This window comes from Phalacrocorax aristotelis, chromosome 7 (assembly GCF_949628215.1).
Source record: "Phalacrocorax aristotelis chromosome 7, bGulAri2.1, whole genome shotgun sequence".
Lineage (NCBI taxonomy): Eukaryota > Metazoa > Chordata > Aves > Suliformes > Phalacrocoracidae > Phalacrocorax > Phalacrocorax aristotelis.
This window is the reverse complement of record NC_134282.1, coordinates 32,958,237-33,101,027: the sequence shown is the minus strand read 5'-3', so window position 1 is coordinate 33,101,027 and position 142,791 is coordinate 32,958,237. Positions and strand designations below refer to the sequence as shown.

Here is a 142,791-nt window from a genome sequence, read left to right as displayed (position 1 = left end):
GAATCATGAGTCAGGAGACCTTATGAGCTGCATCATGAACATGCCTACTGGCTGCTCTTAGAGACTAGACTCTAGCTAAACAAATCTTTACTCTGCACCTCTGTGTCTGTTCTTCTACTATATGATCCTTTTCTTTGTTCAAAATCATGCCTTTCTAGTTGCTTCTTTGAAAAAGAGAAACCATACAGAAATGTATGCTGTATTAGCCATGCATAATATACAGGAAATAATTTCAGGCATAAAATCCAGGCACCAATCTTTATCAATATTACAGTTTTGAAAAAAATGTTATTTTATTCATCCTTTTAAAAGGGATTAATGAAATCCTTTTATTCATTCTTTTAAAAAATTCAGACAATCCAAACTAGAAGAAACTCTCAGCGTATCATAGACAGCAGCTGGGGAACTAGAATTTTCTGAATTTTGCACACGTGCCACACATTATTCATTCCACTAGTGTGCAAATGTTCATCCTCTGTCTCTTACCTGCTTTAATAATGAGCCTTTGAGAAGCAAGAACACATGGCCTGAAACAACTTCTGTCAGTTACTTAATTGCTAAGTGATCTTTTCTAGATATGCCAAATCACTTAAGCCCGGGCACCACTCATCAGTATTTAATACATACCACGAAGTGCCATTCAGTTTTCAGATCCTTAGCTCTGAACTTAGCTCATCTCATACAACCTTTTTTCACAGAGTTCTTATTTCCGTGAAGAAAGATTTCCAAATTATTCCCTGTTGTCAGAATGCAAACAGACAAAACTGGGTGAATCCTCAGCTATGTGAAATATGGCAGGAGACAACCAGTAGAATCACACTGTTATATGCTTTAAACTCAGGTTTTTGCCTTATCTTAAAATGGTTGTAAATTTGTGAGAATACCCTTCAGAATCAGAGGGCCACCTAGTGGTGCCAGATGTGGGGAGACAATGCTTGCAGAGTTAGGCATGGACAGTAGGATGGGGAAAAACTGTATGATAGATGTCAGTGGTGGAATTAGCACCAGCAAGCAGCTACCCTCTTATCCATGAAGGCCATCTTGCTTGTCTTTTATAGATACTGATGGACAGTTTTTATCATTAGCAGTAGTTCACAAGCCAATTCATGAACTCTTGTTTTAGGATGACAGTAGGCTTAGACACTTGTAGTGTGTGCATAATATTTTCTAAGCTCTAGTTCGCAAGTATAAGGGCTAGAAATAAATCTTTTTTTACATAGAAGATGTATCTATTAATGATGTGACATTAAGAACTGAGGACCTAGCCATATGTTAGAGCTTCTAAAGCTTAATCTGGGTCGTGCAGAGGGATCATGCTACTTGTTGTTATTGAAATATGATTGCAAGGGTACAGAAGAACAGTCGAGAAAGAATTGTCCAAGAAGGAGTTAAATAAATAGAAGGCAAAATAATTCTCTATCTAGGCACTTCAAAATGCTCTCTGAAATAGTGTGAAGATCCAGAAGGCACTGGCAAGTCATTGCTGATAAAAGAGAACAAGTCAGGGAGTTCAGGTTCCAGCTGATGGCTTTTCATGTAGGAAAGTTTACAGATTCCATTACACTCATGTTAACTTCAGAATTGTTCTTCTTAACTTTCTCCACTGAAGTACGTTGCTTGAAACTTGATAAAATAGAAAAAGTAATTATAAATTTGGCTCAGAGACAGACAGGAGCTATGTCTGGTTGGGTCTGTGGCTGTTCAATATTCATTTTTCTTCTTCCTTTTGCACAGTGAAAGGACACAAACTATTCTTACAGTTGTATTGAGATATTTTGTAGATGCTTTCAGATGAACCATTTAGTTAGAATCTTCTTGCTATACTAAGAAGCTGTTCTTGGTCAGTTCTTTTGTTCATACACCACAGAATTCAGACCTCAAGGAAAAGGGAGGGAAAAGAACAAAATTCATGTGGTCACGTTATTTAGTATAAAGCTGGATGACAGTCAGATACAGTGAGGAAAGCAGTAGAGGAATCTATAAACACACCTGTGTACTGCACTAAGGAACCCTGCAGTACTGTTCAGGATACTGTTTCTTGAGAATCAGAGACTCTGTTGGGATCATGTAGCCAGACTTGTATACCATAAGCTGTAGAATTTAACCCAGTGCTTCTTACTGCAGCGTGTAGATGCATTAGAGCTATTTGATCTTGTTTTAAAGCCACTAAATGATGCTGTACCATTTCAATTTAATCAACTAATTAGGAAGAGAAATCTTTTTCAAAAAATCACCTTGTAAGAACAGTAGTACCTCTTCCTCTTCACCACTCTGTGAGGAGCTGGCAAGGCATTAGCTGGTGGTCATAACACTTTGTATAAAAACTCTTGAAGCATTCAGCAGAAAGGGGGAGGTCCTGAATAGGCCTGTTACTATCACTGGCTATTTACTTTCCATCAAATTGCAGACTTCATGCTGTCCCTCTCCAGTACTGTTCCTTGCCCTCTGTAGGTGGTATTAGCACTTTGACTGCTTTTCCAGATACAACTTAAGAAGTATCTTATTCTTAATACTCAGGCAATGGCATGTACCTCCTTTGATATTGCACCCCATGTGCAATTCTCAGACCTATCCCAGCAGTAAGGGTTGTTTCATTCCTTATCAGAGGTTGAACATGGAAGCGTTTGAAGATGATGTTGATGTTCTTGAATAGAGTCAAGCGTCCTTCTTGCTGTGAGTCTAGGGAAGCCCTGGCTTATGACATACAGAGTCAGAGAGATGGAGCAGTTTCTTTATCAGTCATTACTGTGGTCAGTGAAAAATATTCCTGCTAGGTTTCATGCAGATGGCAGCTGCTGGGGTTAAAAAAAGGAAGATACGAGTCTAACAGGAAATTCAAAGAAGAAACTGCAGTGTCTCAAAGTCCCTTTGAATTAGGTTTGGGTAGGAATGAGTCTTCCTGCTGGCTGGTTTCTTCCCTTGTCTGGTTTGTTGCTGTGCTGGCTGATGGGGAAAGGTGGTGGAATCTTCCTCCATGTTATGAAGGATGTCTAGGTGCATGTATGCCTATGATGACAGACATTGCTATTGCCTAACCAAGTCCACTCTTACCTGCCATATTTAAAAAACCCCAAAACAGATGGTAGAGAATATAACAGGTGTAACACCAGAGTAAACTGGTGAGCTGTACTTATCTTGCAGAGCCGGTACAAGGGAAGGTATAGCGACATCAGGTGGGAGGAGAAGGTATTCTTTCCTCCATGAGGCCTTGGCATGAAATCCCACAGGAACGCAGCCACTGTGCAGTCATTCAAACAGAGAAATGTGCACCAATGCCATGTCCTGACTGGATCTGAAATCCTGACCAGGGAATAAGGGGTGTCTTAAAGAGTTGCACCTACAATCCTCTGGATTCCTGCATTTTGTCTAGTAACCTGTTTGCTTTTCTGCATATTACCTATATCCAGCTGGAGCGTAGAACACTGAAGCTTCAGTGTTTGCTCAGAGCCAATCACCTAAGACACAGTTAGGTATGTGCTTAGTCCTTCTCTGGTCTAAGATCAGTGCTGACTCCTGCCATAACTTAATGGGATATTTTTACTCAAAAAACATAGTCTGAAAAGGCTAACTTGTTCTACCATGTATGGCAAATGGATCTATCTGCTGAGCCACCTGGAAGGCCTCTATTTTTATCCACTTTCCTTGTAGCAGTTGTAATGTGAATTGACATATTGTTAGCTAAATGCATGGCACACTGGGCAGAAATACCTCTGGAACCATGCAAGTCGTTGATTGTTAACAGCACTAGAAACAGGGGCCCTAGTGAGAGCCAGTTTGCTTTTTCCAAGAAGGAAAACAAGCACAGAAGTTTAGCTAGTACAGGACTTGTTTTCAACAGCCAGAGCTGAGCAGTCTCAACAAGTCAGTTATTCAAAGAGAGCAAAAGGACGAAGGACATACTTTGTCTTTCTGGGAGGAGTTCTGACTGTCAGGTACCAGTTGATATGTGAGGCAGACACAAGTGACTGCCGCCTGAAGTATGCAAAGCCTAATCTGTACACAGCACATATTCAGTTTTGGCTAACATTGTTACATTGCTATTTTTTAAATAATTTAACAAAAGTAGTAGCAGGAGCCATTATGAATATATTTAATTATGAAATGATTTCTTCAGCATGTTCAGACAGTTTATGTGAACTTGATGGGGAACTAACATACCTTAAAATGCACGACAGTTTGTACTTTGTCTGCTACCTGCGCATACTTAACTGATCAGGTCATATGGATGTCTTCTTGCAGTTCCTATTTTATACATGGTGATAGACTTCTCCCTGTATGTACATCTGTTGGTTCAGGAGAGAGTGGGTGCTGGCCTATAGTGTTTCTCCCATAAAGATAATATGCATTCTATAACTGTCCTAGATTCACCAAAGGGAAAAGCAGAGGGACAGCTTCATCCTTCTGTTCCTCACTGAGGGGTGAGAAGTTGTACCTGGCCAAGGCATACCTTCCAGGAGAGCATCCAGTCCTGATACAGAGTTATTAAATGACCATCTCCTTTGGTAGTTTGTTCTGATAGTCAGTCAGCTTGCTTTTAAAATGCACTATTTATCTCCCATTTACTTCAAGACATTTGTTATCTTTATGTGTTTAGTTGTTAGTGTTACACCTTTTTATAAATAAGCCTATCACCTCTTGATCCCCTTTTATGACAGAATAAACATACTGAACTCTTCTCTTACTTTAAGACTTTTTTTTCCCCAAACTTCACACTTCTTCCTCACTACACAGCTCCTTCTAGTCCATGGTCACAAAAGCCCTGAGCACTCATGCAGGCAGTCCTTTTCCAGGGTCACTGCTTTGTCATGGTACAGTCCTCTTATCTGTGGATGCTTCCGTATTTTATTTCTACATGTATGACCCTGCATACTGCTGTATAAGAACACTTTGTCTCAGTTTACCAAAGTGCTCTCTGTGTTGTGCTGTAAGATACATCATTATTTATCGCTTTGCCAATCCTTGTTTCATTCACAAAAGGATCAGCAAAGACTTTGCATGTATGTGGATCCTCAGGAAGTTAAGTTTGATTGTGTTCCTCTGTGTATTTTTGTGTGTGTGTGCATATGCACATTTCTGTTTGCTTTGTTATCACTGTTAAACGTTGGATCCAGAGCTATTATTTCTGATCCTTTTTTTGTAGATCAGGTTTGATGACAACTCTACCAAGACAGATTTGCTTGGAAATCTGGTTTGCTGTTTGTTCCTGTTGAATTTTAAGAATAGGGAAGGCTAATTCTAGCTCTGCAAGAGGCCATGTGGTGAAGCTTTGCCAAATGGAAAACTTGTGCATTCCCAAGAAAGCAGTAGCACTTACATTTGCTGGGTTTGTGTATCACTTGTACAAATGGATGCAGTTTAGGTGCTAGTTTTTGCTCAATTGTGAAGAAGGGATTGCTTTGATTCCAGTCAGTCAATTTGCAGCAGTCTTTCCTTGCTCTGAAATGCTGTCAAAATCTTGGTAATCCATATCCAGGCCACTCTCCATAATCTCCATAATATTCTCCATAATCTTTGAGGAGTCATGGAGAACGGGGGATGTCCCAGAGGACTGGAGGAAGGCAAGTGCTACCCCTGTCTACAAGAAGGGCTCGAGGGAGGATCCAGGTAATTATAGGCCCATCAGTCTTACTTCAATCCCTGGGAAGTTATGGAACGAATCATCCTGGGGCCATCACAAGTCAAATGAAACATGTGATTGGGAAAAGCCAACACGGCTTGACTAAGGGCAGATCGTGCTTGGCAAACCTGGTGGCCTTCTATGACAAAGTGACTTGCCTGGTTGTCATGGGGCGGGCAGTGGCCATTGTCTACCTAGACTTCTCCACGCCTTTCAATACAGTTCCCCATGGCCTCCTCCTGAAGAAATTAGTGTGTTATGGCCTAGACAAGTGGTCTGTGCAGTGGGTGGGGAATTGGCTGACAGGCCGCACCCAAAGGGTGGTGGTAAATAGCTCTTTCTCAAACTAGCAACCTGTCACTAGTGGAGTCCCCCAGGGATCGATATTGGGCCCAATGTTATTCAACATCTTTATAAGTGATCTGGGTAACAGGATCAAGTGTAGCCTGATGAAGTTGCAGATGACACCAAATTAAATGGGGAAGTAGACACTCCAGAAGGGAGAGCTGCTCTGCAGGAAGATCTGGATAGGCTGGAAGAGTGGGCCAACAAGAACCTTATGGAGTTCAACAAGAACAAGTGTAAGGTCATGCACCTGGGAAAACATAATCCGGGAGTGCAGGACAGACTGGGATCCACCTGGCTGGAGAGCAGCTCTGTGGAAGGGGACCTGGGGGTCCTGGTGGACAGAAAGCTCAACATGAGCGAAGAGTGTGCTGCTGCGGCCAAGAAGGCCAACAGGATGCTGGGTTGCATCAAAAAGGGCATCGCGAGCAGAGAGAAAGAAGTCATTATCCCGCTCTACTCAGCATTTGTCAGGCCAGACCTGAAGTACTGTGTACAGTTCTGGTCCCCGCTATACAAAAAGGACGTGGGCAGGCTGGAAGGGGTCCAGAGAAGGGCCACCAAGATGATCAGAGGACTGGGAAGCTGCCATATGAGGATAGGCTGGGAGAAGTGGGTTTGTTCAGCCTTGAGAAAAGGAGGCTCAGAGGGGATCTCATCAGCACGTACCAGTACTTAAGGGGTAGCTACAAAGAAGATGGAGACTCCCTTTTTACACAGAGTCACATGGAGAGGACAAGGGGGAATGGACACAAGTTGCTTTTGGGGAGATTCCGATTGGACACAAGAGGGAAATTCTTCACACTGAGAACAGTCAACCATTGGAATAATCTCCCCAGGGAAGTGGTTGACTCTGCCACATTGGAGACTTTTAAGATTTGGCTGGACAGGGTGCTGGGCCATCTTGTCTAGACTGTGCTCTTCCTAGAAAGGTTGGGCTAGATGATCCCTGATGTCACTTCCAACCTGTGATTCTGTGATCCCTATTAATTACAAGGGATTGTAATCAATCCAGCTCTAATGGCATTGCTTTTTGTGACTGTAGGAAAAGTCAGGAATCTACCAACTATATATTGTTTCATTCCCACTAGAATGTCTGTTTCCAGATAATATAGCAAATGGTTCCAGTCAGTCAGATACTGCTACTATACCTCAACTCATCAAACACTGTAGCTGTTCAGAAATCCAGGGTAATTGTGGCACACACTTTGACCCTACTTGTCAAAACAATCAGTAACTCAGGGAAATGGTATCTACCAAGACTGCAGCATATTCCTCTGGGATATGGAAACTTCTCCCCTGTGTAACGGAGGACATGATTAATTCTGACTGTGTTGACACAAGGAGGTTATTGAATAGGATTTTCTTGTGAATGGGTAAATCCATTCCCAGCAGAAAACCATTACAGAGATGTCAAATATACTCCCAGTGCATTCTGAAAACCCACACCAATGTTACATAAAACCAGCTCAGGGTATATACGAATAAAAGTCACAGAGAAGCATCTATGAACTTGTGCATTTTGTAGTGTTATGTAGCTACAAAACAGCATGGAGAAGACTCATTGAAGAAAACGGTTAGCTCTGCAGCCTCCCTATGTCTTCTCAGTATCTGTCTCTGTGTTTTCAGTAGCAAGCATCCCTTAGTCTTTAAAACTCTGGGATTCTGGTTCATGCTCCTATGTGTCCAGAGACTCTGGCTCCCACTCAAGGCAGTACATAATCACTTTCCACATTTTAAGTGGCTTAACAGGTCATTGGCTCGGTCCATCCTTCTCCAGACAACTTCACTACTGTCTGGGATGAGGTTGGCCTATAAGGGATGAATCAGTGGCAGCAATTAAAGCTGAATGAGGCAGTCAGGTAGAGAGTCTTCCTAAGTGCTTATAGGGTCTGCTCTTTGAAGGCATGTGCCTACACATGACAACTTAGTGAATCAGGACACTGGAGAAACCTTTCCTGGTAGCAAAGGAAGGATTTATTTCCCCTAGTGTAAAATTTTTGCCTGTCAGATGTTCACATCAAGGCTGGTCACAACATAGCTCACTTTATAGCCATTGGAGAGAAGGCGACGCTAGCAGAGTGTCCAGCCCATCATAGATACAGCTATACACATTTTGAGTGAGGAATTGTGCCTCCCTGGATTATGAAGAGAGATGAGTAAATGACTTAGATCTACACTGCAGACATCCATGTTTGGTCAAACAAATCATACATCTGAGTGATGCATTCATCACTATTATCTCCAGAAAGGAACTCAAGACCTTGACAAATCTGGTCACTTTTTGCTTCAAATGTAAGGTGTACATCATCTTGACATTTGACAACAAATCTGTGCACATGTAGGTGGGTAACAATTGACCTGCATATACTTTTCACCCTACTGAGAGGATATAAGCATTGGCTTCAATGATACTTATGCACATTTGTAATGCCAAATATAAATGCTAGTCTGATACTTTTTCATCAACTTGGATATCAAATTAAGCATTTCTTGCTGGTGCAACTTCTTTGAAATACAACAATTTATCCGTCAAATTTGCTTCTTGATGTCTGCAAGGCAGGTTCTCACTTAAGCAGTTAACCTGTCTTCAAGAGAAAGGTGTTGGTGACTGGATGGCTCCTTATATGCAGTAAATCTTTTCCAGAGCATGGTCAGCTTTTGGTCTGAACATACGGGCTTCAGCTCTGCTGTCAGTCTCACTGAGTAAATACACAGGAATTCATCCCGATGTCGTCAGTGGAGTTACTCTAGAGTTTCTTATATTAAACCAGATTTTTAAAAAATTCATTTTTCTACCTTCTGTGGTGGCATAAGGAATTCAAATTGCCAGTTGGATCATTTTTCCCACGCAAGTGAACAGCCCACTGGCAGAAATCTGATATATTTTAAGGTTGTCTATCTGACTGAGCTTGTCAGCTGCAGCAGCTTAAATGCAGTTTCTTCAACCATATAGTTAGATCTTGGTGGTTTTTTTTCTTTTGAGTCTCAAAATATTTGGTACTTCTTAAATGCAGCAGTTTTCAAATTAAGAGAGTACAAGGCAAACATCACAGATTCACGTTATTTATTTTGGGGGGTGGTGGTGGACGATAACATTTGTAGACGTAGAAAAACATCAAGTGAATTGTTAGGCAGTAGTTATTGTAAAACAGATCTTTTGGATTTGAAGGCCTAGTTTAAAACATTTGAAGTGGGGCCTGATTTAAAACACTTGAAGTGATAATGCTAAAGTAGAAATTCTTTCTGAAAAGATACGGAAGCTGTAGCTTCAGTACTGTGCAAAAGTCAGTCTAAACCTGAGCAAGGCTATGAGGGCATCCTTGTACACATGTAGCAGGTGGTAGAGAATTGTGGTGGATGGAGAAGAGAGAATAGGATGATCAGGGGAAAGGAAAGATATTCCTTAATAACATTAACTTGCTTTCTTTTGGAACAATGGGGTAGGACAGTTAAAGATTTTGAGATGCCACTGAGAGTCAAGGAACAAAACTATTCATTTTGTACTGACTCCCGACATATTTCTTGTTCACGTTACTCAGCATCAATTGTCTTATGCCACAAGTTACAGCTACATGAGTTGGGGGAGGAGCAGGTAGACCTCTGCTGTGTTGTGAAATTCCTGGTTTCACTTTAGAACGTTTCTTTCTGTAGCTGCAATGAGTAATTTTTTGATAGCTGTAGAGTCTGTAGAAAGACTAAATCCTTATCACAGATTCAAAAAAAAAAAGCAAATTACTAGTATTCTAGAGCTAAGGAGTGGGTACATGGAGGCTGTGTGCAGCTTTGTTGCACATGTCTGTCTGTCAGAATAGAAGTGGATGTGATGTATGAGTATCCCAGTGAAGATTTCTTAAAAGTGTACCATTTAGACAGGGCATATATTGGATAAGAAACTCTGCCACTGATGTGTATGTCTTTGTCATTACCTATATATATACAGATACATTTATATAAATGTACACATACACATGCGTATCTATATAGAGTCTGGAAATGAAATCTCAGTTTTGAACTTTGAGAATGCTGCTTCCATAGTCCCGTCTTGGTTTTGACCTGAGACAGAATACTGGACCACCACTCTTAAGTTCAGCTTGAGCTAAAAGACCAAGTTAAAAAAACAAATACTTGCTAATAAAGGAGCACAAAAGGAAATGTATGTCATACTCAGACCAGTGGGTGTACATAATATTGTCAAAGCTAGACAGCATTATTGCACATACTTTGAGTCTAATATAGACCTCCAACAAACTCAGAACCACCCCAAAAGCTTCACGTCAGTGGGGAGAAAAAAGTGAAAATCTGTAGTGTAGAAAATGGCTTTTTATCCCAGTTTGATTATCAACAGGGTGCCTCTTTGTCCAAGTCACCACCACCATCATCAATTATACCTTTTCCCCCCAGAGCTGTTTACTGTAAAAAACTATTTTCAGAGCTATATGTAGTAGCAGCAAGAAGAAGACAGGCAAAGAAAACTATCATTTTACCCTTCAGGTACAGAGAAAATGATCTATTAGTGATAGGGGATGCTATTTTAGAAGCATTACCACTGTCCCACTTATTCACTGGTCTGATCCATCCATCTGCCTTTCAAAATCCTGTAACAATGGCAGCAAAAAAAGCCTTTAGAAATATATGCGTGTCTTGCTCCTGTTTAATTGGTGCGTTGGGTGACTGAGCTCAAAAGACTCTTTCCTTGTCAGTCTCTGTCCCAGTTCCTGCACTGCTGTGAAAGGCTGTGCTCACCATGTTCCTGCTGTGCGTAACACAATGCTCAAGCACAGCTGCAGAAGACTTTGGGTCCCTCTGCTGTATATTGCTGCCACTGAGAGCAGGAAGGAAGATGAGCTCTGTTGAAAAGCATAGATACACAGCCTGCTAATGCTTTTGCCTAATTTTAAGGCTCCATGTTTTAGGGGCAGGGTGTTAGGGAGTTTGAACAGCATGAAGTTTGATCTAGTTTGCATTGTCCATCAAATAGTTCTAGAAGCTGGAGGTCACTGGAGTTCAGTGCACAAATCCTGACCTTTATCTAGGTAAACTTAAGAGCAAGGGAAGGAAATGGCTTATGAATATGTGTAACAAATAATCCTTACAGAGTTAGATATGCTCTGGCTTTAAGGCAGTTTTGGTTCTGGAGATCTTCCCCAGTGTGATAGTTGCACTTGAAAGTTGTTTTGCGTAGTAACTCTCTAGTGATTAGACTGGAAACTAAGATAGTGTAACCTTGGGGAAGTCATGACATTGCTTATGACCCTACTTGCAAGTTTGCAATATTAATCTTCTTCTTGAAGAAGGGCAAGAAAAAGTATATGAAGTTTCCTAGGAGGAAGACTGCTGTGAAAGTGAGCATCATTGCAATTCACATGCTTGAGTGAGACAGGACTACAACTTGCTGTGAGCTCTGCAGCATTAACAATATTTTCTTCATTCTGTTGTACTGAGATTTTATAATTCTATTACTTTAAAATCAGTGTAACATGAAGGCCGATCAACCTATGGAATGCAAGCATACTTCACTGCATACACTCATCCTTTTTAATATCTTTAGATGGGTACATCCCATTGGCAGTAGTTCATGCCTATGTTATGAAAAGCTTAATATGGGAAATGGAGGCACACACATTCTTCAGATTACTCACCTGCCCAAAAGCTTGTCCCATTTTTCAAATTAAAACCCTTCTATTGAACAGGTACAATTTTCATAATGGTAAACATTTAGTAGCCCTGAAGAACTCTAAACTTTTACACATCCATCAAATGATTCAAGCAGAAAAACTTGTCCTATCCTTGTATGTGCTGCTCTAAAAAGGGAGAAAGTTTGCTTTCCATGGCTCATCCAGTTCTTAACAGGCGAGCCAGTTTTTGTCTAGGAACAGAACTGAAATCATTTAATGTTCTCTATTCCATAATCAAGAGAAGACTGATTCTGGCTGTCTACTGATGTGAGTAACGTGTCCTAGATTTGTTTTTGAGGCTCTGGGTAGCACTGCCATTGTGTAGTTGCTCTGTCTTCTTTCTAACACTATCTCAAATTCATAAGATAGTCTTTATCTTACCCACCATCATAGTTAGTCCTGAGACTATAATTTCATTTTCTTACTGACAATGAATTACATGATGAATGTATGCAAAAGGAGAGAACTATGAAGGAGAAAGTAGTTGTGGAAGAACTGCTTCTTTAATTCCACCCACAAACATCCCTGTCCCTCTCATCCACGCACACATTGCCCTCACAAAGAGGTTGTAGTTGAAATTACTGAGTTTCAGGGAGCACAAAAAGCAGGGCTGTTCCAGAAGGAAAGGCAAGGCAGCAGCTGAGTGAGACCACAGCACAGGCAGGGGCAGCATCCTTACCAATGGGCAGTCTCCCATAGCACCTTGGCTGGGCAAGCAGGACAGGGCTGGTGACGGTAACAGGTTCCATCAACAGTCCAGCCATCCTCAGGCAAAGAACAAGTGAAGTCCAAGATCAGCTCAGGAAAGGCAAATAACAACTCAGGAACAAGCACAGAAACAGGTACACCTACAACGTAGCTCAGGCCAGGACTGGGTGCCCAGGCCTAAGCTTGAATGGAGCTTCTGGAACAAGGAGCAGAGGTTGTTTGGGTAGGGCTGGTAGGGCAGTTGAGGTCTTCTGGAGCACTGGGGACCCTGGCACTACAAGTTGAATAGTGATCTGTCTTTAAAAGGTGAGTGCTCACTTTCCTGTCTCCTCACACAGAGCTGGCTGGCACTGTGAACACAGAGTTGCTGCTCCCTTCATTTGAATGAAATGAATCTACTAAAGCCAGTCACAGCCTGACCTTTGCAAGCAATTTATGGTAAAGCAATTCTGTCATTTTCCAAAGTGTCATCACAAGCCGATTTGAAATCTGGATTTATCTTCCCATTTCTTTAACTGCTGTTTCCTGCAAATTCACGGGATAGAATAAATGAAGAGCACATAGTAATAAATGGCTCTTGTTGAGGCTGCTTGGTGTCCAAAACAGTACAGACAGAAACAGATGTCACATCATTGTGGTGACAGTAAAGATAGTGACGGATGGTCCTTCCCCTACTCACAACTCTAGTCATGAAAATTCAGCTATCTTACTTCTTTAGTCAGTGTTGTATGCCAGCTGCCACTCATTAAGCAGCAGTACAAAATTTGCATCCATCCCTACGACGTATGATTTACTAACCAACGATTTGTAACCTTTTCTAAAGGAAACATCTCATTTCTACCCTCTTTTATGCACACAGCAGCTTGAGGCAGGAATATCTTTTCTTCCTTAATTCCAAACTATTTATTTTTGAGGCAACCAAAGAGCTGACTTATTCCTAGCTGCTCCAGTGTCTTCATATCTTACAGGCTCTTCCATGGGCTGCTGCTGAGCTCTCCTTTTAGACATTGTGTTTTGGCTTCTGCTGCACAGGATACTTTGCTCCAATTCAAGACTAAAATACTAGGCTGTTCCCCAAAAGCAAAAGTCCGTATTTCAGTCAGATGCTACAGCTGAGTCCTTTCAGTACCATACGGGAGAAGTACTACAGAAGGTGCTTATTAAGGGAGAAGCTGTTTTCTCATTTGGTTTCGTTGTTGTGAAGTGCTGTTTAGTCATGGGCCTGCCTGAGCCTTGGGCCTGCCTGAGGCGTTGCAGCTAAAAAAGCTGTTTTAAAACATACTTTGCATCAGATTCATGGGAGTTAAAGACGATCTGACAGCATTTAGCGCCATAACTGGTCATCTTTGTGTTCCCTATTTTAGCACATTCTTAGTAAGAGAGCTTTGTGCTAATCTCTCCGTAATCCTGCAGAAACCAGATTTTTACTAGGCTGCTGAGGTCTGTGATCTGGAGAGGTCAGATTGGGATATAGGTGCACTCAGGAGCATGGTCTTTCTTATACCTGATGGGGTCTTCCTAGGAATGATCACTCTGATTCTCAGCCTGACTTTTATTTTTGGCTACTAAGAGGAGTCTTTGAAAGCAAGGGATTCTTCCACAGATAAGCCATGATCAACTTAGAAGCCTATTGGTCTCCCTTTTCCTTTTTCATGAGAAATGAGCCCCACTTCTACCTTCAGTTTACTGACCAAAGACAAGGCAACTGCCTGAGTTACAGCTCACATCCTCCAAAAGAAGCCAGACGTTCCTATATAGGTCAAGATGTTGAGTCTACAGTTTGGACTAGACTATAACTGGTAGCCCAAGAGCAAAGACGTGCTGCATCTTGTTGTTCTACCAAGACATCAGATTTCATAGAATAAGATATAAATATTAACAAATAATTGGTGGTGTGGTTAATAAAGGAACTCATTTTCCATCATCCCAGGAGCAGACATTGATTTCTGTAGAAATCCACCAATATCTGACCCAGAGAACAGATCTGTTCACTATGTATGACCTACACTGAAAGGTTTTCAAAAAAATCTATACAGCCCAAGATTTGATCTTGAATGAATCACGAAAATCAGAAAATAGTGGATCCCCAGGGAAGTCTGATAAGTATATCACAATTGCAGCATCATCCTCACAGACTTTATTCCTGTTGTTCAGTTAACATCTTTGAACTCCTGAGTAGTCTGTGGTTTCCTTCTGTCCTCCCCATAACTGTCCTGACTGAATGTAGGTACAGGCAATTCTGTCACTGCCACTGTTAAGATCACGGCATTCATTTCTGAGTTGCCACAACAACAAGGACTACGTGACAAGCAAATGAAGAACCGGTCAGATAATGGAGTTTTTAAAATGGGGATTACTGGTGCTGAAGAAGTAATGGGCTCTTTGATGCTGTTACTATCTATAGCATAAAACCTTCTCAGTCTTTGGGCTCTTGACCTGACACACTGAAAAGGCTCCTTTGCAGCCCCTATCGTCCAAAGAAAGGGAGAAGCTTTGAGCACAAACATCTTCAAGGCACAGGAAAAACACAAACCAGACATAAGCTTGGTAATTTGAAGGCATTTTATTTCTTTCAAGCACGATCCCAATGTTTTAGCAGAAACTGATATCCTGATTTTATCTGCATTGCTTTTCTCTAAGGTGTGCACTCAATACTTTGTAATTTCAAAAGATATCCTGAGCTGATCTCCAGGGCCAGAGCAGCAGCCTTGCAAATCAGTGTCTGCCGAAAAGGACTGTCTAATGAGATTTTGAGAAAAACAATTATCCCTGACACTTCAGCCATTGTACCTCTTGGAGTGTCTGCAGGCCTCTTGTACAGTGTGACTGGATATATACCTTTACTACCCAAGAAATAACAAATAGCCAGATTTTGGAATAAGTAGGTTGATTGTTCTTGGTCTGGGAGATACCAGTTAATGGCAGTGGAATACTTTGTAGAGAGGTGAGAATTTTTTGCCTTTCTCCATAACATAATGCTAACTCCCTGCAGAGCTGTTAACCTAAGGAGAGTCTTCTCTGAATTCTGCAAACATGAACTGTTTGCGCTTTCATCCAGAGATCTCTTCGGGTTTTTTTACAAATACTTTTTTAGGTTCATAATATTGTGAGGAAGTAGGAGAATGTAATTCTCCGTTTTACGGATATAAGGTGAAATTCTTTCCTGAATTAGGGCAACATTATATTTTATAGCAGAGTTGTGAAGACTGCCTGCAGGAACTTAACAGGTGTAGCTATGCTTCATGTGCGTACTCACAGACATACACTCTTCCTTGCTAGGTTCACTGATTAGCCTCTGTTTTTGTGAGAGCTCTGCGGGATATCTGGCAGTTAGCAAGTTCTGGACCAGTTTCAGTTTGCTCTAACTTATGGAGGTAAAAGAAAACGGAAGGGTGAGGCTGAAGGCTACGCTTGTATAGAAATTGCCTCCCTCGGCTTTGTCTCTGCTCCTCAGCTGCGTTCAAGGACAGGCGCATGGAAACTGAGCATAGTGGGACTCATTCAAGTGCATTTTCACACAGATTTATTGTAATCTCTGTCACCATGAGCCTCTCTTACATAACAGATGCTATCACTCAGCACATGAGCAAGCCTCCCGCTGATGCTAAAATATTTGTTTGTTATGTTACACTGCCCAAATTCACAGAGGCCGGTGCTTTCCTCTTTCGTGATAACCCATTTTTGCCTGTTTGCAACTAAGGACTCAAAAAAGTTGTCCAGGAGCTTGAAGTAGACGAAGTGTACTTCTACAGCGACTTCAGAGTGCTTTCCAGGGCAACTGTGCTTTCCCTTTCTGTGGTCCAGTTCTGGATATCAGAGCTGTTTAGGCATTTGTGCTCAAGACCTTAATTTCCACAAGTTTTGAACATTTCTTTCTTGCCAGTTGTGCTGTTCATGTAGCAGCAACATCTCACTTTCAGGAAGCTCTCTTGGGCTTTAGCTGCCTTTACTCCATTCCTTTTCCCTTCCTCCCTATTGTAGCGCTTCATAACAACTAAATTTCCCTCCTCCCTTGTATTCAAACCCTTCAGCTATTGGTAGGTGGCTATTACAGGCCCCCAGTCATTGCTGAGCCAAGCTATATGTATTTAATTTAATCTTTCTTCACAAGTCAATCCCTTCAGCACCCTAATCACTCATGTTGCTCTGTTCTGAACTCCTTACAAAATCTGTCAATGTCCTTATGATAATAAGGACCCCATCACAGAAACACCATGTTCTAGATGCAATTTCACCACAGTCGGAAAGAAGACATTTTACTGTTCCCTTGTTCCATAATACAATGGCACTGCAGATTCTCCCTCAAAATTGCTTTTTCTCTTCCTTTATGCTGATACATTTTTGTGAAGACTTACCCCCAATTTTGTTTATATCCTAAAGCCTCAGGTCTTGCCCATGGTTGCACATAGAATCACAGAATGTCCTGAGTTGGAAGGGATGCACAAGGATCATCAAGTCCAACTCCTGTCCCTGCACAGGACAACCCCAAATTTACACCATATCTCTGCAGGTGTTGTCCAAGTGGTTCTTGGATATTGTCAGGCTTGATGCTTTGTCTGCCTACCTGGGGAGCCTGTTCCAGTGCTCCACCACCCTCTGGGTGAAGAACCTTTTCCTAATATCCAACCTAAACCTCCCCTGGCACATCTTCCTGCTGTTCCCTTGGGTCCTGTCATGGGTCACCAGAGAGAAGAGATCAGCGCCTTTTCCTCCTCCTCCTCCCCTTGTGAGGAAGCTGCAGACCATGATGAGGTCTCCCCTCAGTCTCTTCTTCTCCAGGCTGAATAAACCAAGTGACTTTAGCTGCTCCTCATACAGTTTCTCCTCTAAACCCTTCACCAACTTCGTTGTCCTCCTCTGGAGACTCTCTAGTAGCTTCATATCGTTAATATACTGTGGTGCCCAAAACTGCACACAGCACTTGAGGTGAGGCTGCAGCAGCACAGAGTAGAGCAGGAAAATCACCTCCCTTGACTGGCTAGCAATTCAGTGCTTGATGCACCCCACATAGTAGGTAGAACTCAGGGAAGGTATTGGCCTGAAGTTATTTGTAAGAACAATCCAACATCTTTTGACTGGGTTTTTTTTTCTGTGTGTGAAGGATGGTGGTCTTATTTATCAGGGTAGATTGAGGTAGTGACAGGAGTCCCTCAAGGCATAGCAGTTTAAATAGAACTAAATTCAGGTACTGAGTAATGGACAGAGCTGAGAACAGGAGACAGAACTCTGGTTACTAATTTTCTGTATCAGCCTTTGACCTCATGTTTCAGATACACAGGCACCTTCCTGACTGAGGAATGGCCGGTATCTGAAACTGCTTGCTTTTAACTGCCTATGGCAAGCAAAACAGAATCGATTACAAATTCATGTTTATCTAGTGTGCAAGCACACCTGAGCTGGTTGTCTGCAAGCCCCTGGAGGGAAAGCAAAGTTTATTCACAAAAGCAGCTATACGCATTGTAGACTGCACACTGTGAGGTGACCTGTTTAGATTGGAGCTGGTTTAGTTATCTAGTACATAGGTAGAGACAAGGTGAAACTGTGCAAATGGAAAATTAGTTGAAGTATCAAAGTATCATAACAGAGAACCAGCATTGGTATATTGAACTGGGTTGGTACTCTGGAGACCTTGGCCCTACACCTGCCTTCACCACTGAATGGCTACAGGAGCATGATTAAACTACCTTCCCACCCTCATCCTCTCTTTGGTCTCTGACTCTTTACCAAGAACTTCAACCCCCTGGAACAACAGCTGCCTGTCAAGGTATGTTTTATGCAGGACCTAATACAGCAGGGCCTGGTTTTAGCTAGGATTCTCCTAGCATAATGAAGCCCATCACAATAGAACAAACTACAGAAATAAAGCAGAGTGATAACCCCCTCACTAAGTTATCTGAACTACAGTGGGGCTAAATCCCACAGAATCTGCTGAGGTCAAGACCAGCAGCAAAAGAATTTAAGTAATGTAAAACGTGTGAGCTAAGATACACTGGGACAAGAATACAGGCCATAAGCTGGCCACAGGTAAAATTCAGGCTGAAAAGTAGGAAAAGAGCTTTCTAAGCATCAAACCAGGGATGTTCTGGAAGAGTTTCCCACTAAGAAATTTGGAAGCAAAAGACAAAACTTTTTGTACTAACTATAAATGCCCTCTTTAGAGTTCATTAGTAACAAGACACAGGGCTTGCTTAATACTTTGTTAAAACATGGGCAAGTCATGAAGTCTAGGGACAGATTCCTACTCCACAGCTTCCTTTCTCAAAGCTATGTCAGATCTTCATTCTTTCTCTGTTCTTGTCTAGCTTTAATTTCTATGAAGAATTCCATTCAGTTAACTTGAACAAGAAACTAAAACAAATTTGGGAAATTAACTAAGCTCAGATCAGACAGTTTGACCTGTCCATTCTAAACCTGAGAAACTGTGGCTTCGTAGTCAGGACTTTTAATAAGAGTCTTGCCTGGAGCACAGTGCCATAACAGAGATAATGTGTCCCTTGATTGCATCAGTCCACTTAAGGAAGTTTGCAACTTAACTGCACAAGCAAATGCACATTCTTCACTATTAGAAGGAATTGAGCCTCTGCTCCCCTGTCTGCCACATTTGATTTATGCAGCATACTCCCTAGGACTTGCCTGTTTCTTAAATAGGTCAGTCAATATGTAAAGTCAAACTGTAGCTAGTTGTCACAGGTGAGAAAATCAGTGTCTTGGATTTCAGCACAATCTGCTGATACAACCTGGTGGGAAAATTACTTCAGTGTAAAAAGCTACTTTTGTGAAGGAACAAAGCAGAGGAATTTGAATCTACTTTAGAGTAGCTGAGAAACTCCACTTGGTATCTGCCTGCCATTGTCCCACCTAACAATGCATTTGCTCTAAAGTATGTAGCAGAAGAACAAGCCCAATACTTCTTGGACCGTAAAATCGCAGTAGTTCTACCTGAGTGGATCAGTGTCACTGTTGGGTCAGTAGCATGTCTCTGACAGGACTGCTGGTTCCAAAGACCAGTTAAAGCCAATCATAACCTCAGGGCCCAGGCAACACTTTTTTTTGTGAGAGCTGGGTTTACAGCATCTTTTTCCAGAAAGTTTTCCAGGGTAATGCTGGCTGGCAGGCAGGACAATCTTACACAGAGCCTGTACTTGAAGAATCAACACAGTATGTGGAGTGGGAAATACAATCTGGATCTGCTGTTTCTGTTCGAGGTCTTCGTTCAGTCTGTGATTCACTGCTTTGTCCTTTCTCACATGACGTCTCATTCTGGCAGGCGATTCACAATTGCTCTGTCCTTTTTTTACAGGGAGTTATGTATGCTGCTGAAATTAGAGTCCTGAGACTCCTATAAAGGTACTATCTGATACTGCCCAGTCAGAGCCCAGTACAGAGTGTTCTTCAGGGCTTCCAGCCCTTCCTTCTGAAAACATCTCAGCAGCTTTCCTGGCAAGGAATCCCTTCCTGATGTCTCTACCTTACCTTGCTATTTTGTGTGTCAAAGTGAACCTGTTCAAAAGGTTACTGCTACTGAAAGAGGCAAGCTTTATTTCCCCAGCTACCTCCTACACTCTGCTGTTCTTACTGCCTCTGGCTCACATGAGCTGCTGTAATAAACTGGTGTAGTCTACTAATCTGTCAGCTAACTAAAAAAGCAAACAAAAAAAAATAACACCTTTTCTGGATTAGCAAGTAGGAATGTTTGTTTGTGAAGGTCCCATGAGTGCAAGAAAAGGGGAAGGGAAGGGAAGGGGAGGGGAGGGGAGATGAACAAAGCCTCTCCTCTTTTAGCATCTGCCAGCTGGTAGGTCAGTGTGTGAAACCACAGCTGTAGTTTCATCCTATTATTTTCTTCAACATTAGGAAAACCTGAAAACCTAGAACCAAATTTGACGCTTCAGGGAGATCTCTCTCCTAGAAGGTAATGATCACAGACCACAAATCACATGAATGTAGTTTCCCATGTAATTCCAGTTCTAGGTATGTTTTGGCAGAGTTAAACCCTTAACAATGAGGAGTATTCTCCTTGGGTAGAGTCTAGGCTAGACTTATATGTTAAAAGAAATAAAAAGAACTAGCTTGTCTCAGTGACATACAGGGTGGTGACTGTATGTCTGTATTCCTGTTAGAACTTCAATGTGTTACCCTGGATGCAGACTGTTCTTGTCTGCTTCATACTTAGCCTGGTTTCACCTGTCTGGAAATGGCAGCTGCGGGGGTTTGATAAATGAATTGAAAGGTTGTCCAGCTGCACGGTGAGTGTCAGCCACAGAAACACGCTTATGTAATGAGTTCCTCGTTGATTCACAGCAGCTATCCCTGCCGGAGCTGCAAGTCAGCTGGGAGAACCATTCTCCTGCTCTCTAGCGGTAGAAGCACAAAAAAGCCTAAAATGTTCTGCTTCTTCAGAACAAACTCATATATGCATGCTTTGTTCTTACAGTGCAGACCTGAAGATGGCTGCCAGATTCCAAACTGGTAACATGGAAATTGGTAGTGTCTAAACTACCCAAAAAAGACCAAGAGAGATTTTAATCCTATATATATATATGCATAGTGTTACCTGAGAGTGTCAGAGAAATCATTATGCTGAATTTTGGAAGCTTTTAAAGTGAGGACTTTTTGCTCTCCTGGGAGCCTTTGCAGGAATGATTTTGCAGAATGAGAACTTCTCACTGCCATTAACAGTGGACGGCCCAGGACACACCGTTGTTCAGTTTGGTTACAGCCAGGAGATAGTAGCAGTAAGCAGACCCCCTCACCAATCTGCTGCCACTTTGTGCTGGGATAGGCAGAGGAGCACCTGGCGAGCAAAGGTCTGTTTCATGCCAGAGTTGAACAGCCCTGTGACGTGGTTCATTAGGGAATAAAAGTGGTGTGTGAGGCCATTCTGCATGCTGAAAGAAACTGGCAGCCTGCTGCAGAACATGGTCATCAGCGTTGTGTGCCATGAGCGTCTCAGAGGCCGCTCCTGGCAGTTCATGGGAAGTCAGGGAGATGTAGCTTCCTCCTTGGGAGAGCAGGGGTCCTGTATCTAGCCATAGCTAAGAGATTTCTTGTAAGGGTCTCTAAGCAGGTGCGTACTGTCTTTTCAGAGACTGGAAAAATGAGACATCAGCCAGAAAAACTGGAGGTAAAACTAGAAATAAAGTCCTTACCCACCTCTCTGCCTCATATCTCAGGAGTGGCTAACTTATTTAGTTGTGGCTCACAGATGTCCACTGAGGACATCAGCAGTATTACACATTGTGTGTGATCCCTTATGCTGGCATAACCGCCATGAGCTGCATGGTGTGATCTTTGTAACTACCACTCCACCTTAGACTGGGGTCATGTAGTAAAAGTAGTAATAGCAGGGAGACTATAGGCTCACTGGCTGCCTATATGTGGTCAGCTAAGACCACAATCCTTAAAGGCTTACCTGCAAACACATACCTATAAATATAGTAGAGTCCATACTAAATTAAAGGTGAATCTGGATTTTAAACATGAAAACATTTCAGAACAGTGGCATGTACTGGAGCCTCTCTACAGTCCCATTTAATAAAATAAACTAAAGGTTTCCATGCTTTAACGTGGGCAACTCAGAACAGATGAGTCAAGTGCTGGAAAATTGCAGCTTGTTCCTTTCTCCTTCCCCATCCAGTGGAAAATAAGGCATATAAGCTTTTTCCTACAGTTACCTGCTGACATGTGAATAGTAGATGGTTTCATACCTGGATAGGCAATCCGCAGCTTAACTGCCTCAGTTGCTAAAGTATCTATTTTAATCAGTGTTGCACAGCACCCTCTTCTGCTGAGAGGTGATGAGAAATGGAAATCCCTGGTCTGTCTCTTTTTTCCTGTCTCTGATAGGCATTTATATACTGAAGAACAAGGTAAGTATAAAAACTCAATTACAGCAAATAGGGGAGAATCCATAAAGGAATGAGAAACTGGCAGCCACACAGATGGGGGTTTATCTCCACAGTGGAATCCTGACACACAACATTACAAGAACACAGAGTACTCAGATGAGTTATGAAGATTGATATTTATGATGATGACTTGCAATTGTGCTATTTAAAAAACCCACCTATTTGGTAATGAAAACCTGCTGGCAAGATCTGATCAAAGAGGTGAAATTGCAGGAAGAGTAAAATAAGATCAGTAAATCAAACGCTCTAAATCATCAGCAAGACACACTACAATTAGGGTTGAATTCAAGAAGGCATAATTATTGAAATTGCAAGCATAAATCTATGTCATGCATGTGCTGCCATTTCTTCTGGGAAACAGAGGCTCACCTCAAGCATTTCCAGACTGACCTCTGTCAAGGGCAAAAAGGTAGCAACTGTCTCCTAACATAATGATTCCCACTGACTGCGGCATGTTTCAGTTCAACAGAGACAAGCTTTGGGAATTTTATTACCTTTAGAAGGCTCTCAGATTTTGTGTTTTCACATCAGCTTTCACATCAACTCACAAAGAATATAGTTGGTGATCTTCATCTGCAAAGGTGTCCCAAGGTGCATATAGCTGGATAGGAGCAGAGAGACCAGGTGGCTATCGGTGAAGGCTAAGAGACCGTAGCTGACTTTGCCTGGGAGATTCTTCATTGTTATTGATCTGAAATGCAAACAATCTTGACACAGCAGTGCCTTCTACCTTTTCTGACTACAAGCCTTGTCTCTTTTTATTTTAATTCTACTTGCTCTATTTGTCTTATGAAAACTTCCAGTTCTTAATCATATTTTTGCCCATGTACGGTATCTGCAGCACAGGAAACGAAGGTGAAGAAGGCCCTCTGAATAATGCAGTACAATCTCTTGTATAAGGTATTATTATATCTTTTTTTATCCATTGAAAGAAAAAAATGTAAGACACTCTAGTTATGAAGTTCCTGACTGGGATTTCTTTTTTGGTCAGAGATGTCTACTCAGAACATTCATATCAGATGGAGATTGAAGCAGGTTGTTCCAGTTTCAATGGTTGTGGCAGCTGGTAGATCAGGTTTCATGAAAACAAATATGTTTTGGAGTGCATTTAGGGAAACACTTAACAAAAGGTGCTTTGAGTTCAGTGACAACAGCTGGATTTTGGTTTTAAGAGGCAGTATTGAACAAGCTGAAGTGGAGACAAATAGTGTGTTCCAATGGACTGATTATGGGATGAGGAATTGAGAAATCCTGTATTTTTGTTCCTGGCCTGCCACTGTTTTGCTGAGAGGACTTGGTGAAATCTTTTAGATTCTCTGTGGTGAGTTTCTTAGTTATTTCATCTCATATAGCATTAAAACTTGCTTCAGTGAACAGTCAAAAAGCCTAGCAGTTGATACACTGTACAAATGGGTCTTGCTTAGAAAATTAAGCAGTGCATATGGTTTCCCTCTTTTAATTTTTAGTAGAGAAGAAAATACTGGTGATAGGCATTGTCCCAGCAGTGCACATGGGAATGATAATATGTGTGAATTCCCTGTTCCCACTGGGGGAAAACACAGATCTAAGAGTGCTTTGGTCTAGTTTTCCCCTGTATCAGGAAATACTCTCTCTTTGGTCCCTTTATAAAGGGGAACTAGAATGAAAGAGTGGATTTAGAAAGAAAGAACCCCTCAAACTGATTTGGATTTTTGGGGATCTTTAGGTTTTTCACTTTCTTCCTTTGTATTATGCTGCAGAATGGTGACTAATGATTAGGAAGTGACAGCAAGACTGTTAGAGGTTTTTAATTCAGGGTCCAGCATTGACTTTGTTGTGGTAATGTGGGCAAGGTAACAATTTTTCCTTCTTTTCCCTACACAGAAACTAGACAGAAGGTGCTGAAGTGAATTTGTGCATCTACTCTAAGTAGCATCTTTGGAGCAAAGTAGAATGAACTCATTTCAGTAGCTCCATGAGTTTCATTCTGTGTATACTGAAAAACTGCTAGAGGGAACTTAGTAAATGAATGGTTAGTTATTATTCAGTTTTCAGAATGGCTCCATCCAGTTCTTTAAAATGCCAGTTTATTAGTCATTTTACTTAGCTACAGGGCATTAATAAAACATGAAAGGCGACAGCTGACTTCACTGCACTTGGAAATCCATGCAGTATCGTTACACAGACTGGGAAATCTCATTATTTTGCATTCATTTTCTACAGGAAAATGAACATTGTGCACAAGAAAAGTTTACCAGTTGTGGGTTTAATTTGGATTCACCATTAGGCTACACTGCCACGTTCCCAGCACAATATCTGCAAGAAGCAGAGACAAGCCCTGAGAATCCATTGTGTCTTTCTTTGAAGCAGGTCCATACTGAAACTGGAATTGTGATGGTCCGGCCTGGCAGAAGCTCTCAATACTCAGCCTATTAAAAAAAAAAGTCTGTGTGTACTCCCATTTCATGTGGGCACAAGCATCTGACAAGTGTGTGTGAAGCCTCAGGGGATAATGGCCCAAAGGCCATAGGACACTGTGATTTTCCATGTAGGCATATTAGGAGTTCCATCAAAAGTATGAGAGAAGCCAAGGAATAGGAAGGAAAGGTGTTATCTCAGCTTCAGGCGCATGTGACTAACAATTACTCTCCAGAATGCCAGAGCTGGCACTGAGAAGTATCAGAAGTGTAAGCAAAACACAGAGCTGAATATAGAGTATGGTACAATTTCAACAAGAATGTGGAAAGATCTTGGCTGACTTGCAAAACTATGTAGTGGGATAAGACTTGATACTAAGCAAGCATTTTGCTGTATGCTGGGTCAAATAAGCAATACACAATGCAGCATTCTTCTCCTTTGAGTACAGTAGCTCCATGATATACACCTTCTGTGTAGACTAGGATTTACACAACTGAATATTCAGGGCCCTATTCTTACTGCAGTTCTGCTTGAGAGAGAGATTTTCACTCCAAGTAATGGAGCAGTATGTGTACGAGGGCTGGCTGATGTTTACAGAAGATGTTGGCAGTGACAGAATGGGGATATTGCCAGTCAAGTGAAGTCAGTATTGCAAGTCAGGTGCATCATCAGGTGGGCATTGTGGTAATAGTATTGGCAGCTCTTAGAAAGGAAAAAAGATCAATCCATTTCTGTTTTATAAAGGATATATGCAGCACTTGGCTACGATCCTATTAAAAATGCAGCACAACAAAATCCATGAATAGCTAGCTGTTTTTCCCAGCTTAGAAGGAAATCTTTAATAGTCAAATAGATCGCTATAACCAAAACCAGAATCCTGAACTTCTGAGGACCAGAAACCTACTGCAGGACAGGAGCTTGGATAAAGCAGATAAGTGAAGGTCCTAGCGTGGGTAAATAGTTGGGTAAACAAAAGAAACGGATGGTAAAAGTAAATGATCAAGCCTCACAATAGCACCAACAGAGATCTGTAGGGATTTGTGCTGGGATGTAGGCAGTTCAGCATATTCACAAATGCCCCAGAAAAATGTGTGAGAAGTCTAGCCACTATTACTGGTCATTTGCTTTTCCAGTTTTCCAGATTTTAAGGTAGAAATGAACATTATTAACATTTACTCTAGCCTCTTGTGTGACATGATCTAGGACTAAGCCAAAATAATTGCAGATTCAAGTCTAGTATCTGGGATTGAGTTAAAGCAGACATTTTATAAAAAATACCTAATCTTGTTTTTAAAATTTCCTGTGACAGAGAATCTACAAAGAACTTCATCATGTTAATCTAGAGGTTAGTTGCCCTCAACATGAAAAATTATTAACTTAATTCTGGCTTGAAGTTGTGTAGCTTCTGGGCATCATCTCTTTTGCAACTATGCTGGTATGGGGATTCCTCTATGTTCAGGTCTCCACCTCTCTGTGTGGACACTTACAGATTATTATCAAATAATTACTTATGCTTCCTTTTGCTTGACTAAAAAAGATTAAGTTCCCAGGATCTTTTCTGTTAAAGTATGTCTTCCAGTTCTTTTCCACTGAGCAGGATCTTCAGCTTAGATTTGGTGCTGACATCTACCACAAGCAGCAAAGGCAGTCCTGAGTACAGTTTAACCACCTTTTGAGAGTCCTCTGCAGTGGGAAGGCTTTCCAAGAAAAGAGGAAGGGCAGAATCACCAAAGCAGCTCAGATGCCACCCTCCTGTAGAGCAGGGAGTAAGTGCATGGTTGAGTGCTTCATGTTCTAGCTAGCTTAGACTAATAAATCTGCCTCTTGTGAAAAGCCAAAGTAAGCCAGCGAAGTCTTTAAACCACTCAAAGTCACAGGAAGATGTTTTAACAAATTCTGTCAGCCCTAGGTTTGATGGGAAGATGAAGTAATTTTGAATCTCACATTCTCACAGCAAGACAGTCTCATGTCTATTTATTCCACTCCAGAATTCTGGCTACTAGAAAAAGTTAAGCATTCTCTAGTACTGAAAATGTAGGTGGCAAACACCTGATCTGAACCTTTTCCCCTGCTGAGAAGTTTGAATTTAAAAAAGCAACAACAAAATTGTGAGCTTCCCCCCCATTACTCACGAACTGGGTATTTTTATCACCATACATTTCTGAATAAATCTTGTCACCTATCCTGTTAAGTGAAACCTGCAAATCCAAGGAAGAAGTCTGTTGCTCCACTGAAAGAGGGATTTGTGAAGGGTTTTGCAGAATGGTGAAAAACAAAGACAGAATTAACAAGCACAGAAGTGGCTAATAATATACATAATTTTTCTTTGAGGAGACTTAGAACAGCAGCCTGGCGAGCATCCACTATGACATGAAGTTGCTCAGAAGAGGGAAAGTGGTATTTGTTGTTGTTCTTTAACCTTAAGTTGGGGTAGAGTGTGCACTGAGATGTTGCCAGCTTCACAGTGCTGTTTAGTCTGACATCCCTCTATGACAGCAGCAGGAAAGAATGACTGCAGTGTCTAGGTCTGCTTTACTAAGCTACTTACGCATATGTGTACAGGTTTTTTACAGCAGTAGCAAACAAGCAGCAAGCAGAAATAAATGGGTTTTGCTGGTAACTTTCTGCTAGGTACCATAGGAACATGATAACCTGGGAAGTTAAATGGACAGATGTCCTGTGTCATGTCAGGCAAGTTTTGTGTGCCAGTCCAAGTGAAGGATATAGGTGCTCAAAGATGTTGGGTATTGCACTGTGTACCTCCTGGGGGCCTGACCAAGCCCAGAGTGGGACACAAACCTTTCTGTCCTGTACCCTGGTGTCTCTCCAGGGACTACAGGCTAGCCTCTGTGCTGAACAGGAAGCAACCTAGCCATGAGGGAAATGCTGACAACATCAAGTAGCCTCAGATTGCTTCTCCCCATCGTTTCACCACAGTTCAGCTGTATGTGGAGCTGTATTTTCCTTCATGTCACCTATAACCCTGTCATAAAGATTTAAGCTTTTTTTTTTTTAGAAAAAAAAAAAAAAACAAAAAGCCAAACAAAACCACAGAACTGTTCTCACTCTTTTCTCCTAAATTGCAGTGGGGGAAGCAAATGGCACTTTCCTGTTCCCCTGGTGTCCCACAGGAAGCATCTTTGTGAAGTTGCTCTGCTGAACGGAAGATTTAAAATTCCATCACTCAGTAGGAGAGCACAGGAGGGAATATGATTCTCTCAGCTAATGGTTTCAGGGAAAAACAGGAAGGCCTGACTTCTGGTCCTGCTCCCAGGAAGGTTTCTACAAATCACATGGGAAAGGACATTGTCTAAAAAGAAGGCAGAGTCCAGGAAGCAGCATCTAGAACATCTGTGTATAGTCCTGCCCTTGCATTAAACAGCACAGAGCACTAGTAACATTAGTTGCAGTGTGACGTTTTCTCATTGATTGCATTGAAAAAATCTTCAGCATTCACAGAAGAGCCAGGTGTGCGGGATCCCTCCCCCTCGCAAAAGAACACACACCCAAACGCAAGACTACCATCCACTGAGACAAATTTATACAATGATGAACGGATACTATCAAGGCAATGGCCTCAAGTGTCTGTAGAGTTTGGTTTAAACTCTTACACAAGGGTCAGTGGAGTGTTGAAAGCAAATGAAAACACATTAATCAGTAGGGAGTCCCTGGGTGGACTTCTAGAGCTGCCACAGTGTGGGGCAGGGCTGGTCGCTCCCTGCCTGTGCAGAGCTGAACACAGCCTTGTAGCTGAGCTCCAGGAGCATCTGAGCATCTGACATTGTTTAATCAGGGCCAGCTTGTGTGGCACTGTGGAAGATAAAAACTTTGTCCTTAGGCTGTATGCCTGAGAACTAGGGAGATGCCTACATGATAGATATTAATTAGTACAAGGGCATCCAGTCTGAATAGATGTGGCTGGCAAGGAGCATCCAGGGAAGGAGAGGCACAGATAAGAAAACTCTGAATGAACCTACCTCCACCCTTCTGGGTTTACTGGGTATTTAATCTTTGTCAAGGGTACAGTATTTGCATATCCTTTATTAGGAAGCCCAAATCTCATTTTATTATTAACCACTTCAGTAATACATTGGTTCCTAAAATACCATTTAAAAAAGAGAACAGGAAAAGTGCATTTTCTCTTTTTTCCCTTCTACACATACAACCTCCTTGTTCCCAAAACCAGCAGGTTTTGCTTTAACTTTCAAAAAAAGGAAATGCACTTTTTGGTAAAGATAATGTTTTCAGAATGTCAGCTTAGTTGGGTGAGAATGAGAGTGACCATAAAGATGCTTGTAATGGAAGTTCATACCCTCCTTAACAGTAGCATTGCAGCACAACTATGTCTTACAGAAAGACAAATGCAATGGAGACAATTCTCCCCCTACCCTCTTTCCATGTTCTTCGTTTCTTCTCTTCTGCTTTGGATCCACCCTTCTTTGTCTTTTTTCACTGCTCTAGCTCCTCTCAACAAAGCCTTCTCTAGAGCTAAATAAGCAAAATGGAAACACATGCCACTGAACTGGCATTTGAAGACCATGAGTTTGTTTACTCTGCTGCTCTATTCTGTTCCTCTGCTGTTTAGACTGGAACTGCACTACCTTCCACTGCTGGGGCTTTGGTATCAACAGAATTTTCTACATGCTTCAGTAACCCTTATAATTAAACAAAAGTGACGAATGACAGACAGAGGCCCAAATTAGTCCTAGAGTGCTTTTTTGATTGATGTAAAAGCTTGATTAGCAGAAACAAATGTGCACGCATAGACATAGACATGCACAAACACGGGAAATCTCCAGATATAGGATAACCACAGGATCTTTCTGGTGTTAGTTGGGTTATGTGCAGTACCACTGAAGGGTTGGTTTCTAAAAGCAAAGCCCAGAGAAAGGAGACCTTTATTTTAATCTCATAGAATTATTTGTAGCCTTATCAGCTGAAGCCTCTTGCCTTTCCTCTACTTATCTACTGGCTCACTGAGGCACTTGGCATTGCTGACAGTTGCAGACAGTGCTGCTGAGCAACAGACATGGCGGTGGCACAAATCACTCTTTTCTCTTGCAAGATAATGAGAATGTCTTGAGGCCTCAGACTGGTCTAACCTGGTTGCTTGTTTGTAGAGGATATACTTATGCCAGTAAGGAATGAAATGCAGACTAAAATACTGTTGCTCCCTTGCCTTTGGCCTTGCTTTTATTGGCAGTGAAATTCTACTGCATTGAAGTTTCTGAGTGGGAGTGCTAACTACCTGAAACATCCCTCTGTGGGCAGCAGCATGACCAGGGGTATCTGTAAGGGATAGTGATAAACCAGGATCCTCTGCTTGAAGCTATTCTACTGCCATATTGTTTAGATATGCTGGCTAAGCTTGTTTTTGCAATTTTGCTATCTTCAGGAGTTCAGAAATCATGAATGAGCATGAAAATGTCTGAGTTTGTTCTCCGAAATCATGAAATGACTTACCGGAGGAAATGAAGCTTATACAGTCATGCTTTGCATCCATCAGTCTGTCAGTTCCCTCCCACTAATATTTCAACCTGTTTGATGGTTTAAAACAAGTTTGACAGAGGGATTTTGCATCAAAGATAGTATCTTCCTACATGTTTGTGAAAGTAGGTAGCTGGAGTAAAGAGAGAATTCCTGTTGAGTCACACAGTCATAGAATTAAAAGATAATTTAAGGTAGAAGGGACCTCTGAGGGTCTTCCGCTCAAAGCTGCTGCAGCCTATGGCACTGGCATCAATAAATGACTACCTGTCAGGGAATCCATATATGACAGTACAATTTTGAATTACAGAGGAAGAGTTGTATTGAATCCTGCACGTTAGACATGGGAGACTCCAGTCACAATGCATAAATCTATGGGACATTTCTTTCGTAGCCATTTTGCTCACAGAGCATCTTGTTTCTAATTAGTCTCTTATTTAAAATTTTTAAATCTTCTGCCTGTCTTCAGCAATTTGCTGCAGGGAGGCATTGTCAAGATACATCCATTAAGATTATGAGTTCTTAAATCAGAGTTGTGTAAACAGGTGATGTAGCTGTGAAACTTTGGTTTGCAGTTGCATCAACAATGTGATGTTGGGCTCATTTGATTCGCTTACTGAGGAAGAGAAAGGGTTAAAGTTAGACATGACAGACTTCAGATCACTGAGAGTAGAGTCTGGACTTCCCAAAGTTGGGGGCTGCCGCTACTGTTGTTGGAGACAGTAGCACATTTCCCAACAAATCCAGCACTGCATAATAATCAAAAATAGTAGAGTTCATGTAGACAGAAGATACATTGGTAGGGTCAGACTCGTGAAAAGGGATCCATTATTCTTTGTGAAGCTACAGCTCATTAAATGCTGGTGAAAGGTGCTATTCTGAGAGTGAGTCGTTTGATAGTCATTGAACTGATCCAGCTCGAGCAAACCTTCCCATGCTGTCTCAACCCACTCCTGAATAATTCTAGATGAGGGTAGAAAAATAAGCTAGTTCTCAGTCTTTAACTAGAAATTTCATGGAATATGCATTTGGAAGGCAAATTTTATTGAAGTCCAAGATACAAGCTTAATGTAAGCATTTCAATGAGACTATTGGAAAATTCGTTGGTAGAGTTTAGACCATAAGGTAAAAATGAAGATACTTTGTAAACTAAAAGTAATTGTGACTAAATCATGTAGTTGCTCTAATCTCAGCATCTTCCCAGATTCTGTGTAATTTTTCTTCTTCATAGCTTCATGCTTGGTTACCTGTCTCTATTTTTCTATTTCTATTAAGTTTTCTATCCTCTAAGGGGAATACTGAAGGTCAGGTGGCAAGATGCTCTTGCTAATCAATCCGTTTCTAGCTATGATTTTAAGCTACTTGCTCCACTGAGGATTACCAGCTTTTGCAAACAGTCTAAACATCCTGAAAATCTCAGACGTTTATTTTCTGCATAGTCTGTAACCTCTTTCCATAGGTACCAACATGGATGATTCTTTGGATAACATTTCCTTTTTTTGCAGTCCAGTGGCAAAGCTGTTTGTTAGTCATAAGCACACTCCCAGCAACCCCACTATATCCTAGACATGTGCTCCTATTTTAATCTTGCTTATAAGAGTGAAGAGAGAGGGATTGCTCCAGATTTGTTTACCACTGGAAGCTGGAATGAACAGAACTTTCCAAGTACTTCCTGATTCAAGCTTTTCTGTCCTGTTGTGTATCTCATCTCCTGCTGCTGCCTCTCTTGCCAGGCTCCACAGTCCGTTGTTGTTAAGGACCTGTTTAGTATCTATCTGCTCCCACTGGTGGACTTTGAACCATTCTTTCTCCTATCCCAAAACAATTCTTGTACAGCAAAAGTGGATTTCTGCCTTCTATCCTGACACCCAGCTCTGTGGAACTCTCCTCCCTCCCTGCTGCCCTCTGGGATCACTCCCCAGAGTCCTGCATCCTGGCATGTATCTCATTTCCCATTGCTCAGCTGTTACCTTCATCCTAGTCAGATGCTCAGGTGCCCTTTTCTCTGTACCTTAAATACATTTCAACATATGTTCCAGCAGTTCAATTCCCCACCTCACAGTTTCTATAAGGAACATGACAGAACAATAAGAAAGCACTGATTGAAATTCAACCAGTACAAGTCTGACAGCACACTTGGGTAATTAATAGGAGTGAGGGGGAGATAGGGTTTGTGTATTTATGGTGATTATTTCTTTATTATCTTCTAGGTATGATATAAGCTGCAGAGACAGCAAGTGCAGACTCTACCACTAAAACTCTGAGGCAGAATTTCTCTGTTTTGTAGCACTGAATATTTCATGGATTTCAAATGCCAATTATGAGTTACTTGCTGCCTGCTAGGAACAATAGGCAGCTTTGAAAGGACATGCTCCCATTCTTCCAATGTATACCACATGTTTGTTGGCTCCTTTTTTATCTGAGAATCCAAGGGTTTAAGGGTGATGACTGAAACACTCACCCAGGTAAAGGTGCTCCTAACAGGCCAGCATACAGAAAGCTTGCATTGCTGCTTTCATAGAATCTTAGAATTATTAAGGTTGGAAAAGACCTCCAGGATCAAGTCCAACTGTTTACCCAACACTACCATGTTTCCTAAACCATGACCTGAAGTGCCATTTTTCTGTACCCTGAGCTAGAGGCTATCACTTTTTATGTCTCTCAGTCTATTCTTCTATAGTCCTGAGCTGTGATTTTTCACATTTGCATTGCAGCACTGGATTTTTATTACAGTAGCACCACATATATATGTACATATATATATATATGTATATATGAGCTGGCAAAATCCACTAAGAAGAAGAATAATAAGCCAAATGAATAAAGATTCACCTGTGTTCTCATTACAAAATCTATTCCCTTTGTATCTATGCCAATTCTTGGAGCAGTATCTGACAAACATTGTTAAAAAAGAGATAATTTCCCTCAAAAACACTTCTCCCTTTTCAGGGCAGGTGGGTTCTCTATAGTCCCTCTGATTGTACTGTGCAGCCAATGATAGGCAAGACAGTCCCACAGCAGTCCTAGCTTTTCTGAAATGTTCTAAGAATGTGCCTATAAAGGTCCATTTGCTGACATGGAAAGCACTGCCACAATGCCAACAATAAATAATGTCCGTGGGAGTAGTTTCATACCATTAGACAAAGATAATTCCCAGCCTCCTGGACTTAGTTCTTGGAAGGCTCTCAAATAAAATATCATTACTTTGAAGTTCTCTGGACACAAAATTGTCATTATATTTAAAGTACTTTAAAACTTCCTCTGAGTTTGGTACCTATAACTCCTGGAGCCAAGTTTTTAGAAGTGTTTAGGAACCCACACTTGGAGACAGAGCCACACAGGAATGCACCTTCTGGTTTTTAGCACGCTGGGCTACCAGCCTCGGGCTATCTGCTTGGCAAGGCCTAGACCCGATGCAGCACTTATGTTTTTATTTCAGATTAAGCTTTTTTTTTTCCAAATGGGACTATAGCATTTGCTAAAATGATGTGCTTGAAAAATTGTTTTAAAACAGGTGTGATACTGAAGTGAAGCTTTATTTTGCATAGATAGATGTAAAGGTGACAAACATGATCCCAAAAAAATAACTTTAAAAACTTCTCTGTAGCTGAGGAATCATATGTATCCTATATAGGCTGGACACTGGTGGCTGGGAGGTGCTAGCCAGAATTCTGGGCACGGGGATATCTGCATGCACCTGTAGTTGTTCAGCAGTGTGCCAGTCAACCTGACTCAGTCTTAGCACCTGATAATTTTCTTTCCTAGCTACAGAAGTGATAAGGGAGCATTCTGCATCTTGCGTGCTCTGTTGTCTTCTTTCCCTACTTCAGGGCTGTAAGAGAACCTTATTTGTGTCATCAAATAAGGCAGCACTTAGAGAATAATCCCAGAAAGGCCAGGAAATAAAGAATGTGGGTATTTTCCAAGAGCTGGCTAGAATATCTACAGCTGAAAGAGGACTAACAGCTTGATTCCTTGAGTATGTCCTTTATTGCTCTGTCATTCTCTGGGAACATTAGGGACTGTGTTTGAGAAGCTGCATCAGTTTCAGATGTTATGCACCTCATTAATCAAAACACATCCTTTTGGAAGGCAGTTGATTGCAGCTTAGGCACAAAAGTGCTTACACCTCAGCATCCCTAGTGCCTGGAGGAGGGAAGAAGAAAAAAACCTTTAATGCTATCACTGGCTTAGTTCACATTATCTAATCTACAGGAACATTTGGAAATCGAGATTTATTTCCCCTGAAAAGCTTATTCTACCAGAAATTGTGATGAAAATTATAATATTAAATAACATTTGCACTGGGTAGCTTCATGGGACAGTATTTCAAATGAGTCACAGCCAGTCTAGGTTGTGCCAGGAGGAGGGAGAAGAGGAGCAGGTGAATGCTTCAGAGAAAGGATTCAAGAGACAGAGTGAGAGCAGGCAAACAAAGGTGAGGAGGCATGTGCTGTCTGTGTGTGTGGTGAAGTCACTGGTGATGGCTGCATTTTCTTGAAGTAAGAGCTTAAGTAACATCCTGCTGCTTTAAATGGCAGAGTTACCTTAGGCCAGTGCCAGGTGACTCCTGGAAGGGAAAAGGTGAATATTTCTTGCTTGCAGTGGGCGTTAGTTGCCTGTGTTTAGCTCCCCTGCCTGGCTGCACAGTTCATGTGGTTTCCTTTTCCTAGGAGGTATAATTTTAAATGTATAAACCAACAAACATTCTAGAAAGCCTCAGATATTGAATCTATGCAAAAATATATGCAAACGGTCTCTCATATGGCTAAACAGGTTATTAATGTAACTCCACCAGTTTCAAAGGCTTTGCACTAGTAAATAATCTGAACTAGTTCATCAATCTAAGAGCCTTTAAAATGTAACGGAATAAACAGCCATTCCCAAAGAAGCGTGGGGCTGGACTGATTGTCACCACTTTTCAAAAAAACCTCTCAAAAACCAAAAAGTAGGGAAAAGCCCGATTTTAGCCTCTTTCCACTGCGTCGACCTCTATTACACGAGGTGCATTGTAGCCAGCAGTGAAAGGAAGAATTCCCATCCGGAGCTGTTTTTTTCCCAGGACCAGCCTCCTGGGAGACATGCTAGTTGAGGGTGAGCCGCAGAATGTGCTGACTCAGGTGCCCACTGGGAAGTGGGTTTCCCCGTGTCAGAAGGAGAGCCCATGCATCCCACACACTCCTCCTTCGCCATCCCAGTCCAGCCTCCCTCAGTCCGGTAGGGGAGCTCTTTGAGATGCAGCTTGCTTTTCTTTTTTTGAATGACTTCTAAAGCTAGATCCAACCCCGCAGGGGAGAAATAGTAACGTTTTGCATGTCTAACGGGGAAGGAAGGCAGCAAAGGAAAAAGAAACCTTCCAAACCTTCCGTAGTTTGCAGACAGGTACAAAACACAACGTATTTCCCAGCAGCAAACTTCTGCTGGAAAAGGCAGGCACTCCCCAAGTCCCTGGTTTGCATGCAAGTGAGCTTTTCAAGGTGAACCGCTGTTTTTCCTTTCGATTTGGATTGGCCCCTTCCCACAAACCCCGCTGTATCTTCATAAGCAAACCTGCAGCAAAGCAGCCACAACTCCAGAAGGAGAAAGGATCATCAGCATCTAAGAGAAAAGGCGACCTTCTTACTCCTATTTTTTTAAATATATATTTATGATGCTGCTATTTTAAAATTCACGGCCGCCGGTAATTTTTGCCGTCAAACTAGGGACGGTATTACGCCTGGCACTGCCGGCTGCAGCCGAGCCGCGGATGACTTTTGCTTAGCGGCAGGAGTTCTGCAGCGCCAGGGCAACGCTGTCCTTGCAGCCCAGCAGCAGCAGCGTTGCGGCGCCCGCTCAGGCACACACACACCCTTGGCAGCCAGGCGTTGCCCTTTTAAGAAGCCCGGGTGCTGGCTCAGGTAGGCAGAGCCTGTGTGCAGTAGTCGCTCCTATGGCAACCCAATAGAATGGGATCGCTTCATGAATATTCCCAGGAGCAGGGGCTGCATGAGGAATAAGTGATGACAGTGATGTAAGCAAGCAGTGGCTGCTGCAGGTTGCAGTTCATTGTGTTACTGGCCGGCAGGTTGAGGTGTTCGAGGCACCCGGGCTTGAGCTTCGCTTTCCGGATGATGTCTGCCCGCCGGGAGGCACAGCACATTTGCATCTCGAAGCCAACATGGCAAGGCGGCTGCTGCTGCTGCTGCCGCCCTCCCTCGCCTTCCAGCCAGAAGTGTGTGGCTCTTCTCTAGACTTCTTGCCCAGTGCTCTGGATCTGAGCAAACAGGGATTGCAGTAACACTCACCAAGGGGAGACAAGAAGCAAGTAGCCAAATCAGGACAACGGGGTGAGGGGGGTGGGGGTGGGGGAGGGAAGCTTTTTCGCCTTCCCTCCTTTTTTTCCTTCCCTTCTGGATGCAGAGCCTGTGTTTTGATTCAGAGCCTGTGGATGCCACAGTCTGGTAAGGAGATGACACGCCAGTCCCTGGTCCCTTCTGCCCCTTGATCTGCGGGCAGAGACCTGGGGGCAGTGACGGTTCCCCTCCTTGGGCAGAGCGGGGGGATCTCTCCCTCTAACTGAGCAGCATCAGCATCAGCCATGGACAAGCTGCCCCCCTCCATGCGCAAGAGGCTCTACAGCCTGCCCCAGCAGATAGGACCCAAGGCGACGATCATGGACGAGGAGGAAGACAGTGACAAGGACACCCGAAGGAAAAGCATCAGGCTGAAGCCACTGCCTTCGCCCTCTGCTGGGAGCACCCGGGCGCTCGGGGGAGACCCCGGCAGAGGGGGGGACCCCGGCCTCCTGGAGACGGAGGCAGGCAGCAAGGGCGCCAAGACCAGCACCAACGGGGACTGCCGCCGCTTCAAAGGGAGCCTGTCCTCGCTGACCAGCAGGCACCTCCACGACGCGGCCGAGGAGAAGAGGCTGATCGGCGGGGAAGGGGAGCCGGCCTCCCCTAGTGAGGACAAGAGCCCCCCCGGCAGTGGGGAGCTGGAGCAGGGACTGCCAGCGTCCCCACCACCAGCATCCCCCCCGGAGCCCCAGCAGCAGCCCCCCCGGGCTTGCTCCTCTACCTCCATCAAAGTGGAAGGAGGTGGAGGGTGCGACCAGATCACCCCAGATGAGGACCAGAGGCTGGGCCAAGCCGGTTTCATGCAGAGGCAGTTCGGGGCCATGCTCCAGCCCGGGGTCAACAAATTCTCCTTGAGGATGTTTGGCAGCCAGAAGGCCGTGGAGAGGGAGCAGGAAAGGGTTAAGTCTGCCGGGTTCTGGATCATCCATCCCTACAGCGATTTCAGGTACAATCTCCCCCTCCTGGCCCACACAAAGCTCCCCGCCTGCCCCTTCCCCTAGCATGCCCAGACCTTTCTGCACAGAGCGCACATCCAGCCATAACTTTCCTTGCTAATTTCCTAGTCAGAGGAGCTGGAAGACACATCTGACATCTCCCCCAGTCAAACCATCTGCAGGTTTCCTTTACAGTTAAGCTTAATTTTAGTGTTGCCAGCCTATTATTAATTTTAAATTGTATTTTTAACCAACAAACATCTTTTGCTTTGGCTTTTTGTAAGAGAAAGCCTCTCCATAAGTTCAGTGTAAATGGGGAAAAATGTTCCCACCTGATGCACAACCTTAGACTAAAAGCGTGGATCTGCTGCTTAACCAGTCCTACATCTCCAGTTGAGAAGGTGTGGTCTGCCTGTCCCATTTCCGTACCTCAAAGTCCTCTCCCTTCTCCTTCCCCAAGAGTTACAGAAGGATGTTGCTACTGTTGCTGTTTGGTACAGCTTCTTACTGCAGCATCGTTTGTCAGGAATTGGTATGTGCAGGGGATAGCAGCATTCATTAAGAAGGAACTTAATACCTTCAGAGTCTTAGAGAGAAAGATTTTCTGTTTTGCATCTGTAAATCCTTATTTGCAAAATTAATTTGGATAGGGAATAGTTAATATTGTCTTTATGAAAGTAATGTCTTGCTTTCACTCAGCAACATTTCCATGAAGGTTAATCAGGAAATTAACTTGTAAACCTAAAGCCAATATTTGTATAGTTCTGTGTAGCAGAGGGGTTGAGTTTGGGTATTTCTGAATAAAGTATTGTCTGCTGCACAGGTGAATTGTCCTCTGCAATATGTATGTAAAGTACTACAATCAATAATTAATTACTTAGTGCAATCAATGGCTAAGGTTTATTGCTTCAACTTTAATTACAAGTGGCTTACATCTCAGATTTAAAAGCACACAGTAGAAGAACATTGTTCAAACACATATTTATCAAACTAGATGATTTTATTGAATTATTGGACTCTTCAAGAAACCTTGCATTATTCCCTAAAATACAGTTAGCAAGATAATTGCAGGCAGGAGTTCCAGGGTGGGTTTGGGCACCCAACGACAGAAATGACAGAAGCCTCTTGACGCTACCTTTTAGGGATTTAGCAAGCAGTCCACACACTTAGAAGATTCTGCACTGGCACTTAACAGACTTCTTGATATTTGCTTGGACTAACAAATGTTATTAGAAGGCTACATGAATTGGAAGACTGCACTGTCATTTAAATTCAGTGCATTCAAGTGTCCCAAGTGAACAGCTGACCGAGCATATGAGGGTTTCCAGTAGCTGCATCACGATACATAGTCCTTGCAACCACAATCTTATTCAAACCCAGACTGGAAAGAGTACGAAATTGCCTCCCTGTTGTGACTGATCAAGTAATACCTCACAAACACCATGAAACATGAGAGTGATTAGTTTTAGAAAGAACAAAACCAATTTCATGCTCTTGGCTATAGATCTTTTTATTATTTGCCACAAGTCTGGAGTTAAAAACTTAACTACTGTGCTTTCCTGGGTTATTCTAGCAAGGTGTTCTCTGTGTGTCACACCCTCAAGGAATTTTGGATTTAGACTCTGGATTGTATTTGGATTTATGCAAAAGTAGCGTTCAGTTTGCATATCTTTTATGTATCTGTATAGTGGATTTATTCCCTTCCATCTTTATGACTACATTTTCAGCATAGAACCAGACTGTCAAACTTCAGTAAATGGATTGTAGCACTGAGGTAACCACGTTGCCCAAGGTGAGATGGTCCTAAGAGTTTATTTTTTTTTAAGATTCCTAGTGAACCAGTGCTTATTCCTTAAAATGGCACAGTTAATTATGAGGTAAGTTTTTAATTCTGAGGTACTTGGCTATAGGGCCACTCCTAGCTTTACACAAAAGAATGAAGTATGCAGGCAAGCTTAGGCTCTCCCAAGCCAGATGATCACACTGAGTCTGCCAACAGTCAGATGTTCCTATGCATGCAGATACATATGAATGCACGTATGACTCGTTAGTATTAATAATAAAATCCTCCCCTGACTGTAGCTTTGCATTTGTGCAGAGAAAGCGCAGTGAGTTGGATATCTGTACCCTGGTGCAAGACACTCACAGCTCAGGGTCAGAATCCAGGTAGGCTGGTATCTTGCCACTTTGTGTTTTTTCTAAATTGATGCCAGAAGCCTAGCACACAAATATGCACTTCCTCCCTACTATGATATATCAACATCAGATGGAGCAGTGGTATTGATTGTGCAGAGAGACATCTGAAGAGGCCAGGAGGAGTTGGATGCGCTACTGTATGGTCAGTATGTATATTTTCCGGGGAACATTGTTCACCCGTTTCTAGGTCACTTGCAGCATATCTGCTTGAATATGGCTGCCACTTAGAGAAAATGCATGGGCTTCCATGAAAAATGACTTGTGAACAATGGCTACCTTGAAGGAGAAGAGTGGGAGCCTTCCTGGATTCTATTTGGGTTTTGTATTCCCTCCTTCCCTGAATGCTACTAAAGCATCTCTCTTGGAAACAACTCACATGAATATGAATAACATTTTTGACCTCTGAAATGCAGCAGATTGCACCAAGGAGCCTTATCAAAATATTTGCAAGAGTTATATCCTTGACCCAAAAGACTCTATTTTCTGCTTTGCAAATTACGCAGTGCAATGCGTGATTGCTCCTTGTTACAGATGGGTGCAGGTTCTGGAGCGCTACAATCTTGCAAGAGGCATGAGTCTCCATTATTCTGCACTTTGCTGTCACCAAAGCTGTAGAGTAGCATTTGGTGTACAAGTTTCAAATTAATATTTAAATATTTAGACCCAGATCTTGTTTTCTGGGTTTGTGGAGAAACCAGTTTCACCTCTGCAAGCAAGGTGCATTTCCAGGCATTTTGGTAGGGCTCCAGACCTCATGACTCCTGTCTCAGTACAGCTTGAGATGTGAACTTTTGAATGGAAGACTCCAGCCCTATTTACTGGAGCTTGACTGTGCTCCAGTGAAATGACATTGGTGTAATTCCTCTTACTTCACGGTGTAGCTTCTCCTTCGCACAGTGTGAGAGGAGTTCCTATTTTAGACTAGAACAGAGGCTTTCATCATAGTCTCATTAAGTTATCATTTTAGCATCTAATATGGCTAATTCCAGAGACAAATCCATGACCCTCCAAGAGTAAAGCAAATTAATATAGATTAAGGCTTTTGATTTCTGCTTTTAGTCCATTGTGAGGTGAAAGGACACCAAATGACCTTTATAAAAACCAAACTCAGTGCCCCTGACTACTCATGACTAATGCAGTGGACCAGTTCTAGGAGCACTTAAAAGGTGTCTTAGCAATTTCTAAAGACAATAAGAATACTAGGTCCTATTCTGAGGTGCAGCTGTATGTGCTAGCACCCTGCGTTTATTTGCATCTGTGGTTGATCGCACATAGGCACAGAGCCAAACTGCATTTCCTAGATCAAGATTGATCTGTAATTTTAAAAGCTTTTTTGCTGGCTAGATAAAATTGTAATTTATTGCTTAGAGGAAGCATTGATCCAGTACAATTGGTTTAATAAAAAAAATCTAGACAAACTATGATCTATCTAGTTTGTAGCTGACTGAAGCATATTGGTTGTAGCTGCTATCCAAATTGCTTGCAAAAAAGTGTAGCCTGCTGCTTTTAGAAGGCCTGTGAACAGATACACTATCTGAAGGACCAAAATAGTCCAAACAGTGGATGTAAATAGAACTGCACAATATTCATTGCCCAGTAATCTATTAACTTCTTCACAGAAAAGAGAAGCTGCTGCCTTCTTGAAAACAATGGAAAATATTCTGCTCAGTAATAGTCCCAACTTCAGATTTTGGAATTTTGCTTTCCACTCTTCTCCCTTACTTGTAATACCTGCCTGCAGATAGATGCTTTTTCTCCATTTGCTTCCTTTACCAGAGCCGCCTCTCTGCTTGGGAACCTGGGAAGGTTTCTGTGGCACCAAAAGAAATAGATGCTCAGGTGCGATGTATAAGGTAGGGAAATTCCTGAAGAACAACATCATTCACTCCCCTTTGTGCTGCTCCAGACCTCTGAGCGCTGTCATTCAGACTGCCTTCTCACAGGGAATCAGTGGGGTTTACTAATTATACTACTAAATACTGAACCCAATAGCACTGGTGGGACTGAGCAGAAATGGGAAGGATTTGTCTTTACCTTTTTCACTCTCCTGAGTAGAAGTGATTTCCAGAGTGCCTCATGAAGTGCTGCTCTGTCTGCGGAGACTGTTTTCCTTCGTAAGCTTTTCACTATTTTGTTAGAAGGGTAAACAATTTGTGAAGCATACAGCACTGCTCACTGACTTTGGCAGTTCACTTAGGTGGCTGTTGCTCTCCCTGCTCTCAGACAGTAATGCCCTTTTCTTTACCTGCTGCCCAGAATGCTGGTGGTTGTGCCAGCCTCACTTCATGCCTATCCACATTCAGAAGCTGCCCACGATGGCAAACTCTGATCTTATGACTTGCCCACTGCTCATAGTAAAGAAAAATGAAAGCTACCCATTGTGTAAGCCTTATGTACAGCAAATTGAAATTCTGGTTCAGTGAAACCTCTGCTTAGAGGGAAAGGTCGGGGAAACAGTTGCATTAGTAGCAGAATCTGTGCCTGTCATTAGAACAAACACAAAGTGCTAATCAGGCACAGGTCTATTGGTAGGCAGATCATAGACTCAGCTACCTTTTTTTTCTTGTTCATGCTGATGGCACACATCAAAATGGTGTGGGGACACTGCTAGCTGAGGAAGGGGAGATGCTTTCTTGAAGTCAGATTTCACTGTCTTTACTGCAGACAACTTTCCTGCCAATTTCCAGGGCAGAAAATGAGATGAAAAAACAGGTTAATTTCCTCATGGCTTCTTTTTTCCTTTGGCACTTACAAGATAGTCAACTATAATAGTAATAAATGTTCATTTTGCTTCCCAGCACCATGGCGAGGAAAATGGTATTATCATCCCCAGTTTATAGCAAAGGTGGCAGAGACTCATAGAGATTAAGGTCAAAAACATTCATTAACTTGGTGTAGTCAATCTGAGGACCCATTTTGCAGAGTATGTAGCATCACACAGCACACTGTATGTTCAGAGCTCTGTCTCTGTGGGTGCATAGTAAGGAATCGGACATCGCTGTGACCCAGAAGAGGGCACGGAGATAATGTCTACCTGTTTTAAGAGTCATGGGTGCTGTAAGAAGGGTGGGACATTCTGATTTGGACCATTTCTTAGACTTGCATGATGAGTAGCCAGACTGAAGAATAAGCATGCCAATCCCACCCACCCTCTTCCCGAGCCTCTGATGTTTGTTACTTTATCTGTTGTTACAGCAAAAAAAAAATCATAGCTATAAACAATGATATAGTGTTCTCTTAATCATCACCTAAGAATATTATTCTAATTGCAGTCTTGGATTGAGCGATTTGCCTAACACCTCTGCAGGAACTTTTTGGCAGAGACGAAATCTCCAGGACACTGCTCATCTGCCCTAGCCATCACATCTCATTCTGCAGTTCCTTATCTCTTTCATTACAAACCTTCCAGATTGTGCAAGAAATGATCTTGTATAGAAAATCTCTTTCCTGCACAGGTCTGCCTCAAGCCCTTCCTCTCGTCTTGAATGAAGCATGAATTCTATAGGAAGAACTGTTTTGAATCATGTAATGACTGTAACAATATATACATACAGCTAACCTCCATTCTGCCATTTCATAACCTGAGCTTTTGACTTTGCAGTCTAATTTTTAATACAGTGTTCTTGTACAGTTGTTAAGGTTTTAAAAACAAATCAATCCCTGTCCTCATCATAATAATATTTCTGAGTTCAGTAACAGGTATGGATCTTTTTGAGGATATGCTGCACTGCCCTCTGCTCTGAATTAAGCAATGGCCATAGCAGGTAGTTACAGCAAAAGAACAATGATGCACTAGATTCTTGGGTTACGCTCCAGGCTCTGAAGGGAAATGTACTCTGCTTATTACGAACTCTCTGCTTGTTTTCTCCCCAGTACCTAGACATGACGCCTTCTGCCCCACTCTCTCCAACCTGTTGTTTTCCCCATCCCTCACTTCAAGTTTGTGTTTCTTACCCCATCAGTCCCATCTCCATTTTCTGGGCTTCTCGTGGCAGGTTTCTTGTGCAGCCAGTCCTAGGTCCCAATACCCAGCTTATCATCTGAACACTGTTTTCCACCTCACCTTAGTTTTCAGCAATGCCTCTCCACAACTCCCCCCTCAAAATTGCAGTACGTTGTGCTTGGTACCTTCCTCAGTCCAGCCCCCTCCCTTGCCAGTCTCCATCCTTATCCTTCAGGTTTTTTTCTGGGTGGATCTCCCCAGAATAGCTTCCGCTCCTTTTATATATTCTTAGTTGCTATTGTCCCTCTGACCCTTCAAACATTCTCAGTTTTCTCAGTCCCTGCTTTTCTTCCTGATTTAAGAATGGATCATTTTGCCTAGTAATTTAAAACCCTGCCACATTATCCCTCTTTCCATCCTTGGACACTACCAGCCCAGCAATGTTTAGACAAACTCTGCCCAGTTTTTACTTTTTAAACTTGAAATATCTCAGTCATTGGAGCTAAGCATTTAAAACGATGAATTTGTATGGAAGCACAATCTCCACTGCATTAGTACGAAAGAGATTTTATTTGAGGGAAAAATGTGTTTTCTAAAGGTGTTTATTGGTAGGCACATGCAGAATCAGTGTAGGACTTTTCAGTACTATTATAAGCAGGTAAACTTAAGTTTTTAATACAGTGTTATTCTGGTTAGGTAACTATGCTTAGTGCTTTCTGTTGCACTGAGTTTTTTTTCTGTTGTAGAGTCACTGCTGCTGCACTGAAATCCATGTATTTTACGGATAAAAGAGTAATCTTTGTCTGGAGATAACATAGTGCCATTTTAGCTTTAAAGCATTGAAATTTGTCTTTGTTTCTGATGTGTTATGAACATCTCATTAGCAAGCCCATGAATCCCTCAGTTTGCTCCTGAAACCAGCTATCTGAGCTCTCATCTCTGCCAGAGCACAGATTTCTTCCTTTCTCTTATTTTTGAAAGCTGCGTTGGTGCCAAGGCAGTTATAGGTCAATTGAGTTATTGTTGATTCTAATTGGCACTGTAACAAGCTATTAAATCAATTTACCTACAGATGAATGTCACTCAGAAAGAAAGGTGCCAACTCCTTTTCTGTCTTTGAGAACTTCAAAAAAACCCGTTTCCACTGATGAGTGTTAAGGCAAAGGCCAGTCTGTAGGGAAGTGGCTAGTGAGAGCATAAGATTTCATCCCTAAATGTTGATTCCATGAGGTCTATGGCTGGGCAAGGTCCAGGCTGTTCCTGTGTGTGGAGGGGTGAGTCTATTTCCAGAACTCAAGACCAAGGGGAAGAACCAAGAAAATCACCATGACTCTTATATACCTTCTCTGGTTTGTAACAGAGCATGGGTTTATTTCCATGTGGAGAGACCTCTGTCGTCTTCTCCTCCTTTGTTGGTTGTCAGTATCCCACATGTGTTCCTGTGACTGCTGATGCCAGTGTGGTATCCACAACCATCTTTCAAATCGGGCAGCACCTGGCTGGTGACATAATTACCTTCTTGGTGTCCAGTGATCTATAGCTTCATGAGATTTACTTGCTCTGTTACAGAAAAGTCAGAGTTGTTATCGTGAATGGGGTGATTTAAATTCTGTTCTGAAATGTTTAGATAACCTCTTCCTCTAGCAGTAATACAGTGCTCATTCCCACATTATCTGAGCATTTCTTAGTCAGACAGCTGTAAAACAGTTGCTTTTCAGCCTACAAGTCAGGAAAAGGTCTCTTGACCAAGTGGCACTGCAAATTCATCCTGGGGTCTCTAAATCAAGGCTGCTTTGTATATGACAAGCAGCAAGAACTGCTCAGGTATCCTTGCTTAAGTGGGCAATTTTTTTTTGGTGAAGCACAAGGCAGATGAGAACGCAGCTTGGCTCTGTGCAGCTCTACAGCTCTGCAGTGCTGACAGCACTAAAACCAGGGTTTTGTCAGCAGACAAAGCAGTTAGGACTCCAGAAGCACAGAAGAGAGAGCTGACGTGTGCTGGGCTAACAAGGTGCTATTATAGAGACCTTTTTCTGCCCCTTTTCCATGTTGAATGGTTTGCTACCTGGGAAGTCCCTTTTTAAATTGAAAATATTCATTCCATGCAGTGACTGACATCAAATATGGTCAGCCCGTGCCTAGTCTTAGCACCAGCTTGTAGTAAGACCAGGCTGTTAGCTCCTGAAGAGATGCTGCCTACAGCAGGGGAAGGCAGTGCTGATGAGAGCAAAGCAGATGAGCATCCAAAGGGGAATACCAACATCAGCTTGAGGACCCACCACTTGGACATTATAGGGGCACAACTTCTTCCCCAGCAATGCGCAAAAGCTAATCTCATTTGTGGTGACTCGTCCAAATGTGCTAATTAAGGATTTAAATCTCTGCCTCTTTGGATGGAGAGGTTGTCTGTGTTTATGCATCTATTGTTAAAGAGCTTAGAGGCAGGAGAAGTGCCACAGGTTGCCAGCTGAGTCTAGTGTAGGAGCTGGAATTCCTTTGTTGTTTTTTTTTCTTTTCACAGCTGTGCTCAGGGTTCTTGGGACTGCCAGGAAATTGGTAGTTGTACACTGAGTAAGCCCTGATACCTGTATGCAGCTCCAAGGAGACTGTATGCAGAGGAACTCTGATGGGATTCAGTTTTCCTGGTGAGCACTGCTGAGCACTGTTACAGTTCAATGCTCAGTTCCATTCCCTGCATGTTTGGGGGTTGAAAACCTAGCAAAGAGTGTTTGGATTTGTCTGGGTGTGGGAAAGAAATGTCTCACAAAGTTATCAGCATTCCCAACCTTGTGAGGGAGATAACAGCTGCATTCCAAAGACTCGGGGACTCCACATTAATAAGTCCCTTCCTCCCAGCCGTTGCTTCACACATGATTTCAGGGCAAGGTGCTAACTCATCACAGTGCAAACATCATGCTTACCCAGTGCAATGTCTCATCTGCAAAGGCGTTGTATGTGCGTATGCATAGGTGCATGTCTCTGGGGGACAGGAGGAAGCGGAGGCCCCTAATTATCCAGCCCTGCGCTTGTGTTCTCTCACCTCTGTCCACATTTGTGGCTAGACTGGAGGGATGATGCAGAGCACAGGGGTGTGGGCTGAGCAAGTGCAGGGACCTCTTGGCTCTCTGCAGAGAAGCAGAAGTTAGGCACAGTGAAACAGTGCAAAGGTGACGTTTCCTGGCAGTGTCAGGGTTTGGACTACTCTCCCAACAGTCAAATGGTAACAGAAATGATAATGGCTGACTCTATGCAGCTTTTTTAACAATAGCAAACCTGCTTTCATTAAATACAAATTCTTGATGCTTGATCTTTCCCCCTTTGCTTTAAAGCACTAATGTGTGCACAAGTTATACTTCTATTAATAACAAGAGGAATATCTTTTCCCATCCCTGGTTTTCTGTGAATTGTGGGGAGGGCGGAAAAAAGGACCCCTCTAGACTACAGATCATGGTCTCTTCTCCTTTATGCCTATAAAAACCATTTGTATTTTTCGTTCTCCCATGCTCATTTAGCTGGAGATACAGTTTGAATAGTAAGCAATGTATAACAGGTAGAAGGACAAACTGGAAGGCAGGTCAGGCACCTGGTTTTGACCCTATGAGTCATCCTGAACAGAATGCTCTGTGCCTTGATTTCTCCAACTTTGAAAAAGAGGTGCTGGTATTGCTGGAAGCCATGGAAGATGCTGTAGAACTCTAAAATATTTCAGTGTAACAGAAGATGGCAGAGTAGATGTCAGCAAGGGAGTGGTTAATATCTACAAGGTAGTTTCATGAGAATTTCTTCATGATTAACCTTTTCTGTGTACTGCTGTAGATTTGATTACATCTCGTGTCCATCTTTTGTTAGGTCCACAAAAATGAGTAGATCCATGTACTGTTACGTGATTTCTGAATAATTGGTTCCTTTGTCTTAATAAGAAAACTGTTTACCAATGCCTGTACAGTTCCAGGTATGGTGCTATATTGTGTGGCACATACAGAACTAGGCTGGAAAAAGATAGAAATAAGCCTGCGCAGGGAGGGAGACAAGATGATTTTTACCTTTTGTGTCCATAAGTGAGAATTGTGCAGCCCCTGCATGGGGTTTGGAGATGCTCTAGAAAGAAAATGCTCCATCTTTTCCTCATCAGTCACGTGCGTTTCAAGGTGTGCTACCCTTTTCTTTGGGAATATGTGACTTCTTGATTTTAGTAAACGCTCCTGAACCAAAGGTCTGGCACAGGAGCTGGCAAGAGGTCTGTCCTTTTCTGTGGTGTGGCAGCTTTAGAAAACATCCTCTGTTGAATCTTTTGGATAATCTGTTGTGACCCTTGGCTTTTAGTGCAAACACAAGTGTGCCTCAGATCATGTCAGCCATGGTTAAGGTGATACACTGTGTATGAAACAGTTAGAGAGTAGCTAGGCTTGTTCCACAGTTGGGACTTGGAAGAAAAGTCTGGTTCGAAGAAATATTTAAATCGAACTCCAGATTTGGCAGTGACTTTTGGCTCAACCCTGACTACATTTGGAAAGTTTTTGGTCCTCAGTTTTGCAAAACCTCATGTCAGATTACATTGTTCAGAGCTTGTTTTGGTGTATTCCCATTATGACTGGGCTCCTCTGCTTTCTCTTTGCAGCACAGGCACTCCTCTCTCATCCACTCCTGATCCATCACCAAGTGGGGCAGATTCCTCTGGCTTCTTGTTGTCTACATATATTGATTGAAAGTTGGGCCAGAGCCTCCCAAATATGGGCAGCTCTGCTGGTTGCGTGCTCCTTTTGCAGCAGAAACAGGAATTTAGGCTAACAGTGGCAGATGTGGGTATGACCTAGGGCTCTGGCTTTTGAACAGGGGATCTGGAAGCCTCATCTGCAAGTAAATTCACACAGCGAAATCTGCACTGCAGACAAAAAAAGGTTTGCCTTGACATCATCTGCCCTGCTCTGAGATCTGCAGTCAGTCAGGAGAGCAATGCACAGCTCCCAGCCTCTCTAGCTCAGTAGAATTAAGGCTAAGCTTCATCATGAGCTAATGCAAACTGTTCCCACCCCAAATAATTGGCTGCTGGATGGCTTTGTGTCTGTCTAACCATTACTGCATGTGGGTGGATGTGTTATGTGTGTGTGAATGAGTCTGCTTTGGAAATACTCAATACATAACATTGGGGGTGCATCTAGTAATACAATACCTCATGAGTGATGTGGATGCGAGAAGCATAAAACAGAGCTGAGCATGTCAAACATCTGTACAAAGATCACTCTCCCTGGTACCACAGGATGGTGATTCCCAGACCACAACTACCTCTTTTTTGCTCTTCTTCCCACCTTCAAACACCTCAAATGTTTTTCCAGTCCTCTGTTTCCCATAGCTGAAATTTAAACATGGGGGGGGGGGGGGGAAAAAGCAGTAAGATTTCTCAATAGCTCAGTCCCCCAGTCAGCACAGCCCTCTTTGCAGGGCAGAGTGTCCTGTGGTGAATAGGAAATGACAGAGGTGTTGGCTTGTCCACAGACATGAAAGACAGTGCCTATCCATGAGCATAGCTGTTGGAGCCACGGATGTATAGAAGTCATGCATGACCTGGGGAGCTGGGAGATGTAACCCCTCTGGGACTTGGCAGCTGTTATTGGGTATTATTTTCACAAGGCTGAGCTGTTCTTAAACACTTCTCTAGTGTAATCATCACACACACATTTTCTCACTAATGGCAGGCCATCAACATTTCTTTCCAGTCTTCTTAGCTAAGATGTACAGAGACAAGCTGTGAAAGAGCTGAACAAGATGCCTTGATGTTAGTCGTTCACATTTCCTCAGCTTGGCCCACGAATAAGCTTTAGGCCTTGCTTTCTGTATACATCCTTATGGATGAGGTTTTTTCAGGGAAAGTGCATCTCTTTCAAGTAAGGACAGGTAAGTGGAAACTTGTGCCTGCCCCAAGCTTGGATACTAAGATCTGTTGTCCAGCTAGGAAAAAAGACATACGGTTGGCTGTACCTCCAGTTGCAGTGGTTCAAGGTTGAGGCTTTCCTGCAGCTGGTCACAAGAGGAAGGGAGAGAATTCTTCACAAGCTCTTTGAAAACTTGTTTTTCAAAGGAAAAATATATATGGTCTTGGTTAGCTCAGAAAATGGAAGGAAAGATACTCCAAATAAAGTAGTTTTGTAGTAACATCAACTGCCCTGATCATTCAAAATCCACGGCTGTTGACAGAGCAGACTACTAGCTTTTATAGGCAGCCAGATAACACTGTGAGTAATTTTGGTACAGTTCAAGTGGTGTGCTTCAGCTTTATTCATACTCTGCCCTAAAGCAGTAGCTGTACCGCGTAACTGCTGCATTTCACCTCAGCATTAGCCTTGCTACAGTGCTGGGCCAAATTATTTCTCCATACACTAGGGGTCTTGTGCATACAGAATGATAAATCATCATTTCTTTCAAATTAATTTTTATCAGTAGACGTATGGAGCCAAATTCCTCGGTGAGAATATATTGCAGCTAGGCACTGGGAATCAGTTTTTCTCCTTGGAGCTACTTGTGGCCTGTCTCTCTTATATACGTACCTCAAAGGCACATACAGGCACTGTATCTAGCACTGTCTCTGACCTGCTAATATTGCACTACAGTGAGAGACACCAGAGTACATTCATATTTTGATGTTTGTGGAATGGATCTTCAAAGCAGGATTTAGTGAGGCTAGCTCTCTGTTGCTACGGGGAAGTATTGTAGAGCATTGAATTTTCTGCTCTTCATCCACAAACTAGCTATTTCTGATACAATCATGTCTTTCGTAAAGGAGATCCCTAGTTTACAATCTGAATATCTAATGAGCTAAAATATTTTTGGATATACTTGAGAGCAGAGCTAATCTGTTATCTGCTTTTCCTGGACTCCAATGAAAGACCTTCTGCTGTTGCCCTCTGAAACCAGGGAGTGCTGAGGATGTTGGCGCAAGTGACTTGCAGAGCTTTCTTCCAGGTACCCTCATCACTGAACCATCTTTCTACTTCTCTTTCTCAGCCTTCCTGTGATCTTCCTGTGAGTGCCAGCCAGATGGGCTGAGTCATATCACGTATATTTCTGGTGGGATGAATTTGAAAGAACACAGAGGAAAACCCTACCTTTTGCCTTACTAAGCTTACTTAAACAGAAGGACTAGATTAACTAAAAGGAAGAAAAACATAGAAATCACGTAATCAAGCATTATTGTAGTGCACAGGTTCCCAGCTAATTTACATAATATACTAGTGCATCCCTGGACCTCCTGAAATCAAAGGTTAAGTCAGTGCCTGCTACAGTGGCCTTGAAATTGGGTTCTGTATGTGTAGAAGTAAAAAACCAACAAGTGTATTTCATGTTTTAGAGAAGAGGGCCTTTGAGAGTGAGTTCTTGTGTTGCTTCTTGGAAAAGCTGGAATTCATTGAGACATTGCTGCCATCCTAGGTACCCAAAACAGGGCAGGGAACAGACTTGCCTCTAGGCACCACAAAGGCTAAGACATGTCTTTTCTTTTAAGATGCAAAATTGAAAAGTCTGGAATAATCCTTTGTTGCTGTAACTTTCAGTATCTGAAGCACGCTTAGATTTTTTGGGGGTTTCTTCTTCCAGACTTGGGACCAGAAGTACATTTTTCTGGACTGAGGAGGAGGGCTGTGGCATTCACAAAGTGCCATTGCTCATCTTGCCACATTGACTGTGCTTCTCTGGACTTCAGGCATGAATAGACCCTGTCCTCACTAAAAGAGGAAAAGAAAATAGAAAGAGCTCTGTGATAAGTTCCTGCCTTGAAGTAAGGGGATTTAAAATTTAAAACAGTATCAGGTGGATTTAAAATATACAGTTACACCTCATTGGTCAGTGGAATCTGTACCTTAAATAGGCAGGAAAGAGCTCAAATATCACTGCCTTAGAATAGATACCTGTTCCGCTATCTGTCTGGTAATTTTTTACTGCCCCAACAAAACTACTTGCATGTTTCGGTTACACCTGAATTCTGTGGGAATTATATTGGTCATATGTCCAAAAATCTTTAAAGAGGTTGCTATTTCACATGCACTTTGTAGCATGTCTGAGCCCTGATGCTGAAATGCAAATACAGGGTGGTATTTTTTTTCATTATTTATTGAGTTTTCATTACTATTATATCTGCACTGTCCCAACTGTTTGTAGAAATAGCTTTGTAATATTTCTGTGAAATAGCAAGGATATTTATTCCCATTTTATGTCTGGAAACCTAATATACAGAGAAACTGCATTATTTTCTAGAGAGGTGCTCACAGAATCTGAGCTTGAGTTGTGTAGACAGCATGGGTAGTTCCTCAGTGACAGGACTGTCCTACCTTTTTCTGCAATGTCCCTCTAGCTTAGGGTCAAAACTGGCAGGCTGGAGCCTCCTTGTTAGGTATTGATGGAAAATGGGCTGCATCAGTCTGAATATATTTCTGAAACAACTTGTTTCTGGCAGGTTGTTCATTCTAAAAATATATTTATTTCTAATTGCTGAGCAGAATGCTTAATGAATTATTCCTTCCCAAGAACAATTAATCAAAGAAATGATTTAGGGCTGGCACTTGCTCCCCCAGGGCTCAGTGGCTGTGTTCCATTGACTTAAATAGAGCAGATCAAGCCCAGCCCATATTGGAAAATATTTTTCTAAGCATTTTTTAATGGTGCCCATCACTATTTGTCTGGATGTCTCTGGCAGAAAAGTACTGTATATATTGGGGCAGCAGCACCGGATGCTACATTAGACTTACAGCAAGCTGCTGTGTTTTGCAACCAGTGTTTTCCTGGTTTGTGCACTTTTTAAAAACAAGTATTATGCAAACTCCCATTGATTGTAATGGAGATTCAGAATGGTGAGGAAAGAAGGAGCTGCAGTTACAACTTGCTCCAGAAGGTTTCTTGACTGGAACAAGGCAGGAGAGGACTGTGCAGGTCACTGAGACCATGCAACATGGATTAGAGCTTTGATAAAGGAGATCCCCCTGAGAATCCCTTTCTAGATGTGCCCTTTCTAGAAAAGTTCAAAAGTCATAAATTTGCAGTGTGGCCTGGAAAGAGCAGGAGAGATACAGCAATGTCCTAAGTCTTGGCAAAAGGCAGATATGTGTTAAGTGAAAATGCTCAGATCCTCTAGCACCTGGCTCCTATCGATCTGACATGAGGGGAGAAGCTCACATGCCCCAAATCTAGCCATTGAATTTCTGATATTCTGTATAACTGGTGGTTCAAAGCATCCTGTCTGGGTGAAGAGTGTGTCTGACTGGATCATTTCTAGGGGAAGTAGGTATTTTAAATGTTCAGTTCCTGAGTTTTCCATTCTCCTATCTCAGAGCATTCACCAAGTCCTCCTCATTTTTCCCCAAGTTTCCTGCCTCCCTTAGGCTTCTGCTGGGCTTCCTCATTTCAGTCAGTTCAATACAGAAATGTTTGTGGGGACACCAGATAATAGTTTCACAGAAAATGAAAAGGGTTTTGGAGCACAGTGGCTCATTGCTTAAGGAACTGCCTTTCTGTAGAGCTGAAGTGCTAAGTCATGAGCTGGGTGGAGTGCCCTTAAGTCACTGGAGTGGATGTTGGGATTCCTGGTCTCTCTCCTCCTTTCTGCTGTGGACCTCCATGTGAGTGAGGCACTAAAAAAATAACTGCCTCTCGATGCCTCAGTTTCTCCCAGCTGACAGATGCTGATGGTGAAACTCCTTTGGAGTGGATAGTGGATTTACGTGGATGCCTTAGATAAGCATAGATGTAGCGCAGTATGTTTCTTCTGAGACTTAAAATAATCAGAGGCAATTGGACTTTTTTTTTTCCTTAACTGCTGCATTTTTAGAAGGTGATTCATTTCTTGTCTGGGGTCTTGGATACCCAAATAGCCCCAAGATCCCAGCAGCATTAGCCTTTTTGAAGATTCATTGTGCTCCAATCCAGCCAGAATAACTCATTGCAAACAAGAGTCTGATGATAGCAGCAGGAGACTTGGGGAGGAAACATATTTTCTGCTTTTGAAACTGAAACACACATAGTCACTGCCTCATTATCATTTTAGATATCTTACTCCATTCCACCCCATCTTCTCTTCCCCACAGAAAGAGGCTTATGGCTGGCACTTCATGCTGAAGCTTGTCTGAAACAGTGATGCCAGCATTAACATTTAATACCAGGGCTGAAAGTTGCGATGTAAGTCAGTGTTCTCCTGTTGATTCTCATGGAGTGACACTGATTGGTAGGAGCTGAAGTTTGGAAACAGTACACAATATATACTCCATCCATCCCAATCCATGGTTCTCCTTTGGCAGTTCCTCAGCCTCTAACCCTTGAAGCCATGCTGCTGTTCACAGGGTAGGCAGAAAATTCACACTAGAGTTGGCATCCCTGTTGACCAAAGTGTTTTTAATCCAGGAGCAATGCCTGTTAAAGAAGGCATTTGACTTGGGAGAGTAAGTTGGGAGTGAACTCTCTCTTCCAGGTCTTCTTACCCCTGTGCTAAGGAACTGCAGCTCTGTGGTGAAGTGACCATGTCCATGTCATAGAATCATAGAATCATTAAGGTTGGAAAAGGCCTCTAGGATCATCAAGTCCAACTGTCCCAGAACACATTCTGTCACTCAGGCTTTCACTTTCCTCAGTAAGCATGTGGTTTAGCGAGTTTTGAGCTTTTAGAGTAACACATCTTTGAATATGATCGTTCCAGCAGACCATTGGAAAACTCCAAACTACTATTACCTCCTTCTGGCAGCTTTTTGGATTCCCATCCTGCCATTAAGCAGGAAAGAGGTTAAACCTTTCCTCTCTGCCCCATCTGGCATATTCAGGGCTCATGCAGAGTAGTAGGAATAACCATGCATGTGTGCTGAAGTCTGGCAAATGCTGTTGCTTGTCTCAGGCATAAATCCTGGTAGCTCTAAAAGTTGAAGAGAGAATATGAGAAAGCATGTGTGCTTTATCCTGCAAACACAGATGTATCTCACTGAGTACATTTCTTCATGGAGCTGAATGACAGCTTGCTCAGGCTCAGGTTTGATCCATCCTCAGGCACAGGAATCTCTTCCGCTGGTTTTTGGTTTTTCATTGTAAACTGGATGTAAATGGCCAGCTACCCAGCTAAACTACATACACAGTTGTTTCTAAGGCTGCTTAAGCCCACTAGTGATGTGCTGCAGAGATGGTTGTCCCGGCGGTGCATGGTTCAAAAGTTATGGTGAGTAACCCAAACCTGGGTCTCTAGGAGCCTCTATGAGAGTTTAGATATTGTAGTAAGAGACCTTCAGTTTCACCCCACTTTCCATTTGGGGAGAGTGGAGTTGTGATTTCTAATCAACACCAAGCTGTGGCATAGCTTCCTGGGAGGAACGTTTTTAGCATCTTGGATGGCTGGAAGTCCTTTTCTCAGACTGGCAGATGACTTGGCTATCTGCTGCATGCATTTGTCACCTCTTTGTGGCCTACAGCAGAGCATGAAGGCATAAATTTGTCAATCCAAAACCAACCAACAGCTAGCAGAAAGCAGTGCAATGTCCCCTCCACTGTCCCCCACTTTCTAAACTTATCTAGTTATGTGACTCACGTAATCTCTCTGCCCTGTTTTAGTGTTTAATTTTAGTAAATCTCAGTTCCCAGTGGTGAAGCTGACATCCTTATCTCATGTAAACTCATATTATGCCAAGAGAGCCATGTCAATACAAAATACTTAAGAATCCAGCCTGTCATCCTTGTAAAAGATGAGGTGGTGGAAGATACCTGTTACATCAGTTAGTGTCATATGTCCTCTGCCACTCTTGCAGCAGCATTTACTCTGAAACTAATAGACATATGTACATATAAAAAGTCTGTACCTGCAACACTGAACCCTGTAAGTGTAAGTTGCTGATAATTCTCTGGCAATGAAGGGTGAAAAATCAGATTCAGAAAAGTAGGCTTTGAATCTCTACCTGTGTGTCTCCAAGAAATTGGAGTCTGGGCACCCTGAAATAAGACACAGTCCCTTTCCGTTGTGTCCTTGGTTACAAATCAAACCCTTGTCCCAGTATTGCTGCTTTTTGAAACAGTTCAGAACTCCCTAGTGCAGATCCTCCTTTCTAACAGACTGCCCGAACATTGGAAGTTGAGTCATCCTAGATGTTGGACATGGGCCTGGGCCTGAACCTCATAATGTCACAACTTATGCATGTCTTTAGGCTTTAGTCCTTCACATTCCACAACATATTCATGATGACTTGGAAGCTGCACCCCTTACTGACCTACCCGTTCTCTACAATGACAACATATGGCACTTTTCCATGACAATAGGTCCCCCCAAAGGAGCTTCCTTCCTTTCCTCAGTTTATTGGTCTTTTTCGTTATTAAATCATCAGAGATAAATGCATACAGAGAAGGGTCAAAGTCTGGATCAACAGACAGCAAAAAAAGAGGAACTTTTCCATATTCATACAGGTGAGAGATTTCAGAAGATCAAACATAGAACTGCCAGGCCCTTAGCATGTCAGCCTCATATATAATGTATTCTGGAGCTCTATGAAATCAATACAGATCTCACACCTTGAAAAGCTTTGGGATCCAGCATGGTGGGGGCAGAGGAGAGGGGAATCAAGAAATATTTATGAGTACAGTATGGTGGGATATGAAGAGATGGTTAATAGGCTCTCTGGCCTGGGCTTTCTGCCATAAGTGCACTTTTGTTTAAATGCTATAAATAGAAATTTGTACTTAGTTCTTTAACTCTGGGAGGATGTGGTGTTGCATGTTCCTTTTGATTAAGTTTGATGACACAGCCATGGAGTGGAACACATCTTATGTAGCGACGTGGCTGTGTAGGAGGTAATCCCAGACCACCAGCAGCTGGTGTGCAATCTGTCTATACCTCCCCTCAACAGGGAGCCTAAAACAGTCTAATGTGCACCAGCAGGGAGAGAGGTCCATATAGACAGGTTAGAGCTTGGTTTGCCAGTGGTTGCCCTGCCCTGGTGCAACAAGAAGAAACTTATGCTTATAAATCTCCCACTGAATCTGCACCATATTAACTTCCCAGTGGTGTCTCCAGCCACTGCTGCAATGAATTTCCACCGGAGAACAATTTATGTCTTTGATCACCTCAATGGTGCTATGAGGGCAACACTAAATTTTCTTGGTTCAGTATGTAAATGTTCTTCTTTTGGCCCTTCAAAAAGAAATGAAATAAGCATTCCTACAGGTAGTACCCACAAAATTTTCACTGCTTTTGCAGCTTGTTACAGGGGAGTTCTCCACAAGCTAGCAACAGCTGCGTCCAGGCGACTGAGAAAATACTATTAATACGTTTTTAGTCGGAAATGGGATGGATGTGTGCTCTATTGGCCTCCATGCTCCAAATTTAGAGCTGAAGCAAATGAAGTCTTTTGTGGCTATCTCTGTTTCAATGTGTGAGTTCCCCAAAGGGGGAAATGAAATATTGTTTATTTTCACCTTTCTGGGAAGATTGGGTTCTAAGTACAGATTTAAGATACAGTTTTATTTGTTAAGATGATATCTGCAGGCAGGAAGGCAGCAGGCATTGAGGAGAGTGGTCTATTGACTCCTTCGTGCAGAATCCACCATGACTTTTCTTATTCTTGTGACTTGTTTATGTTTCAGTGTTATTGGAAATGAAGTGCAGGAGCATATTGTTTCTGTTTGATACAGTATGTCTGTGGAGCAAGGACTAGGTGTAACTGTTCCAATACATTTGCATTTATCGGATGGCAGATTGCACATAAAACACTTGAAAACGCTTATATGGTTTCTATTAAGCACATTGCAGCGTTAGGTGGTAGATATTGACTTTACCGATTAGACATCCAGAACTCTCATTATCCCAGGACATGTGCAAGCCAGGCAGCAGCGCTATAGCCTCCATGAACTCTTCTGTCCTGACGTGCCTCAGACTGTAGTGAAATGACATGAAACTGAGCTTAGTGATACCACTTGCTACATAGTTCACATACACTGTACGGCATTTGGAAGAACTTGAGTGAAAGATAGCACTATCTAGTGGTTAGAGTGCTGTTGTCCTAGCCAAGTCACTTAAATTCTATCATCAGCTATCCTGTCTGAGTGAAAGTTAAATACACTTATGAGAAGGGGTGTCAGCAGCTCTTTGCGACAAGGTTCCATTTTTTTTTACATGCTTGAACATACTTTTCTTAAATGTGGTTTTGGTTCATGACTGGTGCGCTTCAGCGCAAAGATAATACAAAGTACTTGGGTTTTCTGAGACAGAAAAACAGGAAGCATAATGAAGTCATCCCAACAAAGTTGCAGAACAACAAGACTGTCTGCCTTGTCTGATTCACAAAGCCTGTTTTAAACTGACTAGATGGAGACCATAGAAATGTATCTGTCTTGATAAATCTAGTTTTTGTGAAGGACAATCACCACCAGTTTCTTGGTGGCTCCTCTAGCAGCTCCTATAGGCAATGCCAAATGTCCCTGCTATCCAGAAGAACCCCAAAGGGCAGATTTCCCTGGAGGTCCTGGCATGTGGCATGTTCTCCCTCCCTGCAGAGGCCAGAGCCCACACAAGCCATAAGCTTTGCCATTTCTCCTTAGTTAATAATCCATGAAAATGGTAACTCCCCTGGTGATGAGCTCACATTGTGTTTGACAGTTTTTGACCGGAGCCAGTGGAAAGTGCAAGGTCCAAGGCTTTTACAGCCACTGCAATAAAAGCCCAGGCTTGTCTGAGGGGGTTGCCTACTGCAGTGCTGTCTGTGGTCCACTCTGACCAAGTGGCTGTGCCAACAGCTACCAAACTGCGTGTCTATTCAGAACATCGAGCTATTTCATAGTTCAGACAAACACGTTTCTTGGTAGATTACCTTCAATGTAAGGTCTGCTTTGCTAGTCCTCTGTTCTTTTGAATTCTCCTGTAAAAGTCTCCATCACACAAATCTTCATCTCTTTAAGAAGCCTGACAACAGAGTGGGTGTATTGTAGGCACTATCAAAGAACTAATAATTTAAGCTAACTCATATTGATATAGTGCATTGTGTTTTGTAAGTTAAAGAGAGGGCATAATTCACGATGTACTATGTTACAGTTGGTTAAATGCATCAGTGCCTCAAATGTGTTGTTTGCAAATTGCCCAATATTGTAGCTGGAATAAAAATATTGCTAAGTAATGTGTGTATTTATATTTTTACAATGGAAAGAAAGGAATTTTCCCTTTTGCTGCTACTGATCAAATTACAGTATTTAGCATAACTAGAAACCTCTTCTGAAACTTGGCAACTGTATTTTCTGGATAGTAGTTCTACCTCTGAATAAGTTACTTAAATCTTTAGTATTCCATAGTCTATCTGTTTGTAATATAGGATGATAATACCATCTTCATTATATCTGTTGGGATTTAATTAATGTGTGGACATTACTGTGAAAAATGCAGGGTGTTGATTATTGTTTAATAATGTAGTGTTAGATTTAAAAATTGATGATAGAGAAGCAATAAAAAGGTCATATGCTACTTTGCTTGGACTGCAAATGCCATTTTAAAGTATTACGTAAGCAATGGCTTAATTTTCTACTCATCAAAATCATGTAATTATATTTTAAGGTAATAATATGAGCGTAAGTGTTAAACTCAAAACATGATATGGAATTCTGCACTGTTTGGAGGGGATTAGGTGAGCAATTATGTGGATTGGTGATAGTCTAAGTCAAAGTCTAAATACAGACCTTGGAAATATCTTGCCTCAACTAAGACTGACAGCTGAATTAAATGAAAATTTTTTCAAAGGCAACACATGAGTTTAAAGAAATCTAGATGCAAAGTGCTCCAAGGCATACACCTTGTTTGTAGTAGATGCTGTACTGTGAGATATCCCTAATCATATACCTGCTTATATAAGCACTTAAAATTCATCACTAGCTGATAGTCCTTTTGCTCCTGATACGAAAGTTAATCACATGCAGAACTGTATCCGATCTTAGGAACTCACAGATACCACTTACTCTCTGATACCCAGCTGAGGCATCATGATGACTATGGAATCTAAGTTCAAAAGAAAGATGAATAGTTCAGACTACCAGCTATACAGGGCTCCCAGTCCTGTCTCCTGACTGTCATCATAAGGAGATAGTTGGAACATCTTCCTTAGACTCGTAGGTGCAGGCAATCTGAGCGTCGCCCTTAACCACTGTCTCAGCCCTGGGTGTATCTCCAGCGTTTATTCTCTATGTATTTGCACAGCAACAACTGTCAGAGAAGTTGAATTTGGTGCAGTCCATGTTCTGTAACAGACAGGGACAACCACGGCTGAATGAGAAGCAGCCAGTGCTGCTGAAGCAGGCAGCCAGGGAATTCTAGAGGAGGCTGGGATACAGCAGAACTCTCTTTCTCGTGCTGTCGTAATGCATGGCTCTCAGTGCTCTCAGAGGTTTTATTCAGGATGGCAGAGGATACATATTATTTGCATAGATTGGTCAGAAGGAATTAAAAATGTTTGTCATATTCTTCAGCTAGGTCCCCGTAATCACTTCCCATTATATAACACGCAGAATATTTTTATATGTAATTTGACTCTTTTTTCGGTGGGTATTCGTTTCAAACAGGTTTTCAAGTGCACAGGTGTTTGAATAACTCCCTGTAAATAATTCTTCTAGTAAGTGAATTCTTGGATGCAGTAGCTGGTTAAGTGTCCTTTAGTGTGTTTAGGAGCAGTGAATCACCATGTTCATCCTATTATCTCTGTGAATAATGCAAAGTTTGTAACTCTCCAATAGAAATATGCCTACTCATATCTGGGAGAAGTAATGCTTCCAAAGACAGGGAAGGATCTCTTCCTGCTTCTTCTCTCTCTTCCTCCTCTGTGTTCAGATACCTCCGTGAGTGGCTGCTTTCTGGAGTAAACTTTCCTCTCACTGTTGCTGGTCCAGGCACACGGACATCCACTAATGCTCTTTACAAAAGATGATTTCTATTTCTAGCCCAACTAGCAGTCCTGAGAATTGAGGCACAACCTCTTTCTTGTTAGGATAGTTGCTGGTGAGCACAGCGGTGTCTAACTCAACATGCAATCCAGAGAGGGGGAAGGGAGCTGCCACTCTGGACAAAAGAGCAGATGTTCGTCAGCTCTTTAAAGGAATAAAGTTGTAATTCCTCCCCATGCGAAGCAGAGGATGGAGATGTAACCTGTGACTCAATAGGTGGCACTCTGTTTCTTGAGTCAGCACCGAGCCAGTGCTCCTGCCTGGGCTTGGTAGAGCAACTTTGGTTTTGGTTTTAGCAAGATACGTTCATTAAAGGTCTTTTCTTGTAAGACTAGGACGGTTGGCAATGCTGTTTGAGCTAAATTCCATTGCTGGTGAGAATATCCTGGCTCCCTGGAATTTTCAGTTAGATGCAGCTTTGTTGTTTCCTTTCTGTGTGCTTTCAGGCAGCACATCAGTTCAACCCAGAGTTGGCTGCCTTTCAGCAGAAGCTGAAAACATCCAAAAAGCTTTGTTAATTTAGAGGTGAGGTTGCTCAAGTCTATTTTCTCTTGACCGTGCAAACATTACAGAGCAAGAACAGAAGTTAAGGCCAAAAATGTGCCCCACTCAGGGGCAGGTTTTGAATGCAGTGATGCTGATTGGGCTAACCTTTGCAATTCACTATTTTCTTTCCAAATGGCCTCAGTTCTTCCTGAGCTTATGCACTGTAATTGGTTACACTGCATCATGGAATAGTTTTGAAAAATCAGGGTTTATTTAATTAAAAACTGACATCCAAAAGCAATACTTCTAGCCTGCTGTTATGTTATGCACTAGACAGAACAGAAAGATGATCTAACTTTCTGGTCAAAAACCACAGACTAATACCCACGAAGTGTACATGCTATCAAATCATCTGAGTGACACCATCTATGCTTAAAGAGCGTGTATGCTTGATGTGTATTTGCCACGCTAATTCTCAGATGCATTCCATTACAACTGAATAATATATTAGGAATTAAAAGATTGGAGATAGCAATGCATGTTAAAATGTGATTTTCAGATCTAAGAAGCATGTATAAAGCAGGATGTAGTATAAAACACAAGCGTGTTTGAAAAAGACATGGTTTTATAGTGCTGGCTGTTCGCTGTGCTGTTCGCTCTTCAGTCACACTGAGTCAACTACAATAAAACAATACATTCATATTTATTAATTTTTTATGTAGGCTTCGAAAACAGGAAGAGAAGTGAGAAGATGACAGGATATCAGAGGAAGAGGTTCATGAGATACATCTCTATTAAACTCTTTTTCAAGCCATATGAATAGCTTCAAATCTGGTTAGATTCAAGATTTAAATTCAGGTCTTAACCCTTACTTATCCTCAGACTTCTGTGGACAAATCCCATTCTCTTAATTTTGCCATGTGGCTTCTCTAATCCTGCAGGAGGGGTTAATAACTCTACCTGCCTCTCATGGGTGCATCAGAGCCAATTTCATCTCTGTCAGCTCTGTGGAACCCCTGGGTGAAGGAACAACAGGAATATGGAAAGCATGGGTTATTAATAGCTGGTGCTTGCCCTTATGTACATCACATACACCATTAGTCATTCTGGCCAATAATTTACAGGGAGTGAAAAAATGTTCCTCAGTGTAAATACAAAATGACACATGGATGATATTAGACCTCTGAGGTGTTGTGATCCCTGAGAGTCTAGTCTAAATCCAGTGATGACATCCTTAGCAGTTCATAAGGGGGTAAAATTAAAATGTGCAGGAGCTGTGGAATCTTAATAGTTAAAATTTAACTTCTAGGCAGTTTACATTTTAAGGGCAGGTGAATTTCCTGTGCTGGAATTGGTGTGCAGACCAAATTCTTGGTGATTTGCAGCTTTTTCTGCTTCCTTTGTGGAGTCCAAAGGTAATATCCTCCCTGACACCTTGGATATGCTTTTACTAGCAGAGGCACATTGGATAGAATAGTTTACCTTCTGTGTTTTGTAAGTGGTGGCTTTAAAGGTCATAACCGAGGGGAGCCTGTGACAATAATCTTGAGTCACTAGTACACCCCTGAGGAGAAATGTGGCTTAAGAAACACATGGCAATGAATTTTAGCACTTCATCTTTGCTTGCCCACATTGCAAACCATGATTCTCTGTGGACAGTTTAGCAGTAATAGAAGACTGGGACTGAAGAGCATGCATGAAATGAGTTTGAAGATCTTAGAACTGGAATAGCAAGAAACACTGTAAATCAGGATGCAGGATAGCTTGCTGTGGTATGACCATGCTTGACTCTAAGAGACTGGGGTGACAGGAAGTGCTGCAGTCAGACGGAAAGCATTTTACTGGGATTGTGTGTGTCTAAAACATCTTAAACTGTGAGCCATCCTAGCCACTGTTGTCTTTGTCCCCAGTTGCCACTAAGTATTGAAATCACCAGCCAGCGTAAAAATAAGAGGCACAAAAATCCAAAGATCTCTGAAGAAAACCTTTACATCTCTGCATGTCTGGCCATGTCTGTCTCATGCCATTAATTCAAAACTTGGGAAAAATAATGTTCCTTGTGCATATCTCCTTCTGTATCCCCTAAGGCAAATTAAAGATCGCTGGGAGGTTATTTATTTTTGGTAATAACATACACACTGCTTCCAGACTTCCTGCTATTGTGCGATTATCTAGATTAATTGTCTAGGAAAGCTGCAGCACCATCTCAGGCCCTTAACAAGGAAGACTGCAACATGGATTTATACAGTATTAATGCATATTAGTGTGTGACATGGCCCTGCTCTTAGAAGCATATGGACAAATCTCATTGCTGAGTGGACAAATGTCATTGCTGAGTGTCTGCTAGCACCAACTGTACCTTTATACTAAGTGAAGGATCGCATGCTACCCTGCCTGCTGGGGCATGGCACCTTGAGAGCAAGAAACAGATAGTTGATGACATTTTTAGAAACCTTGTTAGTGGATAACTTTGCTCATACTGAAGTTGGTTCCCATGAGTCTCTGCTGAATGTTTCTGAGAATTGCTGGTGTGCTGCTGGTTTGTGACCCTGTCTGTACATGTGTAATAGCTGGAATCTTAAATATGCTTTTAGGTGCTTTGAAGTCTTATGTTCTTAACAGGGAGAGAGAATCTATAAAGAGAAGGCTTTTAAGTCATATTCTGCCCTTTTTGTTTTCCTGCTGAGAGTTTAACAAATCAGTGTAGTTGCCTCACTATAGTGATACTGTTCTGCAGCAGCTCAGGCTGGTCAAAGGCCCAGGCTTAAGATGAACAACTTTTACCAAAGCTGGATTTTGCAGATCTTTAAGGCAAATCTATTTCCTCTAAAACATTTCAGTGATTTTGACTGTAATCTGTCAGACAGATAGAGAAGCAGCATGTGCGTGTCCTTCTTCAGCAAACCCTACAGTTTCCTTCGTTACATGATTGGAAGTCCAGAGTCACCCTGTTGACTTCACTGCTATTGAGATTATTGGTTTAGAGGAAGGCTCAATTCTCTACCTTGTATTAACTTGCTGTCGCCTTTTTTATGGTCTAGGAAGTTAGGCTTGTTTGGTAATCAAGAGATTAATAATAATATAAACATCATGCTAATTTATATGACTGACTGAAAAAGCCACTGCAGCTTTCTGAATGTTGCATCTTCAGGTTTAAGCAACCAAACCTGATAATCGGTTTGCTCTGTGTACTTTGCTCATTTGCTATGACAAGTGCATCTTAATGCAAGTTATTTATGATACCTGATGATATTATAGTAGCCATCCTGTAATGTACAATGTAGAGTTGATGAAAACTTGGCAATGTGAAACCACAATGCATTGGCATCTCTACACGTGAAACATTTGGAGGGGACTGGACCACCACTGTGTTGGGCCATGAGGCTCCTTTGTGAGACTCCTCAACAAAGTAGGAGACCCAGAAAAGTTTTTAGTCCTCACTCTGGGTGACTTGTGGCAACATTGTGTGATTGTGTATCTTTTACAGTAATACCTGGGAAAAATCTTTAAAAAATCCAAAACAAATATATTAGGAACAATATTCAGACCGTGTATGCCTTCCAAACCAAAAATTAATGTTGTTGTAAGGCCCACATGGATAATATTGACTTGCCCCTAAAGTGAAGATAAGCTTCTTGGATACTGTGCTTCATGGAACAGTAGTTAAATGTTTTTGTTGCTTACTTGAGAAATGAAATAGGTATTTCCAGGCACATGACTCCAAGCTTTAGTGATTATTTCTGCACAACACAGGAGTCTAAAGAGTGTGGGCCAAACTCCTGAAGTCCAGGCTCAGCATAAGCTTGGCTCAGCAAGAAATCTAAACTGAACACTGTAGATCACAGCACAACCTCCAGTTCCCTCCTGATCCCAATGCTATCAGAGCTAGCTACTTCTAAAGAAGGATCAGACAGTAGGAGCAAGCTTGGTGATTTTAACCCCAAATGGCTTTATTGGCATATGAATTCTGAGGCCTTCCAAATACTTTTCTCTCTTGCTCTTTACCTAACAGTCATCATAGTAACTGCAAGTATCTCAGTCTGTTCTTGGGTAGCTCTGAAGTCCCAGTCAAAGTTTTCAAGTGTGCATGTCCAGCCATGTACTCAATTCCTTTCTGAACCCTCTAAGCCAGAAGATGAGTGCTGCTATGGTATTAAGTATCTTATTAGCAGCTTGTGCACTCTGAGTACATCAGGCAGACTAGCAGAGCATAGGAAATGAATGACAGTAGAGGTGTATATATAAAGCACATTAGTTTTGTTGACCTGGACTCCCTGATCTCCCACTCTATAGCTGATCTCACATCTCTGTCTTGTTGTCCAGGTTTTACTGGGATTTGACCATGCTGCTCCTGATGGTAGGGAACCTGATCATCATCCCTGTGGGCATCACTTTCTTCAAGGATGAAAACACTACCCCATGGATTGTCTTCAATGTGGTTTCAGACACGTTCTTCCTCATCGACCTTGTCCTCAACTTCCGAACAGGCATTGTGGTGGAGGACAACACAGAGATCATCCTAGACCCACAGAGAATCAAGATGAAGTACCTGAAGAGCTGGTTTGTGGTGGATTTTATCTCCTCCATCCCTGTGGACTATATCTTCCTGATTGTTGAAACCCGCATTGATTCTGAGGTGTACAAGACAGCCCGGGCACTGCGCATCGTGCGCTTCACTAAGATCCTCAGCCTCCTGCGGCTTCTGCGGCTCTCCCGGCTCATCCGCTATATTCATCAGTGGGAGGAGGTGAGCAGAGGCTATGATGCCCTTGCATCCTAAATCTTTTTTCCACTTATGCTGGTATTACACAAGAGTGCTTTCTCTGAATGCCCGTTCTCCCACTTCGTGCCTGTGTGAATGCTAAAGAATTGTGTTTTGACTCTAATGGTTTGCTTTTAGCAGGTTCCCGAAAGGGCCTTCAGCATATTGTTACTTATTCATTTTAGACTGTACTATCTGCTTCATGATCATAATGTATATAATCTGTGGAGATGATACGTGGGCTGGGAGGAGAGTAAGTACAGTACACCCTTCCCCTGAAGGAAGCATGTAGTTATAGAACTACCTGTGAGTGGAGCAGTTAGCCAGACAGCAGGGTTTTGCCCTCTCAGAGCCCCAGAAGGTCCAGAAATAGGTCAGAGGAAAGGTCTAGAGACAGCTGATTTGCAGAACCTGTGGCATTTGTTTACCCAAGCATCTTATTTTACATGTTTACCTCTTGAATAAATGGCTTGGTGATGTATTTATTACCTTCTTGCTTTCTACATTTTCTGTCACTGTGTTAAGGGGAAGAGGAAAGAAGAGCAATCTGCAGACAAATAGGGTCTGTTTAAAGACATAGAGGTCTGGTGAAAAGCAAGAGCCTCACCACCCCTGGACCCTGTGCTGTTCCCAGGGGAGTTCCAACACGCAGGGTGAGTTGTCAGGCATAATGTGAGTGAAGCAATAACCTTACAGGTAGCTTGAAAATTAGTAAGTTTTTCCTGTCTCCATGCTCTCCAAAGCAGAGAGAAAGCTGCCTTAAGCTTTCTCCACATGTCAGGAGCATATTTTCAGGACAAGGAAAGCTGGTCAAGGCAATTTCATCTTCCCCATACTTTCTCTTCTGCTTTGGAGCAGAGCCTGATGCAGAGCATGATCTAATGCAGAGTGTGCTCCTGGGAATGTGAAGGGAAAGCAGCCATGCAAGTCATGGCTAGATTGCACCAAGCTGTCAGAATACTAATTCATGATACAGCTGAACCATTTCCTCCTCCCAGCATCACAGACTCAGAGGGAGAGCACTGGTACATATTTCACAAATTTCAGGCATCCTCTTTTTAGTACAATGATTTGTGAATTCTTCACTTAGGGCTGAGCGTTACGCCTTGCTGAAATTTGGGCTGACATTGTGCAAGGTCCTGTACAGATGTATAGGGAGAGGCAGCTGCAGCCCTGAACAATTCACTACTAGGTTAATTTGCTTCATAGCACAGGCAGGCAGGAAGTGCATAAGGAGATGGAGATAAAAAAACCTGAAGTGTCTTTCCCAGTGTGACTCAGCAAGTCAGAGACTGAGCAGACCAATGAAATATCTCCAGGTTGTTGTCTTGTCCCTTGGTTGCATTGTTTGCCTGTCCTCTGATCCAGGAACCCTCAGGAAAGGCGAGTTGGTGGCATAGGCTATTGTTAAAGTAGCTCCTACATGCAGATTTACACATAGCTACAGCAGTGCAGAGCTCTGTGCTTGCTTGCCTCTGCTCCTTGACTTCCTTTCCATGAGGTGGTTAAAGAGGATTTAAGTATATTTCATGTTGAGTGTACTGAATTTGGTTTAAAAAATAATGAAATGGAAACAAATCAGCGCCTTTTCACTGTTTTGCTACTCATACAGTTTCACTGAGCAGCCATTTCTAGTTTCAGTCTTGTAATACAAATCGGTGGGGCATTTTGCCCTTTTACTGGCTGTCATGGGTACCAGGGGACAGCACAGCTAGGCATTCTTTGGATCCCCCCTGAAGAACAGACTCCCTGGAGTGATGCAGTGCTGCAAGTGGAAGGGACAGATGGTGTTGGATTGCAGTTTGAGACTGCAATGCAGACACTGTTATGCATTGCAGAGCCCAGCAGAGCAAACATGATAGTCTTTTTTTCAAACAAGGCTCGACCCAAGCAGCAGTTTCCCGGAGAGAGTATGATACTAGGAGGTTTTCCACCTTCTCAAATGGGGGAGGGAAGCAGAGAGAAGGGGTGATCCCTTGTCATTGGTGCAGTGCATGCTACAAAGCAACAAGGAGACAGGGAAGCGAAGTTCTTAATCTTTGCATGAGAGTACACGGTTGTGCTCCCTGGAATGACTGACAGTTCTTTCTTCCTCTTACTCTGAATTGCCTAGAGATCATCCATGTCTGAAAGTTCACAATCATCTTTCTGCAGTGGTGCTCTGGAAGTGTTAATTCCTGCAGGATGGAGGAGTGTTGGACTAGATTGGCTCTGGGTGTACACAAGGGGCAGGTTGCTGTGCAGAGTTAAAGAAGGAGCACTGCTGGGAGAGGGGGTTGCTGAAGCCTTCTGTTCTCCTTTGCTCCCCCACACTACCCCACTCTATGTCTATTAACAGAGGCGGATGGACTAGTCAGAGAGGGTGCATCCCCACTCACCTGTACTGAGCTTCCACTGTGACTTTTGATGGAGCAATCACTGCTGCCATGGGAAACTTAGCTCCTTGCTTATAACTAGTGATGAGACTCTGGGTCCTGAAGAAGGAGGAGAGGGGGATCCTGTATACACAGCAATGTTAATCTACTTATTCTGCCTCGTAGGTGATCATTACATCTGCACATTAGTGTAACTCTGAGTGAGTACAGGGATAAGTGGTCGCTTCCTGAGTTCACAGTGAGCCTCTCTCTTTCTTCCCCTGCAATTGTCCATGCTCTGCATGAATTTATCACTCACCCTGCAGTGAGGAGGGAGCAGTATTCTCTAAGGCTGCAATGCTGTAAAACAGCCAGCCACTCATCAGTTCCAGATCAATGCTAGTCATGAGTCTGTGGGCCCAAGAGCCAGTGGTTTGAAGTGCCTGCACCATTCTGGCTCAGCAGTGGAATACTCTGACATCCTCCCCCAGATCTGAGACAAGTTCTTTGGGGTCTACAGCTTGGCAAACACCATAAAGGAAAAAGCAAAGAAAAAAAGGAGAAAAACAATCTAATGCACTCATGTTCACTGGAGTACAAAAACAAGCTTCATTTGCATTATCCATTTTGTATGAGTGGTCCAACGAATGAGTTTACCAGTAGGGCACAATATAAATAGAGTATTTTTGAAGTGTCTGCTGTATCTACCCTGCAGTAGGAAGCTTGATTGCAATGTAGGAAGGCATACTCACACTGGCTTGAGCCTGGCTTGCCTGAATATCATATTATAAACTACATTGTCTGGTAGTTATCAAGTCCATGAGCAGATATCTAGGAGGGCTGGCATGGTCTGTGTCTGGAGCTGTACTGCCAGGGTTAGGACAAACATGGGTGCTCCAGTCATGCCTTGGTTATACCCAAGAAAGCTCTTGTCATCCTGGCCTTTGAACCACTCCAACAGCTCTTCAGGGTATCTGGGTTGGTCTGTGATTCTTGACTATGTTAATATGGAGGCACACTGTCATTCACAGAGTCAGGAGCTGGGCCTTCACACTGGTGTCTCTGAGACACTGTTCAGAGAAAGCAGACATTAACATCCTACAAACCTTAACCCGAGGTCACCCAGCAGAAAGAATAAAAGCGGAATAATACCATGTAACCCATATACGCAATGAAAATGAACCAATGCAGTTCAGATTGTGAGTGTTAAACAAACAAACAAAAACTCTTTAGGTTTTCATAGACAAAAATGATTGAATTTTTTTTTCTAAGAGCAATTTGCTGAGCTTTCCCTATTTTATGCAAAGCGTCTACCCCCATGTTTGGTTCCAGGATACAGTAACCTATATTTAAGATCAAACTATTTGGACTTATGAACAAGGAACATTTCTTGGGACAACAGTAAAATCCTACTCCTATAAGTTGGTTTCCAAATAGCACATAGGTTTAGATAACCAAAACATTTTGATTTCAGAATCTATGCGAGGGATTATGATGAGAAGGAAAGGAACTAGCTGACTTTGATATATATCACAATGATAAGGTTATTGTGAGAGGATTTTTTCATATTTTTGTCAGAAAGAAAATATAGTTTTCGATTTTGGCAACTGGAACCTGAAGAAAAGGACAATTTAATTATTTTCAAACTATTACATCAGTGAAAACTTGAAAACCTTCCTCAATGCTGTCCTTTTCTTCCCTTGAGTTTCTGTATTACATAGAAGTTTTAGAATGGATGGAATGCATCTTCTCAGGTCTGTTACTGGCCACAGATTACATCATCTGAAAGATGACATCGCTTTAAGAAGACTCAGAGGTATTCAGAAAAGTGATTGAAAAGCTAGAGGTCTTATGTGTAAGGACTAGGAGAGAGCTTCCAAAGACTATGAGAGTATGACTCCCAGTTGATTTTCATTTTGATTTGAACAGCTAATTCCCTTAGTTTCTTCTGACCTATTTGTAACCAACCTTAAATTAAATTAAAATAATGTGGCTAGTGGCCTGGGGGATGTAACGTTAAGCCAAATCCATAACTGGATCCTGAGAGGGGAGGAGCTGGGCAAAACGATTGTTCTCAAGTAGCACATCAGGGTCCCATTCCATGAGCAGTTCAAAATAGCTTAGCAGATTTTTTTATCACTATGATTTGCAATTCTGTCGTGTCAAATAGCAAGTCAGACCCATGAGAGTAACTCATTAAAACCTCTGGCCACCCTTGAGTAAAATCAGACTCAACAAACACTGGTAATGTGGCAGGGAGGGGGAGAATGGGCTTGGTTTCTTCTTAAATTTGCATTACCTCATTTCTGAAGGCAGCATTATCAAGCATTTGTCTTCAGTGTCATTACAGGAGCTTATTAGAACTATAATGCAATTTACAGTAATTTGCTTTCTCACAGCACAAATTGACCCAATACTCAAGCATCTTTTCCTTCTAGAGAAAATCCCGGCTGCATTGAAATAGATGGCAAAAAACTCTTGTCCACATGTTAGAAGAAGGTAGTTCAAGATTTTACCACAGCCTTTTACACTGAGCTGTTTTTGCTTGTGCAGCACAATGTACTTGCGGAGTGAGGACAGACAACAGAAGGAAACAGATGTTCTCCATTCGTGTACAGACATTGCATTTTCCCTCACTTGCCCGTAGGCAGCTAGTAATCCATCCCCTGCCCTGTGCCATGTTACCTTTCAGGAGAAAGAAACCTAAAAAAGTCTGTTGATGGAGTTTGTCTTTAGCAGGAAGTTCTACTGCTATAATGCAAATTAAGCTTCCCACATGGGCAACGGGAATACAGTTTCAAAGAGTATATAATAAAAAATGGGTTATAATGAATTATAAGGAGCCAAGCAAATGTTTGAATAGCTGTGCAGCTACAGAAGTTGCCATAAAAAGGAAAAAGTATTTTTTTTTTTTTTTACAGTCACCTGACAGTGCTTAATGCATCTTTTGTCAACAGGATGGTATGATGGCTTGAGGAGTTGCGATTAGGGCATGGAGCCATTTGTCTCTAGGTCAGTAGCTCAGATCCAGCTTGTAGCAAGTGAAAGTCATTTGCCATCTCATGGATGTTTTTTCTCTCATCTGTTCTTAGTGTGAAGGTGCCTGTGTGACGAAATCATCTGGGGGACTGGCCCTGGTAAGCCTCAGGCTCTCTGTAGCAGCAGCAATGGCATTAAATTCCCCCACACATCTCAAGTGACCACTGACCAGGGTGTAAGGCATGTTAATAAGAGGGCCTTGCCTGTGCCCAGCCTCTGGTTCTCCGTGTCACAAGGGCCATCAGTCTGGGCTCTTATGCTGGGATGGAATTATAAAGGTTTTCAAAAGAGATAGGCTGATCTTCTAATGATCTTTAATCACTACAATAGCTGGTGGCTGCTCCAGGCTTTCATTTTGCCCCTCCCTCAGACTCCTCCTAGACTACACTTTACATGTCCCTCCACTGGACACTGTGGTAAGCTTGCCTTTCTCTTGGGAAGCTCACATCTCTATTTCTGTGCCAGCACCAGCTGCCTGCAGCTCAATGCCCATATCTTGCCAGCTGTCTGTCATTTTTCTTCAGGCCATTGTTTCTGGAGTGGGGTTTCTAGCAGGCTTTATTATTGCTGTTGTGTTACAATAACAGAGGGTCCTGAAAAGAGAAGTGCTGGAGTGTGGCATGAGGAGATTCCTCCTGCAATCAGTATCATTTTCTAAGATTTAATACCATGGAGTCTTTTCACTCTATTGATGGGGCATGCTCCAGCTGCAGCGATGTAGGGATCCTGGGCCCACTGCATATTGTCACAGCCTGCTGTGTTGCTGTCATACAGCATCACGGCATGCTTATGGACGATGTTATGACCTTTATCAAGTACGTTTGTAACAGGGAAAGGGGTCTAGAGAGTCTTATACTCTGACTGCAAAGCTTAAGGAAAACTTCTGGGAGCCTTCTAAATCACAGAAGAATTCTGTGAGTTCAGGAACCAGCAAGGGCAGTGCCCACTTCCCTTAGGTGGGTAGGAACAGAGATTCACACCTCAGTAGGGCTGTGCCCCATAGAAGAACCACTGTGAAGGCCACCCTGAAAGGCCTGTACCCTCAGTGGAGCTGGACTTGAGCACCTCAGGTTGTGTATGTGCTCCAACCAGCCTCCCCAGTGCTCTGCATAGCCAAGGCTGAGCCTTGTGTCAGTATATCACACGGTGTATATGTGATGTACGTAGATATAGTGCTGATGGTAGGGACAGCCGATACAGCTTTTGAAGCCATTCAGAGGGAGATTCCTGTTGCCATTTTGGTTGTTGATACAATGCCAAATCTGGTTTTGTCTTTTAGCAGTATGGAAATCGTGTTCTGCCAGACTCACCTGATACATTAAGGCCAATGTTTCTAAGGTACACTAGCTTTGGCAAGTGGTAGCAAATTAATTGCTCCTCTCATTGAAGCTTCTTCCAGGAAGGCACTATTGACTGCATTAATATCAAATGAAAAACTTTAATGAGGTAGCCGAAGAGAACAGCATTTCCTCACCTCACTTTTTGTATTTAGCAAGACAGGTTGGAAAGGAGCGTGCCGAACCTGTAAGTTGTGTGCATGAAGCAGGAGCTTGGCCCAAATAGAACCATGGGGGGAAAAAAAAAGTTGGTTAGTGAGGGAGGAAGAAGAGGTGATTTGGGAGTGTAAGGAGGAGCACGGCAGCGTAGAATTGCTTTTTGCCAAGACTGAAGTCGGTTACTTCATCACCCGACAGAGCACCCTCATGTGCTCTGAGCCAGTGACTGGGCAAGGGGAAGTGCCAGATGGGGACCTGAGCAGCTGCTCCTGCTGGAGCTGGAGCAAAAGGGAGAGCAAAGCTATGCTAGCAGGAAGAGAAAAATACCCCACTCACAGGGATAATGAATGGTTTAGATTCTGGAAAATAATCTGTATCTGAACGGCTCTTTAGATAGGTGCATGGTTTCTTCTCTTGGGTTTACTTTGCTTGTCTCCCCTCTTGAAGATGGTGGGCACTCTAAGGCACCACTGGACACCAGAGGAATCCACTGTAGTGCGTACCTACCTAGCCCATTTTGTTCTAGTAAGTGGAGAGGGCTGATGGGAGAGAACAACCAATTAGCAGTACACCTTGCTGTTTGTAGACACAACACCATGTGCAAGTGCTGTTGTATTGTGGAGCTCAAGGCAGAGCAGAAGCCTGAAATCCCTCTCCCAGACAAAGCTCACTAGGATGGAGTCCAGTATTGAGACCTTAGGCTCTAGCACCACCGGTAGATAATACTGTGAGTTGGAAGAATTCATATGCATTGCCATGCAAACAGGGTAGCCAAAGGCAAGTTCTTGTGTTTCAAAGGTGCTGTGCACTGAGGCAGGGGGATAGGGCATTGTCATCCATGCAGAAAGGTCAGGACCCATCCTGCCAGCAGGGCTGTATGAGGGCTCGGCTGTCTGGAAGGGCCTGACCCTGGCCAGCTTGGCTGGGGAAAGAAGCAATGCTCTTCCACACGGCAGCAAAACCTGAGGCCAAGCTTTGGCTCTGAGCAATCCTCACTTCCACTCTAGAGAAAGAGTTGCCAGCTACAGTGCAAGACTCTGCAACACACCAGAGGCACTGGAACTGGAAAGCCCCAGCCCTGAGAACATGTTTGGTTTTCACTCTATTTTCTTCTTGCCAGGAATATGCTAAGGCTATGCAAACCAGCCTTACTTTCCCCACTAGTTTGAGGTGAAAGGAAGAAGTCTTTCTCAGGGAAGACAAGCTTCACTCCTGAGCAAGGCACAGAGAGGTGCAAAGGTTTAATGGGCAAGAGCCTTATTGATGAAGTTATTTTCTGAGCACCGCTGTGAAAAGAGCTATTTCTAAGACAGTTTCAGGACATGCAATTATCCAGTTTGCCAGCTTAATGCATTCAACTTAACCTCATTTTTGTGAGGCAGAAATCAATGTGGTAACTTCTTCAGAGCTAAAAGATGTCATTTTATTCTTGCTTCTCTCATAAAGATGCATATTTTTAAGCTTCCTCTCTTACTTTAACTTCTCCCTCTCCCAGTTTTGATTAAGCAGGAATACCCAAGAGCTACAGAAAAGCATGAGGCAATTTCCACATTCCCAGAGTCACATTAGAATGGAAAATGTTTCTGAAATCTCTTTGCAATATGAGCAAAATTTTCCTTATTACCTTCTTGGAAAAGGACTTAGAAGTACATCTCTGACCTCCGTACAAGAACCTTTTTATTCGTTTCACTCAAGCACCACTTCACGAAGGAAGAATTCTGATGTGTTGTTGATGGTGCTGATCCTCACCCCAGTTTTTCATTCCAAGGAACGCATGTCCCCTGTTCTCTGCTCTTCCAGCGTCTGTCACTTTCTCTGCTCCTGGCTTGTCGGGGGTATTTGGTAATTATTCCTCTCTTGTGTTTTCTTCCCTTCCTAAGCAGGAAGTCCTGCAGAACAGCAGCTGCCAGAGCTGTGAGCCAGATAACTTCTGTACAGAAGTTCCTCAATAAGAGTGCCATAAAATTGAAGAGAGTAGGGTAATTGCCTTGCTTTTCATTAATATGCCTCCTCTCCTACCCTGGCACTTCCTGAAGTGTGTTGCACCACTCATACAGTGCTTTAGTCTAGTGATGCATGCAAAATACTTGCAGCCTAACATAAATCTTCACAACAAAAATCTTCAGCCCAGGATTACTGTGCTGCCACCCTACCCGTCGTGATTCTCTCATGTTCAAGAAAGTAAAAGTGCTTTATTTTTTTGATTCTTTCAGGTAAATGTGACTTGTACCTCTCCCCCCCAGTCAGTGCCCTGTGATTGGGTTTTTTATTATAGAAGTTGACAAAAACATTATTTGGGGCCCCTCATTTCAAGCTTTTTGTAGCGGATGGGTGGCACAACAATCCCAAGGATCAGAGCCGCTCAAGCCCGCCCCAAGGCTTCCTGAGCTGCTCAGTGCAAGTCTCAGCAGTGCTTCTGTTGGATGTACTGCAGCATTGGAGGGACGGGTGGTGGCAGCTGGCCACACACTGTGCAGTGCTGAGCTGGGTCAGCTGCAGAGGAGCCTGGACCATGCAGCACTCTCAGTTCTCACCTCAGTGGTTCTCTACAAAATCTGGTTGGTCAAGGGCAGAATGTAAGCATATCACTTTGCACGTACAGAGGGAAGGGGGAATGAAGACTGTGGACTTTAGCTTTTTAACCTGAAGAAAAAACTATATCCACTGACAGTGTAAAATGGCAATGGTTGCTCTATCTACCCTGGCAGAGCCATGTAGCACGCCGTTCCCTGCTGAACTGGTGATTTTATCTTTGCCATTTGCTCATCCAGTATTTATGAGGGAGAAACCAGAAATCAGGGAGGGTCTGATCACAGGAAACATTCTGCCTTTCATGATACCTGGAAAAAGAAAGTGAGAGATGTGATCTGAAAACAGAAACACCAGAATTATTCTTCTAGCTTCCTTCTGGGCTTAGGATAAGCCACGTGTCTGTAGTCCCACACTGTTCCTTTCCATAAAATGAAGATAATAATGTAGTCGCCTCACAGATCTTAAACAGCTGAAGTTCATTCACGCTTCTGAGGTGCCATTAGGCCTGGGATCTGCTCTGATGTAGACCATGAGCAATCCCATTGAGATATGACATAAACATATACTTCTCTGTTAAGTACCCTTTGGTGGCTTCTGCCCCCAGGGCTAAGGGGATGCTGTTCCTACTCTTCTCTAGAAACAGAGCCCTAACTCAATGTGGGACACACATATCTTTATCTTAGCACACCCTTGTCTTATGTGGCTTTTCATTATTCTGTGATATATCTAATATCCTCTTCCTTGACTTGTTGATTTGGGGTCATCAAGGTAGATGGGCACAGAAGAGGATGGTGTCATGGTTGCTTTGTATCTTTGAACCCTGAGGGTTAGGAGAAGGTTGGGGAATATGTTTCTCAAGTTTGAATCCAGACATGATAGATGGTCAAGAAAGGATGATGGTCTGTGTGGTGGATTTGGAGTAGAAGGAGACAGGCTGGAGGGGAAATCTTGAGTTAAGGAGTGAGCCATGTGTGGGCCAGGAGCTGAAGATGGCTAGAGACAAATCAGAAAAGAAGTGACTTTGTGCAATGCTAGTATAGGAGAAAGCAGCAACACTGGGCAGTAAGGGGAAGTAACTCTGCAAAACACTGCCCAGTACTGGGGTGTGCACAGAGCCAGGGAGCAAGGAGACAGCTGGGAGTCTGTCCTCCTGTAGGATTACTTTAGGTCCAGCTCCACTCTCCGGTGGTGGAGCTTGTCGAAGGTGAACTTTGAGAGAACCTCTCTCTGTGCTGGCAGTGACAAGCAATCAAACAAGCAGCAGCAGTGCTTCCTTGTAAACACTGGGAAGAAACTGTGAGGATAATGTCCCTTAAAGCAGCTGACAGGCCTGCTCTTCCTCAAATCCCTGGAGGGGGTGGAGAGCAGTTAAGATACAGCAGCTGTGTTTGGGTTTGGTTTTGTGTTTTGTTTTGGGTTTTTTTTTCCCCATTTATATATTTTTTTTTCACCCAGCAAACTGCTGGGTGTTGATTCCTCTTGATTTACTGTGTCTCAGTGCAGCCCAGTTTGGAGAGGTGGTCCCTCAAGTAGGGTTGATTAGACTCCTCTCCAGTATGCATCACCCTAACATCCACTAATTCCACTTTATCCCAACAGTGTGACAGGCTTTTGTGATGCTACAAAGAATTAAGCTGAAATTGTGTAGTTAATTATACAAATTCAATGCAGTCGAAGTCCAGAGACCTGTGTCAGGGCCCGGCAGCGATCACCAATGAAAGATCCTCAGCAGAAAAATAATTTCCAGTTGTCCTCTCATCACCACCACCCAAGACTGGTCCCATCCACTGGGCCCAGGTCTAACTGATTTCTGCAAGTAGCAGGATATACCTAGGGGAGATGAGATGTGTCCATGTGACCACGTCACTAAGACAGCTCCTCCCTTTCAGTGCTAAAGGGATGCAACACCACCCTCCCCCCATTCACCATACTTATAAATCTTCCCTGAAAAATAGAAGTGGTGGGTCAGGGGAATTGTGCCTCCATTACACTGGAAAGTTGTTATACATCACAGAGATCCGAAAAAGCTTGGTACCAGCCCTGGCAAATGGCTTGGCTGGCAGAGCCTTACCCTTACGTGCCGCAGCGGTATCTGAAAGACCATCTAAAGAAAGCCTAGACTGCACTCCTTCCAGGGGCTCCCTACAGGCTGGCAATATCCCCTGCAGCAGGAGGGGAACATTCTTCTGGTGGGTTTGTGTAACTGTATTGTAATGCATTGATGAACTTTGGGTATTGCATGAGCCCAGCACTTCCTATATCTCCCTGTATCTCCCTATATCTCTGTCCCTGCCTTGTGCAAGAGCATCCATGGGAGATGCAAAGTGGAGCTACTAATGAGTCATGGGGAGCTTGTGCCATGATCACCTCCCTCTCTATTTCCATGTTACTTTTTCATGCATAGAAAGGATAAAAATGTAATTTTCTCTGTTACTCTGTCATTTGCATTCAGGTGGGAAGAGGGAAAAAATATGTGTGATTCAGGTTGGTTGTGCCTTCTCCAGGAGGCTTTTACCCCTCCCCACAGCTCTGGCCTGTGAGTGAGCCTATGAGCACTTCCACAAAGGTCTGTTTGTTGCCAGGATGCGTGGGCATCTTACCAACTGCCTTTTTCAGTTGGTAAATCACCTCAAGCTTGTCGGTATGAGGAAGGACAGATAGGAACTTCTCTCTTTAGCTGTCTTCCCTCCAGACCTGAAAGACAAATTTGTATGTTGTCTTGAGCATAAGGCAGACCCAGTCCAACTCTAGAATGTGAAAGAAATACAGGGGAAAGCCAGGAGGGTGGGAGGAAAGCAGAATGAAGAAGGCTTCTGTGAAAGGAAACAGTAGAATGAGGGATGAGGAACGCCTGCTGCATCATCTAGTCTGTCCTGGCACAGAATCATCTGTTTGATCTTCAAGGGCTGTTGTCAGATAAATTTTAAATGTGTCAAGTGGCAATACCTTGTCACTTTTTCTGAGACGTTTGTCTTGCACCATTGTCTTGTATACTGTGCACGGGATTATTTACTTTCCAGTGCAGTAGATTGCCGTGCTTAGCCAGGGTCTGACTCTGCTTTGGCCCACAGAGAACAAGTGGGACAGAGAGTAGAGAGCTGGTCTCTGCTGTTGCTGGGGGGAAGAGAATGGCTTCTCCAGCATGGAAAGCAAAAGGAGAGATCTCTCTTGTATCCACTATGAGTGAGAGGGGTGAGCATGTAGCAGTGAGCGTAGCAGATTGCAGCTCCATCCTGCTTTGCTGCCTTAAAGAGTGCATCCCATGAGTGCATGTGGGTAGCGTGCAGCTGTGCTGCAGGGGAACTTGAGGAATCCTTCCTGGAACTTCTCTCATGACCCATGGCAACAATGTTGCTGGAGATGAGATGCAAGCACATGATGCTGCTGCTTCTCATATACAGCTTTTTGCCCCTCTCCTTTCTCTCTCCAAGGTCATTTTAGCAGTTGGCAGGGACGGAATAACACAGCCCATTTTAGGAAGATGGAAAAAACCCTTCAGTTTCCATCCTGGCTCACTGTGAGTGCTGGGAATGCAGATGATGAGGTCTGGAGCCAGGCTGGAACATGTTCCTCTGGCCTTTACCCTCTCCTTTCTCCCCCTTTCCCAAAGCACAGCATGCTGCAAGCTCCTACAGGAGATAGCTCCTTTAAAAGGAACCTTATCACAAACTACTCCCTCCTTATCTGCAGCCTTCAGATGTGGACATGCTGCACAGAGTGCTGACTGGGGACCTGCAGCAGCTGGAAGCAGCTTTCCATCTGCTGCTGAAAAGAGGAAGCTCTCTGGACCTCCCTTCCAGTGCATCCACTAAACCAGCAATGCACACTCACAGGAGAGGTATCCCTCCTACTTCTAAAGCTTTACCAGCATTGCAGAAAAATGTAAACGTATCTCTGCCAACTTTGCTCTAGTCTGGATATCAAGAGCACCATGGAGGGGGGGATCTTACATGTCAGAGCAGGATCATACCCCCACTGAATACCTGTGGGCCTTGGCGAGATTCGCAGAACCCCTGGAGAGGCTTGTACTGCTTAGTCTTCCCTGCTCTTTCTATTCAAGCAGACCTGCTACTGTGGGCTACAGTGCAGTGCGGCTAGGTCCTGAGGGTGAAAGCGTTAGGAGTGCTGTCCCATTTCCTTGCTTGATAAATGTTGCCCCAGCCTGAGCAATTGCCAGCTGCAGGATGTGCAGCTCATTTCAGCCTTTCCTTTCTACCTCTGCAGCGTCTGGCCAGCAGCAACAGATGGAAGGGACGCAGCCTCAGAGCCCAGCATTTGACCCTGATCAGCTAATGGGGGTGAGGGAAGGGAGAAGAGCCAGTGTTACAATCAGGCGTTTGAGTGAAGCAGTGCCTGTTTTGATTAGCTAGAAATTTTTCTGGTCATTTAGAGGAAAAGTTGTCTGCATGTGTTTCCTCCTTCCTGGGGGTGACGTGAGCTGCAGGACACCATCCCAAAACTTCCTGTACTGTTTTGGATGGGGGGAGAAACTATTCTGTGGAGAGATCTTTCAAAAGGAAGAGGGGGGAGAGGGTATTTCTACAGTGACTTAGGTGGAAAGACAGAGCACATTTTGTTCCAGACAAGGTACTTCCTCCACATGAGCGCTGGGTATCAGAACCCCACACAGTGGCTTCTTTCTCCCATCACTTGTTTGCAGATGGTCTGGAGCTTACCCTGCCTGACAGATAACACCCAGCTTCTTGCCTCTGAGTCTAGCAGTTCAGTGCACAGTGGGTTGCTTTTTGGAGCCAGGAAGGTGGGAAGGATCATAGAATCATCGAATCATTAAGGTTGGAAAAGAGCTCTAAGATCATCAAGTCCAACCAATGCACCAATGCACCAGCTTAACTGACAGCTGGCACAGAAGAGGGGATGTGCTGATGGATGGGAGGCAGCTGCCAATTCCAGATGCCAGCACTGGCATCAGAAAAGTGGCAGGAGAAAGGGACAGGAGCAAGCCGGGGTGGCGGTGAGACATAACGATGTGAGGGAGGTTAGTGTATAACTCTGTGTTGAAAGCCTGGGAAATGTGGCAGACCAGGTGGCTGGCTGGGAGGCTTGACTGTGAGGGCAGCAGAGTGCTTCGAGTCCTTGGTCTGGAGCCTCCTGGGAGCTGGACAGCAAGCTGTGCACTTTTCTGCTTACTGCTGGAAAGACTCGAAGCCAGGTGCAGAGGGTGAAGCTCTCTGCAGTTGGCAATTACAGGAAAGCACCATCAGCCAGTTCACAGGCTGACCAGGGAGAGATCTTCTTGATTCCTGGAGCAGTGGCAGCTGGAGGTCATCTGTGGTCATCAGTTCTAGTGGGGACATCTTTTCATCATGCATACATATTTGTATATTTGTGTGTATGGGGCTGACAACTTAGCAAAGCCCAGATGGCTTGCTGGAGGGTGACGGGACATACTGGCCAGACGCTTGTCTATGTGGTTGGCCCGGCCTGCCTGTGGCTGTCACTGCTGGCCTTCCCTTTATGTCTTTTGCAATGATTAGGATTTGCCAGGTCACCTTGGGTGTACTGAATCATAGCGAAGATATGATGGGTTGGGCAGATCCAGGTGCAGTCGCAGCTGCTCACAGAAGCCGCATGTATTCCATATCAACCCTGATTTCTGATGCCCTAAATGATGTGGCTTCCTGCTTTTCCTTTAGCAAGGTAATGCTGCTAAAAGAACCTTACAGTCAGCATTTGCCCTTATGGTCAATTTAGGGTTTTCTCTAATTTCATCTCAACACATTCTACTCCATGCCCCTCACCTCATCCCTAATGATCTTCAACACTTTCTTCCTCACCTTCCTTGACACCCAGCAGATCAGAAGAAGAGACAATTGACAAATTCTTTCTCATTAGTCTTGTCAAAAGTGTTTGCATCCTCCATGATATTTAGTGTACAGATGAGAGGTGAGATCTGTAATGAAATCCTGATGTTCAGGTCATTTCTTGTCTCTGTGGGAGGGAGAGTTATGTAGCTCAGATTCAAATACCAATCATTTGTTAAAAATTTGGACACCAGTCTAATCCTTCCAGAGATTGAGGTGCCTGGGTTTTTAGGGAGATCCAAGCTAATAACTGGGATATCAGACATCTGTTCCTGACACCCTTCCATTTTCAGTCTACCCACCAGGGGCTGTGAAATATTTTATCCCTCAGATGATTTTGTTTACTGCTCTTCGGAGTGCCCACACCCATCTGCATGCTTCGGAGCAAATCATCTTGAGGAAGTTGCCAGTTCGTAGGTGTTCACGAGAAACTTTGCTGCAATTCCCATGTCTCGATAGCTGCCCACCATGTGCATAAAATTCTGAAATATGATGGTGCTGTGAACCCAACAGATATTCCTGTACATTTAGTGAAAGGAAGCAAAACCTTCTGTTTTGTGAGATTTCAACTGTATTGGACACAGAACTGGGAAATCAGATCCCATGGTTCTGAATTCATGCTAAGCCTAAACTGATGGAGCAGGCTCATATCTGGGTTCTCCCATCCAGGCTTTGAAATCTGGAGAGGTCATGTTTTGTTCCCTGCATTTCCTTCGTCCCATGCTCAATTTAACCTTGGCTTTTTGAGGCATCCCACCGCCCCTTCTCAGGCTGCTGAGGTGACATAAGTCTGAGAAGGGGTCAAGTTTGCCTGAAGGTGGGTTTCAAAACAGCCCAACTGCTTCTTATCCCATGTTCCTCTAGCAGAACTCCTCATCTGCAACTTAACTCCCTATTCATTTTGTGGAGGGGAAAGCACCATAAACACAAAGAAAGAAACAAATAGTATTATTTAAACAGAGAATCATTTAGTCCTAGTGCTAGAGCTTTCTGAAAAGAGTACTTCAATGTTGTCTAGGAATAACGTCTCTATTGTCCTGCTGGTTCCCCTTGCCTGATCCATTCCATATGTTGCAGTTGCTCCTGGTATCTATAACCTCTGCCTGATATGCTTGTGTCCCGATTCACATTTCTTGCTCGGCCAAAGCTTTACAGGGTCAGGGATCCAGCTTCATTTATCATCACCACGGACACTTAATAATAATTCTGCCTTAGGTTAGAAATGCTCATGGAAAAGACACTTGTTATAGGAAATGCAAACCACTGAAGCACTGCTCTGGTCCCTTCTCTGTTCCTTCTTACAGCATGGCTTGCTCCCTAGGGCAGGAATCTAGTCCTATGCTGCAGTTTTCCACTCTTAGTACTCTTTGTGTGGGGAAAAAAGGCAATGTCAGCCTTTCTTGATCCCTGCTGTCACTTCAGCGTGAGTCTGAACCACTTCTTGAGTCCCAGCTTGTCTAGTATCTGCACTCCATGAGTACAAGCACACATCCAGACATGGACTACATCATAGCCTTACTTCTTCCAAGGTGGAGGGCCTGAGTATTTTCTGCCCTTTTGCACAGCTGTCATTCCCAGCGTCTGGAGAGATCAAGCGTGACTGAAGCTGAACACCATCGAGGAGCATGTATCCTGAGATACTCAGCCCTCCTAAATTCACTGTTGATACTTTGAGCCGGTGCTACAGCCACGGCTCAGGATGGAAAAGCATGTGCCGCAAGGCTGGCCCCACATACCTATTGCTTGCTTGGAGTCCATTCTTGCTTTCCTGTGTAGATAGAGCCTCTGCGTACAGTCTGTAGCCTTTGTAGACATAGCCAGCGCAGACAGAACTCTTGTAAAGCCCAGTCAGTCACAGAGGGAAAGGAGATTCTACCCCAGACTTAATTTCTCTAAATAAATATTCAGAGGTATTGACAAGGGAGGCTCTGCTGCGGCAGCACGTGGTGAGCTGCTGGGGAATTGTAAAGAATGATCAGTGCTGTCATTTTAATGTACTTCATTTCCCCTGGCAATTTTTCAGTGCTGCTGCCATCATTTCTTCTGCCCGCTTCCTCTTACACTGATGGGGGCAAATTTTCCTACTGCTGGACTGGGGGCTTTCACAGCAATGAGGTGTCATTAAATCAGACAAGGCAGCAGAAGTTGAAGAATGATCCAGACTGTAGAGGGCAAGGCAGGAGGGGCTGAATGAGCAGGTTACGAAGTGAGTTCCCAAAGGACTCGGATTCTTTTAAAACTGAACAAGAAAACAAGCAGATTAAATGTGAATCCTTAAAGCAGCACCATTTCTGTTTTATAGTACTGCTTCTTTATAGAAGCTTCTTCTGTATAGCTTCTTAGTCTCCGGTTCTCTGCTGGAGGGGATAAAAAAAGCCAAACTGGGATTGGGGGAGCATAGGGTGGAGACAAGCACTAAAAAATAATATAAATGGCCATCATAGGATAACTCAGTATAAAAATATCCCAATTTTAGATACTTGGGCTACTTGTGCACTGTAGGAGTAAAGTGAATTCAGAGAAAATTGATGAGAATGATTGAGAACAACCTGGAATAAATGCAAAGTTTGAAATTCTTTCCTTTAAGGGGATGAGACTAAAAGAAAAAGCCTGTAAAGTGGTAAGTGAGCTAGAAAAAGATGAGGGCCGTGTATATTTTTCCTGCCATACTCAGTGAAGATATGGAGCAGTCAATGAAATTGAAAAGGCAGTAAATTCCAAACACATTCAAGGAAATAGTCTTTCAGACAGTATGTATTCAGACATTGGAGCTTCTTCCACAGACAGCACAATTCAAGGGCAGTTTGGATGTTTATGTGAGCTATAAGTATATCCAGAGTTATAAGGTAGACAAGAGCTTTGGAAGGTTAAAAAACACTCATGCTTCCAAGTATAAATCAATCTCTCACTATTACACATTCAGGTGAAGTATTCCAAGGAGGTGGGTTATCATCCTTCTGACTGATGTGAGGTTTCTTGTGCCTTGTTCTGAATTAACTGATCCTGGTTGCTGCCAAAGAGCAATTGGGCTCCACATCTGATGTGGTTTGACCTTGTTTTGTTGCAGTTTCAACTGAAGTGGGTGAAACTATTCTTTGTGTATGCTCATATGAAAGAAGCCAGGCTCACAGGTCAGGAGAAGAGTGCAGGAGAGGAGTGAATCGGGAGGGAGTGGTGAGTCCCATTCCCATCAGCATTAAAAGGAGAAGTTTAATAGATGTAGCAGCCAAGCCATTTCAGAAGGAAAATACCAAAATTGGGCCAAAGCATGTAGCTTTGTTTAAATAATTCTATCATGCAATGTGTTTTTTGGAAAGAAATACAAATAAAATACTTTCTGATCATATGATGCAACAAGAAGAAAAGGTTTCATTAGGGCTTTGTTAACGTTTGTCCAAGCGCCTTGCAATGCTGTGGTGGTGTCTGGGCATGTTCCAGCATTTACAGACAGGGACCTAGTATCAAATGCCTCTTCCTTTTCAGGGGAAAAGGCCACACCCTTCCTGACAGTGGAAGGGTGTGGCCTTTTAAAAGCACTAATATCTCTGACTTTTTGGGTGGCTGGTTGATATAGGTTTGCTGCAAAGAAAGGGTGTCAAATTTGAAGATTCGTTTCAAGGACAGAAAAGCCTTATCTTGTGAATAAGAAGGGGGACTCCCCTTTACATTATCAGCTTGATGATGTGCCACAAGGCCTCAACCTCTGAGGCACAGCTGGAGACAGAGGGAACAGCAGCACTTTTTTATAAAACCCTTGTATTTTGCTTGAATGTACAACAGCCCTGTCAAACTATTATTATTACTATTACTATGATTGTTAGACTATGTTATACCCCTAAAAGAGCTGTACAAATCTCCTCCTCCTCTCAGGCTGCAGCTCTGGGGATTTTTGTCTTGATACCTGCCATCAGGCAGCATTTCCTGTTGGATTTCTAATTAAAATGGCAGCCTTTAGGGACTATGTTCCTGCCCAGCACATATTAATGGAGGTTTAAGAATATTTTAGGTAGAGTTTAAATACTGTTTTCAAACATCTTTGTTCTGACTTGGTTCATTTTTCTATAATCAGCTGAAGTATCTATATGCAACCACAGCAGGAATTAACCTGTCATACTTCCATAAATACAATCTGCACTGCTTGGTGGTTAAAAACCAGTTTTCCCTGCCCCAGATTCTTAAAGCAAATAAAAAATGCATCCAGCCACTTCCCCCGCTTCGCTTTCCTCCTGGGATCAGTGCAGCCTGCGTGCATGTGAGGGTTATGGCTGTATTTCCTCCAGCAGTTCCTCTTCTAATTTCTCTGTGTCTCCTCTGTGAAGGTTATGGAAGGGTACAGGTCTTCTGAGGTATATTACTCAGGGAGTTATTTTCACTGCATTGTTCTTTTAAGAGATATCTTCTCTAAGGTGCACATTGCAATACTGAAAAGGTTATGCTGCTATTATTACTCTAAAAGAGTAGGAGGGCGTTTGTCTCCCTGTTAGTTTTCTTGGGCCAGATGCGACATGTGTGACACACGGTATGCAAATAAATTTGCATCAGTCTGTGCAATGAAATCTTTTGGTGACCTGCCGGCAAACTGTTGAGGTCCCTGAAAAGATGATTCAGATCCTTGTTGGAAATTGCAGACTAGCCTCCATCAAAGCAATTTAGGAAAAAAAAACCCAACAGTTACGAAGCAATTTAAGTTTGTGCTATCAGGGACCACAGCAGACTACCCAGCAGCCTGGCGCACTGCTGTTCTGAATTTGTCCTGTGCTGCAGTCAAAAATTTTTATCACTGTGGTATGAAGTGCATTGGTTGTTTTATCTGCCGTTTCTGAAATGTTGCTAGCAAGAAAGAGAGTGCCCAAAGTGAATCGACGGAGACTTTTCAGGCAAAGGCTCAGCCTATCTGAAAATCAGGCTGTTGTGCTGCGCATCCACAGTCTGTGGAAGTCGGTCTCTGTTAAAATACAGTGTCCCCGAGTTCGAAGCTGGAGAAGCTATCATTATCTTTGCTCACACTCTCTGCCTCGTGGCGCATGAAACCATTCAAGTATCCAGGACTGCCAGGCCAGTTCCCTTCATGGATGTTACAGTCATTAACAGCATAAAAAAAAGTCAAGGTGGAAGTTGTGCTTGGTTGCCATGGCTGTAATCGAATTAAACTAGAAGACTGAGTTAGGTGGAAGGTACTCAATCTCCCTGCAGAACATGAACCATCCTGGCAGGCTGAGCTGTGCTATAAGCAGCAATAAGACATTCTTTTGTACATAAATATAATCAAAGGTAACACACTGCTAGCATCAGTGGGCAGATGCAGCATGTAGAAATTTACATTGTCATCTCTGTTTAAAAACAGGAAGAAAAAACTTGCCGTCACTTCAGTGGACAGAAAGCCTGATCCTTTAAACTAATGTTAGCTACAGAACTGAGAAGAGACCAGTGTGAAAATATGTGTAGCTGCAGTTCTTTTAAAGAGCCCATAGGACTTGTTTTGGCTGCTGCCCTGTTCTCTGTGTGCTGCTTCTGTAGGGTCCCCCAGATGGAGGTTTAGTTGTGGAGCCATAGGCCAGATTTCTGTAGGGGAAGAGCCTATATATAAACTCTTATGCTTCCAACCACTCGAGCCTATTCTAGGATGAGGTGGGGGCCTCAGCTGTGTGTGCAAATGTTGCCTTGCTTATGCAGAGAGAGATGTTTCAGAAACAAAGAGGTGCATGCTCATTCCATTTTGGGGTGTGTGTTTTTTGGCCCAGCTTCTTTCAGGGCACTACCCTTCAAACATTAGAATAGGGATCAATAGAGGATTAGTATGCACTAATTTGCTCTTGCTTGAAATGCAAGATGCATTGAAGAAATACTAATTGGTCAATAGTAAACTGCATGAGTTCTGTAGCTCTTCAGCAAATTTATACTTACTGGGCAGGACCTAATGAGTTTATATAATATCCCAGGTGGTAATCATATGAAGCTGTAAGTATCTTAAGTGACAATCTTGGATTTTTAAAAATGTCTTCTGAATTTTAACCTAAAAAGTTCAAGTGTGGCTGAAAGAAATATGAAGACAAAGGTCACTGCTAATTTCTTTTGTAGCGGCTTTCTCTAGATTGTGATCTAGGGCAATATTACCAGCAATCTGGATTTTGAGAAGATGATTTTCTTTCTTATTTGAAAGGTCTGTTCTCTTGATCTGATTTTCTTTCTCCTGTGTTCTGATTATGTGTTTATGGATACAGATACAGCTGGCAGTACCTAGTTCTCTGGGTCAGGCTCCTTCACAGATGGGAAGGCACTGCGACAGACACCGCACTGTTCATTTAGTCCACTCTTCTTCTCTTAATAGTGATCAAATGCTTCAGAGGGAGCATGTGATGAATTCCAAAACAACAGCTCTGAAATAATCTGCTCACAGGTAGATTTATTCCTCAGGGGTTTTTTAAGCACTGAAAAGGAATAATATAAACCAATTTTTTAAAGTTATTATTAGTCAGCCATTTATTTACTTAAGCGTGTATTTAACATCCTGCCAAGTTCCTGGCCTGAAGGATTCCTGCGGCAATGTATTCCGCAAGCTAAACTGCACAATGTTTGGGAAAAAAAAGCATTTCCTCTCATCAGCTGATCCTTCACTTTGATAAAAAGTCCTCTTGTCTTTGGGTAAGGCAGGACAGTTAAGAGCACTGAGCCTAGCCCACAGTACTGATGTCTTTCTGGGATACTTCTGTCTTACCTGTCTGTCACCATTTCCTCCCTGGACCAGACTGTCCCAGCAGGTGTTCTATAATTACTGTTTTTTAACTCCTACCTGTTAATCAGGGATCCTCGAACTATGGTAAAACTATCATTTAGTGGAAGGCAAACAGCTTCAAACCAGTATGTGACATGGCCCAGCTTTGGGACCTTATGTTGCTGCTGGGATGAAAGAAGATTGGGATCCCCTTCCTCAGGACCCCTATTTATACATTGTTTTAACTTCCTTGCTGAAAATAGATCCGTGCTCCAGGGGAAAGGGTGTCACTGACCAAGGTAATAGCATAACCTGATCAATATTGCCATGAGTATTTTGTATCATTACTTGTCCGTGCAAACCGTTTTAATGGACTTTGTGCCTGGTAGCTCAGTGCACTCAGGGGGTGTTTTCCCACTTAGCTCAGTGACTTTTTGATCAGACCACCAGTGAGGTCCATGTGACAGTCTGCAGCCTGGACTCACCTACATCATCTGAGTCATCTATCGATTACCTCATCTTGCCGCTCAACTGCCTTTTCCAGTGATGAATACCTTCACTGAGTGCCAGTGCAGTGCAGAGCCGTGTGGACCAGCCTCTCAGACCACTCAGTGCTCCTTCTTGATGCCATTTCCAGGTCTTAGCAGCCTTCACCTCTTACCCTGCGGTAGTCACGTTTTCCTCACACTAACCAGCACCAGTTTCAAACCAGTTGTTTCTTGTCTCCTTCTCAGGTATTTATGCTTCCTTCCCCCTCAGCCTCCTAGCTATTTCTTTGCCTAGGCATATCTATGTATAGCTACTAAGCTAGACAGACCTTTTGCCTGATGACTGTGGTCATTCTTAAACTTCCAAAAAAGCCTGTGACCTATTTCCAGAAGTGATTCATTGCTAACCTCTCAGAAGAACTACAATTCCCAAAGATGCAGATAAGTGCCATGAGAGATTAAAAAAAAAATGCCTAGGCAGGTAAGATATATAATTCCCACTGTGAGCGAGACAACTAACCTACTTACATCTCTGGGGACTTGATTTTTTTCTTTTTTTCAAAAACATTTAAATATATCAAGAGATACTGTTGAAAACCTGAGCTGTAGGCGTATGAGAACATAAGCCCCACTGAAAAGCAAAGGGGCACATCCTCCAAAGTCATAGAGGTTCTTGAAAAAGCCCTGGCCCCAGTCCTTGCATTGCTGCTCTGGGGCATGTCCACTGGGAGGTGAAAATGCCATCGCCCCCCCCAGTGCTGGAGGCACCAGTCAGCTCCTGTCCCTGCTAGCTAGCATCCATGGGAGGCTTGCAGCTTGGTTCAGTGGAGGCAGAATACAACCCTAAATGTTTTTTCATAGAGGTTTAAAGAAAAACACGCAGGAAAGACAGTCATTTGAGTTGTGCTAGAAAATATTTTTAAAAGTCTATGTCATGTTGCCGTGGTGACAAAAGTTCTTAAAATGATTAAGATTAAAGTCTAGGCTGGGAATGGTGGCATGGGGAGGGGAAGGGGGGCTGTTGTCATGACAACCTCAACTATCCGAGTACAGAGGCAAACCACATGGTGGTGGCAGGATCTCTGGGGTTTTTATATATATCTATCTATAAACATCTGCCATTTATGCCAGCTTTCTCAGTGCTAATTAGTCTTGCTATTTTACCTTTCTCTGCTCTAAATGTTTTCCAGTAGGCCCAAATCTCTGATGGAGAAGGCAAGAAAATGTTTGGGGTTTTTTTCTTTCATTTTTGCAGGGGCTTCCTGCTGTTCTTTCTCTATGGTCCCATAGCTCCTACCTGGAAAAGAGCTTCCACTAGCCAGAAGCAAGTTGCCTGGGAAGAGTTAAATCATCTCTGGAGTAGGTAGAGGCTTGCAGGCTTGCATCGTGTTCTTACGGACCTTTAACAGCACCAGGCTGCTGCCAGATCATTTCTCCCTGCCCTCCATGCACATACACACTCTGGCTTCTCTTGGTGCTGAAGTGGCTGTTTCTGAACGTGAAGGATACCTCCTTGGGCTCTAGTTATAGCCACAATACGTGGGCAGTGGTTAGAGCAGGAGATCTAATCTGTCATCCCTAGATTTGGCTCAAAACTTTGCTCTCAGCTTCCTGTGCAACCTCTGGCAAGTGGCTTTTCCCTTTTATGTGCCTCATTTTGCACGTGTAGAATAATGGAGATCACACATTCACTGGAGATATTGAAGTATACCAGATTAATGTCAACCGAGCCCCCTGAGACCTTCAGATGAAAACTGCCGCAACAGCACAAAGGATTATTATATTTTAAGTGTAAAATCTACTTAGATATCTCTCTTGACACCTGGCACTCAGTGCACTTCCCTCAAACTCACTGTTCCAGGCAGCCCTGAGACAAGCACTCTCCACAGTATCTTCCCCTGTGAGCATTAAACCTAATGAATCACAGACCTGATTCTCTTCTTGCACTGACTCAAGGCAGCATCAGCAACTCCGCTGACACTGATTGTGTCATTTGGTGCAAAGCAAGCATAAAGAGAGAATCAACCCCAAACTCTTGCCTTCATCTAAAACTTGATCTCCTGGCTATAGTTTTCTTTGCTGGCACAGCAAAAAGCAGGCAAAACCAAATCCCACACCACCTCAAACTGTCGAGCGCATCCCTGAATCTGCACACTGCTTGCAGATGTATCTGTGCACCACAGATGATTTCCCATCTCCAGTCCATCTGCTGTGTGCTGGCTGGTGCTTTCAGCATTGCCCCAATACAATCTGGATCCCAAAGCTCCCTCTCTCCCATACCATTGCACTGTTCTGCCAAGCATATTGTGATTAGCACAGCCCAAAGCTGTCTGACCCAAAGCTGATCCTTCATAAGGGACTTCTGCAGCCCAGTATACTGTGAAGTTGTAAATAAGCCAAACTGTGTTCCTTTAAATAATTTTTCTTCCCTAACTAAGCCCTTTTTCAGCAGGCCAGCCTGAGCAACAGTTGCCTCAGAAATTCAGAGTTCATCATTTTCTATATTTTAGTGGCAAGAACAGCATTTTGTCCATTCTTCCAAAGAACCAAATGTGTGGCCTTGTGAGTTACTTGAGACAGCAAACCTTTTGGAGTAAAATTAGTTTATGTTTTGGCACAGCTTAAATGTGACATCACTGGGAAAATAAATAGAAAGTTGAGGAGGGTGGGGAAGGAGCAAGTAAAGAGGTTGATGATGCATTTCCCATAGCAGATCAGGAGAAGGAAAATAGCAGCTGAGATCTTTTGTCTTGCTTTGCTGAAACATTGTGTTGCCCAATGGTGAGCGTTTACTCAACAGGCTGGATTTCTTGGGGAGCTGCCCTTCCTCTCTCGACTCTGATTTCTTGTGTGTCCTTACAGTCTCTGAGTTGCTCAGGGGTTTTGGCTTTGTGTGTGCCTCATGTATGCTCATGGCTTCCATGCTTCAGTGCTCTAATGTGCATAATGCTCTATGTGCCTGGAGAGGATTTTCCTCCTGGGGGAAGCCCATCCTGTGAGGTCTTCATGTTGTTTGTCTCTCCTCTTGCTTCAGCCTCCTAGGACGGATCTGCACATCAAGGCTCCCAAGCCCTTCCCCTCTTACATGGGTTGTGTCAGTCAAGACTTGCTGAGTGTAGAAGAGGTGACATTTTGCCCCTTGCCACAAGAATTGGCACTGATTTGTGGTATTGATCCCTAAATGAGCAAAACCACTGGTTTTTCAATGAGCTGTCTTTAGTTTGCATGTTGGCCAGAATGAGTAAGAGCTTAAACTGTTGTCCAGCCAGTTCTTGTAACTAAAGAGGATGAGGCCCAGTCAGTGATCAGATAGGTGACATGCAGAGACACTGTAGCTGATGATGCAGGGGCTTAGTGCAGCCACCCTACTGTAATCTGTCTAACAGTATTTTAGGCTCAGAAAAGCTCTTCACAGCAACCACCTATCCCCAGTATATCGAGAGATTAACACTTAGATTTGAAAAGGCAGCTCATGCCTCTATGAGGAAAATGTACCTTTACCTCTGTTATCTACAAAAGCCAAGTAAAGAAAGGAAGAGTGAAAGATGTCAACTTTCTTCCCCATAGTCAACAAATACTCTTCTTAAATGTAAGTAAACACGTATTTCCTCACAGTAGAACAACCTTAACTCTGACACTAGAGCGCTCAGAATGACAAATGATACTGCTTTGATTCTCTTTTGAGATTTGTATTTCCTTTGAAGATCTTTGGGTTTTTTAAGCCATTAATTAAGAGTAAACTCTTTGCTTTCTATTAAGCTGGAGCAGTGTCACAGCTACTTGATTATCTGCAGAGGATTTATCACAGCTGTATATTAACATAGTGTGGATACAGATACCAGCACTGGCTCAGGACCAGCAGGCTTTCTTAGTTTGGATGTAGAGCTACAGAAATACTGCTACATTGCTAGTGGAGTTAGTGAAGGGCAACAAGCAGTTTCACTGCTTTCCTGTGGTGCAGAATCTGTTCACAAACCCTGTGGATGGAAGTCAGTTCTGTGTAGAACCAGCGTTTGCTGAGCAAGTGTGGATGCTGTTAGCTCTCTCTGGCAAAGTGTTTAGCTCCGGCTCAGCTGTGATGTCTCTGAACAGAATCATTAGTATGCCTCTGCGTTGCAGTCCCCAGACCCTCAAGAAAACCCATTTATTCCAAGCATAGCACCTCCAGTACATGCAGAGCCAGCAGGGATGTGCAATCGCACCCTAGCCTGCAGAGCTTGACGTGCTGGGGAGCTGAGCGCAGAGACAGAGGCATTGCTGGAGCTGGCCTGGGCCTGGCAGGGCTGGTGCAGAGTGTGCCTGGACCAAGCTGCCTCCTTGCACAGCACTCCCCACAGTGTCCTGTCAGTGGTCTCTCAGTCTTGAAGCAGTCCAGCCTCCACAGCCCCAGACAGACACACTAACAGCATCACTTTCAAGGATCTGAGGAATTCTGAAGGCCTTTTGGTTTGGATAGGCACACCGAGCTGTGTGCCAACAGAAAACAACATGCCTAATTAAACATACAACTTTGACTTCAGTCAAAGCTCTTGTTTCACTGCAAGAGCCAGGCCCACACTTTTCCAAGGTGTCCTTGATTTCTTCCAGCTCAAGTGATCAGGTTGGAAGAATCCTGCTGCAGTAGAGAAACAGTTGAGTACTGTACAGTTATTTGGAGCTGACAAGATTTCAGATTCAAACTGATAGGATCCCAATAGCTTGTTCTGTATAAGCAGGATATCCAAGATGAAGCTCTTATGTAACTAGAGATTACTTTGTTGAGGAAAGTTTTGGTCGTCCCACTTTTCCAAGCTGCCCTTTCAGAAAGTGTTGCGAGTTGTCCTTTGGCTAGAAGGACAGATCCAACTTCGTAACAGGGATTCTGAAGCCACAGCTTGTTTTGGACAATCAAGGAACAGGGATATTAGCTCTATCAAAGAATACCCTTGGAAAGAGGTGCTTTTAAGTGTAAATTCATGCTTTGCCCTTCTCCTCCTCCTCACTCCCCTTTTCCAAATCACAGGCAGCAGAAAGCCAGAAAGCACAAGCAGTTCTAGGGGCAGAAGGAGGTGTGATGCTCTGGGACCCAGCTTGGGTTGTGTTACAACAGGACAAGAAAGCCCTGAGTGTTAATGATGACAACCAGAGAAGTTCCAATTACCACTCACATTCCTCTGCTTGTGGACCAGCTATTCTAGAATGTTTCTTCTCCACCTTTCCCTGGTGAGCTATAGACTACTTTAGGGCACTGCAGCACTGGCTTAGACACTCTTCAACACACTGTTGGAGTTAGTATTCCCTGCAACACAGGCCCCTATTTACAGTAGGAGCTGCTTCTCAGTGAAAGGTGTTTGTTCACATCCCTTCAGTTATTCCTGTGTGCCACCCAGTGAGTGTTTTTTATTTTTCTCTTGCATGTGAACGCAAATGTATTCCAAGGAGTGGGCATAAGCTGGTAACTCCTAAGATTGATATTTGAAATTGGATTTATCTCACCTGCAGTTCAGACATTTATAGTTGGAGTTCATTGTATAGGCTTACTTTATGGGCAGCAGTGCACCTCCTTCTCAGGTAAACAAGCGCCACGAACCAGGTGTGTCACCCTCTGAGTGTGTCTTTCCATCCAGTGACTCTAATGATACAGTCTAGATCTCAAGTTCCAAAGTAGGTGAGTTGAATCCGCCCTTGCATAAAGCAGATATTTTCTCTACCTGTGTGGGAAGTTTATGTCAGCTCAGTTGTCTAATGCTCTGGGTATTAAAGGGCAAATAGGAATGGCCACTGAGCTCCTGCCCTGTCTGAGCTCTGTGGTGGGAACATCTGTGCACCACAAGGGCAGATGCACCCTGGTGTTCATACAGAGGCAGGACTCTCCTCCCTTTTGTGCTTCGACCCTGGGTCCTATGCTTACAGGTGGGTTACGTGATGGGTGGTGACCCAGTGGTAAAGGAAGACCTGTGAGCCAAAACATACACACACTCTGCACAAAGATGCCATTTTTCAGCCACCAGCAAATGCGTGAGTTACTAGTACGTGAGAGGAGGCAGTGGGGCCTAACAGCAGATGCAAACACATTCATTTATTCCTGTGTTTTGGAGGTGCACCAAAGAATAAAGGCTTTCTGCCTTAGCCCGACTAGAATAGACCCCAATCATCATGGGAGAAGCTCCATATCCATTCACCTTTCCCCTAAACCATCCATTCCCTCAGGCTCTTCACTCTCTGCTTTTAATATATTAATGGAAGAAAGGCACTTCCTAAATCTGACAGGGTTTCTCCCTGTCCCTGGCTGGAGTTCCCTGGGTTACAGGAGGGCTAGAGCTCTTTGAAAAACATACATAGGTGGGAGAGGAAAAGTCATTAGCACAGTAAAACCCTGCTCTACAAAAGATCCATTCAGAGATCCTTCTGCAAACTGCTGCTCTGGCTTTATTAAAATCATAGCCCATGGCTGTCACTCAGATAGGCTACATTCGCTTTGGGTTAGCTAAATGAGAATGATCGTTTGTGCAATGGGAAAAAAAAAGATTAAACCAGTACGGATTATTCTTTATGAATTACGTGCTCAGCTTTCATACTGACCTATTGAGTCAGCATTGTGAGTTGGATTTCCTAGAACAGCCTTTCATGCTGGATTTTGGATATTTTCTTCTTTTCAGCCCAGAAATATCACTAGAATGGCCATTCTCACACTTAGTGACACTGTGGATTCCAGCTGCATCTTGGATGCAGCAGAAATAATGGAGTTTAGAAGCAGTTATCCAAACCATTCATCCTTCCGGTTTCCAGCATTCTTTTCTGGCTCCCTCCCGCTCTGGATTGAGCTTGTCGGCATCTCTCAATGCATATGACCTTGTGGCATCCTGATTAGGTGGAGAAGTGTTAATATCTGGTGTGGAAACAGGCGTTCAAATTGAACAGCTAGCTCTGTAGAACAGAGTGATGAGCCAATTCAGGCAGCTAAACTGACAAACCATGATTCCTTTATTTTATAACAAAAGTTTTCTGCCTTTTTAGCTGCTTGAACAGACTATGAGATCAGAGGAGGCCAGTCCCTGGTATAGGCAAAGATGGCAGGTACTGACTGCCATGGGTGGTTGGGAGGAGCAGGACTATCTCTGTCAGAGCAGCAAGGAGTTATGTGGACTTAGCCATACAGTCACACAGCATGCCTTATGGCCTGTCCCCTGTGTCAGATACTTCCCTGACAGTCATCTGCCTCGGTAATTGTCTGCCCCTCCAGAGGGGATTCCCAGGTGGCTGATCACCCGCTGCATGCCCATCTTCCTACACTGAGGCTCAGTGGAGCCCCAGCAGCGCTCTGGAGGTGTTCAGCACCCAAAAAGCACTAGGTGTGCTGCTTCTTGCGGTTTCAGTCACTGAACTATCAATTTTTAATAATAATATAGCAAAGTGAAAGTTACTTTGCTATCTTATATAGGCCTGAATTATGGTCTCCATGCCTTTTGCCCACTGCCTGGTGCCCCATAAGAAAGTTGTGTTTACAGGTTTATTTTACATCTGAAGATCTGACAGTTAAACCTGCTACATCCCTATGGAAATGGTGAGCTTGGAGAGGTGTCTCTGTGTGTTCTGCATGGCTCACTTGGAGGTCAGTTTTAGGACAGCACTGTGAATTACACTGTAACGAGAGGTGTGGTGGCAGGTTAGAGAACAGAAAGTTGTGACCATGCAGGGCTGGAGCAGCAGGGCAGGGTGAGGTACAAGAGCAGAGCTGTGGAGGGGGACTCTGCAGGTGGCACAGCATAGGGGCTCTGGGCTGGAGTGGAGGGGCTATGGCAGGGCTGGTGGGAAGTCCAGGACTGAGAGAGCAGGAGGGACTGCAGGGTGAGGTAAACAAGCTCTGTGGGAAACTTCAAGCTGATGTAGCTGGATTAGGACAGAGCTGATTGAAATATACTCTGGAAGGGAGTACCATCCTAGAGGTCAGGGTGGAAATGCAGGAATAGAGCTGGGACATGCAGCCTCATCTGATTCACAGTAGTCTTCTTTGCTCCTCACATTCCTCTGCTTTTTGTTCCCTTCTGTTAAATCCACCTAGGACATAGTGTCAAGAGATTGCGAGCTGTGCTGCAAAACAGCCAGGTTGTATGTGCCTTCAAACCATGGGGAGGCCTCCTGAGAAGGCCCAGCTATGGCAGTTGACAGCAGTGAATCTCTGCTTCATTCATACACAGCTGTCCAAATATTTCACTCCTTCTTTACTGGAAACAGCAAGACTGTGTGTGGGGAGCAGAGATTAACATTCGTCCAGAGGAGGCTCTAGGGCAGGATGCATTGGCAGGGGTGGGGCATGGCTGCCAGGCCTCCATCCATTCCTGCTCTGTCTCAGATTGCCATGGTGACACAGTAGCATGTGGGAGAGGATGCCAGATGTATTCAGGGTCTCTGTTTTCAGGGTGATGCGGTAGGCTTCTTTAGCTGCAAGCCAGCATACTGTGAGGACTAAGCATATGGTCCTTACTGCATATAAACCATTGCCCAGTGACAGCTGCAAGGTCTCCTGTCTTCATGAACTGTGTTAATGACAAAAGAGGCCAGAAGGTGCCACAGTAGGCCAGACACGCTCTCCAGAGCCCACCTCTCCTCACTGTGGTATGTTGTAAGGTAGGGAAAACCAAACCTGGGCAGATACATAGCTCAGGATAGTGGTTGCTGGCATGCCCTTGTGTGTCTAACTGTCATAACAAAGCTTGGCATAAAAGAGCCAAGCACTCCCAATGTCTCCACAACACACCTTCCTGGAAAATACTGTCTATCAAGCAGTTCTTGACTGCACATGCAGCTTTGATAATAGGGCACCTGGATTTCTCAGCGGGTCCTGCTTGTGACTATACTCCGGACTACACGGCCACAGACTCCCTTTACATTAGAGAACTGGCTGCAGAGGTGTGGTTGCTGTTGCCTGTTGACAGGTTTCTGGGTTTCCTTCCTAAGAACTTCTATACTGCTCTGCCATGTTTCTCTTTTCCTTGCCCACCTTCACCTAAAACTGGAAGTGATACAGCAGCAGAATACAAGGAATACAAGAAAATAGTTAAATCAGATCCTCTTCTAAAAGTCTCTGCTGAGTTCGAGGCCATTCTTTCTTGCATTTAATACTTGCAGAGGCTGGATCTGACATGCAGTACAAAGACAACTTCCACCGTGGGTCAGTGTGTAGCATATATTCAGCAAGAGCAGAAATCAAAGAAGGGCATAGACGTTGAAAAGATGTAATGATAGAGTTTATTTCCGAGGAGTGGCTGATGTTCCAGAAAAATTTGCAACCAACTTATTTTATAAAATCAGCTATGGAGCTTTTAATGTAAATTAGAAGGCAAAATCAAAGGGCAAAAGGGGTGAATGGTTATGATTTTGTGTTTTGGTTTTTAATCTGCTTTTCAGCCGGTTCTGCTTGTTTACTGTGACTGACCTAAGCTGAGCTGATGCGGCCTTTTCTGTTACTTTAGCAAGGTTCTTGACCCTGATACTGCATCTGATTATGTTGGGTTGGTTGTCTGGGGAGCTGCCATCTAATCTGCTCCCTGTTGGCCCCTGCAGATCTTCCATATGACCTACGATCTGGCCAGTGCAGTGGTACGGATTGTGAACCTGATTGGGATGATGCTGCTGCTGTGTCACTGGGATGGCTGCCTTCAGTTCCTTGTGCCTATGCTGCAGGACTTCCCTGATGATTGTTGGGTGTCCCTCAACCGCATGGTGGTAAGTGCCTGCCCTGCTTGCTCCCTCATGGCCCTAAACCCAGGCTCTCGGTCACAGCATCACCGTTTCAGCGTTGACCTCCCAGCACTAGCATGGCATACCCCAGTTTCTCATTTCCCCCCACCAACTTGTAGGGCCTTCCTCCACTATCCAGCAGGCACTTGTAAAGCCATGGCACTGTGGACAAGGAGGCTACTTGGAGGCATTTTCTGCAACGAGACAGTCTCAGGACTGCAGAGCAGGAACCAGCCCCTGCAGAGCCTGCTGCGGGCTGCCTGCAGCCGAAGGCAGGAGCCAGACTCCCCCTCCTGGCAGGAAACAGCAAAGAGCATGAATGGAAACAGTTTTCTGCTGGGATCTGGGCATACTGAGGCAAAGGCAGGGGGCAGAGGGAGTCCTAGAGTCATAGCTGGGTCTGATCGATAATTCCCATTACTGGTCCCAAGGAAACTGTTAAGCCTTCTGCTCCATATCCACGCGAAGGTTTGGTGTGATCACCCACCCTTCTCCCTGGGGAGCTGCACAATATCCCATTAGAGTGGGCTGAAACTGACTCTGCCAAGCCACAGTTTGGCCTCCTGTCATGGGATCAGTAGCCAGACTTCCCAATAACATCCCAAGCTATGCTGCTCACTCTGCTGTTTGCATATGGTAAATGCACAGGGAGTTCATGGTACCTTTCAAACATCTCACTGAGAATTCAGGATCTTTTATTCAAAGGGACAATGTCCAGTTGATTAAGCAGCAAAAACTGACAAGGCTTAAAAAATTGCCTCTTATCGCAGCTCTTAACCTCCAGGTTTCCCATGCCAATTTCTTCTTAAAAAAAAAAAATCAGGCACTCGGGCAGAACAGAACAAATGTAAAATGTATAAAAGAACTGCCAACTTCCCATGCCTCCCACATGCAGAGCTGTGGTCACATGCTGCCCATGCCTGAGAAGAGTGAGCATCCATAAAAAAGTCATCTGTTTGGTGTTTATTTATTCATTTCTTCCCTCTGCAATAATCATTCACTTCCTGCCGTTGAAAGGTGCCAGACTGACAGTTCTGGAGACTGGAACCCTTTTTTATCTACAGCAGAAGAACAACCCATGCAGCAGCTGCCTTATCTTCCCCCATGCTGCCTTTTTATTATTTATATGGCAGGAGCAATGAAAGATCAGGGGCCCATTGTGCTTGTGCTATTCAGGTTCAAAAGGACACACAGCTCCTCATCCTGGAGAGCTCAGAGGTGCAGACACAAATCATCCCCACCCGATGAAGTGACTTGGCCATGGTGCCCTTGCAGGACAGCTTCAGAGCAGCAGATTTGAACGAACCTTGTTTCTTTTACCCTAACATTTGTGTGGAAGCTTCTGTCTAATGGCAACAACTTCTATTTGCTTCTCCTGTCCAGCCCCAGGGGAAGAGATAAAAGCTAGCGTTACAGAATTACAAGTGTGAGTAGCACGCTTGGCTCAAAGGCCAGTGGATGAGAGCTGCCACACAAGCTGGAAAGTGACCTGAAGAGTCAAAACAACCAGGTTACTGGTAACTGGTGCATGGAAAACCTTCACAGACGGCAATAACTAGCAATGGTAGACACACATGGTGAGAGGAAGAATAATCCAGTGGCTGGAGCTCTGACTGAAAGTGAGATACCTGGGTTCGGTTCCCAACTCTGTTCTTTGTGATCCAAGGCAAGTCAGATGGGAGGCTCAGAGAGTTCTCCCTCCCCAGATGCTTCTGAGGATAAGTAAATACTGTAATGGTGGGTGTCTAAAATAGTCTGAGATACCTGGGTTTGTACTGAGTAGGTTGCATAAATGCATGGCACAAGCTAATGCAAATTGGCTCTTGGACACTTCTCAATCAGAGGCTGTAAAGCCAGAAAACCACTTATGTAACCCAGTGGAACAAAGAGCTGCAAACATACTGGGATCAGAGCCTGATGAGGAGGGAAACAAATCTAAATTTATATAACCTAGAAGAGTTACCTGGGCCAGACTATGACCAGAGCCTATAAATAACTGTCCAGGTAGATGTGTAGTGAAGGGATAGGGTCTTGAAAGGTGGCAGGAGACAGGACAGAGAAAGAAAAGATTTAGCCTAGGCACCTTTCTTAACAGCCAGACAGAGGAAAGGGGGGAAGGACACATCCCACAGGCAGGAGGGCTCAGCAGAGTCTCCAGGAAGAGCAGGGTAGACAGCTTCTATCCAGAGCAGAACTTTACCAGGCAAGGAGTCATGCTGCAGTACTTGTCTTCCCAGCCTTGAGAGCCTGTGAAGCTGGGAATTAAATTTGCCGTGTGTGATTTTTCTGCTTCTCCTCTGCAGTTAAATAAGCTTCACTTTTTCCACTTAATAAAAGTGAAAACAACCTATTATCTCAGTGACTGTCTCAGAAATGGAGCCTCAGGAAACTGAGATGAAGAACTGGAGAGATGGTTATATGCCTCACCAGGTGGCTTCCACTCCAGAAGCTGTACAGGAATATGCCAGCCCCAAAATAGCTTGGTTTTAGAACACTTAACAAAGAAAATAATTAGTTCTTCTGGAATCATATAGTTTGTTCTCACAATAAGGTTCTGTCCTCTAATCTCCTAAGACAATTTCCAGGTGTGTCATTGGGACCAGTGATGGAGTGGATGGCATGATTAGTGCAACAATTTACTTATATCTGTAGTGAAGTAATAAGAGAGGCCACTGAGTCAGAAAACAAGAAACCAGTAGGCTGTTCTCAGAATTTGGTGCCAAGATCTTGATGGTTGTTTCCAGAATGGCTGTGTTTGAGAGCTGTGATGGAGAGGGGTGGGAGGTGAGGAGGGCATCTGTCTGTGGCAGAGTCGGTAGGTTGGATTTTAGGACATTATGTACTGACCTGGTCACAGCTTTGAGGAAATAAGTATACTTAGTGCATGACTGCTCTGATTACACAGCCAAGCCAAAAAGCTGGGATGGAACGACTATAGGAAAAAAAGGAATCTTCTGAAGCTACTACAGCTAAGGGGAGCTGTAAGTAGAGGTTTTTTGGAGGCTTTCTCCTTGAGTATGCTGGTGCTGCTCTTCCACCACTCTGGACTTTCACACCTAGTCACTTGCAATCCATAAAACCAGCTCTGATTCCAATGCAGAGTCACCTCCCATCTGCTTCCTAAAGGTTTGATCCTCTTCCAGGGGATCTGTGAAGGGTCTGGTTTGCCAAAATCATATTGGGGGCTCACTAAATCCCTGGGTTCAATTCATCTTTGTGTTTTCTACATGCACCGTGATTCATCTTTAGCAATTGTAGAAGGAATGAGTCTCTGTATGACTTCTTTCTGAATTGGCTCTGAAATGGCAGGGAGGGATGTTTTCAGTATTAATTGCTCAGCCCCAATCTCAGGGGCTTCTGCATTAGCTTCCCTACAGGGCACTTTATTAAAAAGAGAAACACTAGTGAGTCAGCTGCAGAGCAGCATGTGTGCAGGCAGCAGCATCTCTCCAAGACCTTTGCCTGGCAGCTTCTCATCAGAGAAATCTGAGCTCTGCTGAGACCTGAAAGCTGCTGGAAACGTGTGGCTCGCTCTCTTGGGTATTGGGCTGAACTGATAAACCCTGCAGGGAAGGCAAATATCCCCATGTCAAATGCAGCGACCTTGCACAGGAAATACTAATCATCTTCCCATCTACAAAAGAAGGAGAGCAGCTTTCCTTTTGAGCTTAAACCCTCCTCTCCGCCCCTCAACACATTCTTGCAGCGTTGCTGATAGAAAGGAGGAAAAGAAACAGATGCAGCATGTGATGTGGAAGACAGAACAATCCTGCATACATCTTCTGTGTGATTCCTAACTTCATCCAAGCCTCTGGTCCAGCAGATCCCTCTTACCCACACTTAGCAGGCATATGAAGCTGGGTAGGAGATTGTCTTTTCCAACCTTAATGATTCTGTGATCGTGTTTTATAAAATCTGTCAGGGAGCAGCAAGACTAGGGCTGCTCCACAGTGGGGTATATGAGCCAGGAGCCAAGAGCTACCCCTGCACAGGCAGTGCCCTTGCCAGCTAAGGCACAGTCCTACCAGTCCAAAACAGGGTGGGCAGAGCAGAAGTGGTGATAACAGGGTCCAGTGAAGGCAGGGTGACAGTCATGTCCAAGGTCTACCCAGGGAATCCAGTTAGGAGCAGCAAGAGATGGGGTCAGAGGCAAGGCTAGAAACAAAGATAAAGCATATGTTCAGGGTGCAGGGCTAGGCACAGGTACAGCTAGCTCAAGCAAGGTCTGGGTGCCCAGGCCTGCGCTGAAATGGAGCTCCAGGAACAATGGGTTCATGGGTGGGGGTCCCAGGCAAGGCTGACTAGGGCAATTAAGACTGATGCACTCATAGTCCTGAGAAAATCTCTTCTGTTAGGTGACGGCCATGCAAAGCTCTCCTTGGAAATAAGCCCAGAACAGTCAGGTTCTGTCCTATGCGAAGTTTGCCCTATCATCTCCATTTCTTATCCCTTCCTTTAAACTGGATCTGAAGGTTTGTTTTCCTGGCCCAGCAGTTACGGTGTTGTCCAGGGGAGGGCAGTGATGCTCAGAGGCCTTATTTCACAGCGTGACGTAAGTGATGTGCAGTAGCAAACCCCAAGTAACGATTCAGTGGCCAGATAAGATCACTGCTGAGACAGAGGGAGTTCACAAGACTGAAACATGCCCTTTCACTACAGACAGCTCCTTAATACTGTGAAATGTTAGTAATGTTAGACATAACATTGTGCCCATGACTGTGACCAAGAGTTTGCCAGTACTTGTCTGTCTTTACCTCTCTCTTTCTAGTCTTCTCCAGTGAGGGTTCAACCAGGTACGCTCACATGTACATCAGACCCAGAACACCCTATAAGACATGATACTGTTTCTTTAGGTGCTTCTGTAAGGTACTGCAGAACGCAACACTGCCGTTGAAGAGTTCCAGGAATGTCTCCAAGTATTCAAGGGTGGATCTGAGCAGAGGTGTTGCAGTCCAGACATTAATCCCAGAGAAGCCCCTATAGTACTGCCAGTGTGGATGTTAAAAACAAGCTAGTCTGAGAAACTGCTTCAAAGTATTCTTAACTCCCTTTTGCAAATGCGCTTAGTGCCTGGCATGTGTCTGAGATAACATCCCTCTTGACTCTGCTCAAGCACGGATCTGTAGCTCCATTTTAGCTTGCTTTGATATTTGATTAACAAGGAGTCATTTTCTTTCTGCAGTTTAAGGCCTCATTTACCTACCCTAATGGGCCATTTTAGCCACTCCAGTATATTCGAAGTAGTATAACCCTCACACCATGGGGACCGGCATAGTGGTATATTGAGTATAGGGGTATGGCTCTTATGGAAACAAACTGTATCAGTATCAGGCACTGTAATGCTAGTAAACTTGTGTTCACAGTACATTTTGAACCACTACTACTAATCTGGCTTAAAGTACAGCATTCTTGGCCTGCTTGCTTATTCTGTGGAAAACAAAAGAGTGTAGAGCAGGCCTAAAAACTAAAGATATACTGAGACCTATAAGCAAAGTGTCATCACATAGACTGTGCCATGAGGATCCAGTGCTCTTTGCAGATGCTCAAAGAGCTCAGAGGTTGTGTCCTAATGATAATTGCTCTGAAAGGTTTCCCCTTCATGGAAGTGCCTCTCTTTCAGCAGTCTTTGATCTTTCCTCCCAGCAAACCACATTGCTCAGGGTTTTTTTTTTAAACACTTGGTGTTTTCCTCTCCAGCTCTTGCCCCTCAGTCTGTCATTACTCAGTGATCTCCTCAGTCTGGCACAAAGCAGGCTGTACTTGCAGGGAGCTGTGCTGCTGATGGGAAGTGGGGTTATGACTTGTAAGTATAGAGTTCCCAGGGAGCCAGAAGTGTTTCTGCAGTCTATGGACACTCAGTGATGTTGGATGTTGTAGTTTTGGATGACTAATTCCTACAAAACACTGGCAAGCTTCCTCATGAGCAGCACTCCTGAGGAGCAAGTTGCTGGAAGAATGGCTTTTAAAACTTGAACCTGCCTGATACCCTGATGTTCTTCTTGGGCTCTGATCATTCTTGGCCATTAAAGACTCTGGCAGCCAGTTTCCTGATATATCAAATTCCAGCTCAGCTATTCTTATTCTGTCTCCCCAAATTCCCTTTGGAATTTCAGCTCAGCACTTTTCTTCCTGGTCTCAATTCTGCTGTGGAGATGTGCTGCTCTGTTAAACTACTGACACACTGAACTCAGAAGGCAGCAACATTTCTGCAATGTTCTGTGAGAAATACCTGCATGGGAACAGAATTCATTTAATGAGGAAGGGATGGGACGGGACACCTGCACTACTGTCTCTAAAGCTGTCAATGTGCTGCCCACCTTTACAGGTGATGCACCATTTTAAGCAAAAGCTGGTCAAGTGTGACTGCTGCTGCCTGTTGTCTCAGGATGATGACTTTCCTGCTGAAACATGGACAATAGATGGGCTAAAGCTGTCGAGTTTACAGCATTTGCGATTCTGTAAGTGCAGGGGCCACACCTTTATGACTGTTAGTACTACAGGGCTGAGGGAAAGGGACCGTGGCTCCTGGAAATGTTAACAGTGAAGGTGCAGGGATGCCTGTGTAAGGTGTGTGAGACGCTTGATGCCTTCACAGATCAGAAGTGGGTCTGCAAAATGACACAAAACCTGGGTGGAGGAAAAATGGGCCCCCACACTTCTTTGGCCAGGACTCTAGGAGCCACAGCATAGACATGGGTTAAGCAAAGGAGCAAGCAGATTCACTTCTTTGGTGCTTACACCTCAGGCAGCTCCCATGGTTGGATCCTTCCTGCTGCCCTGTACAGGCAGCAGAATGCAAATGCTCTTCGCCTTCATGTGTAGCTGGCTCCCCTTTGGGCTGCAGCTCATCACCCACTGGCAGGCCAACTGCATAGCCAGGAGTAGAGACACCAACGGGCACATGTCTATTGTCTCTCTCTGTTGACTCAAGGGTAATTTTTCCAGTGCAGGAGGTGAACAGGTTCCTGCTTTGTTGTGGAGGTGAGCCCAGACAAGCTGGCGCCAGCAGAGAGCAGTGTCTCCTGGGACTGTGAATGTGCTGCTTCTGTGTATGCTTCGCTGTCACTTCTGTTGCTTTGCCCTTCTTGTTGCAGTGTGAATCAGGCCTGTCTTGCATAATGTAACTGAATATGGCCAGGGTAACGCTATCGCCTGTCTTTGTCCATGTGCTTATCTCCTAACCGAGCATTAACACTCTCCAGAATTCCAGCTCTTTGCCACAGCTCACAAACAGCAACAGTATTCTTTTCTTCTGTTTACTACTTGTAAGCTTACTGAGAAATTTCCAGCAACATTAGTGATGCTCAGAGAGCTGTTTGCAGGGAGGTCGTCAGCCATCCACCTGATTGTGATTAGATCCCTCCAAGGAGGTGACCAGTAAACTCCAGTGATCCCAGCATTACTGGTCACTGGTGTTGAGGCTGCTGTTGAGGCTCAGAATGGAGCTTACAAAAGGATTGCTTGTCTATTTGTCAAGACACAAACCAGGCCTAATGTACAATGACCTCCTGAGTTGCCACGGTATATGTATCTGCAAAGCTATATCCATAAAGTTAACACCTTCCTAGGAACAGAAAGACTGATGAATGTACAGATTATGTGCTGCGATGCATGTCACTGTAGCAGAGGTATTTTTTCACATACCTTGTAACAGCAGTGTGTGATGACAGTGCATTTACTTTACAAGGTTTTGGGGCAAGGACTTGCTAGCATATAATACCCACAGGACAGTAAAGGTACCTGGAGCTATTCCATGAACGAAGGCTAATTAGAATAATCATGAAACATATACTGTTTTTTCTCCCTATCCCATGATGTAACTGCTGAGGTGCGTCCTGTGTTAGTTGCAGTGAGAGAGCACAAAAAAAAAAAAAGCCATTGACTTCAGCTGGCTTCTCACAGTGGTTTATTGCAGCTATCAAATGAGACCATTTGTAGTTTTCTCAGCTCCCTGAAAAAGGCCTTGTTTTACACTGAGAAGAACTTCCTGTCTGGACATTATCATCTTAATTTTCTGCCCTTCCCATCTCTTCAGGTAATGACCAGAGATCCCAACCATTTCCTAAATTGCTGGGGAGTGATTTTCCCCACTCTAAGATCTTGCTGCTGGCAACCTTGCTCAGGCTCTCTTTTACCAGTTCTCTGATAAAGTCCATTTCCCAGTGGAGTAATCATTTGCTTCAGTTCCTTCCTCCACACGTGGGTCATTTTGAAAATATCCCAATGCATCATCTCAGTTTATCCCATGTTACCAGCGTGTCAGACTGTCTGACTTCCTTTCTGGAAAGTTTTCTGGAAAGAGTACATGGAATCTGTAAAAACCCTGGCCAAAGTCGGTTAATGTCAGGTCAGATGACTATATTTGGGGTTTTTTTTTGTTTGGTTTGTTTGTTTTTTTTTTTAAATCGAGTGTGCCCAGCACTTCCAAGCCATCAAAGAATTAAATTGCTTGTTTAACATATAGAGGTGCTTTAAACATGGACTTTTGGGTCTAATGTTAGGTATCCTTTTCTGAAATGTGTTCTTCTCAGAGAATGTCTTGTCCCACTGCTAAAGCTTTGTCTGTCTATCTGTCTCTTTAGAATGACTCCTGGGGGAAGCAGTATTCCTATGCGCTGTTCAAGGCAATGAGTCACATGCTCTGCATTGGCTATGGGCAGCAGGCGCCCGTGGGCATGTCAGATGTGTGGCTCACTATGCTGAGCATGATTGTTGGTGCCACCTGCTATGCCATGTTCATCGGCCATGCCACAGCCCTTATCCAGTCTCTGGACTCCTCACGGCGTCAGTACCAGGAGAAGGTAAGGACTGGGCTTTGCAACCCTTATGTGACCCAGGGGTGGTTTACGCACTGTTTGGAGGAAGCCAGGGTTGTCAGTGACCCAGGTGAGAGGCCAAAGATGTGGTGTCTTTGTCACCATGGTAGTTTATTGGTAATTCATACCCATCCGATCACTCAAACAGACCCTCAGGAGGAAATAGATGCAAGATCAGATGAATAATAGTAGGGCAGGTGGGTGAGTCTTGTTGTCTCTGACTGTCTTTTTAAATCAACATTATCGATGTCACCAGTACCTAAAACTGTAAGTAACTTTTTCCTTTCCGAGATCTTGTTTCAAATCCCAAGTGAATGTTCCAGAATGTGCAGCTTTTGTTTAGCACGTACTTTCTTTAAGATCATCCAGATAATTCACATTCATTTCATGAATGAAACTACGTGACAAACCCCAAAGCAGAGATCAAAGCTCAGGAGCACCGAACAGATTCCCCAGGCAGCTATTGAATTAATCGCACCGTTGTTGAATTGCATAATGTAGGGCACAGACAGAAATGTCACAACTGATCAGGTTACCACTGCAGAGCCAGTAACTGGTGGTGGTGGGTTTAAGGTCATGCTGTGAATTTGTAAAGATGGTAAGGGACAAACAGGGTCAGTCACTGGAATTCAGTTGATGAGGGGTAACTCATGGAACTGCATCAATTCCTTCCCTCTTTCCATGCCTTCAGTATATTGCAATCTGTACAATGGCATTTTGTTACCTAAAGCAAAGGGGCTGTTGGTACAATGATACTTTTCCCTCTAAGACATAGACAGGCAAAACTTGTGCCTTCAACTTCTGGCTGAACTGGTAGGCCTGCACCTCCACAAAACAGGAGAGCTAATTGAAGAGTGACTGTGTACAACTAAGAGCAAAGGCCTGGGTGGCTCAAAGGTGCGGAAGGGACTTCACTGCAAAGACAGTAGGTTACTTTCAGGCATCAGCAAAAGCAACTGCCCTCAGTAGGGCAGAGGATGCCGTAGGCAAGGAGGTGTTGTGGTCAAGGTCTTATGGATACATGTGATCTGAAGGTTAAGAAAAGGAAGAATTAGTTGCTAGCCCTATTCTGACCCTGCCAGGTGCAGTTAGATGAGGTGAAAGAGTAGCTGTTATTCAAGTGGGTAAACTATGGCTAGCATGCTCAGGCTAAATGAATTTTAAGTTCAGGGAGGAGGTGGCAGAAAGGATGTGTTAGATGGCCTAGGAACAGGTTTGAGGCACAGGGATTACAGTGGTGGGCCACAGAGAGAAAGTAGGGCAGAGAATGAAAGCAAAGAAGATCAGAGGCTGAATCATACTTTGAGGTAGGGAAGATCTCAAACTACAGCTAGAGCTAAAAGAGGGAAAAAGCCCAGGAGAAGAAGTGTGGAGGACTGGAATGCAACTAGAGTACTGGACATTGTATAGAGTTTTACCACTGTGTTACAGAGTGGCTGGGCTAATTCTAATTGAGAGTAAGGCATGCCAAAGAGAAGGACACTGCAGCACTAGGAATGCAAGCTGATCAAATCTGTGTATGCAGAGTATTTATTCAAATGTGTTTGAAGTAGCCAGAGTATTTATTCAAATGTGTTTGAAGTAGCGTAGGAGTCAAGGACTGATTTGCAGTTCCAGCCACCAGGTTAACCTAGCCATAGGCAGGTTTACACCTGCAGGACTGGGCACTATGATTTTTTTCTCAAGCCAGGTCTGAAGACAAGGGCAGAACTTGACTCTGGGAGTTGGATTCCAGCCAGTGCTCAGGGAAGTCAATCACCACTAAGCCAGCAGGGACTGTGATGGGGTGGCAGAGGTGTGAAATGTTAAAGCCTTATTAGAATGTGGAGAAGTGAGTGAGAGGGTTAACAGATCCAGGAGAAAAGCTTTGTGTTAAAGGCAGCAGGTAGAGGATTTAGCAAAGGGTGTATTTCATGTGTAGTTGTTATAGCGGGTTCATTTCCCAATGTATTCTCCTAAGAGTAAAGCCTCAGGGATTGAGTACGTTCATTTTCCTCTTGCAAATGGGACAAATTATAGCCTAAAAACAAATATGTACTTACTTTCTGCATTCCTTAGCACTTGAATAGCCATGATTAAAATGAGGCTGCTTCATGATTTGCAGCCCTGCAACTCATTTAGTTCAGTCCTCATGGGACAATGTGTCTGTTGAAGCATATTATAAGCAAAGAATCTCAACAAGTCTGGAAGTCGATTGGAAGAAGCAGACAGCAGTTTAGAGACCACTGCTGAGTACACCTTTGGGCTGCAAACAGGGCTCTGCCTCTCACCTCAGCAGAGGCTTCGGCAGCTGTTCTGGGATTAGCCAAAGAAAGGGGAGACAGTGGGGAGGAAGAGGAATAGCAGAAATAACATGGTAACAGGACAGAAGGTTATAGCTAGTAACTGTACAGACAGGCTTTGCTTTGTGTAACCTTCACAACAAGGTTCAGGTGTGAGTTTGTGGTGGTTTCAGATCGTCTACATCTCTGCCAAACCAACTTGTTCTTCCCTTGTACAAACAGGGCTTTTGAGAAGAGGAATAAAAGCCAAGGTGTGCTGTCTGTTGGCTTCAGTAACAGGCTTGTCTCACTCCGCGCTGGATTCATTGAACATTTGAACATTGAATCCCTGTCCTGTCTAAATCCCCTCCTGTAACATTGGACTTCATGCTATCCTGGTTTATGCAATGCAGGGAGGCTGTATAGGATCGATGGTGTGGTAGGAAGCATGGAGAATTTGGAGACGGAAGTTGCACTCCCCAAGACAGTGTAGTGCCAAGGTTTCTGAGTACAAGTGGAGAATCCCATGTGGCACAGAGCACTCACGCCAGCTCAGACACTGGAAGTGGCATAGCCATCATGTAAGTCTGGCTCTGTGCCTCCCTTAAAAAGCTCTGAATCAGAATAGCTCTTTAGATCTGGCACTCTGAAGTGACTGTTTCATTTCCAGTCCCAGAGGCAAAGTTAGAAGGGACCTGTCTGTCCCAACTTGCATTGCAGAGTGTGTTATGCCCTAAATTACTTGCCCATCATCACAGAGAGAGTCAGTGGCAGAGTCAGGAACTGACTCTTATCTTTTAGTCTCAGTCTGGTGTCTAACTCCAGAATATCTCTGCACCCAAGACTGGTGTCTATTTCCTACATGTGAGAGAATATTGCTACAAGTCCATCCTGAAGGATTCTGATAGAAAAATTTCCCCAAGTCATGTTGTACAGTTATGTATTATAACTGAATTGATCTGACAGCTTTGACCAAAGAGGGGACCCTCACATACCCATTCTCACACAGTGTTCCCTGCCACTACTCTCAACTGCACCGTTTTGCTCTTGCACACCACCTTCCATACTTCTCAGACCTTTACTGAGCTGATTGATTTCTTCTGGGTTAGTTTTCTGCTAGATTACTGTGTTGAATTAGCTTACCATAAAGTCCAGTGAGTGCCAGAGCTGATGCAGGGCGCTGGTGGAGGAGGTCCCTAAGCAAGAGCAGAGGTACAAGGCCCTTTTCAGCTGCTCATGGATCAGGTCAAGCCTTAACATGAAGTTCATCATTGACTGCGAAATTACTCCCCAACCTGCAGTAACTGTGGCTCACAAGAGAGGAAGAGTGTTTCCTGCCCAGGAGAAGAATAAACTAGACCGATAGGCAAGTTATTTGCATGCTTTTTGCAGGTTCCCCTACTGATTTCTTTCTCTAATCCTAAAGCTCAGCTGGATTAATATTTATATCAAGTCACCATGCACACGCACACACACTCATCCTCCCCAGCAGACTCTGTAACCTTGAGGCTTTTGGGAGTGGTGATTATGCTGCTTACTGCAGCCACGCTCCTTGCAACAAAGCAGAGAGAGACTCTGGGCTTCACTCTCCCATCCCAGCAGGATGCAAACAGTGATAGGCATCATGCAGAGCGGCTCGGCTCTCCTGTGTTATCTTCTCAGGTACATATGGAAGGATGACTGATGAGAGGTAGGAATTGCTGCTGTCAGTTTTGCAGAGCCCAGCAAAACCATAATCTCTCCTCTGAGAGCCGTCTGCTACACTGGCATTCCCTCAAGCTCTCTGTTCTCCATATTCAGTCCCCTACTTCTCCTCCCCACTGAAGCATCACTGTCTGAACTATCCAATGAACCCTGAACTATCCAATGCCTCTTGTTCTTAAAATATATATTGAAGCTGGGTAGATACTTTCATATTCACTTGTCATTATTCTGAAGAAGCACCTGCTGCAGCACAGTTGCAAGGGGGCAAGCAGGTAACACTGAGGACAGAATCACTTTATAAATCCTACAGAAGCACTAACGACTGTTCCAGTTCCTAAAACAACCCTGCATAACCATCAGCACAATCCTCTTGCTACAGTTTTGTCCCATGGTCTGGCTATCCAAGCAAAAAAGCACTTTACTGTCCAACTATGAACATTTCAGCCCTTCTGTCATCAGCCTGAATTCAACAAAGAGTAATTGGGGGAAATTTAGTAATTGTAAAGGCTGAAGCATAACAGCTGGAACATGCCATCTCTGTTGGAGTCAAAGCAGATGTTAGACCACTATTCATTAGAGGGAAGTGAGACACTGCCATTGCGCCTGCCTACTACATTGGGGGCAGAGAATGTGTCTTCTGGGCTTAGTCAGTCCTTGCCCTTTCTTGGAAGCCAGCAGTATAGAGTCTTATTAGGCAACAAGTTTAAGGAGTGATTTTTTTTAACAGTATGTGATTAAACTGTGGAACTCACTGCTACATGTTGCTGTGGAGGCCCAAAGTTTGATTAGCCTCAGAATATTTAGACAAATTCACATAAGGAAAATCTTTCAAGCATTATTGAACACTTAGATGCAGATACAAGCCCTGGCAGTGGGTATCCCTAATCTGCTTTTGTCAGAAAAGCTAGGAGGGTATGGGTAGGAGCTGGATTGCTGTGTGCCTCTTTTATTCTTTCTCCTCTTCCTCAAAGCACCTGAAACTGCCAGAGACACACCACCAGGTGAGAAGAGCTCTCGGCCTGACCCTTCATGGCTACTCCTGTGGTTTTAGGCCATTTTACTATGCACTTTGGTGTTCTGAACTGCCTCCAAATGAATGTGTACAGGGAATTCAGTGCAGAGACCCTAGTTGGGGTCCCGGATACAGTATAATCACATTAGTCTGGCAACATGCCCTTGCTGATTAGCCCCCTCTCCACCCCTCTTTAAGCACAGCTAATTAACCCAAGCACAGCACTGTACCAAAGCTATATTAATTCTTGTGGCTCCAGGGTTGGCTTAGCCAGTGCTACCTTGGGAATGACACAGCACAGATATGTTAAGATGACTAGTGTCAGCTGCTCTATTAGCACCGAGTTGGGCAAAGACTGCCATTATTCCCACACCTACTCTCCCACAAAGCTGTCAGATGGGAGATTTCATGTTCATTTCCACTCTGGACAGGATTTGGAGTGCCATTCCCAAGATGATTGGTCACCAATATCTGTAGGTTCTCTGGTGGCATTCCCAAATTCCTTGAGTCCAAAGAGGTTATGCAGAAGTCCCCTCCTGAGCTAACATCTTGGTTCTCGATGTCAAGAAAGCTGCAAAGCTCTCTTACTCTTCTGGTAACGTGTGTGAAGGAGAGGGCAGGGAGTGTGCAACAATGCAGAAATTAAAGGTGTCTGGAAAATTTTATCAAATGCAAAATTTAGTCAAATTTCCTAATTGGAAAAAGTTTGGAGAGCCTTGCTTTATCCCGTTATGACTGCACGACTTGTGTATTACCTCAATCTGTTAAGACATGGCCTGAATACTATTACGTCCCACGTTGCTCTCAGTCAAAGCATTTGGGATTTATAACAAGGCTTATAAAAGATGTGCTTTATTGATTGTATCTAAATGCAAGGGCTTCTGATGTGTCCTGGCCTCAGTGTCTCAGCAGTGCCTCTAGGTATTTTTTCTGTATCAGGACTGGGTTTTCTGGCTGGTTTGCAGTCCAGAGTCAGCAAGTGAAAGGAGCAAGGTTAGGTGCAGCTCAGGTTAGCAGGAGAGGTCCAACCTCCCCCCAGCACATTAAAGAATGGCTAGAAGAGCAAAGTGTCTCCCATCCTCATCTCTGCATACCCACCTCCATGTGACAGTAAGTCCAAGGAGGCTGCCAGAAAATTGCAACTTGAAGTAAATTAGTCCTCCTTTGAGTGGGGATTTGGACCAGATGACACCCCAGAGGACCCTTCTGACTTATATCATCCTTTGACTCTGATTCAAAGTCTCTGACTGCTTTCAGGCGGTGAGCAGTCAAGATGTAGTAAGAATGGCTGGCTCAGGATTGTGCATCCAATGCTGCAAGGCAGCTGTCCTTTTACGGGTACCACATCCACCTCAATTTTAGAAGAATGTTTGTAAGAAATAGGTAGTAGGCTGGTGTAAATAACTATTCGTTCAGTTCAGCTCAACCAAAAAATCAGAAATTTGTGTCAATTGTTTTAAGGTTATTGAATCCTTTTCGTGAAAGAATCCTGGGTTGGTTATAAAATGAAAATGTTTTCTGAATGAAAACCTAATGGTTTCTTCTAAAAACATCTTGCAGTGCAAATTGCCTTCCCTTTATGGCCTTAACTAAACCAGGGTCGAGCAGTTTTTGTTCTTGTGGAAGAATATTTCATTGGTGAACTTACTATTCCTTGAAACTGTTTACCCATGTGTTAATAATGAGAAGCCCCATTTTGATATTCTAGATATCTATGCAGTGGCGATCAGTCAGCACTTAAAGCAGACAGTTCAGTTCCCGGGTGCGTGAGCGTGTCCATTTTATGGGTGGCAGTGCCTATATGGAGAGTATGACTGCGATGTAGTGCAGGAGTACATGCACTACACTCTCCATGCTCACACAAACAAGAGAAGGAAGGAGTCAGTGACATTGCAGTGTCTTTGTAGGACGTCTTTACAGAAGGAGAAATGAAGCTGCTTGTAGATTGCCTTCAGTCTTGCCTTATGTTAGGGATTCATGTTGGTTTGCTGTATCAGAGATACTGAGATTATAGCTAGGATTTTCACATCTTATTTCTGAGACTAAAAGTCAGACAAATAGTTCTGTTCTTTGAGTGATGCTGATGACGGCCTAGTCTGAGCAGTATGTTTGTGCACGCACAAGCACTGTGTGTGCTGTCACAGAAAGGAAAGTGCTCTTGCCACAGCAGTTCTTTGTATCCCAGTGTGGGATTTCAAACTTCATTATCAGTTTTGAAATTCATTTTGGCACTTGAACTGTAAATAAATAAATAAATACTTTATAATGTGAAGCACTAAGCCTCCCTGCTGAGCCATCTCTCCTGGCAAAAGGCTGCTCCCAGCAATACTGATTTCAAATTGCACAGGCTCACTGTTCCCTTTTCCTCATCTCCGGCCTTTGTCTGATGGCAGATTTTACCTTGTCTCTTTCGATCTGCTCTTCTGATGAAAGTAATGTTGATCTCTTTTTCCTCATCACACCTCCAGATATGTGGATCCAGTGACAGGACCTGACAACTCCAAAGTATCCTGTGATATGGGTTTCACAGTGCTTAATGGATAATAGAAGATTCTTGATCAGGTCTAAAAGTTCCCTATGCAGGACTGCTGACTTACGCTAGGATGTGACCTCTCAAACCCAGCAAGGCATTCTCTACAAGTGCCTTTCCTAGGCTGGAGCTAGTAATGGAAAACAAGCTGTTTCTGTAGCCAGGATGTACAGGTTTGTACATAGTACATTCATCATTGCACCACCTTCCCGTGACATGCAGGATTAGACCTTAAGGCTGAGCACCTGTAAGAGCAGGCAAACAGGGCATTGCCCACAGCATTTAATGCAAAGAGATTTGTCCCATAGTTCTTGGATCTGCTCTCCTAGGATCCTGGAGTTAGCAGACATTTCCATTGCTTGCAGCAAAGCCAGGCCACATCCACTGTGTGCGTGACTGCAAACTCAGCACTATGTGCTAACAGTACCACCCCTGTGGTGGGGTTCCCTGGCTCGCACTGTGGCCACTGCAGCAATGCAGCTGATGGGAGGAAGTAAACAACTGTTTCATCACGCTTATAATTGACCCTACTCAGTCTGTTGACATCTCACAGCCCAGAAACAGGATTGTCTGAAGCATAATCCTTGCCTGAATAGGTCCTGGTTAACAGCATGGGGAGGCAGCTACGGCAGCTGATAGCTGCAGCCGTCCTCAACGTAATGAATGTTGTCTAGAAAGTGGGAAAAAAGCTCCAAGGATTTTCTGCTAGTATCTGTGCTTTGTAGCACAGCAAGAGATAAAAAGCCCAGTACTAGGTAATATAATTTCTGAGGGTATCACTGCAGTAAGGGTAAAAGAGCTCCATGCTTTTCAGCATGTAACATGCAACATTTAAAAGTCAGCTTCCTGTAGCAAATTGAGCTAGTGGTACAAAAATTAACCCAGTCTTTGGAAGAACTCAGAACCAGGACATTACATAAAGCTTTTTGCAGAATGAAGGTAGCTATCAAATAGCTTCTAAAGCTGAAGAGTAGATGGCCATGGGTTTAAATTTAGCTCATGAATCAGAAAGCAAAAGTACCACTGATAATGTTTGGGCTGTGCTAGTTATGGTCTGAGTTGTTCTGGTTGAATTGCTATTGAAATAACCCAGGTTCCTATACAACCTGCTCCCATTTGCCTGTACCACACTCTGGTGTATGTGCCCCTCCCCGTGCAGGCACCCCAGCTATTTTTCCACTTATTAGTTCACTTAGAGTTTCCTTAGGTACCCTCTGTGAAGGAATCCAGCTCCTGCTTCAGCCTCATCTGTAAGTCCATCCTCTTGCTGCCTGCAGGCTGGAGGATATGGAAAGGACAGCATATGCCTGAATACAGCTCCTCTCAATCGCTTTCCTATTGCTATGGACAAGACAGCCCTCCGTACATTTAATTTTATGAATGTCTGCATTCTTGTTGGAAAACAGCAAGACAGTGCTCATGAGCATGAGTACCTATGTAGAGCCAACTGCGTTCATAAGTGTTGGCAGACTCAGGATAAACTGTGATAGCCTGCAGCAGTTACAGTTCTCAGCAAAATTTCAGGAAGAGAAAAGAGCAAAATTATGTAAGCTAGGACTAATGCTAAATATGATCAAGCACAGAGCTCTGCAAAGGGAGACCAGCAAAGATCGCACCAGCAGCATCAGTGTGATTTTATTGTGTTACAAAAGTTCACTTTTTTCCCCTTAAAACACTCACTCTTGGAGTCATTTGACTCCATGAGAATGTGTGTCTTGATCATTTTGAGTAAGATGTAGATCTGGTCCTAGAAAAAATCCTGAGGGTGGGAATATGAATGGCTTAAAAGACAAAAAAATTTGAACTCAGCATTTATTTGGTTTTGATGATTACTAAATGCTGGAGAGCTACACTGTTTTACTCGTAATCATAGGTCAGAGAAAATAAAACAAAGGTGCAACTGTGTCCCATCAAGACACTCTCATCTGGTGAATCTCCTGACTTGATCTTTGCCACTTGAGAGCCACAACATTGTACATCGTGGCTGCTTATGTGTACTTTAATCCAGTCTTACAGGATATATACTACCAGCATTTTAAATACTGTCAGAGTGTCATCATTTTTCACTTAATTGAAGATGCATTACCCTGCTTGATTCTTATTTTTCTTACACAAATACATCTCTGTTGAGTTCCATAGAGTCTGGTTGTGGAGACTGTGACCGAGATTAAACTCAGTCCCACAGTGATTTCAGCCTATTTCTGGAAGGATGCAAGCAACAGCTCTGTGTAGGAAATGTGTCTTTATCTTTGGATAGAGGGAGACAAGCATCCCAAGTGCTTTCATTACAGTAGGTTATGTGTGCTTGCCCATGTTGGCAGGCATGTTGTGAAAGTGTGTAAGTGTGTTTGAATTAACTGAGATGCAGAAATGGAGATCAATTTCTCTGAAGCTCTGAAGAGTGATGTGCATGGACCAAAAAAGGACTCGAAGAGGTGTCAGTGCTAGGACTGGGATGGGAGCAGCACTTCTCAGATGCAGGATCTTCTTTATATTCATCAGCAGGCCAAGGAAATAGGCCAGTCTATTCAAGCCAGTGCTTTATTACTGCCAGATAGAGGAGTATTCATGGTAGAGCTTGAGGGCATGGAAGGAGTTAAAAATATTTAGTTCCCTTTGGACTGTGAATGATCTGACCTTTGATAGAACGGGATGGGAGTGGTGAGACAACTAGGGAAAGTGGCCAGTTACAGAAGGAAAAATACTCAGCTAAATGGTTCCCTTTTGATATATTAATACCTCCTTCAAGGGCTTATTTGAAGAAAAACAGACTTAAGAAAATTAGTTAGGATTTAAATGGACTCGATTGTCTTCAGAGAGATTTAAATAATTCCTAAATCAGTCTTTTTAGTTTAACTCAGAGAGGCCACTAATCTCTGTGCATTCCTCTGAGCACAGGTTAGACTGGGGACATGGAGACAAGTAGGAAGACTGAACAGACAAGTACAAGGGAGAAAGGAGGCAAAAGGGGGCTGTCAGGTTAGGCCTGGCCACATCTGAAAGGTGCTCAAAGAGGTGCCAACTCAAGGGGGTATAAAGTGGCTTTAGAGAGTGCCAGAACTGCATGGTATCAGGGCCTCAGTTAAAAAGGGAAGACCTGTAAATTATCAGGCAGTCTTTAATTCCCATGCACTCTGCTGTTGATGTTTATTACATGATTACCCTTACCCCTCTGCTTTGGCTCATCACTGAGTGTTGCTGGTGACCTCAGGAGTGATCTGCTTTAGAGCTTAGCTCTAAGAGACACATGCATCCCACTACATTTTGAAAGGCCCTCCCTCATGCAGTTTTTTAGTGGCCTTTTGGTTAGTTGCTGTTGATGCTTGACACTGTGAGAGCGGCAACCTTCAGCTTGGCTGAGCAGCTCCAAGGAAAGAGGGAAAACCCCACATGAATCTTCAATTTGTCAAATGCAGAGAGAAGGGGCTGATGTACTGAGTACTTCTGCAGCCTCCATCTCTGTGCAAGGGAGAGTTAAGACCCCACAAAACGCTCCAGCTGGCATGGGTGAGAGGAGGTAGCACTAGCAAAGACAGGAGAGCCAAGACGTGTACCTCTTGTCAACTATGACAGAGAATTATGGTTTCTTATTTTACAGTTTTCTTTTATAACCGTGCTTTTAATTTGTAATCACAAGCAGGACCTTTTTTTCTGATGAAGTAAATTTGTCCTGTTTTTACTGAGCCTAATCTAGGTGCAGTGATTGTAGGAGAACCCAACAAGCCCTAGGGACTTTGCAGAGCAGTCATTTGTTGCTCTTTGCTACAAAGCAATAAATCCATGTTCGGTAGTGAATATAAGCAAGAGTCTGAATCGCCCCATCCAACATCTCCTTGTGAATCTGAGAAGCTGGGGGGATTTTTCCCAAGAAGCAAAGGTCAGTTGGAGTTTGATCACAGGTGCTTACGGTGGAGAGAAGGCAGTAGAGGACAGGTGGCTGGCAGCAGGTGATGAGAGACATCCTGTGACAATGGTCAATGTTCCAATTCAAGACACTGGGCTAAAACTGAGAGTATGAGGTGATATTTTTGCAAATAATTTATTCAACACAAATACACCATCAAGGCAAGCAGAACTGTTTGTGGATTTAGGATAAATTTAATAAACCTGAGCCAGCAAAAGCTGGTGCCTAATGATTTTCCTTTCCATAATGAGTGTCCTGCATGTCCTATGTCCAATTTGCCAGGTCCCATGGATGTCTCAAATGCTGCAGTGCACCTCCAGTGGTAGTAGACATCTAGGCATCTGAGCCAAGCCTTTAAACTTAAAGGGCTTAAACTTAACTCTTAAACTGATTTAAGAGGATAACCTGCAAAATCCTTGATGGGTGCAGACCAGATTGCTGTTCCCTTTATCTTCCTCATTCATGAGCTGCAGACTCTGTGCAGCACCCAGCACAGCATCACCTGACACAGCACCCTGCCAGTCTCTACAGAACTTCGGCAATTGAAATAATAAAGTGAAGTGTTTATTGCCAATTCTCTGCCTAGCTCCCTGTGGGGAGGTGGTGACTCGCTTTGACTTTGATCATGCTATAGTGATCATGAATATTTACAGCCAGCTCCTCTGCTGCTAGCTACAGACAAAAAACTCTGGAAATGCCAGGAAACCCCGAGTGTCCCCTCTGCCACCTTGGCTTCTTAGAGTAATTCCTTCTCCTCTCTGGTGCAGATCAAGTTGTTAGCATGCACGGCAGTGCCAGCACAGACTGTACTGAGAGCAGAGTGACACTGGTGTATGCAGGGGAGGTCTGTAATGAGCAGAAGTTCTGTAATTAGGCGCTTCAGCACAAGCTGCAGTAAAAGGACGTTCAGGGACAGATTTATCGGGGAGAAGAGGGGCAAGAGGGATGGCAAAGGAGGAGCACAGTCCTTTTGCCAGCATTATTTAGTATGGTACATGCTCAGGATCGTATTCTGTATGGTGTACCAGCAGGTGGGAGCATCAGCATTGCCATGCACACACCTTGACCCTGCCGCACCTTCAAGGCAAGCGGACCCATTTACAGTCCTGTTCCCTTGAGGAAGTGTAATTTGCTCATAGAAAGCACCATTCATCCCCAAATACTGCCCTGGCATCAGTCAGCATGCCCTTGTTTTCCCCTCTAAATGACATGATGCAAATGCAAATGATTAGGTAAAAATACAGACAGGTTACCTAGCACGAGTGCATGGGGCAATAGGGACCCCACAAAAGGTGAAGAAACTCTGGACCTGTGCAGCCATAGGTGGGAAAGCAAAGGTGCCATCACAGCTGGGCAGACAAGAACACAGAGGGGAGGAAAGGTAGGCTATGGGTACTGCAGCTTCAACCAAGTAACTGTCAGGTTTCTGTCTCTGTGTGCCCTTCAGTTTGTCTGTGACTGTGAACAGCCAAGGCAGGACTGTGTTCTGCTGTTTTGTAGAGCCACTGGTACAGTGGATTGCTGTGCTTTGGCTGAGACCTCGAGGTGCTGCACATCACATCCTGGTCTAGAGCCAACCTGCCAGGTTATACACGCTGGCCCCCATTCTGCGTGTGCCATGGAAAACCTTATACTGAGGGCCAGTTGTACCTCTTGCTCTCATCCTGCACAGGATTTGGACAGTCTTCACCCAGCATTATTTGCTGAGAGGAGATTCCCAGCTGAGCACTTCTTTCTCACCTCTGCTCCCAGCTTTTGCTGCGTGTGTAGGGGAGAACAGGCGCCTGGGCTGCTCAGCACCCAGGGAATGAGGAGTTATCTCCGCAGTATAACTCACTGAGGATAAGTTTAAAGGTTAAAACATGGGGCAGCCATTTGGGGAATATAACAAAGCTGTCTGCAACCTCCCCGTGAGCTCAGGCAGTTTTTCTCTGCTGCACCAGATTTATCTGCCTAGGCCTGGCTTGGGTTGAAGGAAGCAGGTATAGGTACAGTCTAGCATGTGCTTGTCCATGAGACAGCACCATTTGTTGCATGTCCTGGTAACTCCTTCTCTTCCTCTCTCCCCTGCACAGTACAAACAAGTGGAGCAGTATATGTCCTTCCACAAGCTCCCTGCAGACATGCGGCAGCGTATCCATGATTATTACGAGCACCGCTACCAGGGGAAGATGTTTGATGAGGAGAGCATCCTGGGAGAGCTGAGTGAACCCCTCCGAGAGGTAAGGATGGGGTGGTGAATGGGCAATGCATGTTCCTGTCATCTTTGGCAGCTGTGGAGTTCCCGGTGTGCAGTCTCCTGTTTCAGTGCTTTGCTGAGGACACCATCAGTCAATGGGAGCGGTGGGAGGCCAGCTTTCCCATTAGCACTGATTCTCTGTGCGCTCTAATGTCATGCCCAGCAGAGACAGCACATCCATGTGTCTGAGCAGCCATAAAGGCACCATATTGCTTGGGACTGTACCTGTTCTTGTGTTGTGTCTAAGTTTTTGGGAGACCAAGGCCAAGAAGCACATGGTCAACAGCTTGACTATACGTCTCCGTCAGAGACGGTTGCATTCAGGGGGAGTGACTGTCCTAGCCATTGAAGTATGTCTGCTATTCCCTTGCCTTGATCATGACAGAAGTCACTGCTGTGGAGAGAGAAACTCAGGCCTTTGGCATTTGCAGGACTCCTGCCTGAGTCTGTTAATTGCTGAAGCACAAGTCATGGCTGGGATAAAGGCAATGGGGACTGCAATATGCAGGCCCTGCCACCCATTCATCATGTGAATAGGTACATCTTGGCACTTTCTGAGGCCATGGCAATGTCTGGCAATGCCCTCCCTATTCCCAAAGAGCCCCTGCAGGATAGCAGTCTGGAAAGTGCCCTGCTATTACCTCACACCTCTGCAAGATCCCTTCCCTCTCCACGCTCACACACGTCACTGCCTGGTATGGCATCTCAGTAAACTCCCACCTCACGCTGCCTAATATTAAGCTATTTTTCATGTTTTATATAAACCTCTGTGTGGTGTGCTGGCCTCATCTGTGCCTCATCCATCAGCTGTACCAGCATACAGAATCAAAGGAAAGGAGGAACCTCCTAGCAGGGCCCACACTTGAAAGGAGTTTCTATAGAAAAACCCCTCCCCTAGCTGAAGCCTAGCAATGAAGATTCTCCCTAGTATATGCCTCTAATATGTTACATATATTAGCATGTGTAACAGAAGCACCAGAAGCGGTCTTTCTTCCTCCTCTCTTTTTCCCCAGTCACCTGCTTCCATAGGAGATAGAAGAGCTTAGGATCTACCAGCCATATATTAAAAATAGTTCTGCCAAAGTCTAAAAGGGCAACTCTGAAAAGAACCCCGGTGACAAGGAGATGGATGCTTCCCCAGCCCTCTTTCTTCCTGCTCCAGTCATCCAGATCCTCCTTCCCTGCTTATCTGGGGAGCATTGTGCTGAGATGATTTACTCAGGATCACTTTCTGCTGCTTTCTGAGTCTGAGCTGACATGGTGCAGAGCAGCTCCTGTGCAGCAGAAAGTGCTGTCATACCCTCTGAGTGACACCAAGCCACAGGAGGAGGCACAGTCCCCGTCTGCTGTATGACAGCTGAACAGCTGGATTGGGTTTTCTTCATCTGAGGTGGATGATCCAGCCATGCATCAGTGACTGGTGGGCACCTCTCCCTCCCCTCTCTTGACACTGTCCCCAGCTGCCCAGTATAATTCTTTCTCTGAGCACCTTGGCACATTTGTGCTGATTAATATCTCATTGACAAGGAAGGGCAACAGAACGCAGGGCTGCCAAGGTGAGTTACAATGTTTTCCCAGAGAGAAGCCCTGGGCTTTTTCATACAGCATTTCATCAGTGCTGTACACCTCTCTCACAGTCCAAAGCTTCCTGCAGCAAGAGGCATGTTGTGTGTATTTGGGAGGTTGCGGGGTATTGTCCCTGCTCAAAGAGAAAGCATATGAATGAAAGCAGTGAAGCACGGCGTCAAGCTGTCAGTTTCAGCTCACACTGCTACATGCTCTGAGCATCCAGAGCCCATTCCAGCCTGCACTGCGGAGCCAGACTGAGGGAACAGCATTTTTATTTTTTTTCACTTTCTGATGTACAGGTCAAGTGGGGGCATCTTCATAGGTTATTAGATGTTGACTAAATATACGTGTGTGTCTTTTCTGCTCCCTGTCCCATCTTTTCTCCTCCCTCCCTCTCTCTCTCTCTCTCTCTCTCATTTGCATTACATCGTCGTCAGGAAATCATAAACTTCAACTGCCGGAAGCTGGTTGCCTCTATGCCCCTCTTTGCAAACGCAGATCCCAACTTTGTGACATCCATGTTGACCAAGTTGCGGTTCGAGGTGTTTCAGCCAGGGGATTACATCATCCGGGAAGGCACCATTGGCAAGAAGATGTACTTCATCCAGCACGGGGTGGTGAGCGTCCTCACCAAAGGCAACAAGGAAACCAAGCTGGCAGATGGCTCCTACTTTGGAGGTGTGTGTTAGTGAGACACCCTTACATAGCAATACACACTGTGTTCAGGAGAGGATAAGTCCTGGACACACAGGGCTGGCAGCATGTGGAACTGATAGCCCAGGCACCTCCTCCTCCACCCTCTGTCTCTGTTCATCTCACCTGTCTTGCAGCTTCTCACACAGTAAATTGTGCAATGGGAGGTGACTGGGACTTATGGGCAGTGCAGAAGCCTAGGTAATAAATAATAACAAAACAGAGAAGGGAAACTTAGTTCTTGTCAGTTCATTTCTTTTTGCCCCAAGCAAATTGACAGATCTCAGAACCTAAAGGAAAAAAATGGAGTGTTCTCAATTCTCCAAGCACATTTATAGTGTTGCCTAGTCCTACTGTCTGGCATCTATCATACAAGGTACTGTATAAACACGGAGGAAAAAACATAGTCCATCATCTCCCCAGCCTGTGGCTCAGCAAAATGTTGTGAAGGTCAGCAGGCAGGCATAATGTATCAGCAGCAGAGCTCTGGAACAGTGAAACTAACATGAGGTCAGAAAAGACTGTAAGAGAAGATTTAGAATATTGCTCTTATGAGTAACACAGAGACACCCCTCCTATCAGGGCCCTGTGGAGACCTCACTGACAGCCCAAGACAGACAGTTCTCTGATAGATGCATGTTTCAGTACATGCACTGAATGCGCCACAATTAATGGCCTACTGAGAGGGCAGAATGAAACCTGCCTTTCATTCCCTTCTGTAAGGCCTTTTCTCTATTAAAAAATCCCTGTCATGCATTTCCTACAGTCTTAGACTCTTAGTTTCTGTGAAACAACCTGTCTGCACCTACCTGGAGTACAAGGATTTTGCACATCCCTAGCAAGCTGGGTCAGTTTGCAGGGATTTGGAGTGACAGCATTGGAGTCAGGATACCCTGACCCTGACAGATTTGATTAAAATTGCCCGCGACATTCAATGTGTTTTAGACACCATACACACAACTCCTCACACACATTCAAAGCTGGTGTGGTCTCATAAGCATAATTTTCTTAGGAAAGCAGCCTAATAATGTACTTACAACCTTGCAGTGCTGCTATACCGGTGCTTTGGGGTAGGCCCAGAATGAATCCTGAGAGTGGTGCTGGTGGATTGACACCCAACATACAGCAGAAAGAAGAGAGCTGTCAGTCTTTAGGGCACACCTTTAAGTGCCTGGCTTAGCTCCCCATACTTTGTGTGTAATCAGTGGAAAAGTAGGACTCAGGAGCTCTCCACTGAGTGTTCAAAGAGTGTCTGTGCCCAGGTCATGTCATTTATGGTAGAGTCAAGGGCCTTCTGTTCTGTAAATGGCTAAGCATCTTCCTAGGAAGAGCTGACTGCAGTGTAAATACACCAAGAGTTAGTAGGTGCCACTAACTTGGCTTTCCCTCAGAATTTGTAAGCTTAAGACACATCTACAAAAAACTTTGAAAACATTGAAAAGACAAATGCTCTGGGTGTGGGGATCAAAATTACTACCAGGCACCAAGGCCCCAGGTCAACACAGAGGCTTTACTACAAATCTAGAGGGAGAATTATCTTCAGTGAGAGTATGGCTTGACCTTCTGCTGCCAGTGCCCATGAGGAGCCAAAGACAGACATCTTTCCACTCTGAATGCACAAATGGTATCTTTGATAATCCACCATAACAAAACTTGACTAGCTAATTAGATCAGCAGAATCCCTGAGGTGTAATTGTGTGTAGCAGCTGCCACAACTGAACCCCCTGATATTTTTAAATGTTACTGCATATGCAGGATATTAGCGCAGTTCATGTTTTCAGTGGGAGTGCAGGTAGAGTCTAGCTAGTGAGGAGACTGGGTGGCAGGCAGGACTACCTGTGAGAGACAGTGCCAGGTCTTGTACAGCAGCGGTGATGGTGTCTATCCCCACATTCTCAGGTTGTGTCTTTCATTCCAGAAATTTGCCTGTTGACCCGTGGCCGGCGCACAGCCAGCGTGCGAGCTGATACCTACTGCCGGCTCTACTCCCTTTCAGTGGACAACTTCAACGAGGTGCTGGAAGAGTATCCCATGATGCGGCGAGCTTTTGAAACCGTGGCTCTTGACAGGCTGGACAGAATTGGTAAGCAGAAGGTGTGAGGGTCTCCTTCCCAGTATCTGCTGCCCTGGCACCCCACCTCCAGGCTTGGTCCTTAGTTTCTTTGCTGGAGTTGCAAACTGAAGGAGATCCCAGCCCATCTCTCCCTGCCTGACTTCAGCTCCTACAAGAAGCCCCATTCACAATTAGTTAAATCCACATCCTTCTCTCCCTTTCTCTCTTTCACACACACATTTCTGCCAGCTCCTGCTTCCATTTTTTCCCGTTTCCAAGAGTTCTTTGTGAAGAACCGAGATCTACAATCTGAGGCCATCAGGGCCATGCTGTTGAAGCCACTAGATTTTGAATTTTAGCTCAGAATGTGTAAATTCCTTCAGCCTCCCAGGTTCAAGAGAAAACAGACCAGGCTGTGAGTCCAAAGTCCTGCAAGCAAACCCCAGTATTTCAGCAAAACATTTTGTGGCAGAAATCATCTCTCTGAACGGGGACTTGAATGCTTGTGAGAGTGTGACCTGGTTTTGCAGGGATGCTGCCTAGGGTATGACTGTATGTGTTATTGGTATTAATTTTTTTAAGACAAAAACTAGCGACCATGTTGATGAGGAAGAATATTCTTCTCTGGAATATTAATGCATAATGAAATGCAGAACATAATCCTTTTTGGGACAATTTTTTTTTGGTCATAATTGACAAGCAACCGGAGAAGCAGGAAGTGCTGTAGGGAAGGGAAACCTTTGGGTGCTTTCTGAAGAGACTCTTGTGAAAAGACTATAGCAAAACACAGCCACGAAGTGCCTGCCCAGTTGTCTATTAAAGTCCAACTATAAATATATTCAGTAGAAATAGGCACCTGATTGAACAAAGTCATGGAACAATTGATAAAAATCTAACCTCCCACAGCCCGGACTAAACACAATTAACCAGAGTGTTATTGAATTGTTATAGCTCATAGTCACCCACCCCAGGATGCTCTCCTGTCCCATGGGAGATATAACCTGTGCTGCAATCATCGTTGTCTATCTAGAGAAGACCAGGATAACATTCCTCGGTCACATCAGAGATGTTTAACACAGACAGATTAAATGACTTATGCAAGGTCACACAAGAAGTCTCGCAGAGTTGAGGACTGAACGTTTCAGAGTCCCAGTGTAACTTCTTTAGCTTCTTATTATACATCTCTTAAACCCGCATGCATTTTCATTGCTTTGCAGAATCATGAAGGTCAATGCAGGTCTGAATACAATGCAGAAGGCAAGGAGAATAATGGGGTGAGGGGCTAGGGAATAAGCTGGCATCCCAGCAAGGGGTGCAGTTCCTCTGGGGCTTTTTATGCAAGGAACATTGTATTCTGTGCATCTCATTACCTGCTGCAAATCCAAAAGTGTGACCCCTGAGGAAAAGGTTATGAGCTAAATATGTAGAGTTTGGCAAAGCCCATGCTAATGAGGCCCTAGTGTAAGTGGCAATTGTCCCATCACTTGGGTTATTTAAATTAGACTGAACAAATCGCTAAGAAAATGTAATGTCAGGCAAAATCAGGGGTGGGCCAGCTTGATGTTATCTCAGATTCTTTGGCTTTAGATCATCAATGCTGCTCAACTTCCTAGCCTGATGTTCTCTGTGACTGTGTATGCAGGTGGGGGGTGGGGGGCGTCCTGTGCTCCTTGTCTTTTGCTCTGTGTGCTGCAGCACACGTAACTAAAATTAATGGAAAATTCTGCACCAGCATAAAGAACCTCCCATGCTTCTTCCCCTAGGAGAAATTCCCTTTCACACACAGCTGCAAAATGTCAACATAAGGTCAGAAGGTGACATGGAGCAACTGGAATAACAGGCCCTTTGGTGCAGAGGTCTGGCATTGTCCTCCCCTCCTTTTGCCATTCTGCTGACCTGAGACGACATCAGTCCCTATGCCATATAAAATGCAGAGACCTTCAGAGCCGTTCATTGAAAATCCTAGTGCCAGCCCTGTTTCCCTGGCAATCAGACTTGAGAGCTGCCTGTTCTCTCAACTTTACATCCTCTACAATTGCAAAATAGCATCTTCATAGCACCTTACAGACTTGTGCCAAACACTCTTTGGCTGGAATTTCCCAAAAGAGCCTCAGGGAGTTACACGCACCCTACTGAAATTGGCAGATCCCATGGAAATCCTTGTCTATAAATAAGGCGTTCCTTCACTTTCCCCTGAAATGTGCACCATCTACAAAGAGCAGAGCAGTAGCTGTGTAAGAGCGTGTGACTTTTTAGGAAAGTCAAGATTACTGCATTCTGCTGAGACTTTCTCTGAAAGTACAGGGATTATTCTAGAGGACTGAAGGTAAAGAACAGCAGTTTATAAAAGTTGGGTATGAACAGAAGCAGGACCATATTTCTGGTTCCTGTAGGTTCAGCTCTGTAGGATCTGTACACAAGATGGAAGCAAATGGGAGCCTCTTTCCAAGTCAATGGTGCATTCACTAACTCCCTTCTACCCAAGTGACAACATGTCCTTGAGAAGACCATGACTTACTGAGTACATGAAATGATTCAGAGGACTCTATCACTATTCTGGCATCAGGATAAGATCCATCCAATATTCCCCCTGTGCAATGAGGAATCAAGAGAGCAGGGAGAAAAATCTCAGTCCATCCAGTCAGTCACAATGACTGGAGAGATGTTTACAGGATTACCTGTTATATGGCGGATTTGGAAAGCATGGTCTAAGCTTGTGTAGGTAGCAGGGAAACAGGATGAGAAAGTAAGACATCATCCCTTGAAGCAACAGGAGCAGTACTGGTTGACTGGAGGTGCGATGAGGCATTCACTTTGTGGAGCAAATGCAGTTTGAAATCCTGTGGCTAGGCAGAGGGGAAGGAGTGGGGCAGATGTATCCTGATCTGTGTGACCCCATCACTTCCTGATGGTACATGGGCAGTGCAGCAGCATGAAGGGCACAGCCCCACAGGGAGCTGTCAGCTACACTGATCGCTTGGCAAAGAGCACGTTGATGTATCCTCCTAACCTCTGTTGTTAATGGGAATTGATACTGGCATCCTGCCTGTGCCATGCATGGCTGGGGAAGAAGTTTCCCAAGTGTTTTGCACTTGCAGAGCTCTTTAAAGACCAGAAGGGATTAGTCTCCATGAACTAACTAAGGCTGGGATTCTACAAAGATTTGTGTCCCTGCTTAACTCTGCTCTCTGAGTAACTTCAGACAGTAAAGAACTCAACCTGCAGAATATCACACACATACCTCTCCACTGGCTCAGGGCCTGAAGACTGAGACTCAAGGAGATTAGGCTGATGACTGATTAATTATCATTTTATCACTGATTAAATCTTCCTCTTTTTCTTCTTCTTGACCAAGCTGTAAAATTCTTTGTAGTATTTTTGTGTTGAAATTATTTGTTCATTTCTCCAGTGAGTAATTCTTTGACAAGCATTTGTGAATCGTCTCAGTTTGTGATACGTCATTTAGTTACCTAAGTCATATCATTCTGTTCCTGACCGGCTTTGAAACCAACTTTCAGTGACCACTGAAGCTTAAAATTAGATTTTCACAAGTATTTGCACTTGTAAAACACAACCACTCAAATGTTCATTGAAAGTAAATACACTACGGGTTATTAATATTGCCAAATCAAAATTCACTGATGCATTCAAAAAATATTGGGGGGCAATTATTTTCCATTGTTCATCGTGCTGTAATAAATACCATAAATGTCTCTCATAAGGTTGCTTACCATCCATATCAAAGGCACTGGTGAGACCTGAAGGCGTACTTGAAAACAGAGGAAGTTATTTTTTTCATTTTCATCAGGAGTTTTTTGCCACGTAGTTTCAAATGCATACATTTTGAATGCCAATCGCATATGTTTTGATACAAGGATCCCAGTTAACCCAGGATTAAAAATGCCTTGCATTTCCCCCAGGCACTGCAGATGCTAAAAAACCAAAGAAAAGCTAAGACAACACAATACCAGTCTCAATATAATTATGTAATATTATTGCAGTACAAGAGTGTCTGTTCAAGATATTGTAGTGGTATAAGTTTTAAAAGCTTTCTCATATAAACAAGCCACAAAAATAGCTGTTCCCAAACTTTTGACTGCGCACCCTATTTGTCAGCTCATGATCATGCTTCTGCGATTGAAATCCTGTTGGGTTTGCAACCCTGCTTGTCTAGGTCATGACTAGTACCCTGGGATCTGCTGCCTCAGAGGAAGGGCTGGCCTGTGTTAGGCTAGGTGAACTGTGCATGAGAAGATCTGGTATCTGTGCCAAGCTCTGCCACAGATTCCTTGTTTGTCCTTGTCATGCCTGTGCTCTGTGCCTCAGTTCCTCATCTCTTCTGCAAGGAAAATAGTACTAACAAATGTGGAGCTCCATCTCTGAATGCTTCTTAGCTGCCTACTCCCTTGTGGCAGGTGCTGTGCAAGATCATATGAATAAATGAAATGGACTGAAATGTGTATAAATGAAACAATATGTACTCAGCATTAATTTTACATGGTATCCACATCGTAGTCCCAAATTTGTTTACTGTATGCAGGTGAGTAGCCTCCAAAGAGCTGCACATGTGTGGTGAGGCACTGGAACAGGTTGCCCAGAGAAGTTATGGATGCCCTATCCCTGGAAGTGTTCCAGGCCAGGTTGGATGAGGCTTTGAGCCACCTGGTCTAGTGGAAGGTGTCCCTGCCCACGGCAAGGAGGTTGGAACTAGATGATCTTTAAGGTCCCTTCCAACCCAAGCCATTCTATGATTCCATGATTTGGTCATAAGGCTGTAGATATATATAGAGGGACATATATCTGTATATATGCTTCTTATTTGAGGTGGCTGCTACAGGCATAGGTGATGTAAGGATAAAAGTTCTGTGGCCCAGGTATACAATGCGAGAGTGTGTGTGCTTTGGAAGAAAGCTTTATTTCAAAATGACATTGAACTCTGCCCAGCCCTTTAAGGAGGTGGAATCTTATTATCCAAGTACTGAGCAGGTGAGGGTATCACAGATAACACAGGTTTTCCTGTATTGTGTCTTCTCCTGTCACCTCAATAACACATGAACATAACTGTCTATGAGGAATCAAAGTTCAAATACCACTATGTGTATCCCACTGACTTGAAATCCTCTCCCATGATTTCCAACACTACAATGTGGAGATCTGAACCTGACTTTTATAGTCAGCAGAGAGAAAAAGGCATTTAGACTGTGATTTGTCTTCTCCTAAGGTGACTATCTAACATGGCTTAGACGAATCACACTCTGGAAATGCTATCTAGCACAGATAGGCAGGGTAGGAGCTTGGAGGTAAGCAGGAATTTAATATTTTAATATCTTTTTATTTGGAAGTAAAGGCCCAGAGTCAGGGTATTTTCTGTTTAGCCTAAGGAAAGATATCAGCAATTCACCAGCCATAGGTGAATGCAAATTACTTCAGCTTAATTAAAGTGAACTGGCAGCCCTTTTCACCTCAGCATGAAGCGCCATTTCTCATGCAACTCTAGAAGGAAAATAAAGCCTAAGACACCCCAATAGAAGGGATGGTGGAGGGTGGTGGTGGGAGACCTGTCTTGGACTTTGTAACTGGCCTTGGTCACATGAGTTTATCTCAACCCATGTCTACCTTGCAGGGTGCAAGTTCTCTGGGAAGTTTGGTCTCCTAGGCAGAGTCAGTAGTACCTCAGATGGATAGTTGGCCAGCTGGGAGCATTAAACAGGAATGAGAGTGCTGGGGGAGTTGTAGGAGATAAAATATATTTGTGCCCCATCTCCATGGGTCCCCCAAATTACCAGATTCCTTTTATATTTAGAGAGCCACATCCAAAGCTCTTTGCTATCTCCATCAAAGTAAAGCACCTGTTCACGTAAGATTTTACCATTCCAACACCTTTTAAAATAATTTTCAACCCCCGCTTTAATTACATAAAGTAGGATCTACTTAACAACCACCCCTCTAGACTTACGGGACTTTTCCTGCCTTGTCCAGTAGCTATCTGCAACCTGACCACGTTGCAAAGCACACAACTGACAGAAAAACAGTGCCAGAATGTCCAGAGTCTTCCAGAATCTGTCCCTGTCACAGCTGTCAGCACTGAGAATTGAGTGCAGGAGCTTTGGCTCCAGACACAACCACTTCTGCCACTTGAGGAAAAGGCAGCTCTTTGGCTTCAGCCTCCAGTGATAAGTAACAGCCAGGACACCATGCTTCAGGCAGCACAGGGCATCACAGGCACTCCAGAATTATACGGTTCTTTCACCCGTTCATGGATATTCACAAACAGTTTGCTCTAGATAGCTCATTATATACATTTTCTTTTTCTGTGAAGCTCTGTATGATGGGCATAACTTGTAAAGACTGGGAGGGAAGAGCTTCGTTTAAGATTTGTTTACCTGTGATGAGATTTATCAGATAACATTATTCACACTGTATTGTTTGACCTACCGCAGTTTGGCCCAGTTGAAGTTTATGTTCTTTCTGTTAGAGGCCACATATTTTGGAAGGTATGTATTTGGTTTATGGGAGAGGAGAAGCCATCAGTGGTAGGCCTGAGCTGTACAGGGAGGGAAGACCTCCACTTAGAAAGATAGGGAATTGTCCATTTTATATTTTTGAACACTTACTGTTTGTTAAGATGGTAATAAGAAAACAGATTCAGCTAACCTCCCCAGTGCAATGGGCTCCTCGCTGATAAAATTTATTTCTCTTTCAGTGTGGTATTTGGCTTTTCTGCAATAAAATCCCTGTGTACAGGTGTAACTCCACAAAGGCTTGCAGAGGACAGAGCAGGGGAGAAGGAGATATTGTACGTCAAATGTACTACCAGAGTTCAAAGGATAGAGCTTTATCAAGAGAGAAATGAAACTGCAATATGCAGGGGGGTGCTGCCCTGTATGTATCATGGCACACAAGCACACATATGGCAACTACGGCAGAGCAGTTCATCAAGAACTGCACATCCTATTTGTAATGTATTTACATAGCCAGGCTCTCAGGAAAGTTAATCTGAATTTGTTTCTAAGAGCAGATTTGTTAAGTACACTGAGCTCCTCCGTGGATGCTCTTAGAGTTGATCCAGCTGGCTTTGCTTTGCTTCCAAGAGCTACTTCAATTCTGAGCAGAAGCCTTTACATGACAGTTAATACAGTTCAGTGTGGGTTAATTTACATTTGAGAGGAAGTCAGGTTTGGACAGGAAAAGAGCAATATACTGGGAGCTAAGAATTATTTTGAAATCTCTGTTCCAGCTAATTTCCCTGTATACATGGACTCTAAGACAGTGGCAAGAGCTGGTGCAGCAAGACCTTCCAACCAATATAGTATCAGCGCAGAAGGGTTCTGCTGGGGCATAGAAGCAGTTGTGGCAAACTACCAGTGATTGAGTATGTCCAGGGTTTCTTTGCCTGCAGTTGCCAGTTGCTTTCTTGCCCCCCTGGGGACAAGGGCAGGAAGTTGAATTACCACAGAAGACCAGCTAGGGACACAAGTAACCCATATGCAAGAGAGGGCAAAGACTGACTTCAAAGCTGCAATGTGCTGTGAGCCCTTTGCTGCAACCAGTGATCCAAGCAGGGCGTCTAGTACCCAGTCATATGAATAACAAGAAGCGAAGCCCTGAGAGAAGTAACCATGTGGCAGGGGCAGCCACTTTGACAGCAGGCCAGGGCATAAGCCAGCCTAATAAGCAAATACATGCAAATTCAGAAAGCAATTTAGTGACCTGGATTCTTAAACTGCAGCCAGTGTGCTTAGACAGACTGACAAGAGAAATGAACAGAAAGTCACAGCTAATCACCCCTGTGTCTGTGCAGAATTTTAACAACAGAAGGCTAATTTTGATTGTTTGATAGAAGAATTATTGTTGAGTGCTGCCTCCTTTAATGAAATCACATGAGCCTTTCTCCCTGTTCTTTTGTGTGCTATCTACAGTTGAGGAAAATCTGACTTTGCAATTCTTTATTAAGGATTAATAAACTATTTGCTTAGTTTCCATAATTTTACATACTTCAAAGCACCACTGTCTTTGCTATGAACATCTTCTAGGCTCTAGATACCTTTCTCTTTTCCCCCTATATTTAGCGTATTGTTGCAGTGAGGAAAATAGGGAGGTTTTAGAACCCAAGCACTCCATTGATGATATTTACTTTTGCCTGACTGGGGGAAAAAAGCATATTGTGTTAGGAGCTGTACACAGAGAACAAAGGAGTCAGTTGTGCCATGGAGACCTTTTAGTCTTAAGTCCTTTGACTGGCTGTGCTCCTTTAGCTCTGTTAGTTGAACTGGCCCTCAGTCCTGTTCAGGGGCACATCCAGCCCAAGTGGATGCTTGGGAGCCATCCAGTCCTCCCTTCATCAGGTTGTCACACACCACTTCCCCCACAGAAACCCAAGGCAGCTTCTCTCTCCGCTGTAGAAAGGTAAGGGGCTTTGAGCTACCTCAGAGTAAGCAAGGGTGGGTTGCTGGTGCAAGAGGTGGTTGCACGTGGCTCCTATGCAGGTCTGTGGCATCTCAGTAAATTTATATAGTGCTTTTGGGTGTAGGAAAAATGCTTGGGTGGATTGTTTAGCTTAGTACCTTAGCCTCTGCTCAGCACTTTAATTTGTGTGGGATAAACATCACAGAAGGAGAAACTTTGTAACATACAGGCTTCTGCTTCTGGATTAGACTGAAGGAGAAACAGGAGTCCCTTTTTCTTCCTCCTGATGAAACTTCTCACCGGCTCAGCAAGAACACAGCACTCTATTGCGGTTCACTGAGTGTAGCTGTGAGCTGCAGAACAACATTTCAATTAGGGTTACACAGTGCCAAACTAATCAGCCTTTCAGTCCCCTGACTGATGTCTTTTCTGGTCTCCTTTTGAAGCAGGTGCTGTGACAATAAATCCAGAGCAAGAAAAATGAGTTTGATACTGAAGCAATTTCATAAATAAGATGAGGAGGAGAAATAATCTCAGACCCACCGGCCCAAGCAAACTTTTTCCTACTGCCTTGTTCCACTGTTGGCTTATGTTTCATGCAGCACCTTAGTCTTACCTGCCAGGAAAATGTCTTTGTGCCACCTGGACTCTGCTGTGCCTGTTCTCATCTGGTGCTGGTTGGAAGGAGGATTTTCTCTAGAAGCAACTAATAAGACTTATATTGGTGTGTGGAAACATCATGTAAATGATGCAATTAATTAGAATGGTGAAACCAATTAATTTTTCAGTTTGCCAACCAGTTACAATTTTGGAAAATGATATTGAAAAATTCCTCTTCCCTTCAATAACTGAAAGACCGTTTTCAATAATTTTTTAAATGTTCTGGAGCAGAAATTTGAGACTTTCTTGACAAAAGAGAAAAGAAAAAATTGATCTAATGAAACAGTTAATAGATCCAAGCTGGGCTCAGGAAAACAATAAAGTGTAATGCAATTTCAAAGGAAAACTGAAATTCTTGGTTTTAAAAACTAACAAAAATAATCATTCCAAGGTTTTTGCTGGAATTATTTTATCAATTTGATAGAAATTTAAGGAGCTTTGATCAACCATTTCTGGTAAATAGTATGCATGTTTGGAAAATGTGAGCATATTCTCTATTTAGTGCTCTGCCAAGGAAACCAGAGTCTGCTGTTCAGCTTTCTGTGTTTCAAGAGCTCTGGTTATGAAAACATTGGTCCCCTCAATTCATCCGTGCAGCTCTGATTAACATCGCTATGGGTTCTCATTTGAATTGAGGGCAGCATTGGAAATTGCAGGCTATTCAAGCACAGAGAAGCAAATCAGAAGCCAAAGAGAGGTGACATGGAGTTAAAAGAGTGAGATGAGGTGTAATGATGGAAACACAGAGCAGTTGCTGGTATTGAGCTTTTTGAAAGCTGCACTAAGCAACATCTGCTGTTTCTCCTTCTTCCCTCCTAGCCATTCCTCCTCAGCCTGGTTTTCCTACAGTCTGTTATCAAGAAAGCAAATGTGGTGAGGTGGCTTTTTTGCCACTTTCTACTTTGAACTCAGCATGCCGTCTGCCATCCACGTCCTGACCTTGCAGTTGTGTGAGATGGCTACAGATCCCTCATGCTGGGATTTGTGCCTTCAACTCCAGAAAGAGAACGATTACAAACCTGTAGTCTGAATCCCTCTTTAATGCAAGTGTGCTGGCCAGATTCTCTCTTACCTGTCAATTTTATTCAGATAGGTTGTTCCTTCTTTCCAGACTTGGAGCAGTTAGTATTTCTGTTTCTGTGCCATTCACTCCCTTTCACTGTTCACTGCAAAAATGCTCTTAAGTTTAAAGGTGACATTCATGCTTCTTCTGGTGTGCCTGGCTACATGAACGGCAGGTAGAACCAGGGGTTGTCTTGTTAGGGGATATCCAGTGCTGTCTGTTCCAGTCCAGTATACAATGAAACAGGCATTATGTACATATCCTACACATGCACTTCCCGTGCAGACAAGCTCTCCAGCCCCTGTAATGGCATTAGCAGCTCAGAACCCTGTTTACCTTCAGGACTGTGTCCTTCCAGGGCTGGTGTCTTTCTCCAAGGTGAGAAAAGGAAGGCCAGTCCATACACCTTACTGCTTTTTTTGGAGGGAGTGATTAGCAGTAGGTAAAACACAAAAGCATTAAGCATCCCATGGCACTACCCACAAGAGACACGTCCCAACTGCACCAGTTGCGGATCCAGATCAAAAATCTGTCAGTATTTTAGTGGTTTGGTTTTATGGTGTAGTTCAGCCCACTGTAAATTGCAAGCTTTACCCACTCTGTACAATTGCATAGCACTCAGGTGCTAGAGCCACACCCCGTCCTTTACAAAGAGATAAACATTTGATTTTTAAAACTACAGTGAAGGAGAAACACTTAGTGTGTTCTTCCAATGCTTAACTACAATAACAGTTAGATTGCTCCTTCTGTTCTTCTCTGGGCTTGTCTAAAATCACAACATCTCATGGGTCCTTCTGGAACCACAGGGAATGGTTCTTAGCAGCTTCCTTCAACTGTGAAGTTCCCTATAAATCTGTATCAAGTCACCTCTTCTCTGAGAGAAGCTGAGTACATTTTCAAGCCTGATTCTTGTGAATATTTTTTGTACCTTTTCATGCTTTGCAGCTAGACACTAGAACTAGCATTTTATGTGTTAGTGACTAGTATCTTTTATGCTTTCTAATTTCCTTCTTATTTGTTTCATCTTTTTTTCTGGTGAAAAAGATTTGGAACTCCACTAGTTATATGTAAGACTACCATTTCAAAGTTGCTTTTTAGGACACCAGGATACCAGCTACCCTCGTCAGAGTGTAATTCAAGTTCTTTGCTGCCAGATGTTTGATTTTACATTTGGCTAGAGTAAGAGGCATGTCCTTAAACTCTGACTCTTTTATCTGTTACACATATAAAAGGTACACCATATAATAAAAATCTCCAACAATCTAGATGCCATTTATGCACAGAGATGTGCTTACATCTGTACACAAAGATCTGTGATCTGACTAGCATAGGATTGAAAGGAAATTCCTCTGGAATCTCACTGGGAGTTACTACCCAACATGGCAGTCCACTCTTAGCCATTCCTTCTTGGAAACTATCAGCTGACCAGTTTAAACTAGAATGCTGTATGGGACAAATTAAATATCATATTGTGGCCTTAGTTGATAATATTAACTGTTTACTTACCTGGAAAGTTGTGATTTCATGAAAGCGTGGAGACAAGTTTAATGACAACCCCTTGTTTTCAGGAGCTTTAATTGATGTAAGCTGTGCTACCAGCCTTTAATTCTTAAAGCATGACATGATTTGGGGGTTAAAATACAGAAAAAGAGGCCCTTCCACATCCAGGCCTCCATTCCATACCTGCCGCTATCTCATGCTCTGTAAACCCGCAGCAATTGGCAAGATGCTGTCTGTTTGCCCTGGTCCTCTACAGGAACTATAAGTGATCAGGCAAGAACCAGCAGAAATTACATTTGAATCAGAGCAGAGGTTTGCTAATGGGTGCGGAGCCTGAGGATACATTTGGTTCAGGAGGAGAGTTAATAAGAGCTTTTGATCTGATCCAAATTGGCGGGTGCCTCATCTAGAGGTGACCCTTCTACACTCACCCCCTGAGCTTCAGCTGCAAAATGAGCTGTGTACAGACATGCAACCAGGGGGCCAGGTATGCTCATGCACGCACACAGAGATGCACGCAACAGAACTTACTAGGCTGAACCCTTCAAATCCAAACAGCTTCAGTAAACAAAAGTGAAAAGGAAGCCCACAGGCAGGTCCTGACATCAGTTCAAACTGGCATATATTGTCAGGATAGAGGACCCTTGAAAAGGCAAGAACAGGGATCTAATCCACACTAATTTTGTACGAAAATACTTCAAATCAGCATATACCAGCTCCTTAAAAATCAATGCTGGCATGGTTGCCAATTCACATGGTGTTTTGAGAATGGAGATATGAAATCCTTTATGCAGAGTGGCTGTCCATGTCAGAAATCATCTCCTTTGAGAAGACATTTGTACTTTGGTGACAGGGCATCACTGGCAGCATCTCCTCCACCTGCGTTGAGTGGTTCTGTCCTTCAGTCCAGGAGAGTGCATGCCATCAGTCCCAGGTGCACTCTCAGGCCAGACAAACTATTTATGCTACGTTTTCCAGCCCATTGAAAAGGAAGAATGCTGAGCTAATAGTTTGCTGCAGGCTAGGAAGTCCAGCTGTACCGTGACGTTTGCTAGCCTGCAGTTGCCTTAAAGTTGGGGCTAGAAGGGCATGGTCAAGTAAGATGTTAGCTGCAGCATGTCTGAGGTCTCTTACTTGGGCGAGCTGAGCTTTTCCAGCATGTAAAGTTGTTCTGTCCCTTATTCATAGAGAAATTTCCTTTCAACTGAAAACACATACTTGACTCCAGAGTGACCAAGTTGCATGAGACAGATGAGGAAAAGGTAGCTGAAGGAGAGTATCTGAATACTCAGGGGACTTCACTGGACTTATATTTTTGAGGTTTTCTTTGACAAACACAAAAAAATTACAGCCTTTGGATTTATTATCTTTTTGTAATGGATGTTCAGATTATGAGGTGCAAAATGGGAATATTCCAGATTCATAAGCTTTGCTACCAGTCTGCCACACTTTCAAAAGTGGCTTTACGGTCGAACTGAGAATATGTGTCCCGTCAGGCACATTGTTATGGGATCTTGAGGCTTGTTGATCATACCGCAAGAGCAGAACATGTAATGTTTGTCATCTTGTTGCTGGAGCACAGAGACTGTACACAGATCCCATAATGACAGTGAAGTGGAGACAGTGCCAACAATTTGAGGAAAGTCTGGCAGGAAGCTTTGAGGAAGCCTTTGACATATCAGAATGACTCTTTCTCTCTTCACTTTCTCTACAGGCAAGAAAAATTCCATTCTGCTGCATAAAGTCCAGCATGACCTCAATTCGGGTGTTTTCAACTACCAAGAGAATGAGATCATCCAGCAGATTGTGCAGCACGACAGAGAGATGGCACACTGTGCTCACAATGTCCAGGCTGCCGCCGCTGCTGCTGCCGCTGCTGCATCCACACCCACTCCTGTCATCTGGACTCCACTGATCCAGGCACCCCTGCAAGCTGCAGCAGCCACCACTTCTGTCGCTATAGCTCTGACCCACCACCCACGCCTCCCAACAGCCATATTCCGTCCTCCGGTGTCCGTCTTGGGTTCCCTGGGACAGCAATCCAACCAGACTCCGAGACAGCTGAAAAGGCTTCAGTCTCTAATCCCATCGACTGGGCCTTCTGCTGTTGGCTCCCCCTCCAGTACTCCATCCCAGCTGCATACACCAGGAGCAGAAACCCCTTCATCTTCTTCCTTCCACATCCAGCAGCTTGCAGGATTCTCAGCTGCTGCGGGCTTAGGCCAATTCCACGTAGGATCCCCTCCAGGTGGCTCAAGCCAGCCGGGTTTGAGCGGCGCCTCCTCAGTGGGACTGAGCCAGTTCCAACATGCATCTTCTGGATCACCCTTAGGTACAGCTCAGCCCATGCAGCAGCAGCAACAGCAGCAGCAGCAGCAGCCGCCGCCAGCCCTTTCTGGTAGTGGATTTGGGCACTTTCAGCAAGCCACAACTAGCTCCCCATCAACATCACTCACCCAGCTCTCATCAAACCCACCCACAAGTCTTCTCAACCAGTTCCAGCCCACCACAAGACCACTGCAGGGGGGACCATTACAGCAGCTCTTGGGCAGTGGGACTTTGGGGGGAATGAATCACTTCCAACCCCCTCCTTCTTCCAACTCTCCATCCTCCAGCCTAAGCCAGCTGGCACAGCCCTCCAGTGGGCCATCCTCAGGCCTGTGCCAAACACATCCAAGTGCATTAGGATCTTTAACTGGAACGATAGCCCAGCTCCACCAAGAACGACCACCTTTTGCCTCCATGTCTCCACTGCAACAGTCTGGTGTCGCCTCTCCCTGTTATACCCCTTCTGGCCTTAGTCCTCCTAGTCAGAGCCCAATGGCAACAAGAACTTTTCAATGTGGCCCTTCCGGGGCCTCAGGCTCTCACGGATCTCTGCTTCTGCCTCAGACCGCCAGCCCACCTCCACAGATCCTGCAGTCCAAGAGCACACCGCCTGTGCCACTGGGACGTCTGAGCCAAGACATCAAGTTAATTTCTGCTTCCCAGCCATCTTTGCCCCAAGAGCTGGCTCAGATGCTGAGCCAAAGTTCTCCTCATTCTTCTAGAGAATCTGTTTCCAGCTTCTCTCCTTTTCCTGGTGGAGGGACTGGACTTCTTGGGAAGCCTTGTAGCTCAATTCCTGGGCGTGTGACTTTACCACGTCAGATGTCCTCAGGTTCTTTACCACATCCGCTGGTGTTTGGGGCCAGTGCTGCAGGCGCTGCTTCTCTGACTGCTGGTGGACGGAAAGAATCCATAGTGCTCACAGGGGATCTGGAACGTGTCAGATCCAAACTGCCCTCCAATTTGTGAGGACTCCTTCTGAGAGCTGGTTATGTCAGCCATGCAATTCAGTTCCTGATTAGACTTTCATGAATCATTTTTTCCTTTTCTTCCCCCCCCCCGCCCCCTTTTTTCTCCATTTCTTTTGTTTAGGTTTAACTGTGATTAGAAACAAAGAAAAAACACATGAAAACAACAACAAAAAAAGATAACCAGGTATTCTTAGAGCTATAGATTTTTGGTCACTTGATTTTATAGAATATTTTAATACATGGAACAAAAGGATATGAGCAAATTTAATCCAACGAGATAATGCACAGACAAGGTATGTGCCTGAGCTGGAATATATGAATGATCAGTCATAGAAGCCACCAAAAAAGGTTTTCCTGTTGAGACAAAGATCCGAGGTTGATGCGGGCCATAAAGGGGAACATCAGGTCAGGCCTGTAGCTGGTAGTTTTAGAACAGCTCCGGTTGGCCTCAGCTTTGCATTGCTTTGCACCAGCTGTGAACGTGGCCCACAGTACTTATTTATGGGGGTACTTGGCTGGCTCACTGTGTGCATCAGAAAGTTTCGCTTTCTCCCAGGTTTTCTCCTGTGATCAGCAGGTTGCAGAGGAAGCAAGAAGAGGGGTGAGTTTCATTAATCCAGTCCCCTCTAGGGATTTCCGAAGGGCTGAGTTTTTGTTTGGACTCCATCTGAAGAAGATGAAGGTGACCAGGAGATGGACAGGCCTGACTTCAGATGCTTGTCTCTTTCATATTCCACTGATGCTCTAGTGGGAACAAGAAACAATCCCTTGTAAGTCACAGGAAGGGCAGTGAATATCCCCTCTGTATTTCTGTAGGTGTCATGGATGTGGGTTGTGGGAGAAGTCCCGTCTCTCTGCCAGCATGCCAGGCAGCTGGCCTCAGCCAGCAGAAGAGCCCAAGCTTCAGCCTTTCCGTGGTTTGGAAAGCATGCGTCCTGCCCTCCAGGTTGGGGTGTGCAAAGCAAAGTGAGGGATGAAGAAAAAGGCAGCGCTTTAACCTTCCCTCTCTCATTTTAATGTCTCAGTGTCCATGGGCTGACTGCTTTGAAGAGAACTGGGTAGAATAAGATTGAAGAGTAGGGTGCAGTCCCCAGCCCGCTTCCTCCTTAGCCCAGGGGAATTTGTGCTTTGGGGCACCGAGGGTAATAGTGGTGCCCAGCCAAGAAACCTCCAGATTTGCAACTATGTTTATACCATTAAACCAGATCAGACCAGAAATTTGGCCAGCCATGGTCCATGCTTCTCCTCTGATGTGGGAATTGAAATAGTTTGCTTGATTTTACCAGCAATAACAGCCTGTGCCTGACTGGCTTTGGTCTCATCTTGCAGTTGCAGCATCACTGCACACATCTGGGGCCTGGCAGGCACCTTGATCTGGATTTTTTTGGGGCTCCCTGATATAAGGCAGTCGAAGAGGGATGAAGGCAGTAAGGGGCCATTGGGTGCACACAGCACTGAGAAGCTACAGCCTTTACCTCTAGAGCAAATGTCTCCTTTTCCTTTGATCCTTTCTTTCTCTTTTGTTTTTCCTTAGGCCAGCAGATGTCTCCAGCCACCTCACTGTAAAGAGTCAGGTGCTCAGTTTTTCTAACACGTGTTAGAAACACATGTCCAGCCTCCCTGTGTTTCCAGCTGTCATGGGGTCCTTTCAGCCCTCAGCGGGAAAGCAGAACTTCATGCAGCAGTGCCAAAAAACTTACTATTATCACAGTAATGATACAGGTCCATCTAACTCCCTGTCTTACCTCCTCCCACCCCCAACTCTCTCCCAAAACACTGGCTGACAGTAGTTTTTTATACCAAATTGTTTGCAAAACTCTTAACCTGTGCCTGTATCTTGAATGTTGCTGCAAGCATTCATGGGCACTCTCCTGCTTCAACGTGCTTTGGTGGCTCAGAATTCAGATGTAATCAGCTTTGGTCTTCCTTAAAGGGTCAGGGGAACTCTAGAAATGTTTTTTCTACTAGCTACATACAACTATATATGTGTGAGTGTGTGTGGTGGGAGGGGTGTGTGCGTGTGTGTGTATAGATTTTTTTTATATATATATATGTACACACATGCTTTTATACATATAGCATACAGTTATACACATGTAGTCTATTTATGCACACGTGTAAGCACACACACACACACATATAGTTATATATATCTCCTAGTTTTAAAATACATGTCAATTTTGACCCTCCTGTAGGACTGACTGGCAGGTGGTAATTATAATATATAGATCCTGATTTTCCAAATACGTATAGGTTCATCTTGAAACAGAATCAGTTGATGGAATTGAAGCAGACTCACAGACCCTTTCATGTTTTCAAAGGTATGAGGCAGTTCCTAGAAGGAAGACTCACAATATCCTTTTAAATTTTATATTTGTTTTAGCAGTCTTTTTTCCCCAGATGCTAGAGGGCCCCTAGAATGAGCATCTCAAGAGATTGGGAGCTAAGCTGTTTGGGTCTGGGGTATCTAATATAAGCAGGTGGGAAAGGTCTTCAGCCCAGCTCATGGATGACTGTCCTGTGACTGCTGCATTGGTACTTGAATCTCAACAACCCCTGTGGACACTCAGACAAATGGAGGTGCACAGAAACACCCTGAGGGCTGTCTCTGGTAGACGTGTGTTCCATCCACCAGTCTGGTGAACATCCTTCTTCGGTTGGGTTCCTTTGCTTTGTTTTTCATGGGGATATTGTTTGATTTTCCAGTTCTTAGCAGTAGAGTAGCCAATATTGAGTTATTCTGACTGGACAGTCAACACTAGGCTTGTCTCAATAGGGGGAACTATATTAATTATTATTGTTACTTTTTGTTTTATTTTGGGGGGAAGGGAGGGAAGAGTTTAGGGGTGGGGTTTGCAATATAAAACACACAATAAAAACCTTAGTAAATAAAAATGTGAAAAACCCATCCCTCTGACTTTCTGTCTGCTTTAAGTGTTGAACTTTAGGCAACATGAGATGAGGTTTAAAGAAGAAACAAAACTTCTAAAAAGCTTTTCTTCTAAAGAAGAAAAAAAACTTGTGTGGTTTCTCTCTCCTCTCTTTCCTGTTGAACATAAAAGATGCAGGGTTTTATCTCACTTCCTGTTGGTATTTTCCTGATGTCTTTAGAGCTTGAGTAGTGTGTTTGTCTGCTGCCACATCACCTCACACATTCTTATAGGAAGCGTGTGTTACGCCATTGACAGTAAAAGTTTAAAAC

The 142,791-nt window shown here is 43.8% G+C and overlaps 1 protein-coding gene across 1 annotated transcript; it reads left to right on the top strand.

The window, feature by feature from the left end:
* The first annotated feature begins 35,983 nt into the window (after positions 1–35,983).
* HCN4 (hyperpolarization activated cyclic nucleotide gated potassium channel 4) lies at positions 35,984–142,407 on the top strand. Its single transcript, XM_075099819.1, has 8 exons — positions 35,984–37,421; positions 65,279–65,702; positions 97,704–97,865; positions 106,463–106,681; positions 120,183–120,329; positions 122,353–122,593; positions 124,527–124,691; positions 138,005–142,407. Exons 1-8 carry the CDS (start codon positions 36,718–36,720, stop codon positions 139,585–139,587), a joined length of 3,645 nt encoding a protein of 1,214 aa, XP_074955920.1. The 5' UTR covers positions 35,984–36,717; the 3' UTR covers positions 139,588–142,407.
* Positions 142,408–142,791: the final 384 nt, after the last annotated feature.

What these genes read in the sequence shown, in the direction of transcription:
- HCN4 (XM_075099819.1), top strand. Translation starts at nt 36,718, where the DNA reads ATGGACAAGCTGCCCCCCTCCATGCGCAAGAGGCTCTACAGCCTGCCC. An exon ending in TGTCCCTCAACCGCATGGTG is followed by an intron (nt 97,866 to 106,462) that starts GTAAGTGCCTGC and finishes CTGTCTCTTTAG; the next exon opens with AATGACTCCTGGGGGAAGCA. An exon ending in GGCGTCAGTACCAGGAGAAG is followed by an intron (nt 106,682 to 120,182) that starts GTAAGGACTGGG and finishes TCCCCTGCACAG; the next exon opens with TACAAACAAGTGGAGCAGTA.